At 44.7% G+C, this 144,179-nt stretch overlaps 1 protein-coding gene across 1 annotated transcript; it reads left to right on the top strand.

The window, feature by feature from the left end:
- The first annotated feature begins 28,547 nt into the window (after positions 1-28,547).
- LOC141109007 (histo-blood group ABO system transferase-like) lies at positions 28,548-109,514 on the top strand. The gene is made up of 3 exons (XM_073600964.1): positions 28,548-28,678; positions 102,335-102,469; positions 108,809-109,514. Exons 1-3 carry the CDS (start codon positions 28,548-28,550, stop codon positions 109,512-109,514), a joined length of 972 nt encoding a protein of 323 aa, XP_073457065.1.
- The last annotated feature ends 34,665 nt before the right edge of the window (positions 109,515-144,179 follow it).

Raw genomic sequence — 144,179 nt, 5'->3', positions numbered from 1 at the left:
AAGATTTTACTTCCAAACCAAAACAGTCCATTCTTAGCTTGTAGTTCTGTCCCTATGGCAGGTACCGACCCTACTGAGGCTTGCTTGATCCGTGAGAGCAGGTCTTCTTGTAACAGGAGAAAATTTCCTGGGGAAAGGATAGTATCTGGAGGCGAGTTTGGGGCTTGTGGAACATCCTAGATAGAGCGTCAGGTTTTCTGTTCTTAGCGTCTGGCCGATAGGTTACATGGAAGGAAAACCTGGAAAAGAACAGGGCCCACCTGGCTTGTCGTGGTCTCAACCTCTTTGCGGACTTCAGGTATTCCAGGTTTTTGTGATCTGTGTAGATCAAAATAGGATGAGCAGCTCCCTCCAAGATGTATCGCCATTCTTCAAGAGCGGATTTTATGGCCAGTAGTTCACGATCTCCTACGTCATAATTCCTTTCTGCAGTTGATAACTTGCGAGAAAAGAAGGCTACTGGGTATAACAAAGCTTTGGTCCCTTGTCGCTGGGAAAGAACCGCTCCAACAGCAATCTCGGAAGCGTCCACTTCCAGGACAAATGGTAGGGAGGAATTGGGATGCTTCAGAACAGCAGCGGAAGTAAACAGTCTTTTGAGGGACTCAAAGGCGGATTGAGCTTCTGGCGACCATTGAAAGCGAACTCCTTCTTTGGTAGGGATGAGCCGAACACCCCCCTGTTCGGTTCGCACCAGAACATGCGATCAGGAAAAAAGTTCATTCGAACACGCGAACACCGTTAAAGTCTATGGGACACGAACATGAATAATCAAAAGTGCTAATTTTAAAGGCTAATATGCAAGTTATTGTCATAAAAAGTGTTTGGGGACCTGGGTCCTGCCCCAGGGGACATGGATCAATGCAAAAAAAAGTTTTAAAAACGGCCGTTTTTTCAGGAGCAGTGATTTTAATAATGCTTAAAGTCAAACAATAAAAGTGTAATATCCCTTTAAATTTCGTACCTGGGGGGTGTCTATAGTATGCCTGTAAAGGGGCGCATGTTTCCCGTGTTTAGAACAGTCTGACAGCAAAATGACATTTTGAAGGAAAAAACTCATTTAAAACTACCCGCGGCTATTGCATTGCCGACAATACACATAGAAGTTCATTGATAAAAACAGCATGGGAATTCCCCAAAGGGGAACCCCGAACCAAAATTAAAAAAAAAAAATGACGTGGGAGTCCCCCTAAATTCCATACCAGGCCCTTCAGGTCTGGTATGGATATTAAGGGGAACCCCGGCCAAAATTTAAAAAAAAAAATGACGTGGGGTTCCCCCTAAATTCCATACCAGACCCTTCAGGTCTGGTATGGATTTTAAGGGGAACCCCGCGCCAAAAAAAAAAAAAAAAAACCGCGTGGGGTCCCCCCAAAAATCCATACCAGACCCTTATCCGAGCACGCAACCTGGCAGGCCGCAGGAAAAGAGGGGGGGACGAGAGTGCGGCCCCCCCCCTCCTGAACCGTACCAGGCCACATGCCCTCAACATTGGGAGGGTGCTTTGGGGTAGCCCCCCAAAACACCTTGTCCCCATGTTGATGAGGACAAGGGCCTCATCCCCACAACCCTGGCCGGTGGTTGTGGGGGTCTGCAGGCGGGGGGCTTATCGGAATCTGGAAGCCCCCTTTAACAAGGGGACCCCCAGATCCCGGCCCCCCCCTGTGTGAAATGGTAAGGGGGTACAAAAGTACCCCTACCATTTCACTAAAAAACTGTCAAAAATGTTAAAAATGACAAGAGACAGTTTTTGACAATTCCTTTATTTAAATACTTCTTCTTTCTTCTATCTTCCTTCATCTTCTGGTTCTTCTGGTTCTTCTGGCTCTTCTGGTTCTTCCTCCGGCGTTCTCGTCCGGCATCTCCTCCGCGGCGTCTTCTATCTTCTTCTCCTCGGGCCGCTCCGCACCCATGGCATGGGGGGGAGGCTCCCGCTCTTCTCTTCTTCTTCATCTTCTTCTCTTCTTCTCTTCTTCTCTTCTTCATTTTCTTCTCCGGGCCGCTCCGCATCCATGCTGGCATGAAGGGAGGCTCCCGCTGTGTGACGGCGCTCCTCGTCTGACAGTTCTTAAATAACGGGGGGCGGGGCCACCCGGTGACCCCGCCTCCCTCTGACGCACGGGACATGACGGGACTTCCCTGTGGCATTCCCCGTGACGTCACAGGGAAGTCCCGTCAAGTCACCGTGCGTCAGAGGGGGCGGGGTCACCGGGTGGCCCCGCCCCCCGTTATTTAAGAACTGTCAGACGAGGAGCGCCGTCACACAGCGGGAGCCTCCCTTCATGCCAGCATGGATGCGGAGCGGCCCGGAGAAGAAAATGAAGAAGAGAAGAAGAGAAGAAGAGAAGAAGATGAAGAAGAAGAGAAGAGCGGGAGCCTCCCCCCCATGCCATGGGTGCGGAGCGGCCCGAGGAGAAGAAGATAGACGCCGCGGAGGAGATGCTGGACGAGAACGCCGGAGGAAGAACAAGAAGAGCCAGAAGAACCAGAAGAACCAGAAGATGAAGGAAGATAGAAGAAAGAAGAAGTATTTAAATAAAGGAATTGTCAAAAACTGTCTCTTGTCATTTTTAACATTTTTGACAGTTTTTTAGTGAAATGGTAGGCCCTTACCATTTCACACAGGGGGGGGGGGCCGGGATCTGGGGGTCCCCTTGTTAAAGGGGGCTTCCAGATTCCGATAAGCCCCCCGCCCGCAGACCCCCACAACCACCGGCCAGGGTTGTGGGGATGAGGCCCTTGTCCTCATCAACATGGGGACAAGGTGTTTTGGGGGGCTACCCCAAAGCACCCTCCCAATGTTAAGGGCATGTGGCCTGGTACGGTTCAGGAGGGGGGGGGCGCACTCTCGTCCCCCCCTCTTTTCCTGCGGCCTGCCAGGTTGCGTGCTCGGATAAGGGTCTGGTATGGATTTTTGGGGGGACCCCACGCCGTTTTTTTTTTTTTTTGGCACGGGGTTCCCCTTAAAATCCATACCAGACCTGAAGGGTCTGGTATGGAATTTAGGGGGAACCCCACGTCATTTTTTTTTTTTATTTTGGCCGGGGTTCCCCTTAATATCCATACCAGACCTGAAGGGCCTGGTATGGAATTTAGGGGGACTCCCACGTCATTTTATTTTTTTAATTTTGGTTCGGGGTTTCCCTTTGGGGAATTCCCATGCCGTTTTTATCAATGAACTTCTATGTGTATTGTCGGCAATGCAATAGCCGCGGGTAGTTTTAAATGAGTTTTTTCCTTCAAAATGTCATTTTGCTGTCAGACTGTTCTAAACACAGGAAACATGCGCCCCTTTACAGGCATACTATAGACACCCCCCAGGTACGAAATTTAAAGGGATATTACACTTTTATTGTTTGACTTTAAGCATTATTAAAATCACTGCTCCTGAAAAAACGGCCGTTTTTAAAACTTTTTTTTGCATTGATCCATGTCCCCTGGGGCAGGACCCAGGTCCCCAAACACTTTTTATGACAATAACTTGCATATTAGCCTTTAAAATTAGCACTTTTGATTTCTCCCATAGACTTTTAAAGGGTGTTCCGCGGCATTCGAATTTGCCGCGAACACCCCAAATTGTTCGCTGTTCGGCGAACTTGCGAACAGCCAATGTTCGAGTCGAACATGAGTTCGACTCGAACTCGAAGCTCATCCCTATTCTTTGGTCAACTGAGTGATGGGGCAGATGATGGCTGAAAACCCTTTAATAAAATTTCTATAGAAATTGGCGAAGCCAACGAAATGTTGGACTCCTTTTTTTTCAGTAGGGGCTGGCCAGTCAAGAATTGCAACAATCTTATGGGGATCCATTTTGATCCCTTCCACGGAATCGATTAGTCCCAAAAAGCTCGCACTTTTCATCCTTAGCGTACAAGCCATGTTGCCGGAGCTGGGCTAAGACACATCTGACATGTTTGCGGTGTGAATCCAGAGAGGAAGAGAAGATAAGAATATCATCTTGGCAGACTATGACGAACAGATTCAAGTAGTCCCAGAAGACATCATTTATGAAGTACTGAAAAGTTGCAGGGGCATTGCACAATCCAAAAGGCATTACCATGTACTCAAAGTGCCCAAAGCGTGTGCGAAAAGCTGTCTTCCACTCATCCCCTTTCCTGATACGGACCAGGTTATAAGACCCTCGGAGATCTAATTTGGTAAAAATAGTAGCAGTCCCCAGTCTCTGAAATAACTCTGGTACCAAGGGGAGAGGGTAACGATTCTTAACAGTTATTTTATTGAGTTCCCGGGAGTCTATGCAGGGGCGAAGGGAGTGATCCTTTTTTCCACAAAAAAGATGCCTGCACCTGCTGGGGATGTGGAAGGCCGAATGAAACCTTTTTTTAGGTTTTCATCAATGTACACTTTCAGTGTCCCTTGCTCCAGCTCAGTCAAAGGAAAAATCCTGCCAAAGGGAACTTCGGCTCCATGAAGGAGCTCGATGGGGCAGTCATAGGCCCGATGAGGAGGAAGGGTTTCAGCCCCTTTTTTACTAAATACATCTAAGAAGTCATGATAGGGGACCGACTGGCGTAGCTCAGAATTATGCCCTGTACACACGATAGGATTTTCCGATGGAAAATGTGTGATAGGACCTTGTTGTCGGAAATTCCGACCGTGTGTAGGCTCCATCACACATTTTCCATAGGAATTTCCGACACACAAAGTTTGAGAGCTTGCTATAAAATTTTCCGACAACATAATCCGTTGTCGGAAATTTCGATCGTGTGTACACAAATCCGACACACAAAGTTCCACGCATGCTCAGAATAAATTAAGAGACAAAAGCTATTGGCTACTGCCCCGTTTATAGTCCCGACGTACGTGTTTTACGTCACCGCGTTTAGAAAGATTGGATTTTCCGACAACTTTGTGTGACCGTGTGTATACAAGACAAGTTTGAGCCAACATCCGTCAGAAAAAATCCATGGATTTTGTTGTCGGAATGTCCGATCAATGTCCGACCGTGTGTACAGGGCATTAGTGTTCAGACATAACAGAGCAGGAGATTCACAAGAGTGAACTGTTGGCATTACGGAGAGGGGAACATAACTTCTCCGGTGACCCAGTTTATAGTGGGGTTATGGGCTTGTAGCCACGGCATACCAAGAATAACAGGGAACAATGGTGAAGCAATAATGTCCAAGTGAAGCAGTTCTTGGTGCAAGTTGAAGATGGTGACTGGAAGGGGAGCAGTTTCTTGTATGACTGGCCCAGATTTTATTGCAGACCCGTCGGCCAGTTGAATAGAGAGTCCATAGGCCTTGTATAGCAGAGGTATCTGGTGTTTGGCTGCAAAAGAAGAGTCCAAGAAGCAGCTACAAGCCCCAGAGTAAATGATAGCGGCAACCTGTTAAGTCTTTCCTGGGAGCTGCAATGATATAGAAAGAGTAAGGTGAGAGGAAGTCTTAGACCAAGCAGTCGCACCATCAGTTGAGACAGGCAGGCACTTATGGAGTTTGGTAGGACAGTTCCTGACGTAGTGCCCAGGTTCCCTGCAGTACAGACACAGGTTATTTACACGGTGACGTTGGCGTTCCTCCATCGTGAGAGAAGGGCAAAGGACTCCAAGTTGCATGGGCTCAGAGGTATCAGGTGTAGAGGCTGGACTAGAGGTAGGTGCTGGATGGGTGTAGTTGGGGACTCTAGGCAACATCCAGGGCGAGTGGACCCAGCACCTCTTTCTGCTCTTCGTGCTCTCAACCATCGATCAATTTGTATAGCGAGGTTGACCAAGGCATCCAGAGTCTGAGGAATTCCCACTCGAGCCAGTTCATCTTATAAGGGGTCAGAGAGCCCCATGCAGAACTGGTAGTGGAGGGCAGCATCATTCCAGTCCGTATCTGCACTCCATGGGCGGAATTCCGCAACATAGTCCTCTACTGCCCTACGCCCTTGTTGAAGGGTATGCAGGGCGGCTTCTGCGGTTGCGGAGAGCTGTAGGTCCTCTTAGAGTTGGGCCATAGTATCAAAAAAGGTAGTCAGTTAGTAACTCAGCTTTCTGTTCCAGAAGGCGGTGGGCCCATGTTTGAGGGTCACCCAGAAGTAACAAAATCACAAAGCCCACTTTAGTGGCTTCAAGCGAAAAGGTGCGAGGTTGGAGGGCGAAGTATAGTTCGCATGAATTCCGGAATGCCCTGAATTTACTTTGTTCCCCAGAAAACTTTTCAGGAGTGTGAACAGTTGAAGGCTTTTTAGTTGAAACGCGTAGGGCGTTCAGCTTTCCACATTGCCATCAATTTTTATCTTGTGATCACTTTTAATTTGTAAGGTTTTTTATTCAATAAATCCCTTTATTTTTGACCTGCGCCATGTGGAGTCCCTTTTTCCTTTTTTTTCTCTATGTTTTTATCCTTGATTGGTCCCTTTGAACCTGCCTGGAACCTGAGAGCGTGCGAGGGGACTGTCCACTCCCACCGTTGACTGTCTTGGCTATCGGTGACCGCGACTCTAGTGACACCCTGGCCGATTGGAGATCGTGATCGAAGGGAGAACCCTTGGAGAGAGTGCATGTGAGGTTACCTCCACAAGCTCCGATAGACGTACAGCTATATGGCTGACACGTCCCACTCGCTCTGGTAAGAGTATTTTACTCTAGATGTTTTGTCGTGCTGTCCATGATTGATGTGCTTTCCAGTCTCCAGTCAACATCATGGGTCTAAGCACCCCAGCTGTCTGAGAAGACTCCTTTTATGCACTGACTCCAGCTTTTGACTGCAGTCCGTGGAGCATAACATATTGTTACTGGACATTCTTCATATATTTAACACTTTTTGTTTGGACATTTACATACACTTCACCAGTGTTTATTGTTGAATAGATTAATATCACATTATATTTGGTTTCAGTCACCAATCTTATGTTTGATTCACTCACTTTTCAGCGCTGCACTTATTCTTTTTATAGAATACTGGACATGTTATTGATTTTTTAGATTTACAAAACTCCTTAGCAAAAATACAGCAGTAGCACCTCAATCTGATTCATTGCAACTTGAAATAAAAAATATTCTAGGTAGTTTTGGCTGTGATTTTTTTATTCAGCGGTAAAAGTACAGAACTGAACAGTGGCAGGAGTGGTCACAATAGATCTATTAACTATAGGAACATGTACAGTACTCCTAAAAAATAAAGCTAAAACCCTCAATTTTGTACCCAGTGGCCAATGGCAAAACAGTTTCAGGTATAGTTTGTAAGATTCCTATCCTCAACTATTTCCCAAATGTTTAAAATAAAGACTCCAGTTAAGCTTTTGATAAAAGTTGGTAAGCTTCAGGACAAAATACAAGCATTCAAATAGGCAGCAAACAGAAAAAAGACTAGGAAGGTTTTATCCTACAATAAAAATTAAAGTGTAGTATTTGAGAGACAGTAGTCACACATTTTTATCAGAGTATCAACTATATGTAAGCAGCTTAATTAGAATAAGCATAGGTGGCAGGTAATGGTGGTAGGCCAGCCGAGGTGACAGTAGCTGGTAATGGTGACAATTGCTGTCCAGCCCAGGAGAGGTGGCAGAAACTGGTAATGGTAGAAGTCCAGCATAAAAAAAATACTGGTAGTTGTAGCAGGCCAGCATAGGTACCAGGAGTTGGTAATGGTGGCATTACAGCAATAATGACAGGAGCTGGTAATAGTGGAAGACCAGCAGAAGTGGCAGGAGCTAAAAATAATGACAGGCTAGCAGAGGTGCGGGAGCTGGTAATAGTGGAAAGAACTGGTAATCTTGGTAGGAGCTGGGAATATTGGTAGGTAAGCTGATCGCAGGAGCTGGTAATAGTGGCAGCTGCAGGCCAGGAGAGGTGGCATTAGCTAGTAACTGTGGAAAGCCAGCCTAGATGACAGGAGCTGGTAATGGCGGCAGGCAGTGTTAATTTTAGTCTTAGGACTAAAATGGCATTTTAGTTTTAGTCCCATTTTAGTCTTCTGCAATTGTTTTAGTTTTAGTCAACCAAATCCCCAGTACATTTTAGTCGACTAAAATGTCCTACGTTTTAGTTGACTAAAATCTCCAGTACATTTCAGTAATTGCAGTTTAGTTTTAGTCATAGTCTTTTGACTAAAGTGGCCTTTTAGTTTTAGTCTCATTTTAGTCTTTTGACTAAAATGGCATTTTAGTTTTAGTCTCATTTTAGCCTTTTGACTAAAATGGCTTTTAGTTTTAGTCGTATTTTAGTCATCTCAATTGTTTTAGATTTAGTCAACTAAAATAGTATTCATTTAGTCGACTAAAATGTTTTAGTCATTTTAGTCGACTAAATTAACACTGGCGGCAGGCCATCAGAGGTGACAGGAGACAGGAGCTGGTAATAGTTTTGACCTGATGACAAAGAAAAAAATAGTTGGTGTGGGAGCTGGTAATAGTAGAAAAGAACCAGTAATCTTGGTAGGAGTTGGGAATATTGACAGGTAAGCTGATGGCAGAAGTTGATAATAGTGGCAGCTGCAGGCCAGCAGAGATAGCTAGTAATTGTGGCAAGCCAACAGAGATGACAGGAGCTGGTAATGGTGGCAGTCCAGCAGAGGTGACAGGAGCTGGTAATAGTTTTGACCTGATGACAAAGAAAAAATAGTTTGTAGTGTCATCTGAAGAGGATTTGTAATCATTGCTGAATAATGGCTGGTTCATTTTTTATGAAAGTAAGCAAGTCCACAATGTCAGGGGACAGGCAGATTCATCTCTTTGTAACAAAATTTCCTGCTGCCATTGGCTCAGAATGGACACCCAATAGTCCTCACTTAAGAGATTGTCAACATAAGCACAGGAGCTCTCTTGTGCAGGGGGATCTGAGGATTATGTTGCTAATTTCTGCTCATTGTGGCTAACTGGTTTTAAACATTGATAAGATGTTGCATGCATCCAGAATCAGAAACCACTAACATGGTGAAATGAAACCCAGCTCCCCAGAGCCTATCCTTGCTTTGAGCTAGCACAGATGCTCATTGATGGCCCGCTGCCACTGGTGCAGCTACTGCAGGATGCATAGCTCCTAACTGTCCCTGATTTCGAGGGACTGTTCCTGATTTGGAACAATGTCCCTCTGTCCCTCTTTCCTCCTCATTTGTCCCTCATTTTGGTCTGATCTATATAGTTGTATATAAAATGCACTTTTTATGTTTCAAAAAGGGTTTCCCAGTGCTAAACCTTTTATCAAAGTTCGTAAATTGCTGCATTTGTAAATTTTAAAAGCCAATATAAAGGAATAGTAGAGGTAAAAAAGCACTTGTGGATTTAGTTAACCTTTTTTTTTTTTGGTTATTTCTCCTTTTAAGAGGGTGTGACAGGGGGCGTGTCCTATGTCTACATACGTTTGATAGTAGGTGTCCCTCATTCCCATCTCAGAATGTTTGGAGGTATGCAGGATGGCCAGTGTTAAGTTTCTGCATGTGGGGGTGTTGCATATCAGGCAGCTTGTGTTGCTGCTACATTTCGGCCAGGTGAACATGTGCTGGATATACAGTGGGAACGGAAAGTATTCAGACCCCCTTAAATTTTTCACTCTTTGTTATATTGCAGCCATTTGCTAAAATCATTTAAGTTCATTTTTTTCCTCATTAATGTACACACAGCACCCCATATTGACAGAAAAACACAGAATTGTTGACATTTTTGCAGATTTATTAACCACTTGCTTACTGGGCACTTAAACCCCCCTCCTGCCCAGACCAATTTTCAGCTTTCAGCGCTGACGCACTTTGAATGACAATTGCGCGGTCATATAACACTGTACCCAAATGAAATTTTTATCATTTTTTTCCCACAAATAGACCTTTCTTTTGGTGGTATTTAATCAAAGCTGGGATTTTTATTTTTTGCTAAACAAACAAAAAAAAAATGGAAAATTTAGAAAAAAAAAATCATGTTTCATAGTTTGTTATAAAATTTTGCAAACAGGTCATTTTTCCCCCTTATTGATATCCGCTGATGAGGCGGCACTGGTGGGCACTGATAGGTTGCACTGATGGGCACGGATAGCCACAGTTAAGGCGGCACTGATAGGCACAGTTAAGGCGGCGCTGATAGGCACAGATAAGGCGGCACTGATGGAGACAGAAAGGGCGGCACTGATGGGCACAGATAAGGCGGCACTGATGGCCACTGATGGGTGGCACTGATGGGTGGCACGGATAGTTGGCACTGATGGCCACTGATAGGTACCACTGATAGGTGGCACTGATGGGCAGCACTGATGGGCACTAATGGGCGGCACTAATGGGCACTGATGGGCGGCACTCATGGGCACTGGTAGGTGGCACTGATGTGCAGCACCGTTGTTGAGGCACTGATTGTGGGCACTGATAGGTGGCACTGTGGGTACTGATGGGTGGCACTGTGGGTGGCACTGTGGGCACTGATGGGTGGCGCTGGTGGGCACTGGTAGGCGGCAGTGCTGCCTATTGCTAGGTGGCACTGGCAGAGGGCACTGAGGATCTGGTGACGCTCTCCGTGATCAGGACTGATGTCCCTCTCACAGCCGCCGGTGATCGTCTTCTTTTTTCCTCTTCATGAGGATTACCGGCTCTGTTGATGTCACATGATCAGCTGTCATTGGCTGACAGCTGATCATGTGGTAAGGGGTCAGGATTGACCCCTTACTCCGATCTGTGATCAGGTGAGTCTCATAGACTTGCTGATCACAGAGCGCGCCGCGTGCGCCCTGTAGGGGGTGCGCAGGCCGCTCGTGCACGGGACAACATCAATGGACGTAGTCCCAGCAAAGCAGGTCCGCGCTGTAGCCGTCATTTGGCTATAGCGCGGATTTCTAGTGGTTATAAAAGAAAAACTGAAATATCACATGGTCCTAAGTATTCAGACCCTTTGCTGTGACACGCATATATTTAACTCAGGTGCTGTCCATTTCTTCTGATCATCCTTGAGATGGTTCTACACCTTCATTTGAGTCCAGCTGTGTTTGATTATACTGATTGGACTTGGTTAGGAAAGCCACACACCTGTCTATATAAGACTTTACAGCTCACAGTGCATGTCAGAGCAAATGAGAATCATGAGGACAAAGGAATTGCCTGAAGAGCTCAGAGACAGAATTGCAGCAAGACACAGATCTGGCCAAGGTTACAAAAAAATTTCTGCTACACTTAAGGTTCCTAAGAGCCCAGTGGCCTCCATAATGCTTAAATGGAAAACGTTTCGGACGACCAGGACCCTTCCTAGAGCTGGCCATGTGGCCAAACTGAGCTATCGGGGGAGAAGAGCCTTGGTGAGAGAAGTAAAGAAGAACCCAAAGATCACTGTGGCTGAGCTCCAGAGATGCAGTCGGGAGATGGGAGAAAGTTGTAGAAAGTCAACTATCACTGCAGCCCTCCACCAGTCAGGGCTTTATGGCAGAGTGGCACCACGGAAGCCTCTCCACAGTGCAAGACACATGAAAGCCCGCATGAAGTTTGCTAAAAAACACCTGAAGATGGTGAGAAATAAGATTCTCTGGTCTGATGAGACCAAGATAGAACTTTTTGGCATTAATTCTAAGCAATATGTGTGGAGAAAACCAGGCACTGCTCATCACCTGTCCAATACAGTCCCAACAGTGAAGCATGGTAGTGGCAGCATCATTCTGTAGGGGTGTTTTTCAGCTGCAGGGACAAGACGACTGGTTGCAATCGAGGGAAAGATGAATGCGGCCAAGTACAGGGATATCCAGGACCTCAGACTGGGCCGAAGGTTTACCTTCCAACAAGACAATGACCCTAAGCACACAGCTAAAATAACGAATGAGTGGCTTCACAACAACTCTGTGACTGTTTTTGAATGGCCCAGCCAGAGCCCTGACTTAAACCCAATTGAGCATCTCTGGAGAGACCTAAAAATGGCTGTCCACCAATGTTTACCATCCAACCTGACAGAACTGGAGAGGATCTGCAGGGAGGAATGGCAGAGGATCCCCAAATCCAGGTGTGAAAAACTTGTTGCATCTTTCCCAAAAAGACTCATGGCTGTATTAGATCAAAAGGGTGCTTCTACTAAATACTGAGCAAAGGGTCTAAATACTTAGGACCATGTGATATTTCAGTTTTTCTTTTTTGATAAATCTGCAAAAATGTCAACAATTCTGTATTTTTCTGTCAATATGGGGTGCTGTGTGTACATTAATGGGGAAAAAATGAACTGATTTTATCAAATGGCTGCAATATAGCAAAGAGTGAACAATTTAAGGGGATCTGAATACTTTCCTTCCCCACTGTAAATGTCTAAAGGGGTTGCACACTTTTCTAGCCTGCTTCATGACATCCTGAAAGCAAGAGTACCTAATTGTTGCCCACCAGGTTCAGGGCATGTGCCAGGCAAAGTAAAAGTGTGAGCTTTCACTGACATGGGCATTCAACAGGTTGGTGCCATTATCACACATGAAATTGCCTGGCACAAGATGGTGTGGCTGACCCTGCTCTGTGAAGCTGCCAGAATATCTCTTCCTGTCTCCCAGGTCTTCTCTGTCCTGCAAAACAGCATGCCAGCATTTTGCATGTGCCATTGCATAGTGGCATCTTGGCTACTTGGGAAAGACTGTGTCTCTGAGGAGTCAGAGGAGGAGGTCCTTGAAGAAGAGGGGTAGAGGGGGCTGCCTTCATAACCTACATCAACCACCAGTAAACTTACTCAGTGTGCCATGAAGGAAATGTAATGTCCTTGCCAATGCTCTCTGGGCCATGTATCTGTGGTCATGTGGACCCTGCCGCTGACTAAGTGGTTTAGCAACACAGACACATTAACATTTCACATGCTAGTGGAGTGGTGGGGGGCTCCTTCTATGCAAAATAATGCATGTTGAGTTATATATGTGCAATATACAGTATCTCACAAAAGTGAGTACACCCCTCACATTTTTGTAAATATTTTATTCTATCTTTTCATGTGACAACACTGAAGAAATGACACTTTGCTAAAATGTAAAGTAGTGAGTGTACAGCTTAGTGTAAATTTGAACAAATTTACACTGTTATACAAGCTGTACACTCAGGATTATCAGGTAGGAAGAAGGGCTAGTACAGTTAGAGCAGTGGTTCTCAACCTGGGGGTCAGGACCCCCTCGGGGGTCGAATGATGATTTGCCAGGGGTCACTGAATCCTGGGCTGTTCCTGATGCTCGCACTGCTCTCCCAGCCTTTTTGCGGCCGCCCAGCTGGGCTGTTCCTGGAGCCCGCAGCTGCCCACTCAGCCTCTTCGCAGCCGCCCATTTAGTTCACAGCATGGCTAGGGGGCAGAGACTAGAGGTCAGCTGACTGGTGAGGAATGTGAAGTGGGAGGGGCTGGAGAAGACCCTATCTCCTGATTTCGGCATAGGTGTCACTGCTACGAGACATTACAAAGTCGGAGACACGAAGCTGGAGACACAGTGAGTAACACTATAAATCAGTGAATCCGCGCTTAGGACAGTGAGAGCTGCTGCCTATCTCTAATTAGTACCCCTAGATATATCTCTGGATCTTTGGAGAGTTTAACAGATTAAGGTGGTTCACTGCTGGAGTAGCATGGTCATAGCAGAGCATTTATTTACCCTGGAACAGCCGTAAGGATCGCACAGAGCAGAGGAATGGAAGCATTATTGGAGTGAATACCATCCGCCCTGAGGCACCCACTTTATCGCTCGGTACCCCTGCAGGGGTGATTATATCTGGTGAGTGGGGTAATATCAGGGGGTGAGCACTTCAAGTCACCTTATGAAAAAATCGCACAGAAGTCACTGCGGTGTACCCTCTAGGGTGAAATAAACAGCATCTACAGTTGAACTCTGTTTCCCCCACCTGGTTAACAACGCTTTTTTCTGCATGGATTATATATAAAAACTTTTAGAAATTAACCATATCACGTGTTACAAACAAAAGAAATTGGAATCATTTGTATATTTGTTGCTGCATTTTGTGTACAGGGAGCGCTATTATTGAATTATAATTATAATTTTAGTTGGTCATGTAGAGATACACCTCACGCTACACAAACAACATATTGTCCCAATACTTTTGAACATTGGGGTCAATCACACTTGATTAATCCTTTGTATATATACATATGGAAGGGGCAATACGGACATTACACTGATTATATTATACACATATATTCTTTCAGTATCTCATCATTTTTTCATCTTTCATTTTGGCGCCATCTTGTAACAAAATATTTTTGAACTCTGGGGTCAAGTTTTTAATTTTCTCCTTTTTATCCTTGTGTGCACAGTTCACCACAATATATTTCACTATTTATTCACCATTTTATTATATATTTCAACTTGGATGACATTTTTCCGTTGATGGGACACACTTTATTCAGCAGTCTCTAAAACACTGGTGTTTTTGAATTTTTTGGTTATCTCCATATATATGGCTCTCTCTGGTTTAGACCGTACTATGTTTTGATATTGGTGTATTTTTGACACATTTGGAGTCAGTCTGTATTTTATGACAGTTTTACCCGTTATTTAACATTAACATAGGAGGGCAGCTCCGTTTTCATTCTCAACCTACCCATCTACAGTGAGTAACACTACCTGTGATTATAGTTGCCATTAAAAGTCCCCATTACAGTTCTCAGATCAGCAGATGATCTTGATCAAGAGCTCCTAAGTTGGCTGATCAGAACTCCCCCCAGCATTGCCACTCATCCCAACTCCCCGCCACCAAGGAGTAAGAGAAGGAATAAAAATAGAGAATACATGAAAGGGAGAGGAAAGGAGGGGGAGGAACAAAGAGAAAGCATAAGAGAAAGAACAAGAAAGATGGCTAGAGAGAAGGATGGGGAAAAAAATAAGAAATTAGGATAGCAAGAGATAAAAGGGAAAGAAAGGAGAACAAAGAGAAAGAGTGGTACATCCTAAAATGTACCATAAGGTATTTTAAAACTGTACGAGGAGGAAAGGGACTCAGGGAGCGCTAAATGTCCGTGGGTTAGGGGCGCAAATTACTTGTCTTGCCTTGGGTGCTGACAACCCATGCTACGAAAATAATTTTACTGTTAGGGGTCCCCACAACATGGGAAATTTTTACAAGGGGTCACAGCACTAGTAAGGTTGAGAACCACTGAGTTAGAGGGAGTGGTAAGGGCTCACAGAAAAGGAAGGCCAGCCCTGGGTTTGAGCACCCTAACAGATTTGCCAAGTTGGGTGAAGATGTGGGGGTATCAAGCTCAGAGGTGTCAGCCCTAGATGTCACCACTCCCCCTAACAGCTGGGAGAGCAGCCCATCTAGTAGGGGTGGTGAGGGGAGTGCAGATAGGCCTAGGCAGTTGATGGTAATAGGGGATTCTATTATAAGAAGGACTGATAGAATAATTTGTTGCCAGGATCGCCTCAAACAAATGGTTTGCTGTCTCCCTGGTGCCAGGGTTCAGCATGTGGTGGACCGGGTTGATGAATTACTGGGAGGGACTGGGCATGACCCAGCTGTCTTGGTCTACGTTGGAACGAATGACAGAATATATGGAAGGTGGAGGCTCCTTAAAAACCAATTTAAAGAACTAGGCTGCAAGTTGAAGAGAAGGGCCTCCAAGGTGATAATCTGTGAAATATTACCTGTGGCATGAGCAACACAGGAAAGGCAGGGGGTGAATAGAGAGCTGAATGCATGGCTAAAGACCTGGTGTAAGGAGGAGGGATTTGGGTTTTTAGAGCACTGGGCTGGCTTTACATTGGGGTCCAACCTATATGCTAAAGGTGGTTTGCACCTAAATGGAAGGGGGTCTTCTGTGCTGGGGGAGAGGTTTATGTGAAGGCTGAAGGATTATTTAAACTAGGAGTGTGGGGGGAGGGTGAATTAGATTATAATGGTGTAGACAGGTCAGACAGGGGTCAGCCCCTATTGGTGGTAGACATGTGCACACTGAAATATTTTGTTTCGGAATTTCGTTTTCGTCTGAAAAATAAATTTATTTAGTTACTCCCGAAATTCGTTCTCATTTATTTCATTTTTCGTTAAAAATTGCATTCGTCCGAAAATCCAAATTAAGGTCGAATCTGTCATTGAAGGCTTATGGTGTCTGTCGAATGTTCAAAGAAGATTCGACGGAGCAGCTAAACTGTACGACACCGTATAGTTTACCTGCTCCATCTAATCTTCTTAGAACTTTCAACAGACACCATAAGCCAAAGTACGTGTGTACTTAGTTCTAGCTATTTTACTGCTCCACCTCTTTGGTTACAATCAGCCAATAACATTCATCATCATCATTATTTTTATTTATCTTTTCTCCCCTACGTCGAATCTTTCCTCCCCTACGTCGAATCTTTTCTCTCCTACGTCGAATCTTTTCTCTCTATGTCGAATCTTTTCTCTCTATGTAGAATAATCTTGGACTAATAGAGCTAAGGTTAGGCACATTCGACCACAGGTTTGATGGACACAGATTGTTATTGTCATCATCATGTCGAATCTCCTATCTATATCGAACTGTTGTAGCAACGAAAACGAAAATAAAGCATTTGTTTATGTCGGATCTTTCGTTTTTCGGACTCTGCACTTTCGTTATCGTTTGTTAAAACGATAACGAAAATACCTGAAATTCGGACGAAAATGCATTTGGACGAAAACGAATGCACATGTCTAATTGGTGGGTGGAATGGGGATATATGGGGGGAGGGCTATGGCAGATGATAAGAAGGTTCCTATGTTACAATCAACCATTGGAAATTGTAATATTTGTACTAAAATAAAAAATATGCAGCATACGTTTGCAAAATGTGACAATGAATTAAAGTGTTTGTTCGCCAATGCCAGAAGTCTGCCAAGCTAAATAGGTGCGTTGCAAGCTCTAGTGCAGGAGGAGAACTATGATCTAATTGGTATGGCTAAATCTTGACTTCATTCTTCTCATGACTGGGCTATTAATATTCCTGGCTGTGCTCTCTTTTGGAAACACAGGGTAAAACAGAGGCGTGGTGGTGTCTGTCTCTATGTGAGAAGTGATCTCAAAGCGGGTGTGAAAGAGGACCTAGTTGATGGAGAGTGTGATGAGTCTGAAGCATTATGGGTGGAACTGTACATGAGTGTGTATACTCCATAGGTTGTCATTGGAGTTTGTTGTAGACCTCCCAGTTAGTGAGGGGTAGAAACTCAGCTCCTTATACAGATGGAAAGGGCTGCAAGGGCTGGGACAGTGATAATGGGGGATTTTAACTACCTGGAAATTGACTGGAGTAATGGCACTGATGGGACAGTTAAAGGGCAAAAATGTATAAACCTATTACAAGACAATTTTATGGTCCAGTTTATTGAGGCCCCAACTAGGAATGACGCTCTGCTGGACCTGGTAATCTCAAACCATGCAGAGCTTATTACCAATATTCATATAAAAGAGCATCTGGGTATCAGTGACCATAACATGATTTCATTTAATATTAGCTGTAAGCAACTAACACATACGGTAAGATAAATACACTTAACTTTAAGAGAGCAAATTTTCCAAGGATGAGGGCTGCTCTCCAGGACTTAGACTGGGAGGGAATATTGGCATCAATGGACACAGAACAGATATGGGAATTCTTCAGTGATGTTCTTAAGTGACTGTATGTAAACTCACTGCAAAGTATATTCTTATGGGCAATAAGTTTAAAAGGCTAAAAATAAAACCTATGTGACTCATCAACAAAGTTAAAATGGCTATAAATAATAAAAAAAGAGTTTTTAAAAAATATAAAAATGAAGGAAAGCTATCATTGTTTAAATGTTACAAAGAATATAATAGATTATGTAAAAAGGAAATCAAGGGGGGCGTGGCCTGACACAGCATGGAGTAGGACGTGTGGAGCTCCGTCCATTACTCCTGTTTTACTATTAATCCTGGACTGATTGCACTGGTTCACCGGCTGGATTACCTCCCTGAGACACCTGGGACAGTTGAGCCTGGTTCCTGAAGAAGAAGGACACGCGGCGGCCCGAACGGAGTGGCGATCTCCCGCGCGGCGGCAAAAATTAATCAAGACCGCGACTTCGGCCTACAACCGGAGGCCGCGGCCATCTTGGTCCTCCTCACCTACGGCCCTGCCTGAAATCAGCTACACCATACAGGTGCCCCGCTATTAGATAGCTTCCTGGGAAGGCTGGACTGCACTCATCCCCCTGTTTGCTGGCCTGTTTGCCCATCAGAGACCCAGGGAGACTGACGCTCATAACCGGCCTAGATTGCGGCCTGGGCCTACATGCTTTGACCGGCGGCCATTTTGGCACACCTATCACCTCTGCCTGTGCTGTGAACATGGACTGTGGCTCTGCTATCCCCCTCGAAACAGTATCTACTCGGTCCCCTGTATCTTGCAGGGTATGTTTCCAGATTGCCAGTGCCTCTGAAAAGGGGGGGGGTGGCACCTCACACATTAGCTTTGCAAGATCAGCACCTGTCCCCGGGCACCTGGGTGAATACAAAAAACCAGGACTGCACTCTTTTCTGACTACCAGGCACGCCAGTCTGCTACCTTGAGTTGGGAGCTATTTGAGAGTCTTCCAGTATCTTCACAGTATGTCACCAACTAAAGCACAAAAAGCAGCGGCAGCAAAACTTGATCAATACCGCCGACAAGAAAAGGAGGACATGGAGGAAGATGGAACTACTGAGAAGGCCGGGGAGGGAGAGCGCACTGCGAGTGACACCGACAAACTCCTTGAAGCAATCACCTTTAGTAGAACTTCTCTCACAGCACAGATAGAGAAAGTCAAGATGGATATTTCCCTTATTAGACAGGACTTTTAGAAACTCAGGGAAAGAGTAAAAGAAACCGAGACCAGATTGAGCGAGGTGGAGGATGCTATTCCACCCTTACAAACATCCTCAGACCGTGTGCAAAGACAAATACAACAACTCCTTATAAAGCAAGACGATATGGAGAATAGGTTGCAAAGATGTAATATACACCTTATAGGCTTGCCGGAGGGGTCTGAAGGTAAGAACACTACCACATTTTTGGAACAACTCCTGATTACTACCTATGGGAGAGAAGTCTTCTCCCCTATGTTTGCGGTAGAACGGGCACACCGCATGCCAACAAGACCCCCCCCCCGCAGGGAGCTCCTCCTCGCACGTTCATAGCTAAACTCCTTAACTATAAAGATCGGGACACTGCTTTACAAATGGCGAGGGAGAAAGGCAATATCCCGGTGGGGAACGTGAAAGTGGCCATTTTCCCGGATTTCTACGCAGAGGTGCAACGTCGTCGTCAGAGCTTTACGGAAGCCAAGCGTAAGCTAAGAAATCTGCAATACAAGTATTCAATGCTCTTCCCAGCTCGTCTTAGGGTGGAGCATGACGGTCGTGCGGTCTTCTTTGAGGATCCAGAGGAGGTGATTTCTTGGTTGGAAAGACGAGCTAATCCTCAACAAGCTGATTGATTAAGTCCCACTTTTAATACAGTTGTGACCAGGAACTGTTTCTAGCCGGCGCAAGTTTAAAACATAAATCCTGGATACCCACAGTGCAAGAGTCAAAGTACCTTCCAGGGCTCTGAGGAAGACAAAGTACTACAGTTAACATGCATCGTGCAGCGAGACTTTACCCCACATAGTTCTGGGAAGCAGCACCATGAGCATTGGAACACTCCTCGGAACATAGTTGTTGCAGCCAAACGGAAACAAGAAGATCGAGAAATCATACTACACCTTCTACGAGTGATATGGTTGATATTACTCATGCTATTTTGCTTCCGGAGACTCAACCAATTGTTCTACATTCTATTGATTAATAAGAAGTTAGAATGTTTCCCAGTTCACAACCAGTTAAGGGATTATGCCCACACAAGTTTGGGTCAGTGTAGGGCAGGGAGGGGGGTGGGGGTTCAAAGGTTTATGGTTCGGTTACACTCTGTTATGCATATTTACGATAGAAAACAGGTAACATTACATGTGTCAGATCTATGGAAACGTACTTATGTGGTGTATGTTATACGACTAAGGCAGATATGTTTGAAAATTAGAAACCTATGTGCCTTGTGCATAGAGAGCAAATTGCTTTACATAAATACTTTACTAATGATTAAAAAGTTTTGCCAATGGCATCTTTGAAATTTCTTACATGGAATGTGAGGGGCCTGCATGAGAAATTTAAGCGCGCGGCGGTCTTCACATTCCTAAAGAAGCAACGTGCTGATATAGTGGCACTGGTGGAAACTCATATAGAGGGCAGTGTTCAGATGGCACTCCGTAGGCCATGGGTCGGGTGGGCGTATCATTCTACCCACACGTCCCATTCCAGAGGAGTCTCTGTATTAATAGCCAAATCGGTACATTTTGAACCGTGCGAGTTAACCACTGACCCACAAGGCCGTTATGTCTTTATCCATGCTAAAGTATATGGTGAACCTTTGCTCATAATGGCCTTTTATATACCACCTCCATTTAATGTCTCCACAGTCCAGGAAGGTATATCATTTATGACCCGCCATTCAAATGTAGCAGCGATATGGTTAGGAGACTTTAATGTCACCTTAAATCCGACTTTAGACAAGTTACAACCGGCTTCAACAGTCCATAATGTTCCCACTGAAACCAGATTCTCTAAACTTGTCTCCACCTTCCATTTAATAGATACTTGGCGACACAAGTTCCTCTCATGGGTCCATGTCCTGTATAGATTTTATACTTATCTCATGCAGGTTGGCCCCAAGGCTATCGGAGGTAATGTTTTGCCCTAGAATACTATCGGACCATAGCCCTTATTGGTATTCCAGTAGCAAAGCCACCACGCACTTGGCGTCTAAACCCATTTTGGCTCTCTCTTCTACCAGAAGATAACGAACTTATGGATAAATGGAAAATGTATTTTGTGGAAAATGAGGAGTCAGCATCTCCATCTGCAGTATGGGATTCTTTTAAGTTATTCGCTAGACATACATTGGTAACTGCTATTAATAAAATTAAGATGGACTCTTCCGGTGCCCTCGGTAAGGCGCTGGAGGACTTGTCCTCTGCTGAAAAAATATATGCCAACACCCCGACATCCGTAAATGCAGATCAACTTAAATTACAAACTAGAGTGGTTAACCAGTTACAGTACCAAAAAGCCAGACAAAAAATGTTCTTTTCCAAACAGAAAATGTTTGAGCATGGAAAAAGGCGGGCAAATTGTTGGCATATTTAGTACATAGCGAGGATAGACCCCCCGGTGGTTATCACATTACATGGCCCTGGAGGACGAGAGGTTACAGACCCTTTCACAGTAACATCAATGTTTAGGGATTTCTTTGCTGACTTATACACGACAGCCCCCAATGAGACCCGTTCTATATCTCTCTTTCTTGAAAATGTGATTTTCCCACAGCTAACAAAAGAACAGATAGAATTACTAGAAGCACCACTTACTGTAGACGAAATATCAACTGCTATAGCTAGCTTTGCTAGATCCAAATCTCCCGGCTCGGATGGACTCCCAATTGAGTTCTATTCCCAATTTAGTGAAGTATTAACCCCTAAATTATTAAAACTATATAATCATCTATTTGAAATTGGGACTTTGCCCCCATCTATGACAGAGGCCACCATAGTCCTCATCCCTAAACCTGGAAAAGATTTGGGATTACCAGAATCCTATCGTCCAATATCACTCCTACAAGTCGATATTAAAATACTAGCCAAAGTACTATTGTTGTGGAAAATGTTATATTAATGTGTTGTCATAAATCTCCCAGTGTGTCTGATCAACCACAGCCCGTTCTAAAGAACTGGCTGGGGCAGATCGATGCTGGCTGAGACCTGTTAGGTAATGGAAAACTTCCTGGTGTTTGGAGAGAAGTGTTTGCGGAGAGAGGACATGTCCGCCAGCAAAGGGCCCCTGTGCAATGCACAGAACGATCGTCTGGTGGGGATGCGTTCACTCTGCAAAGACATTATCGGTTTAGAGGTGTTTTGCTCTTGTCACCCCTGGTGTGCCTGATCAACATGTTTGGGGTGCCATGACCTACACCTGCAGATAATCTCCCACCCACGAGGAACTTTAGTCATCGTCATTTAGTATATTGTATCATGTCCTGTAGTCATTGTTCATTGGTTGTTTTGTACTCTGTTGTTAAATCCTTATATGGTCACTTACATCCTGTGAGGTCACACCCTGTGAAGGAAACGATTGGCTGTTGGGGCCAGGGCTTCCTGTTTGTGATTGCTTTTGTGGTCTTTTGAATAAAGGAGGCAGACAGAGCTGTAAAGGGCAGTCTTGCTGAGATGGGAATGTAAGAACCATGTGTTTTGTCTTGTTGGATGGCTGGGGCACACACCAGAGGATGGATACGATCAAAAGGTGAGATGCATTGCATTTATTTCATTAGACGAAATTGCTATTATGTTTAGAAACAGGAGATTTGGCTGTGTGCTCTGCGTACAACCAAATTTCTCTAACAGCATGGCGAGCCAGAACGTAGGAGTGAACAGAACCTCCTTCAGAATCGGATCATTAAGATGTGCTGGGGAGGGTCTGCTTCGCAAAAAGAACAAATTTTTCGTCTTTTGAAATAATGCTGGAAGTTTGATCGTATGTCTGGTGTGTGTGTGTGTCTGTGTCTCTGTGTGTGTGTGTGCCTGCTTGTGTGTCTGTGTCTCTGTGTGTGTGTGTGCCTGCTTGTGTGTGTCTGTGTCTCTGTGTGTGTGTGTGTGTGCCTGCTTGTGTGTGTCTCTGTCTCTGTGTGTGTGTGTGCCTGCTTGTGTGTGTCTGTGTCTCTGTGTGTGTGTGTGCCTGCTTGTGTGTGTCTGTGTCTCTGTGTGTGTGTGTGCCTGCTTGTGTGTGTCTCTGTCTCTGTGTGTGTGTGTGCCTGCTTGTGTGTGTCTCTGTCTCTGTGTGTGTGTGTGCCTGCTTGTGTGTGTCTGTGTCTCTGTGTGTGTGTGTGCCTGCTTGTGTGTGTCTGTGTCTCTGTGTGTGTGTGTGCCTGCTTGTGTGTGTCTGTGTCTCTGTGTGTGTGTGTGCCTGCTTGTGTGTGTCTGTGTCTCTGTGTGTGTGTGTGCCTGCTTGTGTGTGTCTGTGTCTCTGTGTGTGTGTGTGTGCCTGCTTGTGTGTGTCTGTGTCTCTGTGTGTGTGTGTGCCTGCTTGTGTGTGTCTGTGTCTCTGTGTGTGTGTGTGTGTGCCTGCTTGTGTGTGTCTGTGTCTCTGTGTGTGTGTGTGCCTGCTTGTGTGTGTCTGTGTCTCTGTGTGTGTGTGTGTGTGTGCCTGCTTGTGTGTGTCTGTGTCTCTGTGTGTGTGTGTGCCTGCTTGTGTGTGTCTGTGTCTCTGTGTGTGTGTGTGCCTGCTTGTGTGTGTCTGTGTCTCTGTGTGTGTGTGTGTGATTTGTATTTCGAATCTTTGTGTAAGGAGACTGTGCCTGTGTGTGTGTGATGCTGTGTAATAATGCAGATGTTTGAAATAGAAATGTATGAATTGATATTATTTGCAGCCTGCAATGTGTGTGTGGAGTAGTTTTGTAAGTAGCTGAACCTGTTTGTAAGGATGAGTTTAGTGAAGGGGCAGGCATTGTTGTTTTTGTATTGAAAGGGGCTACGCCCTGGGGGAAGGGAACTCTAATGTTCTGAATAGACATTGCAAGCATTCACTGTCTGTATCTTTCAATGTGAAAGCTGATGTGAACTGAGTTTGAGTGTATGTTACAGCCGTGTAATTGTGGGTTATGTGGCTTGGTTGTTTCGTTGGATAGCATGTGTTCCGAAGTTGTGCTTTTTGTAACTTTAACACTTTTAAATGTTTGTCTAAGCGTTCATTTAGTATCTCAAATGTGTACGTTTTTGGGGAGAAATTTTTGGTTTTGGCAGGAAATTGGTTTTTGTCTGCTACTTCCTTTTGTTCTCTTGTTGTTGTTGTCTACCATGTGACTACGGTTGGCCATTTTCTTTTCCTTTGTGTGTGAACTTTAAAATGTTTATCCATCTTGGTCAGTTTTGGCGGGAAAATGCGCCATTTTGTTGTGGCCTGGCCTTTGTTGTGGTCACCATGTGCATCGGTGGCCATTTTGAAGACCTGTGAGCTCCTCCTGGAGCTGCTCCATTGTGTATTCATTTGTGTGTGCAAAGCCATGTGCTTTAAGCTACAATCTGGCTTTTAGGCACCATTTTGTGAATTCTATGTTTGTACTGTTTACATACTTTTCAAGGAAACTATTGCGTTTTCTGTATTGAATATTGGTTTTAAGTTGAAATGCCTGTCGCATATCCAAGTGCCCATGCATTGTTGGGACATCACAATAGGAGCTGTTTACACACTGTGGGGGTCTCAGGTTTCTAGGTAATAACATGGGGGGAGTTCTACCTCTCAGAGTCAAATAGAGTGTAGTGTTTAAGAAATCCTGGTTTGTCTTGTCATTTGTTAATGTCGGCCATTTTTCTGTAGTCCTGGTTTCATTCACCATTTTGCCATGGACCGATTTTCGATTGCTGCAACTGCCTTCTTGTTTCTGCTGATTTTAGTATCGAGCGAAATATCTCTGGTTTTGTACTGAATTCCATTTCCAATAGAATCATTTAGATTTTTATTCCAGTTGTTTTAAAGAAGTTTATGTTTCTAGTGAAGAAATCTCGATTTTGGCGGGATCAACAACTAAATTTCATGTGTTAATGGCACCATTTTGTTTGTGGCTGCCGTGGAAGGAAAAAGAACTCCTTCAGCCATCTTTTTGCAGGAGTTTCAGTTTTTGGCTTTTGTTACACTGTTGTGTGGTATTTCTGTCAAAACTTGTGGTTTTCCTAGGGGATATGTGAGTCAAGGGGGATTCCCTCCCATTTGCAATATGGGGGCTTATTCCAACCACTCCGGGACAAAGAGTTTTTATCTGTTGATGTTAGCCATAGATTTTTCTAATGTTTTGATAGACAAAATATGAAGCTATTTGAGGCTTCCCCTCCCCCTCCCTCTTCCTACTCAGGTATGCAACAGGAAGTTGGTGGGAGGGGCTTGGCATCTTTTGACTTGTGTTTGGAAAGACGAAATCATTTTTATTTTTAAATTAAATTAAGGTTTATACTGTAATACAGTTTTGGGTAGAGAGCAAACAGGAGGCATCCAAGTTATTGTTGTAATATCTGGGTACAGACGGAAGCCATAAGTTTGTTTTTGTTTTGAATAGCGGAGGATTTCATGGTGTTTTTGTAGTTGTCGGACGAACACGTTTAGAGGGCTGTATATCGTGAGACTGGTCGGGCCGTGTATAATAGTCGGAATTCCAGTTCGTGATTGTATTAGCATAAACGTGAGGAGTAGTACGCTAACAGCCCCGCTCAGGCCGTGTAGAATAATCGGAATGCGGGGGTCGATTATGGTGATAAAGGCGCAAACCATAATCGCTCCGAAAATAAAGCGCAGGGTTCTCTGGACGCAGAGTTCGCCAAAAAAAGCGATTTGAATCGTCATGGGCAATAGGTCGTCCATGCACCCCAGTCAGACAGCAACATAATACATGAAATCTGAGTTCTGAGGAAAAGGCCATTAAACCCCAGAAAGATTGACATAGGTGGTCCAAGGATACTATTTTGGGTATCCCTCTGGAGTTGATGTAGCGCGACTGTGGCTTCAGAAATCTGTAATGTTGAGTGAGTTGATGGATGCGTAATATACATTTGTGTGATTAAAAATACACAGGCCTGTTTTTGAACTTTGTGTGGCTGGTCCATGCAAAGATTTTGAAATGCTCTCGTGCCTTTCAAATTGTATTCTTTTTTTATCGCTAAAAGAGCGAAGGCAGCATTCCATCTGGTCATTTTTGTTTTTATTTTTCATTTTCGTTTTCGGGAACTATGAAATATCTCCCCCACATTTGTATCTAAATGTTTTTCTTTGTCTCATTGTTTGTATGTGGTAACAAGATGTTTGAACCTCCCGTGACAGCCCTCTTGCGTGTCGCGGCTGTTGTATTTTAGGAAAAAGAAAAAAAAAAAAAAAAACGTGAAAGTAAGATTTACAGAAGGTTTACTTATTATCGGTTTTGTGGAATGTCAGTGACAATTTACCAATGTACATGAATATTGTATTGTTTACCATTCTTTGAAGGATAGAGTAATAACTTTTGTTTATAAGTATCTTTTCAGGTCCAGTTTCTGGAAGTGTGTGTACAGGTGTATAAGAAGGTAAAAGTATCATAGGCTATTTCACTGTTTTATTCTGCACCATTCTAAACCCTGCATGTCTTCCTCCAGTTTGTAATGAGGAGGGAAGAAAAGGGGGGATGAGAGTGGTGAGAATAACACATTTTCAAACCAATAATACTAACCGCTCTAATTCTAACCAAGTTTGTGCCAAGACTGTCTTTCTTTGATAGAATTTGAATCTGCAAGCAGCAGTCTGGTGAAGTAGGCTCCCATCCCAGATGCTAAGAACCTTTTTGTCACTGGTTCCAGGTATTACACCCCGGATGGTAAGCCACGCACAGGTTATGCAGTGACCACAGTCCCGATGTCTGGGTTATTGTCATATGAGGTTTGTTTGAAGGTCAACCAAAAACAGAATTGTACTTTCCTCATTAGCTGTCACCTACATTCTCAGCTGATGGGGTGGGTGCAATCACTGTAACATGAACTTCAAAAGGTCCACCACAGGGTTCACGAGTCCATCCCGGACCCTGACACAATAACCAGTTTACATTCTTTCCAACCAGGTGACTGGGTCATTATAAAGAAGCTTGAGGGATGAGACCACACCAGCCACTGCAAGAAGCGGATCAACCACAAAGAGTAGAGGAGTATCTTTGTTCATTTATATTTTTTTGTTTAATAAATTTTGGCAAGGGTAACGATGAAAAGCATCCCAACATCTAAGAAAGATAACAGGACACATGGTCGGGTATTAGTGCCCCAGTGATGACGGCGGTACATGCTATATGTGACGTTCATATTAGTGTGAAGAGTTTTGACAGACTAGTAAAATCCAAACAGACACCTGTCAAAAGAACTTAACAGAACATTCATAGAGGGTAAAATTAATTATAATTTTAACAATAGCTCTGGTTCTTGCCAGCTTTGGTATTGGGATAACTAGGTAGCCCACAAGTGTGCTACAACTGAAGTTTGGTATTAATGCGGATCTACAGTTTATAAGGTAATTTCCCGTAAGGCAAGAGGTTCATGTGTGCTGATGAAACTCGTCCCAGCATCTTATGTCGTGGCCGATCGTGAGGATCTGATGGCGCGAGAGAAGGTAAGAATGGCAGGGACAGCTGGAAGGGAATTGCTTATACACGGTGGGGGCTTGAGCTTATGAAACGCTTGAACAATTTCTCATCCATTGAGGATGGGATGTTTCATGTAACGGTTGAAGCTACAAGGAAGTTCCCACATTCCAAGGGTTTCTGGGAATTCATAAGTAAAGATTGTTATATCTGGATCGGGGATAGTAGTGACAAAGTTCAGGCCCATATGGATAAGGTTTAGATCCCTACAAGGCAAAGCCAGAGCTATAGATAGTGAAGGTTGGAATCCTTTTTAAGGGTTTGGGAATTGTTGGAGATTTAATTTTTATCTTGCAGCGGATCATAGTGAAGGAAGTAGGTGTATATATACTTATGTTGTTTTTGTTTCTATTCCTTCTATATGCCATGATGAGGTGCTCCTGTTGCCTGATTGGACGCGTGACCAGAGCCTGAGCAGATGACCACATCTTCCCTGATGAGACGCCCCGAAGCCGGACCCACGTACAAGACAGAGGATCCCAGACCGACCAGAGACTACTACAGCTCATCACGTCATCTCCAACAGAGTCTACATGTCAAGCCGTGTTTTACTTTTTATGGACTATGAAGAAGATCAGGATTCATCGAGGGACACATGGGATCATATGACAAGAGGAGGGACTGTTGTGGAAAATGTTATATTAATGTGTTGTCATAAATCTCCCAGTGTGTCTGATCAACCACAGCCCGTTCTAAAGAACTGGCTGGGGCAGATCGATGCTGGCTGAGACCTGTTAGGTAATGGAAAACTTCCTGGTGTTTGGAGAGAAGTGTTTGCGGAGAGAGGACATGTCCGCCAGCAAAGGGCCCCTGTGCAATGCACAGAACGATCGTCTGGTGGGGATGCGTTCACTCTGCAAAGACATTATCGGTTTAGAGGTGTTTTGCTCTTGTCACCCCTGGTGTGCCTGATCAACATGTTTGGGGTGCCATGACCTACACCTGCAGATAATCTCCCACCCACGAGGAACTTTAGTCATCGTCATTTAGTATATTGTATCATGTCCTGTAGTCATTGTTCATTGGTTGTTTTGTACTCTGTTGTTAAATCCTTATATGGTCACTTACATCCTGTGAGGTCACACCCTGTGAAGGAAACGATTGGCTGTTGGGGCCAGGGCTTCCTGTTTGTGATTGCTTTTGTGGTCTTTTGAATAAAGGAGGCAGACAGAGCTGTAAAGGGCAGTCTTGCTGAGATGGGAATGTAAGAACCATGTGTTTTGTCTTGTTGGATGGCTGGGGCACACACCAGAGGATGGATACGATCAAAAGGTGAGATGCATTGCATTTATTTCATTAGACGAAATTGCTATTATGTTTAGAAACAGGAGATTTGGCTGTGTGCTCTGCGTACAACCAAATTTCTCTAACACTATCTATCAGGCTCAATCAGGTAATATTAACATTGATACACGCAGATCAGGCTGGGTTTATGCCCGGACGTAACACCTCGTTCAACCTACGGAAACTCTACATTAATCTACAGGCTACACATGAGGAAGTTGGTACACGGGTTGTTGTGACCTTGGACACAGCGAAAGCCTTCGACTCGGTGGAATGGAGGTACTTATGGAGATGCTTGGAGGGCTATGGATTTGGCCCCAAATTCATCAAATGGGTCCAATTATTATACCAGGCACCTAGGGCCAAGGTGGTAGCTAATGGATGGGCATCTCAATTATTTGACCTCAGCAGAGGCACAAGACAGGGCTGCCCCCTATCCCCATTGTTATATGCCCTGGCGGCAGAACCCCTGGCAATATCCATTCGAGCAAATCTAGAGATTAGGGGACTTGGAATGGGCACTCTGACTGAAAAAATTAGCATGTATGCAGATGACACATTATTATATCTAGCAGACTCGGGCCCATCACTATGCAATGCACTCCACACGATAGAACAATTTGGAGTATTCTCAGGTCTGAAAATTAATTGGGATAAATCCCAAATCCTACCAATTGACAGCTTCCCACCCCCAGAATTTCAAACCAGGCTCCCGCTGCAGAGAACGGATGTTATTAAATATTTGGGGGTGCACATAACCAGATCCCCTGCAGACTATGTCTCCCTAAATATAGAGCCCCTCATTTCCATAGTTAAAAATAAAACACGGGTCTGGTCCAAATTACCATTAGGAGTCTGGGTCGTATAAATTTAATCAAAATGATCCTACTACCCAAGATACTTTATGTTCTATGGCACACTCCTGTTTACTTACCACTAAAACATTTTAAATCTCTAGAATCCCTCTTAAAGTCATTTGTGTGGGGTAATAATAGGCATAAATTAACATGGCAAGCCCTTAAAAACCCGACCGATCTTGGGGGTACGGCCCTACCCGATTTTAACTTATACTACATCGCAGCACAGTTATCCCAGCTTTTCCATCTAGACAAAACTGACAGTGAGAGATTCCTCAAGCTCCTATGCCCGAAATGGGCGCAACACAGCAAAGACCCGATATATGCAATAGCAGCGGATTTGGGTGGGATGGAACTAGGAGAAAGAAGATACACCATGCTGTACCACTATAGGAAAATATGGAACTTAGCAGCTTCCAGACTTGACATTTCACAGTTTAATGACTACACGCCACTATGGCACAATAAACATCTCCAGGAGCTTAATAAAATAAATTACACTTTCATATGGTCCATACAGGGAATATTTTACCTACACCATATATTGAAAGATGGACAACTTAAAACCTTTGACCTACTTAAAGAAGAATTTACAATTCAGGATCAGATGTTCTTTAGATTCTTACAAATCCGTCATGCGATAAAATCACAGTTCCCTGACTCTTGTCCTGGCCCTGCACCTAATATTCTAATAGCTATAATTAAAAGCACTCCCACAAATTGATCTCAGCTTTTTACAACTTGCTTTTAACCCCTGTAGCTACTAAAATTGCATATGACATTAAACCGAGATGGGAGAGAGAGGTAGGACTGGGGGAGGATGAGGAGTGGGGTGAGGTATTGGAGGCATGCAAAACTGTATCTCCTAAACTTTCAGATCATTTGACACAGCTTTACATTATACACAGGGCATATCTCACACCCCTCAGAGTGGCAAGATACAAGCGCACACAAACCGCCACATGTCAGATGTGTGAGAGAGAGACGGGCACTTTTTTCCATCTACTCTGGGCTTGCCCTAAGATAAAAGGCTTCTGGGAACAAATTGTAGCATTTTTACAGGATACAATGGGCTCCCCTCTGACTCTGGACCCTAAGCAATGCCTCCTGGGCATAGTTCAAGACACAACGGACAAATACACCAAAACCTTTTTATCTGAAACACTCTTTGCAGGAAGAAAGGTTATAGCCAGAAAATGGATGAGGAAGGAGCCTCCCAAGGTAGTGGAATGGAAGGTGGAGATAAATAATACATTACCATACAAGAAATGTATATATATTAATAGGGGTTGCCCAGCTAAGTACAACAAAATCTGGGACAGATGGCTTCAAGAATCCTCTACCTGTGTCTAGCATAATCATATAATCACAGAGTGATTTAATAGATATAAGTATGGGTTAATAATCTATGCAAGTTAACCACTTGCCGACCGCCTAACGTAGATATACGTCGGCAGAATGGCACGGGCAGGCAGAATCACGTACCTGTACGTGATCTGCCTCCCGCGGGCGGGGGGTCCGATCGGACCCCCCCCGGTGCCAGCGGCGGTCGGCATTTGACTGGGAGCGTTGGGAGGCGAGGGGGAGACCATCCGATCGTGGCCCCCCCCTCGCGATCGCTCCCAGCCAATCGGAATCCTCCCCTGCCTGTGTGTAGTTTCACACAGGCAGAGGATGTGATGTCATCTCTCCTCGGCTTGGCAGTTTCCGTTCCAGCGCCGAGGAGAGAAGACATGTAAGTGCACAAAACACTACACACACACAGTAGAACATGCCAAGCACATAAAACACCCCGATCCCCCCCCCCCGATCGCCCCCCGATCCCCCCCCAACCACCCCCCCGTCACAAACTGACATCAAGCAGTATTTTTTTTTTTTTCTGATTACTGATTGGTGTCAGTTTGTGACAGTTACAGTGTTAGGGCAGTGAGTGGTAGCCCCCTTTAGGTCTAGGGTACCCCCCTAACCCCCCCTAATAAAGTTTTAACCCCTTGATCACCCCCTGTCACCAGTGTCGCTAAGCGATAATTTTTCTGATCGCTGTATTAGTGTCGCTGGTGACGCTAGTTAGGGAGGTAAATATTTAGGTTCGCCGTCAGCGTTTTATAGCGTCAGGGACCCCCATATACTATCTAATAAATGTTTTAACCCCTTGATTGCCCCCTAGTTAACCCTTTCACCACTGATCACCGTATAAGTGTTACGGGTGACGCTGGTTAGTTCGTTTATTTTTTATAGTGTCAGGGCACCCGCCGTTTATTACCGAATAAAGGTTTAGCCCCCTGATCGCCCGGCGGTGATATGCGTCGCCCCAGGCAGCGTCAGATTAGCGCCAGTACCGCTAACACCCACGCACGCAGCATACGCCTCCCTTAGTGGTATAGTATCTGTACGGATCAATATCTGATCCGATCAGATCTATACTAGCGTCCCCAGCAGTTTAGGGTTCCCAAAAATGCAGTGTTAGCGGGATCAGCCCAGATACCCGCTAGCACCTGCGTTTTTCCCCTCCGCCCGGCCCAGCCCAGCCCACCCAAGTGCAGTATCGATCGATCACTGTCACTTACAAAACACTAAACAAATAACTACAGCGTTCGCAGAGTCATGGCCTGATCCCTGCGATCGCTAACAGTTTTCTTGGTAGCGTTTTGGTGAACTGGCAAGCACCAGCCCCAGGCAGCGTCAGGTTAGCGCCAGTACCGCTAACACCCAAGCACGCACCGTACACCTCCCTTAGTGGTATAGTATCTGAACGGATCAATATCTGATCCGATCAGATCTATACTAGCGTCCCCAGCAGTTTAGGGTTCCCAAAAACGCAGTGTTAGCGGGATCAGCACAGATACCTGTTAGCACCTGCGTTTTGCCCCTCCGCCCGGCCCAGCCCAGCCCACCCAAGTGCAGTATCGATCGATCACTGTCACTTACAAAACACTAAACGCATAACTGCAGCGTTCGCAGAGTCAGGCCTGATCCCTGCGATCGCTAACAGTTTTTTGGTAGCGTTTTGGTGAACTGGCAAGCACCAGCCCCAGGCAGCGTCAGGTTAGCGCCAGTACAGCTAACACCCATGCACGCACCGTACACCTCCCTTGGTGGTATAGTATCTGATCGGATCAATATCTGATCTGATCTGATCAGATCTATACTAGCGTCCCCAGCAGTTTAGGGTTCCCACAAACGCAGTGTTAGCGGGATCAGCCCAGATACCTGCTAGCACCTGCGTTTTGCCCCTCTGCCCGGACCAGCCCAGCCCACCCAAGTGCAGTATCGATCGATCACTGTCACTTACAAAACACTAAACGCATAACTGCAGCGTTCGCAGAGTCAGGCCTGATCCCTGCGATCGCTAACAGTTTTCTTGGTAGCGTTTTGGTGAACTGGCAAGCACCAGCCCCAGGCAGCGTCAGGTTAGCGCCAGTACCGCTAACACCCACGCACCGTACACCTCCCTTAGTGGTATAGTATCTGAACGGATCAATATCTGATCCGATCAGATCTATACTAGCGTCCCCAGCAGTTTAGGGTTCCCACAAACGCAGTGTTAGCGGGATCAGCCCAGATACCTGCTAGCACCTGCGTTTTGCCCCTCCGCCCGGCCCAGCCCAGCCCACCCAAGTGTAGTATCGATCGATCACTGACACTTACAAAACACTAAATGCATAACTGCAGCGTTCGCAGAGTCAGGCCTGATCCCTGCGATCGCTAACAGTTTTTTTTGTAGCGTTTTGGTGAACTGGCAAGCACCAGCGGCCTAGTACACCCCGGTCGTAGTCAAACCAGCACTGCAGTAACACTTGGTGACGTGGCGAGTCCCATAAGTGCAGTTCAAGCTGGTGAGGTGGCAAGCACAAGTAGTGTCCCGCTGCCACCAAAAAGACAAACACAGGCCCGTCGTGCCCATAATGCCCTTCCTGCTGCATTCGCCAATCCTAATTGGGAACCCACCACTTCTGCAGCGCCCGTACTTCCCCCATTCACATCCCCAACCAAATGCAGTCGGCTGCATGAGAGGCATTTTCTTTATGTCCTCCCGAGTACCCCTACCCAACGAACCCCCCCAAAAAAAGATGTCGTGTCTGCAGCAAGCGCGGATATAGGCGTGACACCCGCTATTATTGTCCCTCCTGTCCTGACAATCCTGGTCTTTGCATTGGTGAATGTTTTGAACGCTACCATTCACTAGTTGAGTATTAGCGTAGGGTACAGCATTGCACAGACTAGGCACACTTTCACAGGGTCTCCCAAGATGCCATCACATTTTGAGAGACCTGAACCTGGAACCGGTTACAGTTATAAAAGTTAGTTACAAAAAAAAGTGTAAAAAAAAAAAAAAAACACAAACAAAAATATAAAATAAAAAATAATAGTTGTCGTTTTATTGTTCTTTCTCTCTCTATTCTCTCTATTGTTCTGCTCTTTTTTACTGTATTCTATTCTGCAATGTTTTATTGTTATTATGTTTTATCATGTTTGCTTTTCAGGTATGCAATTTTTTATACTTTACCGTTTACTGTGCTTTATTGTTAACCATTTTTTTGTCTTCAGGTACGCCATTCACGACTTTGAGTGGTTATACCAGAATGATGCCTGCAGGTTTAGGTATCATCTTGGTATCATTCTTTTCAGCCAGCGGTCGGCTTTCATGTAAAAGCAATCCTAGCAGCTAATTAGCCTCTAGACTGCTTTTACAAGCAGTGGGAGGGAATGCCCCCCCCCCAACGTCTTCCGTGTTTTTCTCTGGCTCTCCTATCTCAACAGGGAACCTGAGAATGCAGCCGGTGATTCAGCCAGCTGACCATAGAGCTGATCAGAGACCAGAGTGGCTCCAATCATCTCTATGGCCTAAGTAATCCGGAAGCTACGAGCATTTTATGACTTTTATGACGGATGTAAACAGCGCCATTGGGAAATTGGGAAAGCATTTTATCACACCGATCTTGGTGTGGTCAGATGCTTTGAGGGCAGAGGAGAAATCTAGGGTCTAATAGACCCCAATTTTTTCAAAAAAGAGTACCTGTCACTACCTATTGCTATGATAGGGGATATTTACATTCCCTGAGATAACAATAAAAATGATTAAAAAAAAAAAAAATGAAAGGAACAGTTTTAAAATAAGATAAAAAAAATAATAATAATAAAGAAAAAAAAAAAAAAAAAAAGCACCCCTGTCCCCCCTGCTCTCGCGCTAAGGCGAACGCAAGCGTCGGTCTGGCAATTGCACCATGCATGAATAAAGTGGTAACCTGTAAAGGCTTTTAAAGGCTTTTAAAAATGTATTTAGTTTGTCGCCACTGCACGTTTGTGCGCAATTTTAAAGCATGTCATGTTTGGTATCCATGTACTCGGCCTAAGATCATCTTTTTTATTTCATCAAACATTTGGGCAATATAGTGTGTTTTAGTGCATTAAAATTTAAAAAGTGTGTTTTTTCCCCAAAAAATGCGTTTGAAAAATCGCTGCGCAAATACTGTGTGAAAAAAAAAATGAAACACCCACCATTTTAATCTGTAGGGCATTTGCTTTAAAAAAATATATAATGTTTGGGGGTTCAAAGTAATTTTCTTGCAAAAAAAAATATTTTTTTATGTAATCAAAAAGTGTCAGAAAGGGCTTTGTCTTCAAGTGGTTAGAAGAGTGGGTGATGTGTGACATAAGCTTCTAAATGTTGTGCATAAAATGCCAGGACAGTTCAAACCCCCCCCAAATGACCCCATTTTGGAAAGTAGACACCCCAAGCTATTTGCTGAGAGGCATGTCGAGTCCATGGAATATTTTATATTGTGACACAAGTTGCGGGAAAGAGACAATTTTTTATTTTTTTTATTTTTTTTTGCGCAAAGTTGTCACTAAATGATATATTGCTCAAACATGCCATGGGAATATGTGAAATTACACCCCAAAATGCATTCTGTTGCTTCTCCTGAGTACAGGGATACCATATGTGTGAGACTTTTTGGGAGCCTAGCCGCGTACGGGACCCCAAAAACCAAGCACCGCCTTCAGGCTTTCTAAGGCTGTAAATTTTTGATTTCACTCTTCACTGCCTATCACAGTTTCGGAGGCCATGGAATGCCCAGGTGGCAAAAAAAAACCCCAAATGACCCCATTTTGGAAAGTAGACACCCCAAGCTATTTGATGAGAGGTATAGTGAGTATTTTGCAGACCTCACTTTTTGTCACAAAGTTTTGAAAATTGAAAAAAGAAAAAAAAAATGTTTTTTCTCGTCTTTCTTTATTTTCAAAAACAAATGAGAGCTGCAAAATACTCACCATGCCTCTCAGCAAATAGCTTGGGGTGTCAACCGAGTCACCAGGCCCCTCTCTAGACCAGCACTCTGCATGATCCTTCCATGATGGGTCCTCCCCTGGGATCTTCTCGGTTGTCCAGCTTCTTCACTCTGGATAGATAGCTCAAGACCATTCCTCGGCTGCTGTGGTAGGCCCCAGACAGGCTTCTGGGCCCACCCACGCACCGCAGCAACGAGGTGGTACTCTAACAAATACCTGTCGGCCAGGAGGGCCAGCAGGTGGCTGAAAACGAACCCCTAAACATGGCGTCTGTCCCATAAATACCCTCTCCCAGAATGCAACTCGGAGGACCACCTCCACCGAGTTGTCTCCGGGACAGAGGAGCACTCATCCGCTTTAACACGTTGCTTTTCCAACACCCGCCAATGGTGACAACGACACCAACCGGCACAATGTGGAACCACACGCAACGTCAGCCAAGCTGGAACAGAGGCAAATCTAACTTCCTATAACGAGCAATTCACTAAATTTACCTATCAGATGGTAGATCATAAATCTACCAGTGCTACATACTCCCCCCACTACAATAGTCGTCCCCAACGTCTGTCCAAAAATAATGATAATAACTCCCAAGCCTGGGAGTAGGTATTTGAGCTTAAAACTTGGATTAGATAAAGAAGAAGGAAAGACAGTGGAAAGACATTATAAGATTAACATCTATAAAACAATATGTTCACGTCCGTAAACAAAACCATCCTATGACTGTACATAACCTCACTGTCTAGCTGAAAATCCTAACAGCTTGATAGAGGATCAATTGTTTCTCGAAAAGGAAAGTATATTAACACACATATATCCTGTACAACTTCAGGAGCAAAGGCTCATTTAAAAATGAGACTCTCTTCCCATAATCTATATCAAAATAATCTTTAGGAGTCCATCCCTGTATAATTTTTTTTCTCCCTTCAAATGAAAGAAATCTGACTAGCAAAAAGAAGTCCTTGGATTTGAAACACTGAGATGAATATCCAGATCTTGACCATGAAGATCTCTTTATACTGACACTAACTAACTAACTAACTAACTAACTAACTCACTCCAAAGTTCTTTTGTCCATAATCACCAATAAAACCAGGGATCTGGCAAGGTCAGTGTCTTTCCCAGTTTATCCACTGTGGTAATGAAATATAGAACGTCCTCTTTTCCGGGCCTGCAGATAACTACTTTGTCAGCATAGATGTGCCGACCGAAGTTCCAGTGCATAAAACATCCACTAAAACGTTCATCCATTTTAACAGAACATCCAGTCTTTCGGAAAGGCTTAGGCACAGACAAATAGTCCCAAACAGCTTCACTGTACCAAAATTCCCAGTTAACTTCAATCACTTGCATTATGTCCTGAGTAGGGATGAGCTTCGAGTTCGAGTCGAACTCATGTTCGACTCGAACATCGGCTGTTCGCAAGTTCGCCGAACAGCGAACAATTTGGGGTGTTCGCAGCAAATTCGAATGCTGCGGAACACCCTTTAAAAGTCTATGGGAGAAATCAAAAGTACTAATTTTAAAGGCTTATATGCATGGTATTGTCATAAAGTGTCATAAAAAGTGTTTGGGGACCTGGGTCCTGCCCCAGGGGACATGTATCAATGCAAAAAAAAGTTTTAAAAACGGACGTTTTTTCAAGGAGCAGTGATTTTAATAATGCTTAAAGTGAAAGAATAAAAGTGAAATATCCCTTTTTAATTTCGTACCTGGGGGGGTGTCTATAGTATGCCTGTAAAGGGGCGCATGTTTCCTGTGTTTAGAACAGTCTGACAGCAAAATGACATTTCAAAGGAAAACATAGACACATAGAAGTTCATTGATAAAAACGGCATGGGAATTCCCCACAGGGGAACCCCGAGCCAAAATTAAAAAAAAAATGATGTGGGGGGTCCCCCTAAATTCCATACCAGGCCCTTCAGGTCTAGTATGGATATTAAGGGGAACCACGGCCAAAATTTTAAAAAATAAATGACGTGGGGGGGTCCCCCTAAATTCCATACCAGGCCCTTCAGGTCTGGTATGGATATTAAGGGGAACCATGCGCCAAAATTTAAAAAAAAAACAGCGTGGGGTCCCCCCAAAAATCCATACCAGACCCTTATCCGAGCACGCAACCTGGCAGGCCGCAGGAAAAGAGGGGGGGACGAGAGAGCGCCCCCCCTCCTGAACCACACCAGGCCACATGCCCTCAACATTGGGAGGGTGCTTTGGGGTAGCCCCCCAAAACACCTTGTCCCCATGTTGATGAGGACAAGGGCCTCATCCCCACAACCCTGGCTGGTGGTTGTGGGGGTCTGCAGGCGGGGGGCTTATCGGAATTTGGAAGCCCCTTTTAACAAGGGGACCCCCAGATCCCGGCCCTCCCCCCTGTGTGAAATGGTAAGGGGGTACTTACCCCTACCATTTCACTAAAAAGCTGTCAAAAATGTTAAGAATGACAAGAGACAGTTTTTGACAATTCCTTTATTTAAATGCTTCTTCTTTTTTCTTTCTTCTATCTTCAATCTTCCTTCGGTTTCTTCCTCCATCTTCTTCTTCTTCTGGTTCTTCTGGCTCTTCTGGTTCTTCCTCCGGTGTTCTCATCCAGCATCTCCTCCGCGGAGTCTTCTTCCCTTCTTCTCGGGCCGCTCCGCATCCATGGCATGGAGGGAGGCTCCCGCTCTTCTCTTCATCTTCTTCATCTTCTTCTCTTCTTCATCTTCATCTTCTTCTCCGGGCCGCTCCGCATCCATGCTGGCATGGAGGGAGGCTCCCGCTGTATGATGCTTCTCCTCTTCTGACGGTTCTTAAATAACGGGGGGGGCGAGGCCACCCGGTGACCCCACCCCCCCTCTGACACACGGGGACATGACGGGACTTCCCTGTGGCATTCCCTGTGATGTCACAGGGAAGTCCCGTCAAGTCACCGTGCGTCAGAGGGGGCCCCCGTTATTTAAGAACCATCAGAAGAGGAGAAGCGTCACACAGCGGGAGCCTCCCTTCATGCCACCATGGATGCGGAGCGGCCCGGAGAAGAAGATGAAGAAGAGAAGAAGATGAAGAAGAGAAGAAGATGAAGAGAAGAGAGGGAGCCTCCCTCCATGCCATGGATGCGGAGCGGCCCGAGGAGAAGAAGGGAAGAAGACGCCGCGGAGGAGATGCTGGACGAGAACACCGGAGGAAGAACCAGAAGAAGAAGAAGATGGAGGAAGAAACCGAAGGAAGATAGAAGAAAGAAGAAAGAAGACAGAAGAAGCATTTAAATAAAGGAATTGTCAAAAACTGTCTCTTGTCATTTTTAACATTTTTGACACTTTTTTAGTGAAATGGTAGGCCCCCTTACCATTTCACACAGGGGGGAGGGCCGGGGACAAGGTGTTTTGGGGGGCTACCCCAAAGCACCCTCCCAATGTTGAGGGCATGTGGCCTGGTACGGTTCAGGAGGGGGGGGGCACTCTCTCATCCCCCCTCTTTTCCTGTGGCCTGCCAGGTTGCGTGCTCGGATAAGGGTCTGGTATGGATTTTTGGGGGGACCCCACACCGTTTTTTTAATTGTGGTGCGGGGTTCCCCTTAAAATCCATACCAGACCTGAAGGGTCTGGTATAGAATTTAGGGGGACCCCCCACGTCATATATTTTTTTTAAATTTTGGCCAGGGTTCCCCTTAATATCCATACCAGACCTGAAGGGCCTGGTATGGAATTTAGGGGGACCCCCCACGTCATTTTTTTTTAAAATTTTGGTTCGGGGTTCCCCTTCTATGTGTATTGACCGGCAATGCATTAATAGCCGCGAGTAGTTTTAAATTACTTTTTTTCCTTTGAAATGTCATTTTGCTGTCAGACTGTTCTAAACACGGGAAACATGCCCCCCTTTACAGGCATACTATAGACACCCCCTAGGTACGAAATTTAAAGGGATATTACACTTTTATTGTTTCACTTGTTGCCCAATCCATTCGATAAGCACGGGGCGACATGGTAGGTTGCTCCACCACAAACAAATACTCTCCACATTGCGGACATCGGCCAAATGGACAGAGATGTACGGCCAGTCCTTCACATCGGTGGCAGATCATGCCCAGTCCCTCAATATCTCCTGAGGTATACAGAACAAACCTCCCCTGCGGCTTCAGACGAACACCAGTATCTGTAAGTGGGGTTCCGGTCAGTACAATACTCAACACGGTGCTTGCAGGGAACATTCTTGGTCCCATAATTGGCTGCATCACTGAAAAAGACATGGCCAGACTCTGATCTTCTCAGCACGATCACGAGGCCTCTCTTCTTCTCTGGCGCCAAACACATACACACGTCCCACGCGGTATCAAGTAGAGTAGGCTCCTCCCACTTGTTCGTCTGATCACGTAGCTCCCGGGCTTTTACTGACGCCCGCCTACGCATTCAGAAATAAAGTCCTGCAACTTTTAACCTCTTCTCTTCCTGAAAAAATTGACAAAGTCCAGCTCTCATCGTAAACTCCCGGTGAAACCCTCTCTGGGTTGCGAGAATTGATGGTCAACAAATCCCAGACGACGCCCCCACATGTAGCAATAACTCTCGGTGGAGCTGCTGGTTTAAACGGGCTGTTACCTTCACTCTCCATACCTCTGTTTCACCGGCACCGGGTCTAGGGTTCCGTTGAGTTTACCTCTGGACGATATAAGCACCAACACTTGAGTACGTTTTCAATGCTTTATTGAACCAAGTAAGGAAGGAAGTAGCAGGAAAGAGGCAGGAGGAAAACTGCAGGGAAGCTCAAAAACCTTTCTTTAGGTTTCTTTAGAACATCCTTTAAAGTTGAATACTGTAATTGAATGCAATCCCCTTTTGTGGGACACGATCTTTGCTCGCCTGGATAGGCCTCTCTCACCTGCCCAGCAGCCAGCACGTAGCACGAACAAAAGTCTCTGCCACAGACCCGCTTGAAATAAACCCGTATAATCCTCTGCCACAGGATGTATTGGTTCGCGATGAATGTCAGACACAGTACTTGGACCTCTAAGCCAACTCCGCAGTACCATGCAATAAGACTACTTCAGGATACTTCCTCCAACCGAGTCACCAGGCCCCTCTCTAGACCAGCACTCTGCATGATCCTTCCATGACGGGTCCTCCCCTGGGATCTTCTCGGTTGTCCAGCTTCTTCACTCTGGATAGACAGCTCAGGACCATTCCTCGGCTGCTGTGGTAGGCCCCAGACAGGCTTCTGGGCCCACCCACGCGCCGCAGCGACGCGGGCCTCCGGAATGGAAGACCACGAGGTGGTACTCTAATACATACCTGTCGGCCGGGAGGGCCAGCAGGTGGCTGAAAATGAACCCCTAAACATGGCGTTTGACCCATAAATACCCTCTCCCAGAATGCAACTCGGAGGACCACCTCCACCGAGTTGTCTCCGGGACAGAGGAGCACTCATCTGCTTTAACACGTTGCTTTTTCCAACACCCGCCGATGGTGACAACAACACCCACCAGCACAATGTGGAACCACACGCAACGTCAGCCAAGCTGGAACAGAGGCAAATCTAACTTCCTATAACGAGCAATTCACTATATTTACCTATCAGATGATAGATTATAAATCTACCAGCGCTACACATGTATTACACATAACAGGTTTATTTTAATACAGCTATTAGTAATGTTGATGCCTTTTGGTCCTTGGTTCAATGGAAGTATAAAGAAGAGTTCCATATTCCGGACTCTAGGAAAGCGGTATCTCCTAGGGGCGTAATTTAGTGTCCCAGGGAGCTCGATACTATTAAGTACATGTTTCACCGTCCTCCAGCCATCTATCCCACACTTTGGAGTATTTGTGTGTGCATCCCCTGTGGCTGTATACCAATTTTTTAAATGGCAGGGTATCATTAATAAGATAACCAAATAATGTTGCGCTACTACAAAAAACGTGTGAATGGAATAGCAGCCAATAAATAAATGCAGCGCTAAACAAAAATTCATAAGAGTTAGCTAGCACAGTGTATACTAGTAACATATATGTGACAATTAATCATTCAACGTGATCAAAGATGACAACCACATTGAAAAAAGTGGGAGGGTAAACCTCAATGGCTGAAAGTAATGTCCATAACAAAATAAAAGTTCATCCACCTAAGCAACACAATACTTCTGGTGCCGAAGAGGAAGAGCGTATGTGATAAGTACACTTAAATCTCATGGGTGGTCTTCATATGCTGAAAATCCACAGGAAAATGGAAGGAGTAAATACGCTTACCGGAAAAGGTGGATACATTCACCTTATGGCTAAGTGTCATTCAGGCTTGTGGATCCACCGATCCAGATGGATGCTTGTGAAGAGACGTTAGTAGTGGATTTCACTGGTTCCTTTTGAGGTGACCGTGGACAGCCGTGGGAAACGGATGATGTTCAGATCCGCAGAGGGTGGATGGATTCACCTTCACAGCAAATGAATGGCTGGAGAGTATAGCTTACACTAAGCCAGTGTAAGGGCATTGAGGAAAGGGAAAAGACTCCACATAGTGCATGGATCAGTAAAATCAGGTTTATTGCAAACCACCAAAAAAATGAACAGGTTCTAATGCAGACAGCGAATGCGATGAATAAAAAAAGTGATCACAGGTGGAATAAAATTGCGTGGTACCTGGGAACAGATGGCTTTCAGCGACCCAACATGTTTCAGACAAAGGGTCCTTCTACTGGGGCATACAGCCTAGTGTCCAGTATCACGCTTACATATATAAACAAAATATTTATTTAAAATAGACATCAGCTGTGAGCACCGCTGTTGAGCGGACTTCACAGCCAATAGAAAACTGATAGTGTGTAGCTATCCCACGTCACTAGGACATGTGATCTGGCCGACCAATCAGGGCCCATAATGCCGAGTCACATGTCGACGTCGTCCGGGATGACGTCATCGTGCACTGACCCGTGTGCTCCAAGCCTCGTTTTCATACCAGGAAGAGGCTGGAGCGATAACATGGTGAGGGACGGGATAACCCCGCCCCAAAACCAAATATCAGCATCATTGCACATTCGGGTTAGGCGCTCCTGTCCCGGCAGCTTCCTGTGTCAACGGAAGTGCCAAAGGAGGACGCGGATGGGCTGGCAGAGCAGAACACAAGACAAATATCCAACTAAAAAGAACTATTCTTAAAAAATCTACATGAACATCTAGCAGGGACTTCTACAATGCTTGCTTACCGGCAGAACATGCAGGCACTGAATAAACAACTAGGAGTACCCCGCAATCATGTCCATAAACTAAAAACACCTAACTGTCATTATGTTACCCAAATGTAGATATATATGTAAAACCTTATGATTAATATCTTTCTTCCATATCTGAATTGTGGGGGCTTTGCCTGCATCCAAAGCCTGGCCACTACTTTACGTGCTAAAAATAAGGTTTCATATATAAATATAGTTTGATTTGTCAACTTCTGCGTCGGGCAATAACCCCAGCAGACATAGCTTAGGACTGAAGACTATGGGGATCCCATAGTATCATGTAGAAAGCGAACAACCTGTATCCAATAAGCACAATCGTAATTTACGACAACGGATTTTGTTTTCGGAAAATTTGAGATCCAGATCTCAATTACAATTACTCAATTATTATTTACAAAATTTACAGACAGAAAAAAAGTAAAAAAACTTTTTTTTTCAAAATTCTATTTGTGTGAAGAAAATGGTAAAAAATGTGTTTGGGTACAGTGTAGCAAGACCGCGCAATTGTCATTCAAAGTGCGACAGTGCTGAAAGCAGAAAAATGGCTTGGGCAGGAAGGGGGTGTAAGTGCCTGGTAGGCAAGTGGTTAAACTTAGCCACAACTCGGGGGGGGGTACTGTGACACTCTTCCCATCTGAATCTGTTAGGGAGACAACTACTGGTGGTCTGTCATTTAAGGGAGCTAGGTATGCTAATAGCTTCCCGGCTCTCTCTCCCTGTTCATAGACCCGCTGCATACAAAAGAATATACGTTGCTTAGCCTTTTCAGTATATAGTTGTGTAACTATGCGGGCTTGGAGTTTACCTTTTTTTGAGGTTTTCAGAAGAGGGGTGTGAGTTTCTAATTCCTATAGTATATCTGAGGAGAATTGTATTATAAGTTTGGATGTCCGTTTAAGCCTGTTTATTCTAGTAGAGAGTATCCAGCGGGCGTGTATCTTAAATTTATCCCATTGTAAGTTAAGGGTGGACGGATCCTGAATCCTCTCAAAGAAGAATTGCATTTCTCTCACTATTGAGTCATGTTCCATAAGAACCGATAGCCAGTAGGGGTTAAGTCTCCATACTTGTGTGGGGAATGGTCTGACAGAGCCCTGGGCACAAATCCAGAGCCTGTGACTTTGGGTAATAGAGTACTGGAGATTAATATGAAGTCTATTCTAGACATTGTATTGTGGCTAGTGGATTGGCATGTATACGCTCTGGTTGTTGGGTTATAATGTCTCAATTCATCAACCAAAGCAAATTCGGTTAACGTATGACACAACCTGGTCTGCAGTGGCTCTCCAGTTCGGGTCTCTATCTGTATCGGGCGATCTAGTGATGGAATCATTGTCTTGTTAAAGTCCCCCATCCATACCACTGGCACCATACGCTAGGCCCTCCGTAACCACACCTGATCTGTATGGGGGAGGGATATAGCTGGCTAAAAGTAGCAAGGGGGATCCCCATATTATCGCATGTACAAACAGGTATCTGCCCTACTGGTCTGATATCAATGATACTAGCTCAAAGGGGGTAGATTTTGCAATCAGTATAGTAACTCCCCTGGATAGGTTTGTATAGGTGCTATGATAGGCCCAGCCTATGCAAGGGCATTTCAAAGCAGCCTGCAAGTGCCCTGTAACATGAGTTTCCACCAAAACTATGACATCTGCTTTCTGCAGTTTTAAGAATACTAAAACTGCAGTGTGTTTAATACAATCCCGCATTCCCCGTACGTTCCATGTTAAAAACTTAATTGTAGTCATGAGGCTTGTGGGTAAATGGTGTACGTATAGATCAGCAGAGCATCATCAATACAGCATACAGAGTTTAGTTCTAACACATATACAATCAGATAGTACATATAATACCCATATGCTTTCAAGCATATATTCCAAGTTAACATGGAATTAACATGTGCACAATGGTGCAATTCAGCCCAATGCTCCAATCCGAAGATCGAGCATTTTCCATCCTTCCCAGCTTCTCACCTACCCAACTTGGTGGAAGCATACGGTGCCCTTTAACCAAGGTTTGAACAGTCATCCAGCCAATTGAACTGACTGGAGGTACATCTCTTGAAGCAGTTTTTCCAATAAGAACTGCGTAAAAAAACAGTATTAGTAGTGAAGGGGGCGATTTTTCACTGTATAGCGCATGATAAGGCTGCAAACGGAGTCTATGTGAGTCTCTTGCTGACAAGAGAATGGGTGGATATCATGTGTAGTCGATATGGGTAGTCAGCTCCACGGTATCCAGAAAGGGTGTTGGATGTTCTGCGTGGGGAAAAGAATGCGATTGTGCCAATAATATGGTCCCAGATCAGAGGTATAAGGCTCGGGTACAATATGACAGGGTCTCATCCCTCCACGTTTAGTGCATAGTTTATGTCCCTGTTCCCTGACATAGCACGGGGCATTGAGAAGTCAAAGTGCATAGTAAATAGAGGGGGGAGAGGAAGATGGGTAAAGCCTCATAGTAGGAGTTCAAGGTTTTGTACTCACCGGGATTTCTTAGCAGTCATGTTAAACAGCCGGGCATCCTCGTCAGTCAAGCCATGTCACAGCTGCAGCCGGGACTTCAAAATACTGCACTCAGCCATCTTCTTCCACTCTAATGCCACGTACACACGTTAGGATTTCCCGACAACAAAATCCATGTTTTTTTTCCGAAGGATGTTGGCTCAAACTTGTCTTGCATACACACGGTCACACAAATCTTGTCGGAAATTCTGAACGTCAAGAATGCGGTGACGTACAACACGTACGACGAACTAAGAAAAATGAAGTTCAATTGCCAGTGCGGCTCTTCTACTTGAGTCCAAACATGCGTGGAACTTTGTGCGTCGGAATTGTGTACCCACGATTGGAACTTACGACAATGGATTTTGTTGCCAGAAAATTTTAGATCCAGATCTCAAATTTTGTGTGTCGGAAATTGCGATGGAAAATGTCCAATGGAGCCTACACACGGTCGGAATTTCTGACAACAAGCTCCCATCGAACATTTTCCGTCGGAAAATCCTATCATGTGTACGGGCATTAGTCTGGCAGGAAACAACATAGCATATTTGAGGTATAGTACACGCAGCAGCCGTTTAACATCCTGGAACTGGGATCTTTTCTGTTGCACTTCATTAGAAAAGTCGGGGAACACTGCCACGTGTCCATTGCTCAGTTGAATATTTCCTTGCTCCCTGGTTAGTCTCAGGATTTTATCTCTATCCTTAAAGTTAAGGAACTTGGCAATAAAAGTTTGGGGGGGAGCTCCCGTTGGTGGAGGTTTTGCCGGTATGCAGTGAGCTCTCTCCACCGCAAACATAACAGAGAAAGCCTCCCTGCCAAAGGATTGGATCAGGAGGGTCTCCAAGTATTCAGCTGAGTTGTTGCCTTCTATTTTCTCCGAGAGCCCAATGAACTGGCGACTACATTGCCTCAGCCGATTCTCCATACCGTCCTGATGTGTATGTAGTTGGTGTATTTGTCTCTGTATATCCTCTGTGGTATGGCGCAGAGGGTGCAGGATGTCTTCCGCCACGCCAATACGGGTCTCTGCCTCTGTGACCTTGTCCTTAACTTTAGATAGATCTTGGCGTAGAAGAGATATATCTATTTTCACCTTGTCTATTTTTCGCGGTGAGTGTCCCCTGAAGAGTTGTTATGGCGTCTAATACCTTAGTGGTGTCAGCGTGTTGTTGCTCCACGGCCGTGCACATGTCGGCGCCATCTTTAGCCTGCTGGTCTTTCTCTTGATGGCAAAATTTCGCTAGCTTATCTGTTGCATCAGTAGTTCTTTTAGGTGGAGACATGCTCCCGACTTGTTCCAAGGTTCTATACAAGTCATACCAGTAAGTATTCAGGCTGGCTTGCATACAGGATAGTGGTTAGGATGGACGGCAAGAGGAGCTCACTCTATTTACTTCCTACTCCATCGCTCTCCAGGCCACGCCCCCCCCGTACATATCATTAGTAAGACCTCATCTGGAATATGCAGTTCAGTTTTGGGCACCAGTTCTCAAAAAGGATATCGGGAAACTGGAGAAAGTGCAGAGAAGGGCAACCAAACTGATAAGAGGAATGGAGGAGCTTAGCTATGAGGAAAGATTAGAGGAACTGAATCTATTCCCTCTTGAGAAGAGGAGATTAAGGGGGGATATGATCAACATGTACAAATACATAAGTGGTCCATATCGTGAACTAGGTGTTGAGTTATTCACTTTAAGGTCATCACAGAGGACTAGGGGGCACTCTTTACATCTAGAGGAAAAAAGATTTCATCTCCAAATATGGAAAGGTTTCTTCACAGTAAGAGCTGTGAAAATGTGGAATAGACTCCCTCCAGAGGTGGTTCTGGCAAGCTCAGTTGATTGCTTTAACCACTTGCCGCCCATCCACCATCAAATGATGACGGGGCATTGCGGCTCTCGTTTTGGGTGGACGTCATATGACGGCGCCCAGAACGGCGCTGTGATTGTGGCCGGGCCGTGTTGCTAGGACACGGCGTGATCCCGATCTCTGTAAAGTGTCCAATCACAGCTGGTCACATGTAAACACAGAGATGCCAGTAATCGGCTCTCCTCGCTAAACACTGACAGAGAGTGAGGAGAGCCAATCAGTGGTATCTCCTCACAGAGGACATCTAGGCATGTAATCAGGGCACTGATAGTCAGTGCCCTAATTACAAAAAAGCGCCCACAGTGCCAGAAGTGAGTGCCCACCAGTGCCAGCAGTGTGCCCACCAGTGCCAGCAGTGAGTGCCCACCAGTGCCAGCAAACAGTGCCCACAAGTATCAACAATCTGTACCCATTAGTGATGCCAGTCAGTGCTGGCTATCACTGCTGCCCATCAATACCTATCACTGCTGCCCATCAATGCCACCCATCAATGCCCATAAGTGCCCATCAGTGCTGCCTATCCGTGTTGCCTTTGCCCACCAGTGCTGCCTATCTGTGCCCATCAGTACCACCCACCAGTGCCACCCATCAATGCTCACCGGTGCTGCCTATCAGTGCTCATCAGTGCCACATATCAGTGCCACCCATCAGTGCCCATAAGTGTGGTTTATTCATGCCTCATCATCAGTGCCACCTAATCAGTACCCATAAGTGCTGCCTCATCAGTGCCCATAAATGCCACCTCATCAGTGCCCATCAGTGCAGCCTATCAGTGCCCATCAGTGCCGCGTCATCAGTGCCCATCAGTGAAGGAGAAAAATTACTTCTTTACAAAATTTACTGACAGAAACTAAGGAAAACTTTTTTTTTTCAAAATTTTCAGTCTTTTTTTTTTAGGAAAAAATAAAAAACCCAGAAGTGATTAAATACCACCAAAAGAAAGCTCTATTTGTCTGAAGAAAATGATAAATATTTCACATGGCTACAGTGTAGCATGAGCACGCAATTGTCATTCAAAGTGTGACAGCACTGAAAGCTGAAAAATGGCTTGGGCAGGAAGGGGGTGTAAGTGCCTGGGATTGAAGTAGTTAAAAAAGGCCTGGATTCTTTTCTAAATGTACACAATATCACTGGGTACTAACATATATAGGCAAAGTTGATCCAGGGTAAATCTGATTGCCTCTCGGGGGATCAGGAAGAAATTTTTCCCCTGCTGTAGCAAATTGGAGCATGCTTTGCTGGGGTTTTTTGCCTTTTTCTGGATCAACTGTGGGTGTAGGTTTGTATATATTGGATTGTATTTTTATAGGGGGAAGGGGATTTGTGGTAGGAGGAGGAAGTTGGGGGGATTGTGCTAGAAGAGATCATATGGTGGGGAGGGGGGATTTGTGCTAGCAGGGATGATTGGGGGGTATTTGTGCTAGGAGGGGAAAATGAGAGGGGGTTGTGCTAGGAGGGAGGATTGGGGGGAATTTGTGCTGGGAGGTAACCTTTGGAGTTGGGGGAGAATTTCTGCTCAGAGGGGAAATTTGAAATTATAGTGAGGAAGCTGACACATAGCAAAGACCAATTACTGAGCAATTCAAACCACCTGACCTAAGTTTAACCACTTCAGCCCCGGAACAAAATTGACATTCTTTTTTTCCCACAAAGAGATTTCTTTTGGTGCTATTTGATCATATCTGCGGTTTTTATTTTTTTGAGCTAAACAAAAAAAGAGTGACAATTTTGAAAAAAACACTATATTTTGTACTTTTTGCTGTAATAAATAGGCCCAATTTTTTTTTGTTTACATATTTTTGGTAATAAAAGTCGTAAAAAGCGTATATTGATAGATTTATGGCATTTTTATTATTATTTTTTTTTTTTTTACTAGCAATGGCGGCGATCTGCGATTTTTATCGGGGCTGCAACATTATGGCAGACATATGGGACACTTTTAACACATTTTTGGGACCATTGGCATTTATACAGCGATCAGTGCTATAAAAATGCACTGATTACTGTGTAAATGTCACTGGCAGGAAGGGGTTAACACTAGGGGGCTATCAAGGGGTTAACTGTGTTCCCTATGTGTGTGTTCTAACTGTGGCGGATGGGAGTGACTATAGGAGCTGAGAGATTGTGGTGCCCAGCTCGTAGGAACTCACGATCTGTCTCTCCTCACAGGACTGGGACATGCGTGTTTACACACATGTCCCTGTTCTGCCTCTCGTGCCTGCGATCGGTCGTGGCTGGCAGTAATCGCAACCGCCGGTCACGAGCATTGGCCCACCCGCTGTGCAATGGGCGCACGCGCCTGCTATCCCGTTTAAAGGGACCGGTGTATAGCTACGACGGTTCACGGGATTGTGCCGACCTGCCACAGTAAAATGATGGCAGCTGGTTGGCAAGTGGTTAAAGTCTAAGGTTGTGTTCACATCTAAGCCGCATGCAGCTCACGGCAGGGGTCTGGTGCATCCCTGTTCTCCATTTCAGGGACAAATCAGGGACAAATTTTTGGCTGAATTCGGCCCGGAAAGGGATCCAATGACGCACAGCACACCTTTGCAAGCCGCTCCGTAGCCGCCCAGGAGATATGCGAACCGGCTCCATAGAGAGCCGGTCACAATCTCCTGTCATGCGAATTGGATGCAGAGAAATCTGCATCCAATTTGCATTAGTGTGACCCCAGCCTAAGAAGTGCATCATTGGTAGCTGGTGGAGAATGACCACATTAATTCTCATTTTGTTGGTTGGGTTTGCAGCAAATCCATACTCAACTAGAAGCCACAGCTCACCCATAGTTTTCTGTTGATGTTCCATTGATTGTGCCTCAATCTTAGTATATAAATCATTTATCCAGCAACAAGCATTGTTGACCTGTTTTGATATTTATATCTGGAATGTGCACTATGTTATCTATGAGAGAACTATATCCAATGAAATTATTAACTGTAAAAAATAACACGTTTTTTTCTGCCTTCAGAATGTTGTACGAGGCACCAGAAGTTACTAAACCCAAGTAAGTTTTTTTTTCTCCCTTATTACACAGTTTTACCCAGATTTTCTCAATTTATAGAGCTAAAAGGAAAAGCTCCAACAGAAGGGTAACATCTTCTTAAACTCAGTAGTAAACATAGCCTGCAAGGGGGTTAGAATAGACATTAGGGCTATCCTGTAACAGCAATTTTTGATTTGCATTTTGACAAGGGTGCTGCCTGTCATGGTCCTAATCCTCAGCAAATTGTCCAGGATGCTCTTTCATATCTGAAAGTTATATGTATAGGTATATATGTATATCATACACTAATCCAATCATGGTCTCAAGCATTGTTGGTTATACCTTCATCACATCCTATGAAAGTATCAGTGCACTAGTGAGTACAGTCTATGCCAGAAATTCTGTCTTAGGACTTGCAGGCCCACTTTTTGCAGGCCCACTTTTATTTAAGCGGAAAGAAAAGTCCAACAAAACAGTTGCCCATGCAGGGGTTTCCACCTTAAACATGAAATGAAATGCTATTCCCTTCTGGCTCTCTAGCAGCAACACTGATCAGACCTTGTGCCTTAGTTCTCCAGACCGACAAACACGACACCCTGTGTTCATGTATAAACTTTGTACCTCTGACTCTTGCACTCTCAGCTGTCTCACCATTTTCTCACTTTTACAGCTCCCTACTGCTCTGACTCTCAAACTTAGTACATCTGTTCCATTACAGACTGCACCTGCTCCAGCAAGACCTGGACTCAGGATTGGAGGTTTCTTTCCTCCAAGCTCCAAACCCTAATCTGGGACTTAAAAAACCCAGAGAAAACCAAAAGATTTGTTTTCTGAACTTTGTTCAGGAATATTCCTTTATCCCATTGTTTTGCAACTATATGTACATTACAAACTGTATGATTGCATTGGTTCTGATATCGCTTTTACTAACTTGACATCTTATTATTATAAATAGGAAACATTCATTTTTTTGCAAATATTAAAGATTCTAACTACCAGCAAGAATAAGTCCTTACATTTAAAGAGCACCTGTCATTTCAGATCCAGCTTGGCAGCGCCTGTTAGCGGGCATCCACTCACCTGCTATGGCTACCTCCCTCACCTTGTTGTGTCACTACCGCATCACCAGCCATCCCATTAACGTGAATGGGACCGTCGGTGAGACAACAGCGGGTCAGAGGAGGAGCCATTGCGGGACAGAGATGACAGTTGCTCTTTAAAGATTATGATTTAAATCGAGTTCATTTAAATCAAGCCTTTTACTAGTGATTTAAATCAGGATTTAAATCAACTTGATTTAAATCAAATCCACCCTGTTTGGCCAACACCATCCTTACAGTGAAGCATGGTGGTGGCAGCATCATGCTGTGGGGATGTTTTTCAGCAGCAGGAACTGGGAGACTAGTCAGGATTGAGGGAAAGATGAATGCAGCAATGTACAGAGACATCCTTGATGAAAACCTGCTTCAGACTTAAACCTTAGACTGGGGCGAAAGTTCATCTTCCAACAGGACAATGACCTCAAGCACACCAAGATAGCCAAGATAGTAAAGGAGTGGCTACAGGACAACTCTGTGAATGTCCTTGAGTGGCCCAGCCAGAGCCCAGACTTGAACCCGATTGAACATCTCTGGAGAGATCTGAAAATGAATGTGCACTAACACTCCCCATCCAACCTGATGGAGCTTGAGAGGTGCAAAGAAGAATGGGAGAAACTGCTCAAAAATAGGTGTGCCAAGCCTGTAGCATAATATTCAAATTGTTTTTTTTAAGCACATGATTAGACCCTGAGGCTTTAATTGGCTTCAAAAAAGGCTGGGCTCAGGGCACAGAGCACTGCGCTCTGAGCCCACCCAGTTGTGTGACAATATTGAATTAATATTCGCTATTGTCTTTGTGATTCCTGGTTGGTTTGTTGCTCATGTTGCTCAAAAATATTGAGTACCAGCCGTCACTGTAGTGGTTACTATTTTTTTACTACGTTAAATAAAAACAAGATTATTTTATGTAGCAGATTTTATGTGTCCGTTTCCCACGGACAGAAGCAAAGTAGGTTTTTATGCCCCAGTAGAAGACCTATGGGTCGAAACGCGTCGGACTTCCTTACCTTCTCTCATGTTGCCCTTGACTTTTATAGTGATCACTTTATTTTAATGTATCTGTTTTTTTAATAAAAGATACTTTTTTTATCTGCACCATGGGGAAGCTTTACTTTTCTTTTCACATAACACCGGGAAAGAAGTGAATGCCCCACCTCCGCCACATGCAGTATATCCCAGCCGTCAGAATTCCGTCTGCATCCATCGAGAAGATTCATCTGATGATCCTGTGAGTACTTGGGAAATTGGCACCTGCGAGCCCTGACGGTCTGGATATCGGTCTATATGCCCTGAGTGGCACAATGTCTTTATGACTCCATGTCATAGACAGGGGAGTCCACTGGATCCGGTAAGAGTTCATGCCTACCATTCTCTGATTTGATGCCGTTGTTGGTTGAAGTGGTTCCTATGTACCGACTAACCTAGTCCCTTGTCCACATTTGGAACATTCCTATTGCCAGTGACTTTTTTTCATGTGCATATTCACTTGGAGATTTTCACTTTTTTCACTCTTCCTTATGATATATGGACTTTCTAATATTTTTTGTGGTATTCACTACACCCAATCAATAGATTTGGGGCGTTTGTGACTACATTGTATCATCATTTTTTGTTTCTTCATGCGCTACATTTTTTATAGAGTTAACAGAGTACGAGAACTGTTGCCGATTACGCCATTGAATTCCATACTCTGGCAGCAGAGGTTGCGTGGAACAATGAGGCCCTCGTGGCTGCTTTTTCCCATGGTCTCTCGGATATCATTAAGGATGAGATAGCAGCCTGAGATATACCCACTGAGCTGGAGAAGTTGATCACGTTTGCCATCCTCATTGACTCCAGTCCCACCCGTGCCTCCCTCACCTCCCATGCCTCCTGGTACCAAGTCGGTCAGTGAAGGTGAACCTTTGCCCTTGGGTTTCACGTATCTCTCTGCGGATGAGAAAGCCTTTAGGAGGAGGGAGAGATTGTGCCTTTATTGTGGCCAGGCAGGTCACTTTTTGAAGTCTTGTCCTACCCAGGGAGCGCCTGAACCTTGAGGTCCTGAGATCCTGTCATGGACAGACCTTAGGTGGCGTTGTTTCATTACCAGTTATCCAGAAGGAAAAGCCCCTGGTTTCGGTCACCCTTTATTGGGCTGAGTCGTCCATCAAGATATAGCAACATATAAGTGTGGTTGAACCATCAATCAATATACGTGAACAGTCAGATAGACTCAAAGGTGGAGCTCACCTCTCACCACATCCCAAACACAATCAACGAAAAAATATACATGGAACCCAAAAGAGTGGCGACCCCAGGGATTTTGTGGGTGGGAGGGAGACGAAAAGTAGAAAAGAGTATGAAGGTGAAGGATAACAGAATATATAAAAATTGTAATACTTTATTCAAAATTACACATAAATGTAGAGAATTAAAAACAGTCAGATATACAGAAACTGCAAATGATCCTAAACATACAGGTTCTACTGGTGAAGAACTCATACGTGAATGATACATATGGAAATATCCAACATGTTTCGGAATATTTGAAATGTGAATTCCTTCTTCAGGGGATTTCCTGTGCAGTTATATAATGTAATCTGCAAGTGTATAAGAATGAAAACATACTCAGAAACAAAGTACAAAAATACTGGGCATCTGTAATTTAGTGGGTATACAAGAGTTGGTTGGGGAGCTTGGAAATAAATATAGCTAGTAATAGTGACACACCAACAAAAAGAAAAGAAAAACTTACTGGTTACACCGTTTACAGTTGTTTATAAGGATCAAGGAGGATTCAATTTTTAGAGTGTAATGCTTGCAGTCTTGATCTCCCAGATTTGTGAGGTAGTGGAGAAGGAAAGGTTGGAGTAAACTGAAATCTCAAAACATCATTTGGTAATGTTGTCCCATGTCAATTTCATGGGTAGCAGCATTTGAGACAGGCAAAGTCATAGAAAGTGAGACCCGTAGGAGAGAATAGACGGAGGGGATGCATGACTATGGGAGGAACAGGGGTCAGGGAACGGTCAGTCAGGTCAGTGGTGGGGGCATAGGTTTAGCTCTTACCTGATTGGAGGTAGAAGTCAGAGGGGGCAGGGTCCAGATGTTGGGACCCGGTGTAGGGGGTGGATTCTGCATAATTCGGAGAAGTTTGGAGAGGAGACATCTTCCCACCCTCCCACCCTGGTGTTAGGAGTCAGAATGCTGGATAGGTATGGGATGTATTGGTATTTTCTGAATGCGGGTGAATGTGTTTTTGTCGTTCAATTTTATTTAACAAAAAAACAAAAAAAAAACAAAAAGAATAATTAAAAAAAAAAAAAAACAAAACCCAATAATAATTAAAAAAAAAAAACTCACGTTGTCTACGGTATAAAGTTAATGTTGTGGTGTATTTTCCAAGCTTGTCACAGCAGTCGGCGGTTCAAGGGGTCTTTGGGGGTCAGTGAGAAATTCACATGGTCACAGGATTAGTGGGACCCATTTAAGGATGGCGCTTACATTTGGTTAGCGGTGGTTCTCCCAGGAGATAAATCCCCTGGGGGAGGGGAATATGGAAGTAGGTGTGATGTCCGAGTGTCCTCGAGCCTGTTGGGGTACAGCTGAGGATATAGACCATTACAGTTATAAAGTGTGCCTTTTTAAGACACCCAAAGACCTCTTGCTGTTGGACATTATTTTGTTCTTACGGGTATGTGTTACATGTTTTTCATGTTATGTTATTTATTATTTGGTTAATAAATTGGCTGCTGTGGCCATATAAAACCCATGTCACGCAGTCTGTGTCTTTAATTTAATGGTAAGGACCCAAGGTTGACGAATCCTTTAGTCATGCATCCGGTCTATGCGGTCCACAAGGAACGGCTAAATGGATACATATGCCAAGTCCTATGGTGTAAAGATAATGTATAGTCAGATATACTATACTAATATAAACTCTGACACGTTGATCTCTATATAAAGAGAACATGACCTATATAGAAATTATGGGAGCTGGATGGACTCATGGGAGGGACCTGTGGAATTACTGTGTACTTTACTAGATGTCTTGAACAATAACGCATTTAACTTGAAATTTACGATGGTCTATGACCATAATTCCCTAACATTTTTGGATATTGAGATATTCAGGGATCCTAATAATTATTTAGCCTGTAAACTTCATCGGAAACCTACATAGGAAGCCGGGTCCCTCAGGAGTCGTTTACTAGATAGAGGATATAGCCACAAGTGCTTGAAAAAAGCTTTTAATAAAGCTAAAGCCCGGGACAGACAAGACCTGTTACAAATGTCTGATAGATCCACCTCCGCCTCTAATCCTTACACTAGGATTATTACAACTTTTTCCAACGAACACATGGAACTGAGACAGATTCTATTCAAATATTGGCACCTCCTTATCAATGACCCGGTTGTGGGCCCTTATGTGTCACCTAACCCTCTGCTCACCTTCCGACGAACTACGTCGGTGGGGGACCGACTGCCTGGTTAGAAGCAAATTCAGGGGCCTTACTCGAGGAGACCCCTGTAACACCTTAGGCACTTTCCCATGTGGCTCCTGTGGATATTGCCGCTATATGAACACCAATAAGTATCCATACCTTCCTAATGGCTGGTTATTCTCTGCAAAACATTATGCCAACTGTCAAACCACATTCGTTGTATATCTTATACAGTGCGAATGTGGCTGCTATTATGTGGGCAAAACCATTCAAAAATTATGCAAACGCCTCTATCGCCACATATTGGCAATGAAAACCAAAAATCCAGATTTCCCCTGGGGACGACACGTGGCTACAGTCCATAGTGAAGCCTTTCCGAAAATATCAGTATTAGTCTTGGATCGACTACACCATAATCCTCGAGGAGGGGATTTGAATAAACTACTCCTTCAACGTGAGATGAGGTGGATTTCTATTTTAAACGCCACCTCACCTCCAGGATTAAACGAAATTCTGAGTTTCAAACCCTTCCTCCAAGGATTTACATCAGGGGGTTATGAAGGTGATATGTAGGGGTCCCCACATTCTCACTTAGATTATATTTTTGATTTTTTGATTTTTATTTTATTTCTCTTTTACCTGTTTTCATTTCCCCCTTTTTTTCATCCTGTATAATAATATGTATATTGTGTAGCATATATTGCATTATATGGTTTGTTTGCTGGTATATCTATTGTGGCTATGGGGGTCCAAGACATTTTGCTAATAGTCTTGTCGATTCTTATTAGAGTATCAAAGGATACAAATGTATTCAATGCTCTTTGATTGTACAAATGCACTTAATATTCTCTAACTGTGTACATGGTATGCAAATCGGGAAAATGCAATGTAATATTACAATATCTTTTGACATTGCCTTTTGCATTATTACAACTATCTGTTTTGATCTCCCATATTTAATATTCTAATGTATTATCAATTACTCTTGTTCTCCATTCAAACCAGCATTATTCAGGCACTGTTGGTTTATTCCTCGGCCTTTGCGTCGTCCCCCGGCATGGGTAGGCTCCATGCATCCATGCGTGGAGCCATACTTTGGATGCCTGAGGATCTGCAGCATCCCACCGTCCGCGCATGCGCTGTGCGGCGGACCTTCGGATTCGCCACACTGGCGTCCCTTCCTCCGTGTCGGTGGTGCTTGGACGCCTAACGTCATTGCGCCAGCTGTCGTGGTGACGTCATGCGCCGCTGCGCCGGGGGAACGAGCTCTAGGTGATAGTATCACCTCCTTTGCTGACACTTGTCAGCTGTGGGAGGTGTATCACCTAGCTGATACAGCCCTCCTCTCTGCCCTTACGTTTTGTCCTATAAAACACCTACAGCTGCGAGATTCTCCGCCCTTTGTGGGCAGACTGATCTCGCAATCAGCTGGCTTATAATCCGGCAATATACCTGTCTCCTCTTATACACCATACATGTGTCTTGTGGAGCAGGTGTATGCGGACTCTCAACTACAAAGTAAACACTGGCTATTATGCTCTTTTTAGCTATTTACTTATAATTTTACTTCTTGTATGTTTTAGCAATTTACATATACTTTAATTATTACTAGATAATGTGTAACCAACTAGATTAATAGGTAAATTACTTCCTCATCCATAACTCATAGGCAATTGTTTACCTATGTAGCCCCTAAAAACAATGTATTTTCATATATTATACATGGGCCTTAGAGCCCTTCCTTGCCATATTGAGTGAACAATGCCTGTTGGCTCTACACCTATGGACACAACAGAGCATAGTTCCATATCTATAGACTTATGTCTTTACTTTACAAAATCCTTTCCCCTTTTTTCTTAAAGTAGTATGCTTTTTTGAGTCCATCCAGCTCCCATAATTTCTTTATAGGTCATGTTCTCTTTATATATAGATCAACGTGTCAGAGTTTATATTAGTGTAGTATATCTGATTATACATTATCTTTTTTTTTTTTTCCATCAAAAGGTTTATTAAAGTTTTAAATGTGTTCACAATCAAAGCCATATTTCAGAAACATTGTGTTACAGAAGCACAAGTTGTCATACACAACAGTAAAGCTAAGTTTTTGCTACATTTATCAATAACCTATAACTTGCATAGAACAGTGATATTCCTCATTGGCGTAATTTTAACAATATACTGGGTCCTGATGAGGGTCTATCTTTCACTCGCCAGCTGGTTATCTGAGTTGATTTAGTTTACATAACAACAAGTACACCTGATCTCTCAACCTTGACTGTAAAGATTTAGAGTAATAGAGTAGAAGAGATGAACTGGAAAACAGAAGAAGGGGGTAGGACAAGTTACCAGGAGTCGACAAAGACTCTCTCTCCCTGGTCGTCATGCGTTGTCAGTGTGGGCTTAGGCAAACTTCTAAAAGGTCTCAGCCGTTCCTCAGGCGGTCATAATCTGTTGAAACCTTGAAGTGTATCCACGGGGACCATGTGGTGTTGTATCTATCAATGTTGTCTGAGGCTTGTGCCACAGCATCTTCCATCTGGCAGATCTCAGAAACTTTCTGAAGCCAGTCTCGTATTGAGGGAGCTTGCGTGCTTTTCCAGTGCAGCGGTATTAAGGCTTTGGCAGTGTTTAGTAAGTGCTTTGTTAGAGAATTTTTAGATCTTTTATATGGAAAATTAGAAATGTGGAGTAAGAAGCAAGCCGCATCTAGCTTAATTCTCGTCTCCGTGATCTGCCGTATGGTTTCTCTCACTGTGTTCCAGAAAGTGTCTAGTGCCCTGCATTGTCACCAAATGTGGATGAGCGTGCCAGTCTCCTCTCTGCATCTCCAACATTTTTCTGACACCTCTGGGAACCATGTATTAAGTTTGTGTGGAGTAGCGTACCAATGTGTCAAGAGTTTATAAGCTGTCTCTTGAGTTTTCGTGCTGATAGAGCATTTATGGGAGAGGATACAAGCTGTGGACCATTGGTTGTCTGTAATGTCTCTTTGTAGTGCCCTGGACCAGTCTTTCCTAAACTTATTGTCTGAGGACGTTTTAGAATACTGTAGCTAGTTGTATGTGGTTGAAGTTGCCATACTAACAATGTCCCCTTTGTGACATATTGATTCTAGGTCTGTCATTGGTCTTTGAAAAAGGGGCCTGTTAGTTTTGCTTGTGACATAGCTACGGATCTGAAAGTAGGCCCATACAGGAAGTAGTGGCAGATTACTATCTTCTTTCAGCTCAGTGTAGCTTTTAATTCTGTTGTTACTGAAGCAATCCCCCCCAGTGATCTGTTTCTTTATGTCAGTGGGTCGCATAGCCCCACCGTCCAATCCCGGAGCAAAACCCGGGTTGTTGAGCAGTGGGGTCAATGGACTTAGAGGTGATGTCAGATCAGTCTTAATTGTCACAGTCTGGAATACGCTCAACGTGGTGCCTGTTAATGGGTGATTTTTTGTTGCTGGAGGTTGGCACTTCCAGGCTATCCATGGAGCGTATTGTAAGGACTTATGGTTCAATGACTCTTCCAGGGCGACCCAATCTTTGGATGCACCGAGGCAGTGCAAGTCAATTACTCTCATGAGATGGGCTGCCCTGTAGTAATTCTGAAAATGTGGGAGTCCTATTCCACCCAAGTCCTTGGGCCTAGTTAAGTAAGCAAACTTAATTCTGGGCCTTTTGTGGTTCCAAAGGAATCGTAACAGGAGGGATTGAAAGTTCCGCGGGATTCTGATAGGGAGCGCTCTTAACAAATACAGTAGTCGTGGCAGGATCGTCATTTTAAGTATGGCAGCCCTACCAAGCCATGAAAAATACCTGGAGTTCCATTTCTGTAGGTCAGTCGTGATCTTTTGTAGCATTTGGGGGAAATTTTGGTCATAAGTAGCTTTCAGGTGTGGTGTTAATTTAACCCCTAAATATTTGAGGGCTGAAGTAACCCAGCGGAATAGACAGTTTTCTTTTGTTTTATTGAGGGTGTCCTCCGTCAGTGTAATGTTAATAGCTTCGGACTTGCTGTAGTTAATTTTAAGGTTAGACATGTAACCAAAAAGTGTGAATTCTTTAATAAGATTTGGGATTGTTGTATGAGGTTTAGTTAGGAAAAACAGTAGATCATCCGCGTACGTGGCCGTCTTCTAGGTTCTATCGGTCACCTCAAAGCCAGTTATCGACTTGTTTTTATTAACCCGTCTAATGAATGGTTCTAGGGATAAAATAAATAATAATGGTGACAGGGGGCACCCCTGTCTGGTCCCGTTTGAGATCTGCACTCTATCTGATAGTGTGCCATTAATTTTTATCCTAGCTGAGGGGTTCTGATAGAGTGCCGCAATCCACGTCATCATATGTGGTCCCAGGCCCACGTGTCGGCAGGTATCTAACATGTAGTCCCAGGAGACCCTGTCGAAGGCCTGCTCCGCGTCTGTGGACAGGAGAAGGCCCTCAACACCCCGGGTATGTGCGTGTGTCAGAAGTAAAGCTTTAATGATATTATCTCTTGCCTCTCTGGCTGGCATAAACCCAACCTGTTCCGGACCCACCAAGGTGGGAAGAAGGGGCTGCAGTCTGTTTGATATGATTTTGGCTAGAAGCTTGAGGTCTAGAATTAGTAAGGAGATGGGTCTATAATTTGAACAGTCAGAAGTATCTTTGTCCGCTTTAGGTATTAGTGTTATATGCGCTGACAGAAACTCAAGCGGCACCTTTCTGGGCAAAGAGAGAGAATTTAGCGCCTTCATTAGTGGTTGAAAGGATGTCACTAAATGTTTTATAGTAGGCGGACGTGTAACCATCCGGTCCTGGGCTTTTCCCCGGCTTCAAGCCCTTGATAGCCGCCTGAATCTCCGTCAGGGATATCTGGTCCTCCAAAAGGGACACCTGTGATTCCGCCAACTGGGGGAGTCCACTGTCAGTTAAATAGTCCTGTATCGCCTGTCTTCTCTCATTTGAGATCGTGGGGGGTTTGTGTTGGGATGGCAGATTATAGAGTTTCGAGTAGTACTGATGAAACTGCGTAGCTATGGCCTCCGAGGTGACTGCCATTTTGCCGTCTTGTGTTCTGACACCTGTAATGTTGTTAGCGGCATGAGCATCCTTTAGAGCCCTGGCCAGCAGTCTACCTGTCTTGTCGCCTGATTCATAGTAAACTAAAATAATGATCTCTTAGTTTGGGTCTCAAAAATTTGTTGAAGGGCCTTACGAGTGTCTAAACATTCCTGGGCTGACCGTATAGCTAAGAAGTGTTTATGGGTGGCTTCTAACTGGCGTATTTTTTTGTTAACCTGTTTATTTCCTGGTCTCTGGTCTTTTTACGTTGGGCGCCTAAGTTAATCAATTCCCCCCTTACCGTGCATTTGTGTGCTTCCCAAATCATCATAGGGTCCATGCCCGGGGGAATTGTGTTATTTAGAAAGTAGTCCGATATCGCTGCTCGAATATGAGGCAGCAATTCCGGGTCAGTTAACAGCGAGGTGTTCAATCTCCATGTGTTGGGTTTTACCTTTGGTGTGTTTAGGGTCAACTTTCAAAGATGTGGGGGCATGGTCTGAGAGTGATTGTATGCCGATGTGGGCCCCTGTCACTATCTGCAAGTCCCTTTGAGATATATAGATGTGGTCAATGCGTGAGTGTCGGTCATGAGGGATCGAATGGAAAGTGAAATCTCTTGTCTCTGGGTGTAGGAATCTCCAGGTATCCACTAATTGCAGAGTGTTTAGAAGTTGTTTCATTTATTTTTAAGTGCTCTATAGGTTATGCAGGATTTCCCCGTGGAGGAATCAACTGTAGGGTCTAGTGGGATATTGAAGTCCCTCCTAGGATTAGAAGTCCCGTTGAGAAACCCTTGAGTTCGTGTATGACCTTCTGGCAAAAGGTTATCTGGGCTGAATTGGGAAAATAAACATTTGCCAGCGTTAGTGTCCTGTCTCTGTAAGTTCCTTTAAGGAAGATAAACCGTCCCTCCGGGTCCACTAATCGGTCTATAAGTGTGAAGGGAGCCTCTTTGCTGATTAGAATAGACACTCCCTTAGTCTTTGCTACATTGTTGGTTGCATGATGGGCCGCTGTGAAAAACGAGTTTGTGAGTCTTGGGATTTGGTTTGTCCTGAAGTGCGTTTCTTGCAGGAAAACAAACTGTGGCTTACCTTTCTTTAGCTCCTGGAGTAGTGACACACGCTTCTCCGGTATGTTCAGACCCCTGATGTTGTGAGAGATCACCAAAGGCGACACCCCAAGTGACGAATAAGCCATCTCTAGGATGTGGAGTTTAAATGCTAAGCTCAGACACTGCAAAATAAATCGAAATTATCTGGTGTGTATATCACTCCGCAACAGACCAGGGAGAGGTAACTTAGAGGGATATAGATGTAGAGAGAGTAAAAGATGTAAGGTTAAGTCAAGCAAGAAAAGATCTAAAGATAGAAAGAAGCTCCTTGATATCTGGAGCAGCAGAGAGAAACATAAACAATCAACTTTAGAAAACGTATCTCAGTCTCCAAAGTAGGATGAAGAAGGTAGTGCGCCTGGGTCAAAAGTTTTGGCCCAAGTGTATTTCGTGGGTGCGCGGGAGGTCGCAACCAGGGTGGTATTTCTATAACCGTCTCCGCCTCAGCGACTATACATTATCTTTACACCATAGGACTTGGCATATGTATCCATTTAGCCGTTCCTTGTGGACCGCATAGACCGGATGCATTCTATGACTCTGCCTGTCTCAAATGCTGCTACCCATGAAATTGACATGGGACAACATTACTAAATGATGTTTTGAGATTTCAATCTACTCCAACCTTTTCTTCTCCACTACCTCACAAATCTGGGAGATCAAGACTGCAAGCATTACATTCTAACCATTGCATCTTCCTTATAAACAACTGTAAACGGTGTAACCAGTAAATTTTTCTTTTCTTTTTGTTGGTGTGTCACTATTACTAGCTATATTTACTTCCAAGCTCCCCAACCAACTCTTGTATGCCCACTAAATTACAGATGCCCAGTATTTTTGTACTTTGTTTCTGAGTATGTTTTCATTCTTATACACTTGCAGATTACAATATATAACTGCACAGGAAATCCCCTGAAGAAGGAATTCACATTTCAAATATTCCGAAACATGTTAGATTTTTCTATATGTATCATTCATGTATGAGTTCTTCACCAGTAGAACCTGTATGTTTAGGATCATTTGTAGTTTCTGTATATCTGACTGTTTTTAATTCTCTACATTTATGTGTAATTTTGAATAAAGTATTACAATTTTTATATATTCTGTTATCCTTCACCTTCATACTCTTTTCTACTTTTCGTCTCCCTCCCACCCACAAAATCCATGGGGTCGCCACCCTTTTGGGTTCCATGTATATTTTTCCGTCAAAATATAGGATCTTATCGACTCTGGGGCTGCAGGCCTGTTCATTGATGCTGCCTTTGTATCAAAGCACTCGATTCCGCTGCAGCTGCGTGACACTCCACTTGCCATTGAGGCTCTTGACGGGAGACGTCTACAGCCTGCCCATGTGACTCATGAGATGGTTCGATTGTCCATGGCCGTAGGGGCTCTTCACCATGAGATAATCCAATTTGAAGTTATTTCCTCACCTAAGTTTCAGCTGGTTATTGGTTATTCTTGGTTACAGAGGCACGACCCCTCTTTTGATTGGCGCCATGCTGAGGTTCTCTCCTGGTCACCACAATGCAGTGAGACATGCTTCCAGAAGGTAGCCAAGGTCATGTCTGTGAGGGTAGGGGTCAACTGGTCAACTGGTCAACTGGTCAAGTGCGCCCCCAAACCTTTTCCTTGAGCTCGAGCTGAACTTAGACACCAAGAAGGCCTCTTCAATCGATTGGAAAAATGAGTGATATGAACGACACCACACAATTAAGTTGGATATCGAAAATATAAGCCTTTTTTTTTTTTCACATGGTATATATGATAACAATTCAATATACATCATAAGGGGCAAACCAAGGGGCGGTCCCTTAGCTTATCCAATCACAAGAGTACAAGTATCACAAGTTACATGGTATATGGCATATAGAAAAAGACAATGACATTTCTGCTAAATGACGTGCTTAAAAAGTACCTAACAAAAAAATACCCCAAATTTCCTTATGAAATATATTTATCTTAGCGTAATTCCGAGAAAAGGGTGTTAATATAGAAATAACCTTTTAAGATACTCTCAATAAGGTACCGTTTGGCATTAGGCCCAGACTTGCGGTGGGATGTTCTAACTTGTTCCTGTACATATTCACAAGATTTGTCACCGCAAACCTTCTGCAAACCTTCTGTTTTTGCAGACAGCTCGCTCAATAAAATTTCCACTTAAACATTGTCAAAGCCTTGCATAAAAAGCGTTTCACCTATCTTGTATAACAAAAAAGAGTTCAGGCTTATTATCAAAAATATATATAGTGAACCAAGTGAACCAAAGTGCAGCCATTTTCCTTACAATGTGCACCTCTTCACTCTCCTCCCTGCCGGAGGAGTATCGCGATTTTAGCCTTAGTTTGCCTCCACACCGGCCGTATGATTGCGCAATTGACCTTCAACCTGGTGCCATACCCCCTCGTGGACGGGTTTACCATTTGTCGGTCTTGGAGGAAAAGGCCATGGAGGAGTGTGTTGCAGATGCACTTTCTTGAGGTTTCATCCGCAAATCCTTGTCTCCTGCTGGTGCTGGTTTCTTCTTTGTGGTGAACTGAGACCTTGTATTGATTATAGGGGTTTCAATCGTTTCACGATTAAGAATGCCGATCTGATTCCGTTAATTACGGATTTATTTGACCGCCTCAAGGGAGAGGCATACAATCTTGTGAGGATTAAGGAGGGCGACGAGTGGAAAACTGCGTTTAATACCAGAACAGGCCATTATGAGTACCTCGTAATGCCTTTTGGCCTTTGTAACTGTTAGAATATTATTCCAAATTCATAATTCGGCACTTATAGGTGTTATATTATATTCATGGCAAGCTTGCAAAACATTTGTTTTTATGATTAGTCATAATAAATATAGTATGTGTGAATGACCTTGATCAATTGATTTGACATGATTCTTCATCTAAAGCTGAGTATTTCTGGTGTATGAGAATGACATGTAAGGTATCTTGGTATAGAATGTCATGAGAAGACAAAAATAGATGCATATCTACGTAGCTAGAGAAATAATACATATTTGTTTATATCCTGTTAAGTTAGTTTAGTGTAGTTTCAGTCATATTAATAAGTATTAGTATGTAGTTAAAGTTGGTAATATATGTTCCTATTAGTAGATGTTTGGTTATATGATATTACATGATCAGCACATTACTTCAAGTATAGAGCATTACATGTGGGCTTGTCAATCAAACTCCATATGACTCTCTGAGTTAGTATCTCCTTTTGTATAGCATATTGCTGAAGTTAGCAGAAATGAATGTGTGCCATACAAGGTTCTAAGTTTTTGTGAGGTTATGATGTTCACATGTAACATATAAGGATGTAACATATGAGGATGTGGTAATACATGTGGATCTTTCATTCCCCTGCGAGGGACTCCTGCCTTACAGTTGTAGAGGAAGAGAGTTTGCGGTTCCGTGAGTTCCGGTTGGATCGGGCCTGCTGCCAGGGCTGGGGTGCTGGTATCATTTGAATATCTATGGAAATCTCCAGTCAGGGAAATCAACTGGTTCCAGGCTCAGTTGCGACTGGAAACATTGGAGGTCGTCTTTAGTACGCAGGGTGGCAGATTTTCCATCTCTTCCCACGTGGAGGCTGAAAGGGAACCCCCACCTATAGGTGATGCCTGCTGTGCGTAGCGATTCCAGGAGGGGTTGTAATGCTCTGCGCTGCATCAGAGTGCGTCGGGACAAGTCCTGGTAAAAGAACAGGCGGGCTCCATCAAAGTCAAAGTAGGGGCGTTTGCGCATAAGTTGCATGATTTGATTCTTTACTGTGTATTTGTGCAGTTTGCAAATTATATCACGTGGGTTGTCTACGTCTTGTGAGGGGGGTCGGAGGGCCCTGTGTGCCCTATCAATGTCAACTGCTTTGTTGGTGGGGAGGCCTAGGAGTGCCTTGCAGTGTTGGGACAATGTCCTTAGCTCCTGTTGCCTCTGGTAATCCCCTTATGCGTATATTGGATCTGCAACTGCGATTCTCATAGTCATCTAGCTGTGAGATTAGAGTCTCTATTTGGTGGTCTTGGGCTGCGCACTTGTCCCTGAGCTGGGTGATGCCAGGCAATGCTTCCTCCACTGTCTGTTCCAGTGTCTCCAGCCTGTTGCTTAGCTGAGTGGTGTCTGCTTTCAGTTGTTCTATGTCCTGTTTTTAAAAGCCTTTTCAACCCTGGTGGCAAAACGATCCAGGTCCTCTCTAGTGGGAAGAGACCATATATGCTGATTTAAGTCCCTGTCCCCCACCAGCTCTGAGACGTCTGATCCCTGATTTAGTGAGACCGAGGAGCCAGGGGATTCAGGGGGGGGCAATGTCTCTTACCATTTGAGGAGTCTGGATGGGGGACATAGCAGGTTGTGGCTGTGCTAGGGTCCCCGCTGCAGCGTCTGTCCCATGGCCCTTCCAGGCTGCCATTTTAGGTGTCCTGCAACGTGGCTGCCCTCCGTTGCCAAAATATGCTCCTATGGAGCCGGTGCCGTGCTGTGAGGGGCCCTTGTTCCTTGAGGAGGCTCTCTGGTGCTGGGACATACCTGTGGGGTCTGTGTGGGTACAAAATACCTGCCGGATCAGGCTGTTCCAGCTGCTGGGTGTGAGGAGCTCTGGAGATCTGCTTCCTCACTGGGCCATGTCCCATTTTAAGGAGTATTTAAAGACAAAAATATAAGGTCCACTTATCAGATTCTCACCCCCTCTGATGGCCCATTGTAAAAAATTTAGTGGGGGGATGTTTTGGACAGGTAACCCTTTCCACTTCATTGAGAGCTGAATGCCTAAATAATGTGTATTAATTTGACCAGCCCCTCTTTACTTACACTATTGGCAGACCACTGGACAGGTAAGAAGTGTCATAATAAAATAAAAATAATACACACTGTACAAATTGAAGCACTTTTTTATATTCTGCATTTACCTATCAAGATAATAGGGGAACAAAACTTTAAACAGTACCATTTGAAAGTATTCAGGCAGGCCCTTTCATTACATGCTTTGGTGAATTCATCCATAAATATGAACACAAAAGAGGTTGGTATAGTGTGTATGGGTTTGGCAAAGTCAGCAGATAGAGGATTGGTATCGGTTGACTAAGCGGTTGGGGGGGGGGGGAGGATTCCAACTGATTTTGGGACCCCCAAAAAAAGCCTCTGGTGCTCTGCATGAATTTAAGCACATAAATAAATAACATTTAAACACATTTTAGGTGGTGTTTAGGGTAAAGCACTACAATGGAGCTGACAAAATACATTGTTAAGTGACTAGGCTAGGTGTGTATGGGCCCAGGATAGCATGCAGGGGAGGTTAGTGAAGGCAAATATGCATGAAGGACAAAAAAGTTTAAAAACTACCAGCATGCATGTAGGGGACATTCACAGCATATTACAATCATGGTAATTAGGGAATGATGAAATAAATACAATACATTAGCAAACATTAAATACATAGAATGTGATCTTAAAGGAGAAATCTTACCTTAATATAGTCCTTCTGCAGGACCTGAATGATGGCAGAACAGGTCTCTGGAATAATGATCCCCGGAGCCTGGGGGAAGATGCCTGTCAAGAACTTGATGTCCTGCAGACTTCTTTCCATCGCCAAGTACCGCAACGTGGCGACAAGCCTCTGATCGGGAGTGATGGCTTACCGCATGTAAGTGTCCTGCTTCATAATATAAGGGGACAGCAAACTCAACAGATGGTAAAAAACAGGGTCCGTCATCCGGAGATAATCCCTGAAATCATCAGGATTATTCTCCTGAATCTCCCGCAACAAAGGCATGTGCGAGAATTGGTCACACTGGAGTAACCAATTCTTGGTCCATGAACTCCTCCCCGCCCTGTTCATGGACTGGGCTTGGGTCAAAGTAATAAGAACCCCAACACCAAGCCCCTGCATAGCACGAACTCTACAAGGAGTACGTAACCGCAAAATGGCTTCAAAACGGTCGACTGATCAGAACGAACTAACAGAACGCACTGAAAAACAGAAAGGCCTGAGAAGAGCGAGCTGAAAATCAGAAACGAGCGGACAAGAACGCACTGCAAAATCAAATACATACTATAAAATATGCACTGAAAAACAAATGTGAACTGATTACATGCACTGAAAACCAGTTACGAACCAACAAGCACAAACTGAAGAGCAGTAACAATCTGAAAAGCACGAGGTTGAAAAGCGCAAATCGTCTCTCACAAACTTCTACTAACACGAGATTAGCAGAAGGAGCCCAAAGGGTGGCGCACTTGATATTGAACTTCCCTTTTATAGTGCCATCGTACGTGTTGTACGTCAAATCATTCTCGACGTTCGTAATTTCCGACAAGATTTGTGTGACCGTGTGTATGCAAGACAAGTTTGAGCCAACATCTGTCCGAAAAAATACATGGATTTTGTTGTCGGAATGTCTGACTGTGTGTACGGGGCATAAGAAAAAGGCTACTTATTTCAGTATCTGTATTTGTGGTAACAAATACCCCACCTGTGTTAAAAGACCTAGTGGTCCTATATTCAAAAACATCCATTTGTTAATGGAGTGTATGGTAGCTGCAGTAAACAATGTGTCAGAAATAAATGTGAAAGAGTTTGGGAAATTACTGCGCTTAACCAATCTTATACAAAGCTGCTAACACACATTAAAACAAACAAAGTCTAAGAAATATGTGAAAATGCAGTGTAGCGCTAAAAGGCCATCAGGAAGACAGCATGTTACAGTGCATTGAAAATGTAAAAACAAGAAATAATATGTGAAAAAGCATATTGCCCCGCTTCTTAACAACCAGCTATTCTCCAAACTAAATGGGACTAAATTAAACTAAACAAAACAAATACCGAAATGAACCAATGAAACAAAATTAGCAACATAACGAATATATCCAAAACAAAATAAATTTTCCCTTTCTGCACATGTCTACCATCTCCAATTCCCTATCTGGGGGTACTCAGGACTGGTCACTGTCCTTCAGGCAGCCTTAGGCCTGGCATAGGCACCCTTGTTCATTTGGGTAGTACAGCTCTGAGGGTTTAGACATGTCCAAATGTTTGCTGCTCATGTGGCGGTGATGGCAGCGGTTGGTAGGGATGCACCGGGTACCAGCACTTTCTGTTTTTAGGAACCATAGACAGCGGGAACCTTATATATATATATATATATATATATATATATATATATATATATATATACTTAATGAGTGTTGCCCTGAAATACAATTCAGTATCAATCTTGGTGGGAAGTCGGTTCCCTTTTTGGGTACGAGAATTTATATAGATCGGAATCAGTTAAAATCTGATCTATATACCAAACCAACAGATAGAAACCAATTTTTTTTATTTGATAGTTTCCACCCACCACATGTATTCAGATCGATTGTGAGGAGTGAATTGCTTAGGGTCAAACGTATGGTCAATGATGAGGCTTTAAGAAAGATAAGACTAGAGGAGATGTGCCATAAATTTGGAGAATGGGGACACCCTGAGAGCATTATTAAACAGGAATGTAGGAAATTACAACAGGAGGAGATTAAGGCTCCTGTAGGGAAACAAAAACAGGAGATAAAAAGATTGCCCTTCTCTATGCAATTTCACAGCTATAGTGAGGATATATTTAGAATTATTAAAAAGCACTGGTCACTACTCAAACAAGCTTACCCACAGATAAAAGATTTCCAACAGGTACCTATGAAAGCATATAGGAGAAATAAGACACTGAGAGATTCACTAGTCCGGTCAGAATATAAACCAAGGGAGCAGGAAGCCAAAATGTCATTTCTGGCAGAAAAACAAAGGGCTGCTTTCCGTGTCTTAATTGTATCCAGTGTAGTTTAATTATGAAAGGTAACCATTATGTACACCCTGATAATGATGAGAAGATTATGGTGAAGGGTTATCATACATGTCAGTCCTCTTATGTAGTCTACATGCTATTATGACCTTGCAATTTAATATACGTTGGGGAGACCACACATAAGATTAAGGACAGGATAACTCAGCATTAGGGATGAGCCGAACAACCCCCGGTTCGGTTTGAAGAACCTGCGAACGGACCAAAACTTTGCACGAACGTTAGAACCCCATTGAAGTCTATGCGACTCGAACGTTCAAAATCAAAAGGCTAATTTGCATGGTATTGTCCTAAAAGGGGTTTGGGGACCCGGGTCCTGCCCCAGGGGACATGTATCAATGCAAAAAAAAGTTTTAAAAACGTGTGTTTTTTCGGGAGCAGTGATTTTAATGATGCTTAAAGTGAAAAAAAAAAGTGAAATATTCCTTTAAATATCGTACCTGGGGGGTGTTTATAGTATGCCTGTAAAGTGGCGTGTGTTTCCAGTGCTTAGAACAGTCCCTGCACAAAATGACATTTTTAAAGTAATAAAAAGTAATTTAAAGCGGGGGTCCACCCACACCGCCAAAAAAAAAAAAATATTAATAGCCAGCAGCTACAAATACTGCAGCTGCTGACTTTTAATACATGGCCACTTACCTGTCCCAGGGTCCAGCGATGTCGGCAGGCGACGCCGAGAACCTGCTCGGTTCTCGGCAGCTGCCGCCGCCATCCCAGGTGAGGGAATCAGGAAGTGAAGCGTTGCGGCTTCACTTCCCGGTTCCCTACTGCGCATGCGCGAGTCGTGCTGCGCGTCCCAAGTGGTCCCCGCTCAATCCTGGGAGCTGTGTGTTTCCCAGGAGACAGCGCGGTGGGGACGGGAAGAGGCGTAGACTCCCATGGGAGTCTATGCCGGAAGTGGGTGCAAATACCTGTCTTAGACAGGTATCTGCACCCCCCTCCCCCCTGAAAGGTGCCAAATGCGACACCGGAGGGGGGGAGGGTTCCGAAAAGCGGAAGTTCCATTTTTGTGTGGAACTCCGCTTTAAAACTGCTTACGGCTTTAATGTAATGTCCAGTCCCGGTAATATGGATGAAAATCAGTGAGACAAATGGCATGGGTACCCCCCCCAGTCCATTACCAGGCTCTTTGGGTCTTGTTAGGGGAACCCCGCACCCAAATTAAAAAAAGGAAAGGCGTGGGGCCCCAGGCCCTCTGAACAGCAGTATACAGTCAGTGCAAACAAGACAGGGACTGTAGGTTTGTTGTTAAGTAGAATCTGTTTGTCATTTTGAACTGGTACATTTTTAAAGTGTTTAGCTCCAGCCAAAAAATCTATTTTAAGCTTTTTGGAGAACATAGGGAAAGGTTATCACCCCTGTGGCACTTGTTTTGCTGTCTGTGCTCCTCTTCAGAAGATTTCACCTCACTTTCTGTCCCAATGACAAATGTTTTTTGAAAATTTGGGGTTTTTAGTGAAACAAGCATTGGTGATAAAGCATCAGTGGAAAGGAGAAACATTTTTCCCATATTAACTCTTACAGGAGAGAATTTCCCTTCCTAGGGTTAGATTTCATCTCACTTCCTGTTGTCTCCTCCCGTTTGCAAGTAGGAGTCGTTTGAAAGTTGGATGTTTGAAAGTAGGGACCTGCCCTATATACTCTGCAGAAATTGGGGCCTTAGGTGTTGGTGTTGCCACAACACTGTAAGCCCTCACAGGGCCCTGCTGTGAATATTAGATCAAGAATTGTAATTACATGCCCCTGTTGAACAGGGTCAGAAAAATTGGGCCTTTGGAGATGGTGATGGTGGTGCTGGTTCCAGAACACTGTAAGTCCTCACAGTAATGCACCGTACACACGGTCGGATTTTCCGATGGAAAATGTCCAATCGGAGCGTGTTGTCGGACATTCCGACCGTGTGTGGGCTCCGGACATTTTCCTTCGGATTTTCTGACACACAAAGTTTGAGAGCAGGCTATAAAATTTTCCGACAACAAAATCCGATCACGTCAATTCTGACCGTGTGTGGCCAGTTCCGACGCACAAAGTGCCACGCATGCTCAGAAGAAATTCAGAGACGGAACAGCTCGGGTTGGTAAAATTAGCGTTCGCAATGGATACAGCACTTTTGTCACGGTGCAATGTAAAAAATGGTTTAATACAGCGCACTCTCTTCTTCTTTATAATGTGAGAAGAATGAAGTAGTTTTGCTGCTGATATTCACACAGACTTCTCACAAACTTCTTTCTTTATTATTTATTGTGATTCCCTCAATATATTTTGATTTGTCACATCTGGCCAATTTTTTTTTTGGTTTGTTTTTAATTGTAAACATTTTTTTTTCAAGGCTGTTTTTTTGTAAAAACTTTGTTTGCTTTTTTATAAAGAATTTTTTTGGGTGTGTTTTGTGTGTCAAGTTACCACAACACCATTGATATCTTATATTATTTAATCTCCAGGAGATTGCTTGGTGTTGGTGTCCCTTGGTAATTTCACATTGTATTTTGAAATGTACCTGCCTCCTCACCAACAAACTGTTTTTTTTTAAGGAAAACACACATAGGAGAGTATAATTGAAACAAAAATGCCTTTATTAAGGGCTCACAACCAAACAAAGAGGGAAGCAACGCTGGAGAAACAGCAGAAATAAGCGAAGCCTTAGACCCCCAGGGCACACATCAATTATTTTACTGCAAAATTGGTGGCCTGAGGAGTCCATATATAAGGGAGTGCAGTCTGGTCCAGAAGTCCCAGAGATCCTGAAAGCAGCAGATGACATGTATGTCCCCAGGCTGTGGTCATACAAGAGCCTGCATCTTTTGCCAGACCAGACTGAACCCAGGGTCATCACTCTCTGGTCTTCCTTCCACGCTTCCTTCCACGCTGTGGCTCTGGTGGTGGAGTTGTGACAGGAGGAGGAGGAGGATGGTCCAACTCAATCAAGTCGGTCTTGGGTGTAATTTCGCCACTCACCCCCTTAGTTAGGACTTTATAAATCAGTTTCTCACACATGAGGCGTTGACCCTCCTGCATGCACTTCAGTTTGGTGGCAGCCATGCAGGCAAAGGCTTCTTCAGGAGTGGGTATAGCTCTGAGGGACGCAGTAGCCTCCTGAATGAGCCTGAGCGCTGAATCCTGCATGTGAGTCGCCTTCCTCGCTCTTTTGTATGGAAGGCGGAGGGGAGGAACCTGCGATTTGGTCAGGCTGCGACTGGTCCCAGGCTTCTCCTGGCTGCAACTTAGCCCCGCCTCCTCCTGGCTGCAACTTAGCCCCGCCTCCTTCTGGCTGCCACATTCCACAGCCTCCTCCTGGCTGAGGTCTTCCTGTGTATGAAAAAGGAACATAATTTTAGTTTTTTATTCATCAATCACACACAATTTTCACCTCATGACTGTTGCAAATTGAATGTTAACAAATATAACTGATGATCATTCCGAGCCCAGCATTTTTCATTCTTGTCCCAATTATTTTTGCCCACTATTGTCTATTGATATGTAAAAATCTTTATTAAATCAGCAATTAGTGATCAATAATGAGATCTAGTAAAGATCATTTATTTATTGACCAGAAATCTGTACAATGCTATACCTGACTCCATCTGGGCTCCTCCACTTCTTCCTGGCTGCAAGTCCCAGGTTGGACATCGGAAGCCTCAGCTGGGGTGGAAGATAGGGTGGAAGGAAGAGTGGAGAGGGATTCCCTGATTTCAGTCTGGTCTGACAGAAATCACAGTCTCTCATAGTACCAAAGCCTGGGGACATAAACGTCATCTGCTGCAGCACCGGATCTCTGGGAATCCGTGACCTTCTTGCGCTCCCTAAGATAAGTGCTCCTCAGGCCACCAATTTTGGTTTTTAAATAGGGGATGGTTGCCGTGGAGACCACCGGCTTCACCAACTCCAGCAGTTTCTCCAGCGCTGCCTGCCTCTTTTGTTTATGATTATAATGTGGATGTTTCACCTGCCACAGACAGGGCAGCTCCCTGTACTTGTCTATGAACAGGGGGAGGACGTTGTGGTCATTGAAGCCATCCATTTTATCTGCAAGACACAACACAAGATAAACCCTAATGTCAGGCAAAACTCTCCTAATCTTGTTACAATATAGGCCTCAATCTAGAAGCAGTATAGGCCCAAGTTTAGATCTTACCTTCGTTATCACGATCGGCGCCTCCTATACTCCTTCCTCCGCTCACAGATCGTACGTACTACGCACGCGTGTTACGCTTTATACACACTGCACATGCATGTAACTCCGCCCGCCCCTTACATTCTTTCTAGTCTATTCCCTGCCCCTTTTAATTCGGCGCAGTGGGGGAAGAGCACATGGTGGAGACACAGCAGGTGCGTGCTAATTATAGCAACGAGGAGGAGGGGGAGGAAAGCCCAGAGCCGGAAACGTCTGGATCCAGAAGTAGACGATTGAAGGCATCAAATATGTCCTTTGTGGAGATGTTGGAGATGGTCCACATCCTGAAGAGGGCCGACTGTGATGGAAAGTATGGACCTTACCCCAACCCCAATGTCCGAAAGGCCAAGATCATGGTGAAAGTGGTCAAGAGTCTGCACCGGAATTTTGGGGTACGTCGATCGAAAGATCAGCTGAGGAAGCGATGGTCGGACCTGAAATTAAGAGAGCACGAGCAGTACAGAAAGATCCGTAGAGTGCTGCAAAAAAGTAAGTAGTTGTGCTGTGTTCCTATTCTTTTTGTGTTTATTACGTTCGTGCTGCTCCATGTGCTTTTCTTAACTGTTGTACAGTTTAAAATGGCAACTTTCATGTTCATTGGCACATTATTCGTTCGTATCAAACATTTTTCTTTCGGCCTATAAAGCACCATTGTTTTGGCCATATGCATTTGCCCACATTTTTTAGGGCCTACTTGTCTGAAACTAATTTGGTTGTGTAGATGGGTTTGTTACTAGAATTAAATGCAAACTCGATTCTGTGTAAGGAGAGGACACTCAGCAGCTGTTTACACATCTGGACGCTGGAGCACTAGTGTGGGACACAAGAACACCCTTTTTATTAGGGGGCCCACACAGGTGCTCCAGTGTATACTATAGGGGTGTCTCCATCTGTGAAGCTTGTACAAGACAGGTAAAGTATTGAAGCTTGACAAAGGACACTGAAAATTCTACATCTTGGAACTCTACCAAAATAGATAATTGTACCCCACTTCCAAGCAATGTTTCATATTTATAGTTATGCCATCAAATATCTGTGTTCTAAGTATACCATTTTTTTTTACATAGGGGAGAAAAGACTCGGAGGACACCCCTCATCCGAGGAGACCAGAGACCCCCCACCTCTGGAAGAAGGGGAAATACCCCAAAGACAAGAAGAGCAGGATGAGGAAGACATGGTGGAAATAGTCACCACAACAGGTGAGTGTCTGCGACCACAGGCTCAGGTAAGAGATGGATGCCGGTATATTTATAATACATGTTTTTTTTGGTTTCTATCTTTTTAGGTGATCGTGATGTTGTGGATCCAGGGCATTTCACCTCGGAAAGTGCACAGATCCTGATTGGGGAGATCATGGGGTGTAATGTTGCATTGGAAAAAATCAAGAAAAATATCAGTGATGTTATTCAAAAAAATAAGAACATCAATGATGTTTTGGGGAGAGTTTAAAACCCCTCCAAAGCCCTTTCTTTTATGGTGTGCTACAATTTTAAATTTTTTTGTCGAATTGTAGAAAAGCCAAATTTTGAAGATTCAAACAGTGTGTCAACATGTACTATCTGCCATCACGGGAGATCAATGGACGCATTTTGGGGGTGCAACCCCTTCCTCAATAATAAAGTAGCTGAGAGGAAGAGGTCCCCAAAACACGTCCCTTGATCCCCCGTGATGGCAGCTAGCACATGTTGACATTTGTAAATTGGTGTGCATCTTCAAAATTTGGCTTTTCCTGGGGTGACTGCACCCCATCTGAACGCAATATCAAACACAGTTCCTAAATACTCATGTCTGATATTGCCTTCAAGTTCTACCTAATGTGAACTTTGTAAGTTCAAGATTTGTGTCTTTCTTGTTGGTTTGAAACATGCCTGTTTTATCTTAAATGGACATTTCTACTTTTTCTAATGCCACCCCAAAAATTGTTATACAACAAACATGTTGGTTTGTTTTAAAAATCTTGTCTAAATGCACATGTGATTGTGCAGGTATTAAAAAGATTGTTAATCAAGAATGTGTGGATAATTGTCTCAACGCTCCAACACTTTTGTGGTGCTCTAATTGGTGTTTTCTGTGACAATGGGTGTTATTTCATAAGGGCAAATCCACTTTGCACTACAAGTGCAGTTTCGAGTGCACTTGTAGTGCAAAGTGTCTTTGCCTTTAGTAAATAACACCCAACAGTGCTTTGTATAAGGTTACACAATCACGTCATTTTCAGGACTCACCACATTTCTGTCAGGGTCGGCTAAAACAAACACAAGCAGTAAATGTCACCAAAGATTTGCTTATTTTTTTTTATTTGATAACGGTTTCACACATTGTCTGGCATATTGATAGCCCCCCTACCCGCAAAGAATTCAAGGTATCTTAGCCGGACATCACGGGCACTCAGGGAGGGCAAGCCAGGATGGCCACTTTCAAGCACCGTCAGGGTTGGTTCATTTTGAATTTCAGCTTCAGGCCCAACTGAGCCAGCATAGTTGGCAGAATGTTGCCATAAAAAGTTATGTAGAACACAGCACACCAGGATAATGTGATTCAGTTTGTACTCCGCCATATGTATGGGTGTAAGAAATAGGCGGAACCGGCGGAACCTGGCCAGCCGGTAATTAAAAACCCTCTGGTCTGGGGTGAGGGTCCTCATCGGGAATGACCGCATAAGATGGTCCCCCAGCGCAAAAGCTTCATCCGCAATGAAGACGAATGGGAGTCCTTCCACATTGTCTTCTGGAGGTGGCAAGTCCAAGCTGCCATTCTGGAGACGCCTGTAGAACTCCGTCTGGGCGAAGACTCCACCATCGGACATCCAGCCATTCTTCCCCACGTCCACATACAGGAACTCATAATTAGCTGACACCACTGCCAACATCACAATACTATTGAACCCCTTATAATTATAATAGTAAGACCCCGAGTTGGGTGGTGGGATGATGTGGACGTGTTTCCCATCAATTGCCCCTCCGCAGTTAGGAAAGTCCCACCGCTGGGCAAAGTGAGAGGCCACAGTCTGCCATTCCTGTGGCGTGGAAGGAAACTGTTGAGGAAAACAATTTTTTTTTTTTTTTTTTTAATTAGTCTTTTTGCACATTAAAACATGGAAAACAGATTAGACACAAACATTCTTGGCCAACATCAAGATAACATTTATTAATGGGAATTTTTAAAGACCAAAGTATAAGGTACACCTATCATATCCCTCCCCCCTCTCCTGGGCCATTTCTAACATTATAGGGGGGGAGCTCTTGGACAGGTAACCCTCTCCACTTCATTGAGAGATGAATGCCTAAATAATGTGAATTACTTGGAACAGCCCCTCCTTAGTTACACTATTGGCAGCCCACTGGACAGGTAAGAAGTGTCATAATACAAAGATATAAATACACACTGTACACATTTGAGCACAATTGGACATTCTGCTATTACCTATCAAGATAATAATAGGATACAAAAACTTGAAACAGTACCATTTGAAAGTATACAGCCAGGCCCCTGCACTACATGCTTTGGGGAATTCATCCATACATCTGAGCACAGAAGATATGGGTATAGTGTGTATGGGTTTGGCAAAGTCAACAGATATATGATTGAGCATAGATAGAGAATTGGCATCAGCTGACTTAGCAGTTGGGGGGAGGGAGGGTTCCAAATGATTTGGGGACCCCCAAAAAAAGCCTCTGGCACTCTGCCTGAATTTAAACTACAAATAACATTTAAAAACATTTTAGGGGTGTTTGGGGTAAAGCACTACTATGGAGCTGATAAAATACATTGTTAAGTGACTACATGAGGTGAATATAGGGCCAGGAGAGACCATGCTGGTGAGGTAAGTGAAGGCAAATATGTATGAAGGACAGCAAAAATAATTACAAAAATATCAAGCATGCATGAGGACAAAGGGGACATTCACAGCATATTCCAATCATGGTAATTAGGGAATGAGGAAAGAAATACAATATATTATCAAACATTAAATACAATAAAATGTGATATAAAAGGATTAAAATCTTACCTTAATATACTCCTTCTGCAGGACCTGTATGATGGCAGAACAGGTCTCTGGGATAATGATCCCCAGAGCCTGGGGGGGAGATGCCTGTTGAGAACTTCAAGTCCTGCAGGCTTCTCCCCGTCGCCAAGTACCGCAGGGTGGCGACGAGCCTCTACTCCGGAGTGATGGCTTGCCTCATGTAGGTATCCTGCCTGCTGATATAGAGGGTCAGCAAAGCCAACAAACGGTGAAAAACGGGGTCCGTCATCCTGAGAAAGTTCCTGTAATCATCAGGATTATTCTCACGGATCTCACGGAGCAAAGGCATATGACAGAACGGGTCACGCTGAAGCAACCAATTCTTGGTCCATGAACTCCTCCCCACCCTGTTCATGGGCTGGACTTGTGTCAAGGTCAGGACCCAAACACCAAGCCCCCGCACAGCACGAACTCTACGAGGAGTACGTATACGCAACATGGCTAGAAAACAGTCGGCTGCTCAGAACGAAGTAACAGAACGCACTGAAGAACAGCAAGGCCTGTGAAGAGCGACCTGAAAAACAGTAACAAACGAACAAGAACACAATGACTCAAATAAGTCACGCGGAGCTTGCTTGCACTCACTGAAGAGCAGATACAAACCCACAAGCACAAACTGAACAGCAGAAAACGATCTGAAAGCCACGAGTCTGAAAAAGCGCAAATCGTCTCTCACCAAACTTTTACTAACAGGAGATTAGCAAAAGGAGCCCAAAGGGTGCCGCGCTTGGCTCTGAACTGGCCTTTTCTAGTCTCGTCATACGTGGTTTACGTCACCGCGTTCTTGGCGATCAGAAATTCCGACAACTTTGTGCGATCGTGTGTACACAAAACAAGTTTGAGCCAACATCCGTCAGCAAAAATCCTAGGATTTTGTTGTCGGAATGTCCGATCAATGTCCGACCGTGTGTACGGGGCATAACTCTTGGTGAGCGCTGGAACGAGCCCTGCTGTGAAATATTAGATCAAGAATTGTAATTACATGCACCTGTTGAACAGGGGCAGAAAAATTGGGCCTTTGGTGGTGGTGGTGCTGGTGCCACAACAATGTAAGTCCTCACAGTTACTCTTGGTAGGCGCAGAAACGGGCCCTACTGTGAAATATTAGATCAAGAATTTTAATTACATGTCCCTGTTGAACAGGGGCAGAAAAATTGAGCCTTAGGTACTGGTGCCACAACACTGCAACCCCTCACAAATACTCTAGTTGGAGCGCAGGAACGAGCCCTGCTGCAAAGTATTGCATCAGAAATTGTAATTACATGCCCCTGTTAAACAGGGGCTGAAAAATTAGGCCTTAGGTACTGGTGCTGGTGCCACAACACTGCAACCCCTCCAGATACTCTAGGTGGAGCGCAGGAACGAGCCCTGCTGCAAAGTAATGCATCAGAAATTGTAATTACATGCCCCTGTTAAACAGGGGCAGAAAAATTGGGCCTTAGCCACTGGTAGCGGCGCCCAGAACCAAAAATATTCTTACAAGCTATCAACATGATCATTGAGGAAGAAGAGGATAGTCACTCAGCATAACAGAATAGTCACTCATCATCAGCATAGGGAGTCTTGAAGGAATCTGACATTTCAAAAAAAATTATTCAGTTACATCAGTATCAGGTGCTTGGTATCTGGTGGTGATCAAAGACTGATTCATTTTTATGAAGGTCAGTCGATCAACCGAGTCAGTGGACAGGAGCACCCTATGATCGGTTACAAAGCCTCCAGCAGCAATGAATGTGCGTTCCGAAAGAACGCTGGATGCAGGACAGGCCAGTAGCTCAATTGCATACTATGCAAGCTCTGACCAGTGATCCATCCTCAAGACCCAGTAACCCAGAGGATTTTCGGTGGGAAAGGTGTCCAAGTCAGATCTTGTCCCTAGGTATTCCTGCACCATGTAAAACAGACGCTGGAGATGGTTCCTGGAACCGATCATACCTTGGAGCTACGGACTAAAAAATTGTCTAAACGCATCCGTCAGACGGCCACCTTCTCCACCGCTCTTTCTTTGACTGACCGAAGCCTCAGCAACACGTTGTCCAGGAACAGGAGTTTGTAACCTCCCAGTCTCTGGGAACACGTTGCACAGACCTTTCTGCAACGTTTCATCCTCTGCTCCCTCTGCGACAGCAAGATAAGGTCCGCAACCTTACCCTTGTTACCCTTGATACCACAAATATGAGGATCCTTCCGCAGGCTTTGCAGGATCAGGGAGGCCATGCAGCGTAGGTTTGCTTAGGCATTCAGTCCGGAGTCCTCTGGTTCACTAAGGACGACATGATCCGCAGCCACCTCCTCCCAGCCACGTACAAGTCCATGGGTTTCTTGGGACTGTAAATGATCCCTTAAAGTGGGGTTCCACCCAAAAAACAAAAATACCTATAAAAATTCTAAAAAAAAAAAACAAAAAAACATTTGGATATTTTTTTTTTTTTCACTTACCTCTAAATGCCTGTTGCTAGGTGGTCCCTCGTAGTCTGCCTGTTCCTTTGCCTGGGCTGGTGACATCACTTCCCCCAGGCACAGGAAGGGCTCCGCTCTGCTCCCTCCCTCCTGTCAATCATCTGGGACCCAATACAGGTCCCAGGTGATTGAGCGGCCAATCACGGCGCGCGGCGCCGCTCGCGCATGCGCAGTGGGTGCCAGGCTGTGAAGCCACAGCCCGGCGCCCACAGTTGAAATGCCGGCGCCGACGAGCGGAGGGGGGGACGAGCGGGGCTTCGATCCCCCGCATCGCTGGACCCAGGGACAGGTAAGTGTCCAATTAAAAGTCAGCAGCTGCAGTATTTGTAGCTGCTGACTTTTAATTTTTTTTTTTTGATGGCCCCCTGGGTGGAACTCCTCTTTAAAGACTGCTGCTGATGCTGAGTGCCAGGCTCCACCTCCATACTGACACAATCCTCCTCCTCCTCATCCTCTTCCTGTGTGATCGGCGGGCACGCAGGAACACTGTCTGGATAAAGGGGGCCTTGAGAGCTAAGGAAGTCCTCCTCTTCCTGCCTCTGTTCTGCCTCAAGTGCCCTGTCCATTATTCCACGCAGCGTGTGCTCCAACAGGTGGACAAGGGGGACAGTGTCACTGATGCATGCACTGTCACTGCTCACCATCCTTGTGGCCTCCTTAAATGGTGACAGGACAGTGCATGCATCCCTGATCATGTCCCACTGGCGTGGGGAAAAAAAACAAGCTCTCCTGACCCTGTCCTGGTGCCATAGTCGCACAGGTACTCATTGATGGCCCTTTGCTGCACGTGCAGCCACTGCAGCATGGCCAACGTTGAGTTTCACCTGGTGGGCATGTCACAGATTAGGCGGTTCTTGGGCAGGTTAAATTCCTTTTAGAGGTCAGCCAGCCGAGCACTGGCATTATATGACCTGCGGAAATTCACACAGACTTTCCTGGCCTTCCTTAGGACATCCTGTAAGCCCGGGTACCTGCCCAAGAATCGCTGCACCACCAAGTTAAGGACATGAGCCAAACAGGGCACATGGGTCAGTTGTCCCTGTCGGAGGGTGGAGAGGAGGTTGGTGCCATTGTCGCAAACCACCATACCTGCCTTAAGCTGGCATGGCATCAACCACCTCTGAACCTGCCCCTGCAGAGCTGACAGAATCTCTGCCCCAGTGTGGCTCCTGTCCCCCAAGCACACCAGCTCAAGCACCGCATGGTATCTTTTGGCCTGCATACTTGAGTAGCCCCTTGAACGCCCATGGAGCACCACTGGTTCCAAGGACAAAGCACAGGAAGAGGCCATAGAGGAAGAAGAAGAGGAGGGGGTGGAGGAGAGAGGTGTGGCAGAATCACCACTAGTAGTATTTTGGAGACATGGTGGCAGAACAACCTCCAACACCACTGCACCCTGTCCTGCATCCTTCCCAGCTGCCAGAAGAGTCACCCAGTGCACGGTGAAAGATAGGTAACGTCCCTGTCCATGCCTGCTGGACCATGAGTCAGTGGTAATATGCACCTTACCACTGGCCTCCCTGTCCAGCGAGGCCCAGACATTGCCTTCCACATGCTGGTAGAGAGCCGGAATCGCCTGAGAAAAAGTGGCATTTGGGAACCTGCCACTGAGGAACTGCACATACCACAAACTCACGGAAGGGGGCAGAGTCTACCAACTGAAAAGGCAGCAGTTGAAGTGCTAGCAATTTAGCCAAGCTAGCATTCAACCGCTGGGCATGTGGATGGCTGGGTGCAGCAGCTGGGGAAGGAAAATTTGCCTTGTACAATCAGACGTCGGTGTACCGATAGCAGATTGCCCCCAAGTACTTGGTTGTGACACACCTAATTCTACACCTTCATTCCTCTCAGTGCAGGTCTCAGAGAGGACTGAAGGTATAGTGGGGTTGGAGATCCCAGCTGATGAGGAGAAAGGAGAGGTCCTCTTTGTTCTTTGGTGTGGGTCTTTTAGGTACGCTTGCTAACGAACTGCATGGCAGGTCAATATATGTCTGGTCAAGCATGTGGTGCCCAAGTGAGAGATGTTTTGGCCATGAGAGATACGCTTGAAACATATGTTGCAAATAGCAACGGTGGGATCTGATGCACTCGTCTCAAAAAAGACCAACACCAAAGAACTTTTGGAATAACGCGCAGAGGCAGCAGCGCCCTGCACATGCGGAGCTCTTTGGTGTGATGCAGTCGGTGTGCTGCCCTTAAGCTGGCCCCTGGAGGGCATACTGCCTCGTTGGTGATGTGCCTCCTCCTCCTCCTCCCTCCTATCAAGCACCCACGTGGAGTCAGTGACCTCATCATCCCCTCCCTCCTCATCACTGGAGCAAAGCTGGCAGTATGCTGCTGCTGGGGGAACATGACTGCCAGATTGCTTTCTTGGGCACCCCCTCTCTCTGGGCTCACGTTACTGCCTTCCTCTAGCTGGGTACCATCACCAGAGCCTTCAAAACGCTGGGCATCCTCCTGGAGCATGTACCCAACACTGTGTTCAAACAGTTCGGGGGACTCCTCAGGAGGACATGGTGGGGCTAGGGAAGGAGTGACTGCTGCCATTGAGCCGAGGGAAGAGGCCGCATTGGCAGCTGCTTTGCCAGACAAAGTACCCTGAGCCTGGGTGAGAGAGGATGAGGAGGATAAGGACGGCTTGGTCATCCACTCTACCAAGTCTTCCGCATGTTGCGGCTCAACACGGCCAGCTGCCGAAAAAAGGACAAGCGTATCCCACGGCCACATGCTGATGAGCATGCACCGTCTCCACGACCAGCACTGTTGCCTCTAGACATAGAGCCTGCTTGCCCTCTTTTATTGGCTTGTGACTGTCTGCCTCTCCTTGTTGGCATTCCAGACATACTAATGGCCTGCAGTGAGATGTAGCTGCACAAAGCTGGGATGTATATATATATATATTGATACTGCAGCTAGCAGAATCAACTGCCTGCCTGTAGTATTATTAGTATGAGAACACCAGCAATTGTCTTCAGGTAGCTTTAGGTGCACACTGTGCAGAGGACACAGTACACTAACTGTAAATACTGTAGCTGCCTGCTTTAGGTGCACACTGTACAGAGGACACAGTGCACTAACTATAAATACTGTAGCTGCTTGCCTGTGGTATTAATAGGAGCAGAACAACAGCAATTGTCTCCAGGTAGCTTTAGGTGCACACTGTGCAGAGGACGCACTACACTAATTGTCAATACTGTAGCTGCCTGCCTGTGGTATTAATAGGATCAGAAGAACACCACTAATTTTCTTCAGGTAGCTTTAGGTGCACACTGTGCAGAGGACACAGTGCACTAACTGTAAATACTGCAGCTGCCTGCCTGTGGTATTAATAGGAGCAGAACAACAGCAATTGTCTCCAGGTAGCTTTAGGTGCACACTGTGCAGAGGATGCACTACACTAACTGCTGTAGCTGCCTGCCTGTGGTATTAATAGGATCAGAAGAACACCACTAATTTTCTTCAGGAAGCTTTAGGTGCACACTGTGCAGAGGACACAGTACACTAACTGTAAATATTGTAGCTGCCTGCCTGTGGTATTAATAGGAGCAGAACAACAGCAATTGTCTCCAGGTAGCTTAAGGTGCACACTGTGCAGAAGATGCACTACACTAACTGTAAATACTATAGCTGCCTGCCTGTGGTATTAATAGGATCAGAAGAACACCACTAATTTTCTTCAGGTAGCTTTAGGTGCACACTGTGCAGAGGACGCACTACACTAACTTGTAAATACTGCAGCTGCCTGCAGTACTGTACTAATAGGATTGGAAGAACACCACTAATTTTATTCAGGTAGCTTTAGGTGCACACTGTGCAGAGGACACAGTACACTAACTGTAAATACTGTAGCTGCCTGCCTGTGGTATTAATAGGATCAGAAGAACACCACTAATTTTCTTCAGGTAGCTTTAGGTGCACACTGTGCAGAGGACACAGTACACTAACTGTAAATACTGTAGCTGCCTGCCTGTGGTATTAATAGGAGCAGAACAACAGCAATTGTCTCCAGGTAGCTTTAGGTGCACACTGTGCAGAGGACGCACTACACTAATTGTAAATACTGTAGCTGCCTGCCTGTGGTATTAATAGGATCAGAAGAACACCACTAATTTTCTTCAGGTAGCTTTAGGTGCTCACTGTGCAGAGGACACAGTGCACTAACTGTAAATACTGTAGCTGCCTGCCTGTAGTATCAATAGGAGCAGAACAACAGCAATTGTCTCCAGGTAGTTTTAGGTGCACACTGTGCAGAGGACGCACTACACTAATTGTAAATACTGTAGCTGCCTGCCTGTGGTATTAATAGGATCAGAAGAACACCACTAATTTTCTTCAGGTAGCTTTAGGTGCACACTGTGCAGGGGACGCACTACACTAACTTGTAAATACTTTAGCTGCCTGTGGTACTGTACTAATAGGATCAGAAGAACACCACTAATTTTCTTCAGGTAGCTTTAGGTGCACACTGTGCAGAGGACACACTACACTAACTTGTAAATACTGCAGCTGCCTGCGGTACTGTACTAATAGGATCGGAAGAACACCACTAATTTTATTCAGGTAGCTTTAGGTGCACACTGTGCAGAGGACACAGTACACTAACTGTAAATACTGTAACTGCCTGCCTGTGGTATTAATAGGATCAGAAGAACACTACTAATTTTCTTTAGGTAGCTTTAGGTGCTCACTGTGCAGAGGACACAGTGCACTAACTGTAAATACTGTAGCTGCCTGCCTGTGGTATTAATAGGAGCAGAACAACAGCAATTGTCTCCAGGTAGCTTTAGGTGCACACTGTGTAGAGGACACAGTGCACTAACTGTAAATACTGTAGCTGACTGCCTGTGGTATTAATAGGAGCAGAACAACAGCAATTGTCTCCAGGTAGCTTTAGGTGCACACTGTGTAGAGGACACAGTGCACTAACTGTAAATACTGTAGCTGCCTGCCTGTGGTATTAATAGGAGCAGAACAACAGCAATTGTCTCCAGGTAGCTTTAAATGCACACTGTGCAGAGGACGCACTACACTAACTGTAAATGCTGTAGCTGCCTGCCTGTGGTATTAATAGGATCAGAAGAACACCACTAATTATCTTCAGGTAGCTTTAGTTGCACACTGTGCAGAGGACATAGTACACTAACTGTAAATACTGTAGCTGCCTGCCTGTGGTATTAATAGGAGCAGAACAACAGCAATTGTCTCCAGGTAGCTTTAGGTGCACACTGTGCAGAAGACGCGCTACACTAACTGTAAATACTGTAGCTGCCTGCCTGTGGTATTAATAGGAGCAGAACAACAGCAATTGTCTCCAGGTAGCTTTAGGTGCACACTGTGCAGAGAACGCACTACACTAACTGTAAATGCTGTAGCTGCCTGCCTGTGGTATTAATAGGATTAGAAGAACACCACTAATTTACTTCACTTAGCTTTAGGTGCACACTGTGCAGAGGACACAGTGCACTAACTGTAAATACTGTAGCTGCCTGCCTGTGGTATTAATAGGAGCAGAACAACAGCAATTGTCTCCAGGTAGCTTTAGGTGCACACTGTGCAGATGATGCACTACACTAACTGTAAATGCTGTAGCTGCCTGCCTGTGGTATTAATAGGATCAGAAGAACACCACTAATTTTCTTCAGGTAGCTTTAGGTGCACACTGTGCAGAGGACACAGTACACTAACTGTAAATACTGTAGCTGCCTGCCTGTGGTATTAATAGGAGCAGAACAACAGCAATTGTCTCCAGGTAGCTTAAGGTGCACACTGTGCAGAAGACGCACTACACTAACTGTAAATACTGTAGCTGCCTGCCTGTGGTATTAATAGGATCAGAAGAACACCACTAATTTTCTTCAGGTAGCTTTAGGTGCACACTGTGCAGGGGACGTACTACACTAACTTGTAAATACTACAGCTGCCTGTGGTACTGTACTAATAGGATCAGAAGAACACCACTAATTTTCTTCAGGTAGCTTTATGTGCACACTGTGCAGAGGACGCACTATACTAACTTGTAAATACTGCAGCTGCCTGCGGTACTGTACTAAAAGGATCAGAAGAACACCACTAATTTTGTTTAAGTAGCTTTAGGTGCACACTGTGCAGAGGACACAGTACACTAACTGTAAATACTGTAGCTGCCTGCCTGTGGTATTAATAGGATCAGAAGAACACCACCAATTTTATTCAGGTAGCTTTAGGTGCACACTGTGCAGAGGACACAGTACACTAACTGTAAATACTGTAGCTGCCTGCCTGTGGTATTAATAAGATCAGAAGAACACCACTAATTTTCTTCAGGTAGCTTTAGGTGCTCACTGTGCAGGGGACACAGTGCACTAACTGTAAATACTGTAGCTGCCTGCCTGTGGTATTAATAGGAGCAGAACAACAGCAATTGTCTCCAGGTAGCTTTAGGTGCACACTGTGTAGAGGACGCACTACACTAACTGTAAATACTGTAGCTGCCTGCCTGTGGTATTAATAAGATCAGAAGAACACCACTCATTTTCTTCAGGTAGCTTTAGGTGCACACTGTGCAGAGGACACAATGCACTAACTGTAAGTACTGTAGCTGCCTGCCTGTGGTATTAATAGGAGCAGAACAACAGCAATTGTCTCCAGGTAGCTTTAGGTGCTGTTTTGCTTGCATCTATCTAGCAAGGTTACTCTGTGGTGTAAGCAAGGAAGCTGAGATTTCTGCAGTGTGTAAATGTGCTTTACTATACAAAGATGCTTTACATACAAAACTATTACAACATTAGGAATACAATACAGGACTGACAGATATCTATAACAAGCAAAATGCCTAGCAAACCGAACAGCCTATGGTCTATAATAGTACAAATACACTTAAAGGTTACTTATCTTCTGTTACTGTATGTTCGTGATCTCCATTGGCAATGATTCTCCTGAAGCATCAGGCAAGTTTCTTCTATCATGAGTGGCATCAGATGTTACAGCATGATGGTGTGTGTGTGTCTCCCTACTCACCCCTTTTATGTGTCAGGCTGTTTACCATAGTTACCAAACAACAGAAAACATACCTGTTTACTGTAGCTGTAGAAACAATGGACTGTTGAAAACTGTCAATTCAAAACAAAAATGGTATCTACGTACCATTGTCTACTCAAACCAAGACAGTAATTTAACAGTCATTCTTTCAGTTTGAAAGCTGAAAGAATATCAAACAAGTAATGTCTTACTTGTTTACTGTAGCTAAAAAGACAATAGCCTGTTAATTGAACTGTCAATTGAATACAACAATGATCTCTACCCCCATTGTATAAACAGCATTTGTTTGAGAAATCTACTCAAGATAAAAAACTGACAGTAATCTGACCAACTCACTATTGTAATATTGTCCCATTATCTTATGTCTGATTAATATAAAAAAATCATATTTTAAAAAAACGCAACACATTCTGCCCTAGATTTTTTTTTCTTTCAGACTCCATATGGAAAATGACTTCATTACTATGAAAACTCATTTTAAACATTAATTTTCCTTGAATACAACACCTCCCATATTTCTGTCATTGAGAAAGTGTTTCAGTCTTTAAAAGTTCATTAGAAAGTCCATTCTAAAGTTCTTTAGAAACAAGTCCAGGCTTGTAATACATCAAAGGCCTTGCTCTCCACAGCTCTTGTGATCTTCCATCATTCTTTCCATCATGTAACCACTTTTCTCTGGTCTTCCTATGGACCAAATCGGAGACGGCCTGTGGAGTGGAAAACAAAGCGGATTATCTGTTCCCTCTAATAATACATAAACAGTAGATCCAGGCCCTTCAGCTAAAATCTCTCCTCTAAGTGGCTTCTTGCCTGGGTATCTGACTAACACTTTGCCCCCTGCCTATACCCACTTCTGACCCTCCCAAAGAACGTCAATAGGGAGGAGAGGAAATATATTGATATTTCCCAGAAGATCACTGCTGTTTATTTTGGAAGGTTTGCTGTTATGTAGCCTCCCTTTCCACTCTTGCTGAGAAGTATCCACTAACCAGTCAGAGTCCCAGCCACTGTCTTGAAGCTCATCTGTCAATGCAAATGTAACTTCAAACCTTCCTGCCAGATTCCCTCTCATTCCTAGATAGGCTTCAGCTTCAGGTACGTCACTCTTGGTTTCTATGTCATGGGAAGCAGTAACATGGTATCTGTTAAGCCCTGTTCTTTCAGGAACCTTACATAAATACTGAACTCTGCACTCCAGCTGTGGAATCTGTGCCCCAGCCCCTACCATCCTTTCATATTGTGTGCTTTTGGCTATTGGCCTAGAATTTAACAAAATGACTGCCTGTGTGAGGACCCGATCCCACCCCCTTAGTGTATGTGTGGTTGTAAGTTTGCGTATCTGGTCCTTCAATAGCCCGTTGTATCTTTCAATTAAACCAGCTGCCTGTGGATGGTATGGGATGTGGCACAACCAGTACACTCCAGAATCTTTGGCCCACTGCTGTACTGTTGATCCAGTGAAGTGTGAGCCATTATCACTTTGGACTTGTTTGGGACAACCACAAGCAACGACAAGTTTCTGGAGCAGTTGAAGCGTTGATCTGCACGTTTGCAGGGATGAACAAGCATAAGTCCTGAATAGGTGTCCACTGCCAACTGTTTTGAAATGTCTCTAACATCCCCAGCTGCAATACCCCCTCTTTCTTGAAGGTACCACTTCCAATTCATCAGTGTCTGGTTCTGGGCTACATCTGCCCTAGTGGTCAGTCCATTATCTCTCACCCATCCTGCTATTGGCAATGCAGTATGGATGGTGACTGTGTCCTTTCCTGTAATGGTCTCTACATGTTGAAGTGCTGTGTAGGCCTCAAACAGGTACTTCTCTAGGGGCGTGTATCTCTTCTGTGCCCCTATCAGTTGTTTGGACCAAAATCCAATGGGTATTGCTCTCAGTCCTTTCTTTTCATTTGGCTGCCATAGACTCCAAGATATGGTACCATTCTGCTCCACTACATCTAGCTGAAATGGTACTCCTTGTCTCACAGGTCCTAATCCCTGATGCTGCAAAATAGCTTCTTTAGCAGCCAGGAATGCAGTCCGCTGCTCTGAACCCCATGAGAACTCAGTCTTTTTTCTGGTGACATTCTTTATAGGCCTCAGAATCAGTCCAAGATGTGGGATGAATGATCTCCAGAACCCCACAACTCCAATTAACTTCTGTGCCTCCTCTTTGGTAGTAAGGGGCGACAGAGCCTGGATAGTTTGCACAACTGTCTCTGGAATTTTCCTCTGTGGCCCAGTCCACATCATTCCTAGGAATTTCACTTCTGTGGCAGGTCCTTGGACTTTGTCTTTGTCGATAGCCCACCCTCTGTTCTCTATGTGATGTATCAGCAGGTGCAGTGCTTCAGTTACATCTTCTTTTGTTCCAGAGATCATGATGTCATCAATGTAGTGGAACACAGCGACTTTCAAACTCAGGGTACTTAAATCTCAGGCAATCAGTCCATGACAAATCATTGGAGAATGAACATAGTCTTCAGGAAGCACGGTGAAAGCGTACTGGCGGCCATCCCACACTATAGCAAACTGGTCTTGACACTCTGGGTCTATCAAAATCGAAAAGAAAGCATTAGCCAGGTCTATCACAGCATGATATTCTCCTGCATCTGTAGCAATTTTCTCAACAATTGACATCATATCTGGTACAGCTGACTTCAATGGAGGTGCCACTTTGTTTAGACCTCTGTAATCCACAGTCATTTCTATATGTCCCATCAGGTTTTTTTACTGGGAACACCGGAGACGAGAAAGGACTTACAGCAGGTCTAAGGATCCCTACTCTCAACAGTTCTTGAATAGTTTCCCCAATTTCTTTGTGGCCTCTAGGAAGTCTGTACAGACTGGCTTCTCTGGTGGAGGAATGTAGACAGGGGTCCATTTCGCATAACCTCTGACCACAGCCTTCACCGCCCTTACCAGATACGCTTTATCAGGTTACCCGAATGTAAATGTACTTCTTTCAGTCTGAATTGACTGACCTTGAAGTACATCCATCCCAAGAATATTTTCGGGTAACTCTGATACCAAAACATTTGTAATAAATCCTGATCCCTTGCCAATAGTCAATTTCACCCGCATCCTAACTGCTGGTGTAGTTTACCCTCCCAAACCTTCTACATAAATCAATTCTCCTTTGTTATGGGAAGGATTTCCTTGTAAAAGTGTAACTTCGGCTCTGCTATCAACTAAAGCCATTACATGTGTAGGAAAAGATGACTTCCCCCACCATACAGTGACAGGTGCATATGGGCGTCGGTCTCCTGCTGTCACTGCCCTCACGGCTATTACAGGAGACTCACCTTCCCTTCATAAAGGATAAGGAACCTCCCAATCCCCTTTTCTAATGCTCTCTAATTCCTCCCCAGGATAAAGGGATTTGGGTTTGGGTTTATGTTCAGTTTTGGGAATTGGTTTGGGGCTAACAGGAGGGGTCTGTTCTGTTTTCTCTAAGTCCAGGCTGATGTTATCTTCACTAGGAGTAGTGTTTCTAACCCTGACAGTTTTCCCTACTAAATGTTTCCACCTCTTCAACATTTCTGCAGTAGAAATGCCATCTATCTCATCTTTAAGGACTCCTGCCTTTAATAGGTCCACCTACATTTGTTTCCTAGAAATAACTAGCCTGGTTTTCTCTTCACCTCCTGTCTTCTCTACCCCATTCCCTTTCTTCTCTGTTATTTTCTGCTTGTATTCTTCCTGTCTGGCCTTGACCTTATCTACTGCCCTGACAGGTTTTATTTTAGTCTCCTCTAGCTCCCCCAACTGGCTTAAAAGGGTAGTGGCTTCATGAATCTTGCTGTTTAATCCTAGGCCTCCCAACAAGGACAATAATGGAGCCATGAGATTAAATGGTGCAGACTTCATCAGCTTAGAGCGCAGAGCAGACGTAAAGGGTTCCATATCTGGACCCATCCATTCTGGAAAAGTATTTAATCCGGTTATACAACCCATCTCACGTGACCTGGAAATACCCTCTCCTATTGCTCTCCATGATTAGGTATTTTTCAGGTCCATAGGACTAGCATATACTCGGACTATTCCATCTCTCATGAGGTCTAACAGTGAAAAATTCACGTTAAACTCTCTGGCTTTTCGCATTGCCTGACGCAATTGTGGATCATGGGTTAACACTCCCATAGTCACTGCTTCCTTACCTGACAAAACAACACTGTCCGCTCCTTCATCCCATAAGCGTAGGAGCCAACTCACTAGGGGTTCCCCAGACCTTTGTTTGTATTGTTTTGCCAGCTCATGGAGTTCAGTTTGTGTAAACTCCCGTACTTCTTCAAATTCAACATCTCTGGGGTTGCGATAATGCACCTCCCCATCTGCCATATCCTCTCTATCATGTTGCCATTTCCTATGCTTAGTAATGAGAGGTCTGACATACTTTTTCTTTTGCACTAGCAGATCATCATGCGAAACATCAAACTATCTCCTCTGCCTCACTATCATTTGAGGAGAGCACATCCTCACAATCTCAATTTTGGGATGTGACAATGGCACATACCCTGGCTTTACTAACAGGTTTACGGCCCTTCCTTTTCCTTAAGGCATTAATTGATTTTGTCATGAGGGCTGCACACCGCTCTTGCAAATCATCAGCCCGACTAGCAGTTGAATGCACACACTCTGAAGCAACTGCTAGCTGGTCTTTTAATACCTTAACTTCTGCCTCTGCCTTCTCCCTTCTCTGTGATTCAGTGTAAATAGCATTAAGGAAATACCAGCCCACTGTGGACACTGTCCTCTGCTCTTTTTTACTTAAATCCAACCCCTTAAGGCTAAAATCTACAAAATGATCTGAGATTTTATCACCCCAAGTCGAGAAGCATACTTCACAAAGTCTTTAGCAAGATGCTCCCACTCATTGTCTCTGGCCCAGATAGGTAAGCTGCACACTTCCTTCTGGCCACCAGAACCCTCTGCAGCCTTGCTTTTCCTAAACAGCTTGCGCAGCATTTTACCTAGCACAAGCTACACAACACACTACAGAAAAAACAGGTCTGCTTCAGTTGAATTATAGCACAGATCGTGACACGAGCCCCCAAATGTTTTGCTTGTGTCTATCTAGCAAGGTTACTCTGTGGTATAAGCAAGGAAGCTGAGATTTCTGCAGTGTGTAAATTGTACTTTTACTATACTAAGATGCTGTACATACAAAACTATTACAATATTAGGAGTACAATACAAGACTGACAGATATCTATAACAAGCAAAATGCCTAGCAAACTGAACAGCCTATGGTCTATAATAGTACAAATACACTTAAAGGTTACTTATCTTCTGTTACTGTATGTTCGTGATTTCCATTGGCAACGATTCTCCTGGAGCATCAGGCAAGTTTCTTCTATCATGAGTGGCGTCAGATGTTACAGCATGATGGTGTGTGTGTGTGTCCCTACTCACCCTTTTTATGTGTCAGGCTGTTTGCCATAGTTACCAAACAACAGAAATCATGCCTGTTTACTGTAGCTGGACTGTTGAAAACTGTATCTGCGTACCCATTGTCTAATCAAGCCAACACCTGAAAGTAATCTAACAGTCATTCTTTCAGTTTGAGAGCTGAAAAGGACCTCAAACAACTAAATCTCTTTCTTGTGTACTGTACCAATAGAGACAATAGCCTGTTGAAAACTGTAACAATACAACAATGATATTTACCCTCATTGTATAAAACAGCATTTGTTTGAGAAATCTACTCAAGCCAAAAATTGACAATATCTCTATGACCAACCACTATTGTGTAATGTTATGTCCCATGTATCGTAGGTCTGATTAATAAAAAAAAATCATATTGTAACAAACGCAACACAGGTGCACACTGTGCAAAGGATGCACTACACTAACTGGAAATGCTGTAGCTGCCTGCCTGTGGTATTAATAGGATCGGAAGAACACCACTAATTTTCTTCAGGTAGCTTTAGGCGCACACTGTGCAGAGGACACAGTACACTAACTGTAAATACTGTAGCTGCCTGCCTGTAGTATTAATAGGAGCAGAACAACAACAATTGTCTCCAGGTAGCTTTAGGTGCACACTGTGCAGAGGACACACTACACTAACTGTAAATACTGTAGCTGCCTGTGGTATTAATAGGATCAGAAGAACACCACTAATTTTCTTCAGGTAGCTTTAGGTGCACACTGTGCAGGGGACGCACTACACTAAATTGTAAATACCGCAGCTGCCTGCGGTACTGTACTATTAGGATCAGAAGAACACCACTAATTTTCTTCAGGTAGCTTTAGGTGCACACTGTGCAGAGGAGGCACTACACTAACTTGTAAATACTGCAACTGCCTGCGGTACTGTACTAATAGGATCGGAAGAACACTACTAATTTTCTTCAGGTAGCTTTAGGTGCACACTGTGCAGAGGACGCACTACACTAACTTGTAAATACTATAGCTGCCTGTGGTACTGTACTAATAGGATCAGAAGAACACCACTAATTTTCTTCAGGTAGCTTTAGGTGCACACTGTGCAGAGGACACAGTACACTAACTAAATACTGTAGCTGCCTGCCTGTGGTATTAATAGGAGCAGAACAACAGCAATTGTCTCCAGGTAGCTTTAGGTGCACACTGTGCAGAGGACGCACTACACTAACTGTAACTGCCTGTGGTATTATTAGGATCAGAAGAACACCACTCATTTTCTTCAGGTAGCTTTAGGTGCACACTGTGCAGGGGACGCACTACACTAAATTGTAAATACTGCAGCTGCCTGTGGTACTGTGCTAATAGGATGAGAAGTACACCACTAATTTTCTTCAGGTAGCTTTAGGTGCACACTGTGCAGAGGACGCACTACACTAACTTGTAAATACTGCAGCTGCCTGCGGTACTGTATTAATAGGATCAGAAGAACACTCATTTTCTTCAGGTAGCTTTAGGTGCACACTGTGCAGAGGATGCACTACACTAACTGTAAATACTGTAGCTAATAGGACTAATAGGATCAGAAGAACACCAGCAATTTTCTTCAGGTAGCTGTAAATACTGTAAAAACACCTGCCTGCCTGTCAGTAGTAGGAAGAGAATAACAGGAACTGATCTAGCTAAACTGGCTTTGGCCAATTACGGCTCTATGTACACACGGCACTGTGATTGGCCAAGCATGCGGGTCATAGTGTATGCTTGGCCAATCATCAGCCAGCAATGCACTGCGATGCCGCAGTGAATTATGGGCCGTGACGCACCACTTGAATTCGGAGCAAATGGCCCATAACATTCGTAATTCGGCGAATGGCCGAACACACGATGTTCGAATCGAACATGCGCTCCACTCGAACACGAAGCTCATCCCTACTTAGCATCGTAGTACCATCAGACATAAGCAACCAGGTCTGCCAGTTTCCAGATATTTTCTTGAACAGGGACATAAAGACTCAGATCTTAGATTTATGATCTTAGAGGAAGTACTGAGGGATCGAAGAAGGGATGATAGGATCTTAAAATTAAACAAAGAGAGGTTTGGTGGATAAATGAAATTACAGTCCCTGCACCCTAAGGGAATGAACAGGGATTATGATTTATACTTATTTCTTTGAAGTTCATGTAAAATACCGTATTTATCGGCATATAACACGCACTTTTTTCCCCTGAAAATCAGGGGAAAATCGTGGGTGCGTGTTATAGGCCGATCCCCCCCAATTGTGTGTGATCGGAGTGATCGTGGCGATTGCCGCGATCGCCGCTGACATACACAGCCGTATGTAAATTTAAATATGGCGCTGAGACTGCAGGGACTCGTCGGAGCCGAGATACACATACCCGAGAGTCCTCGGCTTTTCTCTGCGCCGCTTACAGTCCCGCCCATAGGGCGGGACTGGGCGGGACTGTAAGCGGCGCCGAGAAAAGCCGAGGACTATCGGGTATGTGTATCTCGGCTCCACCAAGTCCCTGCAGTCTCGGCGCCATATTTAAATTTACACACGGCTGTGAATGTCGGCAGGGATCGTGGCGAGCACTGGGGCAAGGCTGCACTAGGGCAAGGCTGCACTGGGGCACGGCTGCACTGGGGCAAAGCTGTACTGGGGCAAAGCTGCACTGGCAAGGCTGCACTGACATGGCTGCACTGGGGCAAAGCTGTACTGACAAGGCTGCAATGGACACTGGGGCAAGGCTGCACTGACAATTCTGCACTGGGGCAAAGCTGCACTGACAAGGCTGCACTGACAATTCTGCACTGGGGCAAAGCTGCACTGACAAGGCTGCAATAGACACTGGAGCAAGGCTGCACTGACACTGAAAAGGCTGCAGATGGACACCGATAACGCTGCATTGATGGGCATTTTAATGTAAGTTTTTCTTCCTTAAATTTTACTCCTAAAAGTTTTTTTCCTTAAAATTCCCTCCTAAACTTGGGGTGCGTGTTATACGCCGGCGCGTGTTATACGCCGATAAATACGGTATACTTTATGGTCTTTTTTGCAGGTTGAACGGAATCATACAATATAGGAACTATGGAATAAATTTGGAGATGGATCTTGTAATATAGACAGTTCAAAGAGAAACAGACAATTGATCTTTTTGTTAATCTTTTTTTTGTGTTTGTTCTGTTCAGTTTGCTTTTTTTGTTTTTCAAATGATGATTGACTAAATCTTTAGTGTAAATATATATAGGATTTTTTCTTCCACATGTATCAGAAGAGGAAGTATTAGATAGTAATGGGAATAGTGCTGATTGCATTACCACTTGCCGACCAGCCGCCGCAGTTGTACTGCGGCAGAATGGCACGGCTGGGCGAAACAACGTTATGTAACATCGCTTCACCCTGTGGCCACTAGGGGGTGTGCGAGAGCCCCCCGCTCGGCCCCCGAGCCGATGCGATTGCCCGGCGGTCATGATCACCGCTGAGGTCCCGCGATCGTCACTGACACGCGGAGAACCGTGATCACACAGTTTCCAGTTCTCTGAGGGGAGAACAGACAAATCGTCTGTTCATACAGAGTATGAACAGCGATCTGTCATCTCCCCTGCACAGTCCCCTCCCCCTTCAGTTAGAACACACACTAGGGAACACATTAACTCCTTGATCGCCCCCTAGTGTTAACCCCTTCACTGCCAGTGACATTTTTACAGTAATCAATGCATTTTTATAGCATTGATCGCTGTATTAATGCCAATGGTCCCAAAAATGTGTCAAAATTGTCCGATGTGTCTGCCATAATGTCGCAGTCCTGATAAAAATCGCAGATCGCCGCCATTACTAGTAAAAAAAAAAATAATAATAAAAATGCCATAAAACTATCCCCTATTTTGTAGACACTATAACTTTCGTGCAAACCAATCAATATACGCTTATTGCAAATTTTTTTTACCAAAAATATGTAGAGGAATACATATCGGTCTAAACTGAGGGAAAAAACATTTTTTTATATATATTTTTTGGGGGATATTTATTATAGCAAAAAGAAAAAAATAATGTGTTTTTTCAAAATTTCGCTCTTTTTTTGTTTATAGCGCAAAAAATAAAAAACGCAGAGGTGATCAAATACCACCAAAAGAAAGCTCTATTTGTGGGAAAAAAAGGACATCAATTTTGTTTGGGTGCAACGTCGCACGACCGCGCAATTGTCAGTTAACCACTTCCCGACCGCCGCACGACTATGTACGTCCTAAGTTTGAACGGGGATATCGTTGTTATGGCAGCAGCTAGCTGCCATAACCCCGGTATCCCCGTTTTCGTGCGGCGGCCGGCTTTCAGATAAAAGTGGTCCCTGTGGCGGATTCGCCGCGAGATCACTTTTATCGGTGGCGGGAGAGGGGCCCCCCCTCCCGCCGCGATCCGGTGCCCTCTGCCGCTTACCGGAGCCGTCGGTAGCGGCGGAGGCGATCGCGTCCTGTGCCGTGGTGTGTCTGGAGATGAGTGAGGCCAAGATGGCGCTCACTCGTCTCCATGACACTGCTGGCGGAAGCGATGTCAAAACGTCACTTCCGTCCACGCCTCTTAAAGGCATATTTTTTCAAATGTAATTTTTCTGAATGACTTTTTTTTTTTTTTTTTTTTTTTTAATTGTATTTTAGTGTAAATATGAGATCTGAGGTCTTTTTGACCCCAGATCTCATATTTAAGAGGTCCTGCCATGCTTTTTTCTATTACAAGGGATGTTTACATTCCTTGTAATAGGAAAAAAAGTGACACAATTTTTTTTTTAAACAGTGTAAAAATAAATAAAATATTGTAAAATAAATAATAAAAATTAAAAAAAATTTTTTTAAAACTCCCCTGTCCCGACGAGCTCACGCGCAGAAGCGAACGCATACGCGAGTAGCGCCCGCATATGAAAACGGTGGTCAAACCACACATGTGAGGTATCGCCGCGACCGGTAGAGCGAGAGCAATAATTCTAGCCCTAGACCTCCTCTGTAGCGCAAAATATGCAACCTGTAGAATTTTTTAAACGTCGCCTATGGAGATTTTTGAGGGTAAAAGTTTGACGCCATTCCTCGAGCGGGCGCAATTTTCAAGCATGACATGTTGGGTATCAATTTACTTGGTGTAACATTATATTTCACAATATAAAAAAAAATTGGGATAACTTTACTGTTGTTTTATTTTTTTATTCAAAAAAGTGAATTTTTTCCAAAAAAAGTGCGCTTATAAGACCGCTGCGCAAATATGGTGCAAAAAAAAAGTATTGCAATGACCGCCATTGTATTCTCTAGGGTGTTAGAAGAAAAACCATATATAATGTTTGGGGGTTCTAAGTAATTTTCTAGCAGAAAAACCTGTTTTAAACATGTAAACACCTAAAATCCAAAACGAGGCTGGTCCTTAAGTGGTTAAAGCGACGCAGTGCCGAATCACAAAAAGTGCTCTGGTCAGGAAGGGGGTAAAATCTTCTGGCAACCAGTTACGCGTATAGGGATAAATGTGGGAAAATATTAGCTAAGTTAACTAAGGAACAAAGACTCCAATCATACATACCACATATCATGTCCTCAAAAGACCAGAAAATAGCTTTGCCAATGGAGATTTCAAAGGGTTTTCGAGACTTTTACGCATCTCTTTATAAAATACCATCTGCTACAAACCCCCAAACATTGATAGATGAATATGTGCAATCAGCTCAGATACCCACTATTACCCCTGAAATTAAAACGGAACTAGACAAACCAATAAGTTTAGAGGAACTGACATCAGCAGTAAACTCTGCAAAACCAGGAAAGGCCCCCGGTCCGGACGGTCTTACCCTGCAATACTACAGAACCCTGCTTCCTATATTAGGACCCTTTATGGTAGATCTGTTTAATGGCTTGGGCAATGACGAGACTCTCCCTAGAGATATGTCAAAAGCATATATATCCGTTATTCCGAAGGAAGGCAAGGACCCGACCCTATGTGGCAGTTATAGGCCAATCTCCCTTCTAAACGCGGATATTAAATTGTTTACTAAAATCCTGGCGACTCGTTTAGCAATTCATTTACCAGATTTGGTGCATTTAGATCAAGTAGGCTTTGTTCCTACTAGAGAAGCAAGGGACAATACGACTAAAGTCTTAAATTTGCTACATGTGGCTAAAACCTCCCACACACCATGCGTATTCCTCAGCACAGACGCGGAAAAAGCGTTCGATCGGGTGAATTGGCAATATATGTTTACGGTTCTTCGACATCTGGGCCTAGGAGATACTATTATTCAATGGATTACTACAATTTACTCACAACCTACGGCTCAGGTTAAGGTAAATGGGGTCCTTTCGGATCCCTTTCCTATATTAAACGGCACCAGACAGGGATGTCCGCTTTCCCCTGTGCTATTTGTTCTGTGCTTAGAACCATTTCTAAATAGAATTCGTCGGAACCCGGACATCCAGGGCATAAGTGTCGGAGGTAATCAGTACAAGATTTCGGCCTATGCAGATGATATGCTCTTTTCATTGACAAATCCTGCTATCTCCCTCCCTAATCTACTACGTGAGTTTGAGACTTATGGACGTCTATCTAATTTGGAAATTAATTTCCATAAATCAGAAGCTATGGGGATAGGGATATCCCTTTCTATGCTGTCTACATTTAAGTCCAGTTTTAAATTCAAATGGACAGTGACAGCTTTGCAATACCTAGGCACTTATATCCCGACGGAGATGTCTCGCATATTTGAACTGAACTTCCCATCACTTTTGTCAAAAACCCGTATGCTTTTAGAGACTTGGAACAGGGGCCTACATTCGTGGTTTGGCAGAATAAGCCTATTAAAAATGAGTATTCTACCGAAATTTTTGTATCTGCTCCAAGCCCTACCAATTAGAATCCCCATATCCTATCTTAAACAAGTTAACGCACTTTTTATCAAGCTTGTGTGGGCGTATAAGAAGCCACGATTTTCCTTTCATTTAATGACCCTACCTAAACAACATGGGGGGCTAGCTTTCCCAGATATCCGAGCATACTATCAGGCAATCCACATAGGTAGAATTGTAGATTGGTGCCGTCATAGTCGATCTAAACTATGGGCTTTGATAGAACAGGCCCAAACATGTATCTCACTCTCAAAGGCCCTGTGGTGCTATAACCATCTCCAACCACCATTGAAAAGTCACCCACTAATAGGGACGACGCTTCGTATAGGATCGGTAGCTAGTAAACAATACTCTCTTTCTTCTTCTGACTCTCCGTTATTTCCTATTTTAGGGAACCCACAATTCTCTCCTGGCCTCTGCTTTCACACGTTCGGCAAATTACGCCGGACCGGCATAACTCAAGCATCCCACTTTTTAGTGAATGGCAGATGGCCTTCCATCAAGGAACTAATGACGGAAGAGGGTCCCTTCAAATTGACCCTCTGGTCAGCACTTCAGCTACGACACTTTCTGGATACAATACCTAATCCACGTAATTTCGCCCGCCCCCTGACGAGGTTTGAAGAATATTGCTCTGATGAAGGCAATATAACGCGGGTCCTATCTAAAATATACACAATGCTGAATTATCCGACAACTCTATCACATCCGTCATTCTTAGAAAAATGGGAACAGGACCTACAACGGAAATTCACAACGGCACAAACCCAGAATATATTTAGATTAGCTTGGAAGACATCAATCTGTACAAAAACACAAGAATCTAACTACAAATTACTGACGAGATGGTATTATACCCCTTATCTTTTGCACCAATACTACCCTGATACCACTGATCTCTGTTGGAGATGCTTGGGAGACAGAGGTACACTACTCCACATATTCTGGTCATGCCCCAAATTGACTAACTTCTGGACGACAGTCCGGGAAGTGTCTCAAAAGTTCACGGAATATAAGATACCTGGTGATCCGGCATTTTTCTTATTTCATGTCTCTAATATTCCTGCCAAATGCTATCAAGAATCAATTCTGGGGCATCTTCTCAATGCTGCAAAGTCCTGCATTCCACCTCACTGGAAAAAACAATCATCACCAACGGCGGCCGACTGGCTACGTAAAGTGATAGACATCAGTAGAATGGAGGACTTGTTGGCGGCTGAGCGAAACCAACAAGACAAGTACTCCATGACTTGGAGAGTTTGGAAACAGTTCATCAATTCTACGGAGGGAATAGCCCTCCGTAGACAGGAGACCCATGTATGAATGCTATTCTTTACACACCTTGGCCATCCCTCTCGGCTTGAATTTTTTTTTTTTTTTTTTTTTTGTTCGGTCTTGTTTTTGTTTGTTTGTTTGTTTGGTCTTGTTTTCTTTGTTAATCGATTAGAAATAGGAAAAAAGAAACGAGCGTAGTTGGGTTTTTTTTTTTTTTACCTGAATCCCTTCTATATATGTCTCCCAGTAGACAACAAAGGGCGGTGCCGGTTGGGGACTGGCCCTAAAACAACTATACTGAACTGTATTGTAGACATAAACAGACGGGGTTATATTGCAGTTGTAATCCATATGTTATATTGTTTACTTTTTCTGTTGTTTTGACCTGACTTTGCCCGTTATGGGTGTTAATAAAAGTTATATTTGAAAAAAAAAAAATCTTCTGGCACTGAAGCGGTTAACTGCACCATTAAGGGTTTGGATTTAAATCATTTGCATACTATTTTTATAGAGAATATACTAGATTTAGTCTGTTATGGGTTAATTGGAATTTCAGTGGTAAAGGGATAATGGGAGACACCTGTGAAGCAACACCCTGTGATGTTAGAATTAGAGCCCATTCACACAGGGGCAACTTTGGATCCGACTTCAAGTCGCCCCAAGTCACCCCTAGTCGCCTCAAGTCGCGCTACAAGAAAAAATCAATGTAAGTGAATGGATCTGTCTTAATGCACACTACTGCAGTCGCTCCGACTTCAGAAAAGGTTCCTGTACTACTTTAATCCGACTTGAAGGCAACTTGTACCCATTGATTTCAATGGAGGTTGCCTCCAAGTCTGATCACTGTTCATACTGAGGCAACTTTACAGGAAGCAGAAAGGAAACAGAAAGTAATTTACTCCACTAAACATCCAGCCCCCTCCTTCTCACACACAGCTGATAAGCTCTGATTGGGCACTTGTAAAGTTCCCTGTCCTGGAGGCGACTTCAAGTTGTGTTGTAAGTTGCCCCAAGTCGTGCTGTGATTCATACTCAAGTCGTGTCCAAGTTGCCTCCCAAAGTCGTGCTGGAAGTCGTGTTGCCCCTGTGTGAATGGGCTCTAAGTATTTGAAGTTTTGTATGGATTGTTGCACTTAGCCTGATGAAGAACATGGTATGCTCATAACTGTACAGTTAGCAGTTCGCGCTTTATTGTCTTGATGTGAAGAATACTCAAAGGTAAAAGAAACCTTTTTCATTGGAGAACGTGTCCCATCGTTTTTCTATTGAATATTGGTGGAAGATTGGGAGTCCACCCTGACACTATACTCCAGACAGAAATAGAAACGCAAAGAAAAGGAAGTAACCCACCCTATTTTTACAGATATTTTTTTATATAGATTTTAAAGATCCTTTACTGCTTTTTAACAATATGTAATTATTTTAATGCTAATAGTGTGGGCATAGGTGTATTTTAAATACCTGTTTTATCCTATGTTACACAAACAATTTTGATATAAATATACCTTTTTCTAATCTACAGGAAAACAGATGTGTTGATGGTGACACCTTGGCTTGCTCCAATTGTATGGGAAGGTACCTTTAATATAGATATAATCAATGCTCAGCACCACAAAGCAGGCACTCGCATTGGTCTCACAGTATTTGCTATAAGAAAGTAAGTTAAAAACTACAATACATAACATTATAGCTACTGCACATGTTGTTCAGATATAACTTTGGTTGGGTCACTATGCAGCACATTTGACCTCTATAAGTTGTGGTCTTTCCATCTGTCTGGAGCCATAACAAACCTAAATTGCCACTGGAGATATTTTGACTGTATCACAGCAAAATGCAATAGATCTCTGGTTTTGAGATCTCGCCATCTGGTAAGAAGTGTGTGATCACTGGTGTCATTCACTTGGAGAGCACTTATCATTTGGATTAATGCACAGTTCGTTATTGTCAACTTTGAGACTTTCTGTACTCTATTTCACATATATAGACTTTTTATTGATCTTTGATTGTTTTTATTTTTAATTATCTTCATATTTTTGCACTAATTATATTATAATTAAATTGTTGTTGTATCTACAGTCATATGAATAGCACCTTAAAGTGGCAGTGCACCTATTTAGTTTTGATACGTAGTATTCAGATATTTCAGTGTTGCTGTTCTCACATATCTTTACATTGTACAAGTGCAGGGAATCTTTTTGTTTTGTATATCAGATATACCTTTGTCATGTTAAGGAAAGTTCAAATTCTGTATAAAATTGTATTCTATTTTGTATGGTTTTCCTATGTATTGCACACGGCACTCAATGTGCACACGGCACTATTAATGTTTTCAGTAAACATTTGCATTTTTTCGAGTCCTGATTAAAATTAGCCTGCCTATGTTACGCCCTTTTTTACCATACAAGTACGATTTTAATATTAATGTGATACCTACGTAATCATGTGTATAAAAACCTTCAATTGCACCAAATAAAACAGAACAGTTATTTAGGAAAGATGCTGAGTGTATCTTTTGTGTCTGTTCCCTACTGCAGTAGTTATTATTAATTTGGAACCACTAATCAATATTAGGATAAGAGTTGCCTATCTATAACATTTCCAGAACAGTTGGTGAGCTTTGCCTAAGAGGGAATTTACAGGTGACCCTCAGAATCCGAAACGAGGAGCTCGAGACGATCCGGGAATCTCTGATAATTAGTCGGCTGAGGTAAGCCCTTTGCTTACATTTGAGTAATCAGACTTCCTTGATCGTTAAGGCATTTTCGGGACAAAGGGTACCTATTTTATTCCCTTTAAATCGAAATGTATTGATTGGTGGTTATTGGTAGATTCAGGGGCGTAGCTATAGAGGGTGCAAGAGATGCGATCGCGACTCGGCCCCAGGCTGCGGGGGGGCCCGTGTGGCTCCCCTGTCAGTTTTGTCTACACTTGTGTGAGCCAGAGCCGGAGTCGGGGGGTGGAGCTGGCGGTCCTAGGTACGGAAGACTGCTTGCCTCTTGACTTTACACTCTGGATGCAGCTAGCACCAGGCTGGATAGGAGGTGTCGGCGGGGCGGCATATAGGAGAACCGATCTCCTCTGTTCTTCTCCTGTCTCCTGCAGGTCTTTCATTGGCTGCAAGAGCAGGATCGGTTCTCCTATTTGCTGTCCCGCCCGCCCTCCTATCCAGCCAAGAGGCAAGCAGTCATCCGTACCAACGCCAGCTCCGCCTCCCAACTCCGCCCCCCTGACCTTGGCTCCCGTTTCCTGCCTCAAGGCTGTTCCTGCCGCCGAATGGTAGGAGAAAAGCTCCCTGCCCGAGGCCGCTCCTGGTAAGCCACAAACTCTCTGTCACAGCAGAGTAAAATAATACACTGCCCAGCGAATATAGTGTTCCAGGTGTGCTGCTGACTATCACTCTGCTCCCTCCCATACTACCCCCCTCCCATCATGCCGTCCCCCCACACTGCCCTCCACTGCCTCCCTCCCATCAAAAACTGTAAAAAAAGAAAAACTATAAAAAATAAAATTATAAAATAAAATGGTAAAAAATAAAACAATTTAAAAAAAACTACTGACCCCATTCTCTGCCCTACTGACCCCGTCCACCGCCCTACTGACCCCGTCCACCAACCTACTGACCCCGTCCACCGCCCTACTGACCATGTCCACTTCCCTACTGACCACATCTACTTCCCTACTGACCATGTCCACTGCCCTACCATATCCACTGCCCTACTGACCCTGTCCACTGCCCTACTGACCATGTATCATCTCATCATCTGAAGGGGGACACACTTCAGTGAAGCCAGGACATACAGCTCCAGCATAGCTAGACAACATTTTGGGGAAGAAAAACTCCACCCATTAATCGGCAGCCATCTTTGGGTCTGGTCATCAGCCATCTTAAAGCCTTCCTGGTAACATTGGAGGGTAACTATAATATCCCCTTACCGCCGAGCGTACGCGGATATGCGGCCTCGGCTTTCGGGGTTATACCTAGATGATGCCCGCAGCTGCAGGCATCATCCCAGTACCGTTTTTTAGAGCAGGGCGATCGGGTTTCCGGGGATAACAACCGATGTGGCTAAAAGCCACTCAATTGTTATTCCGGAGAAGCAGGAGGGGACGTCCCCCCCCTCTCGCCACCTCCCGCTGCTCTCACCGAGCCTCCCGTCCCATCGGGAGACTCGATCCGCGATCTGCCACTTCCAGCGGCTAGAGACAGACTGGCACGAAGCCGGAAATGACTTTGTTCCAGTCTCCTGAATGTAAACACGGAAGCGACTTCACAGCGTCACTTCCTGTTTACTCGGCTGCCAATGGTACGGGATTTTAAAAAATATACAGTATTCACATATGTCGTTTTCGTGATCTGAATACTTTGATGTGCAAAGGAGGGATTGGAGGTCTTTTAGACCCCTGATCCCTCCATATAGGATACCTGTCACCACCTATTACTGTCACAAGGGATGTTTACATTCTTTGTGACAGCAATAAAAGTGATCAATTTAAAAAAAAAAAAAAAAACACAATTTAATCATTTAAAAATAAATAAGAAAAATAGTTTTTTTTTAAAGTGCCCCCATCACCACGAGCTCGCGCAGCAAAGAAAACGCATACAGAAGTCGCGCCCGCATATGTAAAAGGTGTTCAAATCACACATGTGTGGTATCGCCGTGATCATCAGAGCGAGAGCAATAATTCTAGCATTAGCATCCTCTGTAACTCTAACCTGGTAACTGTAAAAAAAATTTAAAGCGTCACCTATGGAGATTTTTAGGTACCAAAGTTTGTCGCCATTCCACGAGTGAGTGCAATTATAAAGCATGACATGTTTGGTATCTATTTACTCGGCGTAACATCATCTTTCATATTATACAAAAAAATGGGATAACTATACTGTTTTGTTTTTTTAAAATTCATGAAAGTGTCCCTTTTCCCAAAAAGTTGCATTTAAAACACCGCTGCACAAATACCGTGTGACATAAAATATTGCAACAATCGCCATTTTATTCTCTAGATTTTCTGCTAAAAAATGTATATATAATGTTTGGGGGTTCTAAGTAATTTTCTAGCAAAAAATAGGGATTTTAACTTGTAAACACCAAATGTCAGAAATAGGCTTAGTCATGAAAGGGATATATTATTTTCTTGGTGATTTTTGTTTGGGACTGTAGGCCACACCCGCCCCCACCTATTCCCCAGATTCAACCACACACATCAAACCCCCAAAACAATTTATTTGGCAGAAATGGCTGCGGCACTTTTGGATTGGTTATTGGTATTACTTATTGGTTCAACAACATATTTACATAACCCTATATAACTGAAAAACTTTAATACTAATACCATAAATCACATAATCTCTGCCCAGTTTTTGGAACTCGGGCAGCTTCACTGTATCAACACCGATTATACACCGAATATATCCCCCCGGATTCCAGGGTGACCCTACCACATAAGATGCCGCGACGGGAAGAGAGGGAGCTCTTCTTCCTTCTTCCTGGACCGCTGCAGAGGACGCCCTAGACCCTCTGCAGCCTTTAAATAGCCTTCCCTGGGGAACCAGAACCTTCCCTGGATACCCATTGGATATCCCTCACCTGTACCTGAGCTAATTAAATGGACAGAACCGCCTACCCTTACCCATACCTCCTTAACCCCTTACTACTTAAAAGAGGGGCAAGGTGGCCCCAGTCCCAAGAAAGCGGGCCCCAATACTTTTGTACGCTTTTAACATTCTTAAATCAATAGGGCAATAGGCCTTTTCTTTGGCCGTATTGGCACACAGTTTTACATATTCCGGCAGAAGAATAACAGTTGGATTCCGCAAAATGCAGATTATTGTCTGCTAGGTACTGTAGTTATCAATGGTTAAGCTGTCTACGAGGGGAAATAAATTAATTGAATTTATCCAATATATATTCTGCTATCACAGATAGTTTTAGAACTTCATTGCAAAATATCTTAGTGTCTATGCATGTCCCAATCTGACTATTATTTATGGTATTTGTAAAGTGACTTCTGTCAAATATTTTATTTTTATAGTGTTTTTCAAGACTTTCTGCATGGCAAAATAATAATAAAGAAAGTCAGCTTAATTCATTTCTATAAATTATTTTTGTATTGGAAGCACTGTGGTTATTAAATTGATTAAACTATCGATATAGCTGATTAATTGTTTAGACATTCCTCGACATGCCTTATATAAGTGTAGCACCTTACTATTTAGGCTGCTAGATGAATTTAGTTTTGGCTTCTGCTGTAATCACAGGAACAGTAAGTGCTTAGTTTGGTCTGTTCAGAGCTCCACAGGCTGAGAGCTTGATTGCTTCTTCCTGTCTCTAGGAGAAGCTCCTAGAATTTAGGGTGGGAGAAATTAAGATTCCAGCCTGAATATTTAGCAGGACCTAACCAATGCCTAGGGAGGTTGCCCAGATGGTGGTTGGGTTTCTGCTAAATAGACTGGAACACTGAATAGACTGTCCTTTGTGAGGTTTGATCTTCATGCTGAAGTGAAGAGGGATTACTTATCCTTAGATTCCCCTCTCTTTCTTGGACTAGACACTGAATTACTTTACTGGAGGCTATATCTCTGAACTGATTTTTGCCAGGATCTGTGAGTAGGACCAAATCCTCCGTGCTGTAGTATCTTGTGGTTCGCAGCTGCAAGAACCTAGACTACTCCAGCCCATTCTACTACAGTAAATGTGCTTACCAATTCTCCATGACTGCCAGTCTGCCATGACTGTATTGCTGTTATTCAAAGATAGGAAAGAGTCCTCTGCAATATTGTGCTCAAGCATTTTGGAGTATCCCATACCCCATTGTCCTCCCCACTTACAAGTTACTTACTGTAGCAATAAACTTCAAAATGATACCCCTAGGCTGTTTATTGAGCCAGAGTGGATGAACTGCAACTGTGTGCCTGGCTGCCCTGAACTGATAACTTGAAGAAACTGTGGCTCCTTTGGGGGCAGCATTACACTATAGATGTTAATGAAGCATATGGAAATTCATTGAATACCGCTGTCACACAAAGGGGGAAACATTAATTTTTAAATTTTTTTAGGAAATATGCTTCAGCCCCCGTTCACACCTATGTAAATTAGATGCGGCTTACACCGCATCCAATTCGCAGGACATTTTAAAATACATTCATTTGAATGCATGTGGTTCACATATGTGCGTTGCATTCGCACTGCCCTTTGCACAAAAAAGTGTGCGTTTTCTGGGCATTGCGGTGTGAATTACAAGCCTATTATCTTCTATGGGAACGCATCTGATTTGCAGATGCATTCCGTTCTGAACACATATTCTCTCCTTCTCCTCATTACACCTCCCCCCTCTCCCCCCTCTCCCTGCTCACTGATCCGCAGCTAAAATGCAGAGGAACATCTGAACAACTGATTTTTATCTTTGCAGTGAAACCGGAGCTTCAATTTGCAATGCACATGTGTGAACCCGGGCTTAGACTTGGTTCTAGTAGTTAAGTGGTTTGGTTAATTTCTTTTACACAATTTTTCTTTTTTTCTGGCTACCTATCCCTTTTCTTTTTAAGTTTTTTTTAGTTCCAACTGATCTTTTTATTGGATCTTGTGGCACAAGACATTTTTTCTGCGTGCTTCAGGTTACAAAAATGTGTAATTGTTGATTTCTAACAGGGCAGCAACCTGTAATGTAGTGCCATATAATGTGTCTCTGACTGTTTCTAGAAGAATGACTACAGCCTCCAACCACTCCTATAGTTTGTTTGTAGTCTATGACAATTTCATAATGAATGTCCACATTTTTTAACCATATACTGTAGCTTCCTATAGCTTGTCTGCTTGTCTCTGATAGCTTTCTGTCGTATTATATTTATTTAATATTTTCTGTAGCCCTTTGGTGATGTCAGTGTCTACTCTTTGACCACCAAAGCTATACATAGATTATTGACTGTTTTATTGCATAATAAGCATTTCAATTAACCAAACTAAATCAAAAACTTTTTAATGTCCTTATTTTCCAGATATGTTCAGTTTATCAAGACTTTTCTGGAAACAGCTGAAGAGTTCTTCATGGTGGGATATCAGGTCAATTACTACATCTTCACTGATCAGCCCAATAACATCCCTAACATAACCCTTGGTCAGAATAGACAGTTAATTGTCATAGAAGCCCCCTCCTACAAAAGATGGCAGGACATCACCATGAGACGGATGCAGATTATTCGAGATTTTGCACTTGTACGATTCACCTCTGAAGTGGATTATTTAGTCTGCCTTGATGTTGACATGAAATTTACTTACCACATTGGAGCTGAGATACTGAGTGATGTAATTGGTGTTATTCACCCAGGTTTCTTTGCAGTACCACGAACAAAATTTACCAATGAACGCAGACCACAGTCTGCAGGATATATTCCAGCAGACGAGGGGGATTTTTACTACACTGGCAGCTTTTTTGGGGGCAAAATAGAGGAGGTCTACAAACTGACCAACCACTGCCACCATGCCATGCTTGCAGATAAGGCAAAGAACATAGAGGCTCTTTGGCATGATGAAAGCTATTTAAACAGATATTTCCTGTATTACAAACCTACAAAGGTCCTCTCGCCAGAGTATTCATGGAACCAATATTATGGTGACTCAAAATTTGTACGGATAAAGAGATTTATGAATATTCAAAAAAATTATGCCGAAGTCCGAAACAGACGGGCACTTTCTCTAGAATGAAAACAAGATTTTTTGTTTTTTTATTTACACTCAGGAAGTGTATCAATTAAGGGTAGGATATAACTGTAACCCTGAAAAACATATAATGTGGCTGTAACCCTCATTAAAGTTATGTGTCTAATTCTTAAAGTTGAATTCCAGGAATTCAGCTCTTTTGCAAAAATTTAGTTAAGTCCAGTGAGGTGCATGACAACTCCTGGGCTTAGCTCTATTATTTATATCTGACAACTTTATAGTACTCCTGGAAGATAGCTATCACTGTAGTTCTAGGAGCCCAATGCTGATCCTTCTAAGCTCTGCATCAAGAAAATGAGAGTCACTGCAGATGCTATGCCTGCCCCTCCCCTCCTCCTGCCCAATCACAGAAGCCTTGGTTTTATGTGAACATAGTCACAAAATACCAAGGCTTCTATGAATGGGCAGCAGAGGGGAGGGGTAGCCATAGCAGCTCTGTGTGAATCTCTCCTTTCAGATCCTGGAGTATCCTGCAGAAGCAATACACCTGTCAGATATAAATTCTAGAGATAAGACCAGGAGATGTAATGCAGCTTCTTAGACTAAACTCATAGTGTGCCTTCACTTTACAAAAAAAACTAAATTCCTGGAATTCACTTTAAAATTGCCCTTAATCAGTGCTTGATTTAATGTTGACCTACAGTCGTGGCCAAAAATATTGGCACCCCTGCATTTCTGTCAGATAATGCACCACTACGCCCAGAAAATTGTTGCAATTACAAATGTTTAGGCATTCTCATGTTTATTTCTTTTTTTTTGTATTGGTATGACACAAAAAAAGTGGAGAAACAAAAAGCCAAATCCGACAAAACTCCAAAAATGGACTGGACAAAATTATTGGCACCTTCTCAAAATTGTAAAAAATAATTGCAATCCAAATTTGTGATGCTCTTGTAATTTGTAATTAAACTCACCTGTATCAATTAACAGGTGCTGACAATATAGAAATCACACTGGTAAGCAGTTCAAATGGTGAAAAATATACTCAACCTTTCCATTGTGTGTCTGTGTGTGCCACACAGAGCATGGAGATGAGAAAGAGCAGCAAAGAATTGTAAAAAAGCAAAAAAAGAATAGTCTGAGGATTTGAGAACAAAAACTGTGGAAAACCACAAACAATCTCAAGGTTATAAGTCCATCTCCAGAAAAATAAATGAGGCCTTTAAAGAATAGAATACAGTCCCTACAATCAAACATGGTGGAGGTTCACTGATGTTTTGGGGTTACTTTGCTGCTTCAGGTACTGGATGTCTTGACCGTGTGCATGGCATTATGAGATCTGAAGACTACCAAAGAATTCTGGGGTTCAATGTAGGGCCCAGTGTCAGAAAGTTGGGTCTCCGTCAGAGGTCATGGGTCTTACAGAAGGACAATGTCCCAAAGTGCATGTCAAAAAGCACCCAGAAATGGTTTAAGACAAAGCACTGGAGAGAACAAGATAGTTACAGGAAGTGATTGATTTCAGTTATTTTTTCCAAGGGGTGTGCTACCAATAATAATTTTGTCCAGTCCTTTTTTTGGTGTTTTACGTGGGAAGCGTCAGATTTGGCTTTTTGTTTCTCCACTTTTTTGGGTCAAACCAATATAAACAAAAGAAATAAACAAGAGAATGCCTAAACATTTGTAATTTTCTGGGCGAAGTGGTGCATTATTGGACAGAAATGCGGGGGTGCCAATATTTTTGACCATGCCCACACATACTTATTTAAAGAACTTTATTCACCATACAAAGGAATTAAAACTCATCCTAGATAAATCATTTAAAGCGGGGGTTCACCCACACTGGCAAAAAAAAAAAAAATATCAAAAGCCAGCAGCTACAAATACTGCAGCTGCTGACTTTTAATACATGGCCACTTAGCTGTCCCAGGGTCCAGCGATGTTGGCAGGCGACGCCAAGAACCCGCTCGGTTCTCGGCAGCTGCCGCCGCCATCCTAGGTGAGGGAATCAGGAAGTGAAGCATTGCGGCTTCACTTCCCGGTTCCCTACTGCGCATGCGCGAGTCGCGCTGCGCGTCCCAAGTGGTCCCCGCTCTCTCCTGGGAGCTGTGTGTTCCCAGGAGACAGCGCGGTGGGGACGGGAAGAGGCGTAGACTCCCATGGGAGTCTATGCCGGAAGTGGGTGCAAATACCTGTCTTAGACAGGTATCTGCACCCCCCTCCCCCCTGAAAGGTGCCAAATGTGACACCGGAGGGGGGGTGGGTTCCAAAAAGCGGAAGTTCCATTTTTGTGTGGAACTCCACTTTAATAGCAAACAAATTTTAAAATACATTCATATCCGCAATAAATGTGGCAGTGTCAGTGGCACTCAGTCCCCCCCTGCACAGAAACTTTCCAGTTCCTTTAACGACTTCAGCCACGGAAGGTTTTACCCCCTTCATGACCAGGCAATTTTTTTAATACGACACTGCATTACTTTAACTGACAATTGCGCGGTCGTGCGCTGTTTTAGCCAAATAAATTTGATGTCCCTTTTCTCCCACAAATAGAGCTTTCTTTTGGTGGTATTTGATCACCTCTGCGGTTTTTAGTTTTTGCGCTATAAACAAAAGAAGAGCGACTAAAAAAAAACTATATTTTTAACTTTCTGATATAATACATATCCAATAAAAAAAAATCTCTTCACCAATTTAGGTCAATATGTATTCTGGTACACATACATAGAATCCCAATAAGTGTATATTGATGGTTTGCGCAAAAGTTATAGCATCTACAAATGATGGGATATTTTTATGGATTTTTTTTTTACTAGTAATGGCGATGATCAGCGATTTTTAGCGGGACTGCGACATTGCGGCCGACAAATCAGACACCTAACTGACACTTTTGACACTTTTTTGGGGACCAGTGACACTAATACAGTGATCAGTGCTAAAAATATGCACTGTTAATGTACTAATGACATAGGCAGGAAAGGGGTTAACACCAGGGGCGATCAAAGGGTTAAGTGTGTCCCTAGGGGGTGCTTACTAACTGTGTGGGGATTGCTCTTACTGGGAGAACACAGAGATCCATGTTCCTGCTTAGCAGGAACACAAGATCTCTATGTTCTTCCCTGTCAGAATGGGGATCTGACTTGTTTACATCGCCGTTCTGCCTCTCTGGGTGAACGATTGCGGGTGGCTGGCAGACATCGTGTCCGCTGGACCCAGTAATTGGCTCCCCCTCTCTCCAATCTGCCCCCAGAGGCTACAGTATGAAGCAACGTACAGGTACATTGTTTTGCACAGCCAGGCCACCCTGCCACAGTAAATGTGGCAGGGCGACTAGTTAAGACAATATAAATGCCAGCAGACTGAGAGTGATTTTCACAGTGGTCGATTAGCTCAGCACTTAACCCTCTACATCCAAAAAAATGGCTACCACAAAATGCTTTAAAGGAAACACACTTTGCTCTATTTGATCTAACCTTTCTGACCTTTAGGAAATGCCTATATCATGACTATGTTAAGACAGATGCAAACTGTTAGAGAAATTATACTTTAAATGTCAGTTATGAAAAACGCCATTTTGTTTATCATGGCCTAGAAATAAGCTATGAATCTATGATTAGGCTAAAGACTAGTAATAAAATGGAGTCAGCACTATTTTAGTGATAAGAAGCTTAGATATGCAGTTTTTTGAATATATCCTGTATTTTTGTGTTGGCTTGGGGAGTTTTCAACTCAGTATCCTGTAACCATTGTTAGATGAAGATAAAGTCTGTAACAGACACTTCCACCTTTCCTGTTGTGTCCAGAATAAAGTTGAAAATACATGAGACTGGGCATGTTTTAAGACAGGACAGGGGGGTGTCCAGGGCTTATAAAAAAGACATGTACCACAGTATTCTCTTCAGAAATGACGATGACAGCATGAACATGTAATGCAATTCATTTCTCTTGCATATGCAATAACTATTACCTTGATGCCCGAGGACGGTCTGAGACGGTGATTTCTGTAACACAAACTGACCACTACCCCTACTCCTACCATACTTGTTGTACCCCATATTAAATAACCAGACAACACCCTTTTTTTGGAGTAAATTTGGCCATACCGGCCATTTATTAACAAATAACCATAAACATTTTATTTACAAAGCAATCTCACAGGTAAATATTAAACCAGGTTGCTGATCTTTGAAGGCACTGAAAAGACCCCAAATTGATTTTAGTATTACACAAAGTCCCCAGTCGCAACACACCGGCTCGAGGACGATACCAACTCTCCACCTTCCAACGCTGATACCCACCTGCCAAATGCCCAGTTAAACCTTGGTTAGCTGGCATCTTACTGAGGACCCCATACTATAGATGGTTCCCCACTTTGTCATATCAGTATTAATTTTGATGGCCTCCAAAGATCCCAACCGCCACACCACTACCACAATCACTGCTGGACGTCCATTCCACAAGAAAGGGGCGGGAGGGTGGGAAGCTGCTTCTTCGTCTGATGACCTCCGAATGACCACCGGACACTTGGCACCTCCCTTCCTAGTCCTTCAAACTACTCCTGCCCAACACCACCCAACTGAATGTATCCAAAACACCGTGTTAAAACCTTGTGTCATTATGCCCTGCTACCCTGTCATGTCAGCCCTGCGCTTATTTTTTCTGCCTTTTGCTACGGGCAGAGAGGAAGGTAACAGTTTAGAATATGGTAGCAACAAGGATTATTTTCTCTTTGGTTTGAGCATTTAGAGTATTATCCTAATGATTTTTAAATATGGTTTTAATAAACTAAATGGAAAAATGGCGATGGAAAAATATACAGAAAAATTTAATACAAAATTGACAAAAAGTAACTGCAAAGTAAATGGGATTACATATAAAAAAAGTACTTAACTGCTTGCCGATCAGCGCATGACGAGGTACGTCAGCACAATGGCATGGCTGGGCAAATGGGGGTACCTGTACGTCCCCTATAAGACACAGCTGTGAGATGTTGCACCCCAACGTCTCACAGCTGCGTCTTATAGGGGACGTACATTCAATTTAATGCAAGCCCTGCCCACTTTGCCCCCCATGTTGCTGAATTTTAAAAACAAACGCTCCATTCGTTTGTGCCACGTTTGTGCTGCAAAAACAAATGTTTGTGCTGCTTTGGTTTTGGAGATATTGTGCGTTATATTTGCTGAAACCCCGCCCACTTTGCACCCCATGTTGCTGAATTTTAAAAATAAATGCGCCATTCGCTTGTGCCGCGTTTGTGCTGTAAAAATAAATGTTTACGCCGCTTTGGTTTCGGAGATATTGTGCGTTATATTTGTTGAAACCCCGCTCACTTTGCACCCCATGTTGCTGAATTTTAAAAACAAACGCACTATTCGTTTGTTCCACGTTTGTGCTGCAAAAATAAACATTTGTGCCGCTTTGGTTGCGAAGATATTGTGCGTTATAGTTGCTGAAACCCCTCCCACTTTGCACCCCATGTTGCTGAATTTTAAAAACGAACACGCCATTTGTTTGTTCCGCGCTTGTGCTGGTTTGTACCGCAAAAATAAATGTTTGTGCCACTTTGGTTTCAGAGATATTGAGTGGTATATGTTGTGAAACCACACTGACTTTACACTTCGTTAATAAATCTTACATACAACTAGATTTACTTGTTCGTGGTTTGTGCAGATTTGGTGGCTATTGTACATGATGTTTTCCTTCACATGCGTAGTAATCCCCCCCTTCCGATTCTCCTTCTGACTGGAAGAACAGATGGAGGAGGATATCTGGGGAGGGGGCGGGCACAGCTGGCTCTAGTGAGGCAAAGCGAGCTGTCAATCAGGCGGCAAGGTGGAACAGTATTGTCGGGATCTGTCCCGGCTGCAGCACGGCTCTGCGCTGTCAGGATATAGTAGGCAATAGCCCACCACATGCACATGAGTTTTTTGTCACAGGAGTACATACTATATGTCATCTTGTGAACAAAAAGAGAACTAAGGCCAAAAAAGGTTGAGCCATAGCTCACTTAACAAAAGTTTAAACCAGGTGTTAACCAAGCAAAACAGCACTCCAGCAAATTCTCTTATATAAGTCACTTCTTTTTTTAATTGCTTTTTTTGAAAAACATCTGTCAGTAAGCATTCTTTTCCTGATAGACTCCATGGCAGACTATGTGTGGGTTAACCCCGCCTCCTCTCCAATGCTATAGGACCCCACTCCCATAAATTTGAGCTCACCACTAGAGAGTGTTCCGTAATTAGCCAACTCATGACCAAAGGGTGGGAACTCCGTCTGCCATGGAGTCCATCAGGAAAGGAAAATTACGATAAGTATTTGATAATAAATTTTCCATTTTCCTGACAGACTTCATGGCAGACTACGTGTAGGAAATAACTAGCCAAACCACATGGGTGGGTATTCTGATAAAAAGAAGTTTAATTCTCCCCGTCAACCAACTGGATTCTTAAACCAAAGATCGAAGAGGAAGCCGCCTCGAAGCCGCCATACGCCATACCCCTGGTAGAGTGTGCTGTCACTGCCTTTGGGGGAGCCAGGCCCTTAGCCCTATAAGCTTGCTAGATAGACTGGACGATCCAAGTCACAATCGTTCTGGACGAAGCCCGTTTCCCCTTATTGTTGCCGGAGTGTAGAGCAAAGAGGAGCGCCTAAAGGAGGACGTAACTCGTAGGTATTCCTTCAGCATTTCGCCTACATCCAGAGGAACCTGGGGTTCTGAATGTAGATAGGACAATTTCTTGGTCCTCATGGAACACTGATGGGACTTCAGATTTGAGCAGAGCAAAGGAATGAGGACCACCCGGTCCGGTAAGAAAGTCAGGAATGGTTCTTCATGACCCAAGGACCCTATCTCAGAAACCCTTTTAGCCGATATGATGGCTACTAGAAAGGCGACTCTTACAGAAAAGTCCTTAATAGAAAGCGGGGCAGATCCCGCAGTGCTTAGTCCAGACAGTGGGTCGAGGTTCAGGGGAAGATCCCATCTGTGGAATCTTGGTCTTCTTTGAGGCCTGAGTCTTGTTGCCCCACAAAAAAACTGCACAGTTAGAGGGTGAACAGCCCACGATGTACCCAGAGAAGGCCGACAAGGCAGAGACTTGGACCCTGAGAGAGCTGATGGACAGAGACAGATCTAGACCAGATTGAGGAAAGCTGAGAATATCCTGGGATTCCTGGATCCCTGAATGATCTGCCCGTAGAGGGTTAGAATTTGACAAACTTGGCCCAAATTCTCTCATAGACTTTATTCGTGCGTGCCCTTCTCGAGCCCATGAGGGTGGAAATTACTCCTGAAGCACACCCGAGAGACTCCAGCCTTTCCGTCTCCCCAGAGACCACTTGGCCACGGGGGTCGTAGAGACCATTGTGCCGATAATCTTTAAGCATTGCGAGGCTTTTAGGTGTGAAGAGCTCGGAGCTCGTGAGATTCTTCCTTGAATGACTGGAATCTTTTCCACAGGGAAAGAGATGGAACTTTCTACCGTGTGGAACTAAGTACAGTATATCAGGCGCTGGACTGGTTCCAGATAGCTTTTTCCCAGACGTGCTGGAAGAGAAGCAGATGCGCCCCCACCTAACCCGCGCCCCCACCTAACCCGCCTGGGCAGGCCCAAACTCAAAATGGCTTAGCTGGCTTTTGTTCACTGGACGCCTGGCTCTTAGCGGGCTTCTGGAAAGATGCCTGTCTTCTGCTCCAATTCCTTCCAGGCCTGTAAGAGTGTGCTTCCCTTGAACGCTCAGTACTATGTCTTCTGTGCTGAGGCCTTTTCTGATTGAACAGATGCCTAACCTGAGGCCCGACCTCCCACCTGTGGCCTGGGCCATGGCGCTATCCAGCTTGTCACCAAACAGCGAGGACCCTTCAAGGGGATCCTACACCAGGCCTGCTTGGATGCTGGGTCAGCGAGCCAGGGGCGCAACCACAAGGCCCGCTTGGCCGTGACTGAGGACAGCATATTCCAGGCCGACAGGCAGATAAGGTCGATTGAAGCCTCCCCCAGGAAGGCCACCGCCAGCTTCAGCTCCTGGATTACGGAGCCCCTGGCCAGTTCTTCTGAGACTCCTCTGATCATGGAGTCTACATTCTCCATCCAGACCTCCATGGCCTTGGACATAGCCACAAGGGCCAAGGCGGGTTTGCAAGCCATCCCGGCTGACCCGTACTTGATCAATTCTTCTCTCAAGCCCATCTTTGAAGGATACCGCATCTTCCAGAGGAAGAGTGACGTGTTTAGTTGAGTCGCATCAGAGCTGCATCTTCCAGAAATTTCAATTCCTCAGCCTTGAAGGGGTATAACCTGGAGGTTCAACTTGACATAGAGGACTTCTTATCTACCTTGCTCCATTCCTCATCAATAATATCCTTTAATTCAGAAAGGAGTGTAAAATTGGAATGTTCTTTCTCCAGAATCTTAAAGTATTTCTTCTGTTTAGCTGGGGGAGTAGAAGAGTCTTCCCACTTAAGGGCCTCTTTGACCGCTTTAATTAGTGGAGAAACCAGGGTGAATTTGAAGCCTCTGACAAACTCATCTCCCTCTATCTCGCAGTGCGAGGAATCATAAGGCTGGAATGGGCCCGGATCCTCGTGGGCCTTGTCAGGCAGGAAGCCAGATAATGTGGTCGACTGACTCCACGTGTAAGATGTACCCCACTCTTTGGGGGATTGTTGCACCACCCGTTTGACCAGCATCTCCATTTGCTGGCTTTCAGCATCTTTTTCCCAACCGCCTTAGCATAACAAGGGTCACATAAGGACTTGACTTCTGGGACCCGGGTCCCACAACCCCAGCAGGATCTGTGATCAAAACGGCTGTCGTGGCGGTGGGTGTGGTGTTTGGAGGAGGAATGGTAACATCTCCTCTGGGAGGAGGAAGGGAAAAACTCCTCTGATGTTGGGTCCTAGACAGAGACTCACGTCTGGACCTTGATAAAGAAGGTAGGCGTTGCGACCTGGCAAGGTTCCTGTCATCTTGGACAGTAAGCTGATGCTCTGTGTCAAGTTCTTACGTACCTGACTGATAAGCCCGATAGTGCAGAGGAAGGCCTCCCTTACGTATCTGACTCGCGGCCCCTGGTAGAGCAGACAGGTGGCACGGGAGTGCAGAATGGTATGAGTGCCTGGCAGGATCAACAGTAGATGGGTCAGATGGCCAGCACAGCAGACAGGACCAGCAGGCTGGATGGATCAGCAGACAGGCGAGCAGACTGAATAAATCAGCAGACAGGTGAGCAGACTGGATGGATCAGCAGACAGGTGAGCAGACTGGATGGATCAGCAGACAGGTGAGCAGACTAGATGGATCAGCAGACAGGTGAGCAGACTGGATGGGCGATCAGACAGGTAAGCAGACTGGATGGATCAGCAGACAGGTGAGCAGACTGAAAGGATCAGCAGACAGGTAGGCAAACTTGAAGTACATCTTCGCCAGCACACCATGGATCAGCAAACAAGATTTGTCCAAAAAAGGTTTTTAATCGAAAACGGTCACATCACAAGGGAGGTGCAATGTTTCGGGGCCACGCAGGACCCCTTCGTCAGGCAAGTGGGACTGAAGCTGGATGGCTGCAGTAGGTAAGTATAGCAGACTGGAGGATAGTCTTGGAACGTCAGGCGGGCCGGGTCCACAATCAGGCTAGCAACAAAGGTACAAGAGGAGCAGGCAGAAGGAATCGTCAAACAAGCCAAGGATCAGATGCAGGCGGATAACAGGAACAGTCTCAAAACAAGCTGAGTCAAACAGGAGCAGATATCAGATCTTCAGGAAACACATACACAGAGCTGCAGATCAGACAGCAAGGACACAGTGCTGCTGAAGTGTTTAAATAAGGCAGCCTGTTGCCAATCACTGAAATCAGCCTGGACTAAGTTAACCCTTAGGTGGCAGATCCATGACATTGCCCCCTCCTAAAGGGCAGCCTCCGGATGCCCAATTGGGCCAACTTCACATCATGGGATCTCTTAAAGGATTGCATTAGTTCTTTAGAATGAATATTGCTTTCAGCCTCCCAAGAGTTATTTTCTGGTCCATACCCCTTCCATTTAATTAGATACTGAACCTGGTTGTACCTCCTTCTACAATCCAAGAATGCCTCCACCTCAAATTCCTCCTCTCCATTGACTATTACAGGCTCCAGTGGACCAGTACTTCATTCAGGGAAGGGATTCGGAACAGCAGGTTTCAAAAGAGTCACATGAAAGACAGGGTGAACTTTAAGTGAATCGGGTAATTCCAGCTCATAAGCTACATCATTGATCTTTCTCTTTACATGGAAGAGGCCCACAAACTTAGGGCCCAATTTTCTTGAGGGGCAAGCCATTTTCAAGTTCACTGTAGACAACCATACCTGGTTGCCGGGTTCCAGAATTAGTTCTCCTCGTTTTTTCCTGTCAAAGATCTTTTTATTGTACTCTTGTGTTTTGGTCATGGTCTCTTGTAATAGTTTGTTGTTTTTAGAGAAGAAATCTATCGTTTCAGAGACTGCAGGGATTGAGCATTATGGTACTAGGCAGGAAGGACGGGTGATAGCTGTAATTAGCAAAAAATGGAGTTTGTTTGATGGCAGAATGGGAAGAGTTATTATAAGCGAACTCAGCAATGGGGAGTAAAGCGACCCAGTCATCTTGTGAGAACGAAGAAAAGCAACGGAGGTACTGCTCCAGGGTCTGATTGGTTCTTTCCATTTGCCCATTCATCTGAGGGTGGTATGCGGAGGAGAAGGCCAATTCAATCTCAAGGGACCCACACAGAGCTTTGCAGAACTTGGAGGTGAACTGGACACCCCGGTCAGACACAATGTTGGCTGGGACTCCATGGAGCCTTACAATTTCTTTGATGAATATTTTTGCAGTTTCCACAGCCGAGGGTGTTTCTTTCATGGGCAAAAAATTGGCCATTTTGGACAGCCTGTCCACCACCATGAAGATGGTAGAAAAACCCTCTGCCGGAGGGAGTTCCACAATGAAGTCCATTGAGATAATTTTCCAGGGTCTCTCTGGAACAGGCCATGGCTTCAGTAAACCCCAGGCTTTTACCTTGCTGTTCTTGCTTCTGGAGCAAGTAGTACAAGACTCCACATAACTCTTACAGTCATCTACCACCTGAGGCCACCAGAATGTGCGTTGTACCAGTTCGGCCGTCTTCAGGGCACCGAAGTGCCCAGCCAGCTTGTGGTCATGACAGAGCTCCAATACTGCCACTCTTAAGTCCTTAGGTACAACAATTTTACCTTCATGCCACAGTAGGCCATCCTGTGCCTGTAAGCTGGTTTCAGAAGACAAAGCAACCTCAGCAGAAGCCTGTTTGATTCGGGATAGCAGATTCTCCTGTAGTATGAGAAAGTTTCCTGAGGGAAGGATAGTGTCTGGAAGTGTGGACCTCTCAGAGTCGTTGAACATACGTGAGAGTGCATCTGGTTTTGTATTCTTCGACCCTGGCCTGTACGTTATATGGAATGAGAATCTAGAGAAAAAAAGTGCCCACCTTGCCTGCCGTGGTTTTAATCTCTTTGCTGTTCTCAGATATTCTAATTTCTTGTGGTCCGTATAGACCAGAATGGGATGTGCTGCACCTTCAAGTAAGTAACGCCAATCTTCTAATTTTGCCTTGATGGCCAAAAGCTCACGGTCTCCCACATCATAATTTCTTTCCGCTGTAGATAATTTGCGGGAAAAGAAAGCAACTGGGTAAAGTAGGGCTTTAGCTCCTTTAGCTCTCAACCTGCCGTCGAGACAGCACAGCCCCTACTGCAACTTCCAAGGCGTCAACTTCAAGAACAAACGGTAAGGCAGGGTCAGGGTGCTTCAAGATGGAGGCTGAAGTGAACAGTTTTTTTAGGGCTTCAAATGCCGTTTGCACTTTGGGAGACCAGAGGAATCGGGTTCCTTGTTTAGTTAGTTTGGTAATGGGGGCAATAATAGCAGAGAACCCCCTAATAAACTTCCGGTAGAAGTTGGCAAACCCAATGAAGCGCAGAACCCCCTTCTTGTCCACAGGAGCTGGCCAATCTAAGATGGCGGTGACTTTCTGGGGGTCCATCTTGATGCCTTCAACAGAGATTATCAGACCTAAGAACTGGATACACTGAAGTTCAAATTCACACTTCTCCGGTTTGGCATAGAGGCCATGCTGCCGGAGTCGGGTTAGCACATTTCAGACATGCCTACGGTGGTCTTCTACTGTGGAGGAGAAAATCAGGATGTCATCCAGGTACACAATGACGTACAAGTCCAGATAGTCACGAAAAAATGTAATTGACAAAGTGCTGAAAGGTGGCTGGCACGTTACATAACCCAAAAGGCATGACTAGGTATTCGAAGTGCCCGATTCGGGTACGAAAAGCCGTCTCCCACTCATCTCCTTCTCGAATACTGATTAGGTTGTATGCTCCCCGGAGATCCAGTTTAGTGAAGATGACTGCGGTTCCCAGTCTTTGAAACAGTTTGGGCACAAGAGGCAGTGGGTAACGGTTTTTGACAGTAATCTTGTTCAATTCTCGATAGTCTATGCAGGGGCGTAGTGACTGGTCCTTCTTTTCAACAAAGAAGATGCCTGCGCCAGTTGGAGAAGTAGATGGGCGAATAAATCCTTTTTTAAGGTTGTCATCAATATAGTCCTTCAGCGTGCCCAACTCAAGCTCGGTTAAAGGGAAAATCCTTCCGAAGGGGACCTCAGCCCCTGGTAACAGTTCAATAGGGCAGTCGTAGGATCTATGGGGAGGAAGGGTCTCTGCACCCTTCTTACTGAACACGTCCAGAAAATCGTGGTATGCCACTGGGATTGATTGACGTAATTCAGGATCTGTGTCAAGGCAGAGTAAGGGTGAAGGGTTGACTGAGGCCTCTTGCAGGCAATGTTGCTGGCAATAACCTGAAGGAAATTCAATTTCTCCAGTCGCCCAGTTGATGTGGGGATTATGGGCCTGCAGCCAGGGCATACCTAAGATGATGGGAACAGAGGTGATGAAATGGCATCCAGGCGTAAAAACTCTTGGTGATGGGAAGCAATGATAGCCAGCAAAGGGACAGTCTCCTGTGTGACCGGACCAGATTTAATGACAGAGCCATCAGCAAGATGTACGGCTAGTCCCTGGGTCTTTGGTTGAAGTGGAATGAGGTGTTTGGCTACAAACGTCAAGTCTATGAAACAGCTGCAGGCTCCGGAATCAATTATGATGGATACCTGGATACTCTTTCCTGGGAGCTGTAACATGATGGGGAGAGCAAAGTGGGAGGCTTGGTTAGGTAATACAGGAACATGCATTAACGAGATTGAAAGGCATTTACGCATCTTTGCAGGACAAGACCTCACATAATGCCCGGGTCCCCACAGTACATACAGAGGTTATTGATTCGCCTGCGCCGTCGTTCCTCCATGGTGAGAGAGGGACGAAGCAAACCCAACTGCATGGGCTCGGAGGAATCTGGAGCCGGAGCAACTGGAGTGGAAGGAGATTGGCTGGAGAAATTGGGAACTTTATGGAGCATCCAAAGTTGGCCGATATTGACCTATGGATTTTTCGGAGCGACGTTCCCTTATGCCGCGTACACACGACCGGACTTTCTGTAACACTAGGTCCGACGTTCTTCCCGCCGGACTTTCTGGCGGACTACCGCTGGACTTTCTGAACGGACGGACTTGCCTACACACGACCGAACTTTCCGGCAGGCTAAGTCCGCCCGTCTTCCCGATGGACTTTTGCCGGAGTTACGGCGGACTTTCCGAATGAACGGACTTGCCCACACACGGACAAGTCCGTTCATTTTAAACGTGACTCGGGTACGACGGGACTAGAAAAGGAAGTCAATCTCACCGCTTTTATCGGCGAGATTGACACCTTGCGAGCCCTGTCACGGGGCATACCAGGCCCTTAGGTCTGGTATGGATTTTAATTAGAACCTCCTATGCCGAAAAAATGGCGTGGGGTCCCCCCCAAAGTCCATACCAGACCCCGATCCAAGCATGCAGCCCGGCCGGTCAGGAAAGGGGGTGGGGACGAGCGAGCGCCCCCCCTCCTGAACCGTACCAGGCCGCATGCCCTCAACATGGGGGGTGCTTTGGGGGAGGGGGCGCCCTGCGGGGCCCCCCACCACAAAGCACCTTGTCCCCATGTTGATGAGGACAAGGGCCTCTTCCCGACAACCCTGGCCGTTGGTTGTCGGGGTCTGCGGGCGGGGGGGCTTATCGGAATCCGAGAGCCCCCTATAATAAGAGGGCCCCCAGATCCCAGCCCCCCACCCTATGTGAATGAGTATGGGATACATGGTACCCCTACCCATTTACCTAGGGAAAAAGTTTCAATAAAAAAGAAACTACACAAGTTTTTAAAGTAATTTATTAGACAGCTCCAGAAGGGTCTTCTTCCGGCTTCGGGGGTCTTCTTCCAACTTCGGGGATCCCTCCGGTTCCTCTTCTCTCGGCATCCGGTTGGTTCTTCTCCACTCTCTCTGGCCTTTTCTCCTGGTGTTCGACCTCTGCTCTCGGTGTTCCAGTTCTTCTGCCGGCTCCTCCGCTATCTTCATGCCGCTCTTTTGCTAGCAGGGGCCCGGGCTTCTGGCTTCTGGCTTCTTGGCTTCTTCCCTCTTCTCTTCTTCCGATGTTGACATGATGGTCTCTCCGGCTGGAATGCTCTCTAAGCGCTCCGATGTGACTTATATAGGCGGAGAACCCACCCCCTTATGCCGTCACAGTCCCTGGGCATGTTGGGACTGTGACGTTTTAGGGGGCGTGGTCACCGGGTGATGTTGACCACGCCCCCCTAAAACGTCACAGTCCTAGCATGCCCAGGGACTGTGACGGCATAAGGGAGTAGGGTCACCGGCTATATAAGTCACATCGGAGCGCTCAGAGCATTCCAGCCGAAGAGGCCGTCATGTCAACATCGGAAGAAGAGAAGAAGAGAAGACAGCAGAAGTCCGGGCCCCTGCTAGCAAAAGAGCGTCAAAAGAGCAGAAGATAGCAGAGGAGCCCGGCAGAAGACCCAGAGAGCGCGGAGAAGAACCGGAGAGACCCCCGAAGCCGAAAGAAGACCCCCGGAGCTGTCTAATAAATTACTTTAAAAACCTGTGTAGTGTGTTTTTTATTGACACTTTTTCCCTAGGTAAATGGGTAGGGGTACCATGTACCCCATACTCATTCACATAGGGTGGGGGGCCTGGATCTGGGGGCCCTCTTATTATAGGGGGCTCCTGGATTCCGATAAGCCCCTCGCTCGCAGACCCCAACAACCAATGGCCAGGGTTGTCGGGAAGAGGCCCTTGTCCCCATCAACATGGGGACAAGGTGCTTTGTGGTGGGGGGGCCCGCAGGGCTCCCCCTCCCCCAAAGCACCCCCCATGTTGAGGGCATGCGGCCTGGTACGGTTCAGGGGGGGGCGCTCGCTCGTCCCCACCCCCTTTCCTGACCGGCCGGGCTGCGTGCTCGGATCGGGGTCTGGTATGGACTTTGGGGGGGGAGCCCACGCCGTTTTTTCCCACGCGTAGGGGGTTCCCCTTAAAATCCATGAAAATTTGTTTTTCCTATTGCAGCGAGTGCGAGATGCAATACCCTGCCCTTGCTTCGCATCTGGTCCGTCGGACCAGCATACAGACAAACGGGCTTTCCGTCAGGAACTGAGTCCGGCGGACTTCCGATGGAAAGATTTGAAACATGCTTCATTTCTAGGTCCGGCGGACTTTTGGGAAAAAAAAGTCCGTGGGAGCCTACACACGATTGGATTGTGCGGCGGACTCTGGTATCAGAACTCCAACGCCTGAACTCGGCCACGTAGTCCTCTGCTGCTCTGCAGCCTTGCTGAAGTGCATGTAATGCGGCCTCAGCAGTGGCAGTCTGCTGGGGTCCTCATAAAGTTGTGACATAGCGACAAAGAATGTAGTGAGGTTGTTTAATGATTCGGCCTTTTGTTCCAGAAGGCGATGTGCCCAGACTTGGGGTTCACCGGTCAACAGGGAGATAACGAAGCCCACTTTATTTGCTTCCAGAGAAAAGGTGCGGGGTTGTGGGGCAAAATAGAGTTCACAAGCATTACGAAAGGCTCTGTATTTGCTACGTTCACCCGCAAATCTTTCAGGCGTGGGTACACATGGTTCTGGTGGTAACATCACTACTGAAGGTGCGGATGAGATACCAGCTGAGGTAGCGCTTTGAGGGTTGGCGGGAGATGACAGAATTTGAACTCGTTCTTCCAGCCGAGTATATCCCTCTTGTAGATCTTTAACAGCTTGTGTCAAACCTGCCAGGTGTCGGCAAAGTTCTTCCATGGGGGAGGTTCCTCGCTCAGGCTCAGACATGGCTGTCTGATACTGTCAAGTTCTCACGTACCTGACCGAAGGCCTCCCTTACGTATCTGACTCGCGGCCCCTGGTAGAGCAGACAGGTGGCACGGGAGTGCAGAATGGTATGAGTGCCTGGCAGGATCAACAGCAGATGGGTCAGATGGCTGGCACAGCAGACAGGACCAGCAGGCTGGATGGATCAGCAGACAGGCGAGCAGACTGAATGGATCAGCAGACAGGTGAGCAGACTGGATGGATCAGCAGACAGGTGAGCAGACTGGATGGATCAGCAGACAGGTGAGCAAACTGGATGGATCAGCAGACAGGTGAGCAAACTGGATGGATCAGAAGACAGGTGAGTAGACTGGATGGATCAGCAGACAGGTGAGTAGACTGGATGGGTCATCAGACAGGTAAGCAGACTGGATGGATCAGCAGACAGGTGAGCAGACTGGATGGATCAGCAGACAGGTAAGCAAACTGGGACTGAAGCTGGATGGCTGAGGTAGGTAAGGCGGGCCGGGTCAATAATCAGGCTGGCAATAAAGGTACAAGAGGAGCAGGCAGAAGGAATCGTCAAACAAGCCAAGGGTCAGATGCAGGCGGATAACAGGAACAGTCTCAAAACAAGCCGCGTCAAACAGGAGCAGATATCAGATCTTCAGGAAACACATACACAGAGCTGCAGATCAGACAGCAAGGACACACTGCTGCTGAGGTGTTTAAATAAGGCAGCCTGTTGCCAATCACTGAAATCAGCCTGTACTAAGTTAACCCTTAGGTGGCAGCTCCATGACAGTCTGACCTGGAAGGGCTAAAAAAAGGGAGAAGGGAGAACATGAGGTTTAGGGAATTGGTCCATCTACACGTGGACCTGGCCCTCCCCTTCTCATGCCCCACATATATAGAGCGTGAGGGCTGGCCGCACGGAGGCGGTGATCTGTCCATGGCACCCTGGCGGATGAATAGGAGGTGATCCTGCAGCTTTGTAGGAACACTCACACGTCCTGGAACAAAGGAGTAGAAATAGCAGTGCAGCTTCGCCTTTAAGAGGCATCTTAGCCCCCTTCCCTCTTTTACCATAGCTCCAGGCTGAAGCTAACCATGATCTGGGAACCTGGGGCCTGAGGAGCTGATGCAAGCTGCCTGTAGTAATCCCTAGAATGACAGGGCTCTCAGCGATTCAAACATCCCCACCAGAATGATGTCACCACCTGCGCAGTGGCGACCTGCCGTAGAGCGCCTGCATGGCCACCGGGTCCCCTGCCGCACCACGCATGCGCGAACCAAGCCTCAGCTTCATCCGAGGATCGCACATGCGCAGTAGCGAGCTAGAGCCGCAACCCGGAAGAGGGAGCCGAACCCTGGAATGCACTTGCGTTCCAGGCGCCATAGAAGCAAAAAGAAAAAGAAGACAGCAAGATACCCAAGGGAAAAACAAACCGGGAGCTTTTACATACAAAAACTGCTGCCATGGAGAATCTTCAGACCTGCCAGCCGCTCCACCGAGCCTGGGCATATGAAGGCCGTCCCCACCACAGGACACAGGGGCCTGGAGCCACACACCCGCCCATGGCTGGGCCCTGGGCTATCTTGAAACTGCCCGGCATCAACTTCCACAATCAATTTTGGACATCCGTAAACGTAAGTGCATTGACTTGTAGGTTCAATGAGGAGGACAAAAAAGGAACGCAGTCTCTAGTGGCGAGCTCAAATTTATGGGAGTGGGGTCCTATAGCATTGGAGAGGAGGCGGGGTTAACCCACACGTAGTCTGCCATGGAGTCTGTCAGGAAAAGAATGTTTACTGACATAGATGTTTTTCAAAAAAAGCAATTAAAAAAAAAGTGACTTATATAAGAGAATTTGCTGAAGTGCTGTTTTGCTTGGTTAACACCTGGTTTAAACTTTTGTTAAAAGAGAACTATGGCTCAACCTTTTTTGGCCTTAGTTCTCTTTTTGTTCACAAGGTGACATCTAGTATGTTCTCTTGTGACAAAAAACTCATGTGCACGTGGCGGGCTCTTGCCCACTATACCCTGACATCGCAGAGCCGTGCTGCAGCCGGAACAGATCCCAACAATACGGTCGAGATCCACCCTGCCGCCTGATTGACAGCTGGCTCTGGCTCACTAGAGCCAGAGCCAGCTGTGCCCTCCCCAGATTTCCTCCTCCGTCTGTTCTTCCAGTCAGCGCTAGAGAATCGGAAGTGTGGGGATCCCTGTGGGGGTGGCAAAACTATGCATGTGAAGTAAAACATCATGTACAATAATCCACCAAATCTGCACAAACCACACAACAAATCAATCTAGTTGTATGTAAGATTTAATAACGAGGTGGTTTGACAACATATACCACTCAATATCTCCGAAACCAAAGCGGCACAAACGTTTATTTTTTTGGCACAAACCGAATGGTGCATTTGTTTTTAAAATTCAGCAACATGGGGTGCAAAGTGGGCGGGGTTGCAGCAACTATAATACGCAATATCTCCGCAACCAAAGCGGCACAAACGTTTATTTTTGCGGCACAAAGCAGCACAAACGCGGCACCAACGAATGGCGCGTTTTGTTTTTAAAATTCAGCAACATGCAGTGCAAAGTGGGCAGGGGTTTCAGCAATTTTAACGCACAATATCTCCGCAACCAAAGTGGTACAGACATTTATTTTTGCGGCACAAACGAATGGCACATTTGTTTTTAAAATTCAGCAACATTTGGTGCAAAGTGGGCGGGGTTTTAGCAAATATAACGCACAATAGCTCCGAAACCAAAGTGGCACAAATGTTTATTTTTGCAGCACAAATCAGCACAAACGTGGCACAAACGAATGGTACGTTTGTTTTTAAAATTCATCAAAATGGGGTGCAAAGTGGGCGGGGCTTGCATTGAATTGAATGTTTAATATCACAGAAACTGAACCTCCACAAAGGCTCATTTTTGCGGCACAAATCAGCACAAATGTGGCACAAACGAATGGTATATTTTTATTCAGGTTTTACAAACATGGGGTGCCAACTTCACACAGCTATAATATGCGGCTTAGTGGGCGTGCGCCCGTCGCGTACTCCGTGAGTGTGTCCGCGGAATTGATGTCCGACCGGGGCCCCGCGATTGTGACACGGAGCGGCAGAACGGGAAGATGTAAACAAGGCATTTCCCTGTTCTGCCTAGCAACATGACAGGGATCTACTGCTCTTGTCATCGGGAGCAGTGATCTCTGTCACATTGTAGTGAGCCCATCCCCCCACAGTTAGAATCACTCCCTAGGACACACTTAACCCCTTCATCACCCCCTAGTGTTTAACCCCTTCCCTGCCAATGACATTTATACAGTAATCAGTGCATTTTTATAGCACTGATCGCTGTATAAATGTCACTGGTCCCAAAATAGCGTCAAAAGTGTCCGATGTGTCTGCTGTAATGTCGCAGTCACGATAAGAATCGCAGATCACCGCCATTACTAAAAAAAAAATTTATAATAAAAATGCCATAAATCTATACCCTATTTTGTAGACGCTATAACTTTTGCGCAAACCAATCAATATACGCTTCTTGTGATTTTTTTTTTTTTAACCAAAAATATGTAGAAGAATACATATCGGCCTAAACTGAGAAAGAAATATGTTTTTTATATATTTTTTGTGGATATTTATTATAGCAAAAATTGTCACTCTATTTTTGTATATAGCGCAAAAAATAAAAACCGCAGAGGTGTTCAAATACCACCAAAAGAAAGCTCTATTTGTGGGAGAAAAAAAAGGACGTCAATTTTGTTTGGGTGCAACGTCGCACGACCATGCAATTGTCAGTTAATGCGATGCAGTGCTGTATCGCAAAAATTGCTCTGGTTAGGAAGGGAGTAAATTCTTCCAGGGCTGAAGTGGTTAAAGAAGAAAAATGTTATGTATTTCAGCTTACGTTTCCTTAAATGTCGTGGCTAAATTATTTATTTTTTTTCCCACAATTTTTTCTACTTTATTTTTACCTTGTGAACCTGCCAGGAGCACACTTTGGGGGTGATTTACTAAAGACCTGCGCCTGTGGTTCAGTGGAGAAAGTGGAGCAATTGCACAAAAAATGGGACTCAAGACATTTATCAAAAATTATGGTGCACTCACACACCAAACCATATTTACAAAGAAAGCACTATTGCGCACTTGCACAAACTTTCGCACCTGCCATTATTAGCAAGTGCAGCCAATGTAATTTTCTACATTTTTATCTGAATAGTATGGATAACTTTACTACAGTTTACCATCTTCTATTACCAGGCTAAAATGTATGTATATAATCTTGTTTAAATGCACAATTTCTGTCCAGAACATGTAGATCTGTCTTACAACTAATCAAGCCTTTTTACACCTTCTTTCAGCTTACTCAACTGCACATGCGCATTGACAGACCACACCATTTCATCCTCGTCTGACAGGGCGCACACGCTTTAGCTTGTTAAATATGTGTGTTGCGCACGAGCGCATTTGCGTTCTCCGGCGTGCATAACTGCTTCTACGTTTTACATAACTATATTTATACACACATACACTCAAAACTCTACTATTTTCAACTACTTCTACACAGTACCAGAAGTGTAGCCATATCACTCCCCCGTATACGATACAGTCTGATTGGTCAAATTTGCATCCACTTATCTGTCTGAGCATTTCATTTCCCCATACACTGTGCAATATGATTGGATAACATCTGAATCCACTCTTCTGTCTGAGCAATTCTTTTCCCCATAAGAAAAGTTAGGTAAACGAAGTGAAGAATTTTTCATTGCGCATGCGCAAATGAACAGGCAGCACGTGAGAATTGCCATTGTGCTTGCGCACATGTTCGCTCAAAACAGCATTTCCTATGTTATATAAGGGAGGAATGTGGTTTGTGTACATTTGCTTAAAGTTAGGCCACCTTGCTGTGTGTATACTTTGTTATGCAGGCATCGATTTTATTATTGCTTAGAATTTCGATTGTTTTAGTAACTACTCAAAATATATGGGAATCATGGTTACTTCACTAATAAGAATTGTTTACTAAAAAATTGTCAGCTGTTACCTATTTTGATCTTTCATTTCTTATAAGACCCCATTCACACAGGGGCAACACGACTTGCAGGTCGCCTCAGCGAGGCCACCTGCAAACGAATGCCCGGGCGACTTGCAAAACGACTTCTGCATGGAAGTCTATGCAAATCGCCCCAAGTCGCCCCCGAAGTCGTACAGGAACCTTTTTCTAAGTCGGAGCGACTTGCGTCGCTCCCCTTAGAACGGCTCCATAGTACAGAACGGGAGGCGACTTGTCAGGCGACTAGGTCGCCTGACAAGTCATCCCTGTGTGAATGGGGTCTAAAGTGTAGCATGATACACACAAGACAAGGAGGTCTATGTATGTAGTTGGAGGGATGTGTGTTTAGACTAATGACTTGCCTTTTTCTTTGATATACTTAGCTCTTTGAAAGTAAATGCATTTGTCTTGATTTTATTAGCTATGTCCTAAAGACTTGTCTGTTTGTCTTAAGTGTTATCTCTTTTGTATATGGTATGTTTTGTTTGTTTTTCTGTGCATAGGCAACCTTCACATGGTTTTTCTTACTGTTTAGTAGTTACACTTTCATAGTGCTGTTTATTTGCCTTTATTTTATCTACCCTTTTTTTTTTTATTGTGCGAACTTTTACTGTGCTTCTCTAATAAAGTTGTAAAGTGCTTTTTCTGTGTGATGGGGTCTTTTTTCATGATAAATGTGAACTCTGATATCAATCCCCATAGCATGTGTTAATTTATTTGCAAACAGATCATATATTCCTTTTTAAGTTAGAAACACAAAGACTTTCCCTATTTTTTGTTATCTTGGGTTTACTTTGAGGGGGAGTTTACATGCCACAGATTGTAAATGAAATGTTTGTATTGGTTGCAGTCTCCAATGGTTTGAGTCTGCCTCGTACACGCGGTACGATTGTTGGCAGGGGATTGTCTGTTGACAGACTGTTGTCCTAAAATCTTACGTTAGTACGCTCTATTTGACAATTGTTGTCCAACTTTCGGCCAACAAATGTTGGATGACAGGCTAATAAATTTTTGGTTTGACGTCAGATTTTCGCATGGTCAGTACACAAATCCGTCACACAAAAGTTGAAAGTACAAACACGCATGCTCGGAATCAATGACATTAGCAGAAGGGGTCCAAAGGGTGGCGCTGAAGAGCTGAAATTCCTCATAGTACGTCACTGCGTTCGTGTTTGTGGCACAACAATTGTGTAATGTTAGTACGCAAGACAAGATCCTGGAGTACTCCCTTTTGCCAAAAATCAAATGCTCAGTTGGCAAACAATCATACCATGTATGCGAGGTTTTAGACCTCACACATACTATTCGATTTTCTGCAGATTTTTGTCTCCAAAACCATATAATATGAGGTCAAGCCTTTAAGCCCTGTACACATGATCGGATTTTCCGACGGGAAATGTTGGATGTCAGGCTGTTGACGGAAAATCCGACCGTGTGTATGCTCCATCGGACAATTGTTGTCAGACTTTCCACCAACAAATGTTGGCTAGCATGTCTTCAAATTTTCCGCTGACAAATGTGTGTTGTCAGATTTTCCAATCGTGTGTACACAAGTCCGTCAGACAAAAGTCCAAAGTACAAACACGCATTCTCGGAAGCAAGGACAAGCCAGAAGCGGTCGGTCTTGTATACTAGCATTCGTAAAGGAGAATTACATTTGTGACGTGGCACATTATGAAATCTCGAAATGCAGCGCACAATTCTTTTCTTTAATGGGATAATAATGAAGCTGGTGATACTGATAGAGTTATTGCAAACACATTTTCAAAGGCTTTTTTTTCTAGTGATATTAACAATAATATGCTTTTTTTTTTTTTTTTTTCTTATTTGGGCAAGTTACCACAACACCATTATCCCGTAGTTTTTAAGAACTAAGATACAACTATGTTGGTGTCCCTCATCAATTTTACATTGTATTTTTTTAAATGTAACTGCCTACTCCCAAACTGTCATTTGAAGTAAAACACATAGCCAAGTATTATTATACACAATTTTTTTTACTGTGCATTCAAAAAAGAAAAACATATAAAAAGAGACATGCTATCTGCCAATAGAACTTAACCAAAAAGTACATTCTATGCATCCAAAAATATAGAAAATATACCAAATCAAATCATTATTCAACCAAAAAAATAATGTCAAAGCAATAACTCCAAGGCCAATAATAAATAACACATTATCGATTCCGCAACATGTCTGGTTGACGAACAGCCGTTCAGAAATGAACTGAAAAGCGCGAAATGAAAAGTACGAAATGAAAAGCGTGAATCAACACTCACCAAACTTCTACTAAGAAGAAATTAGCAGAAGGAGCCCAAAAGGTGGCGCTAAAGAGCTGAAAAAACACGCAGTGCGTCACTACGTTCATAAATGTTGGCCAACAATTGTGTGGCCATGTGTATGCAAGACACATTTGGGCCAACACCCTTTGGACTAAATTCCACGGTTTTGTTGGCCAACAATCCGATCGTGTGTATGAGGCTTACGAGTTACAATTTGTATGCAATCAGGCAGGCCTCTTGCACTACATGGTTTTAGGAAATCTGACAACAAAAGTTGTATAGTGTGTATGGGTTCTTAAGCCTTGTACACACGGTACGATTGTTGGGCCAACTGAGTTCTGATTTTTCTCAAAAGGGCGTGTGCTAGGTTCTTATCTTGTCGTGCCACAAACAGGAACATAGTTGTCAGCACACAATTCCCCACCGAAAATCGGATTGTGTGTACGAGGCTTTAGGCTTTCTTCCAATCAGCTTTTTCCAGGAAGTTTATTGATACTGCTGCCAGCTTGCCTCTCCAAACCTTCTCTGAGGAGGCGCTCTTTGTTATTTGCAGTGTGATTGTGACATGCATCCACCAGGGGGGTGATTTGACTATGTTTAAAATGCATCCACATTTTTGTTGCATGTGTGGGTGCACTATATATATATATATATATATATATATATATATATATATATATATAAATAAAGTTCCAAAGGTTTCTGCACTTAAAAATTTGTTGCTTTATTCCATCAAATCTTTAGAAAAAAATTAGAAAGCAAGTAGAGTCAAAATCGTTATACGTTTCGTGCTGATTTGTTCGTGCCCTTCCTTAGATCAGTCAGAACACATCTGAAGGTTTTCACCACAATCATCTACTTTATATGTGTTTCACAAGTAGGGATGAGCCGAACACCCCCCGGTTCGGTTCGCACCAGAACCTGCGAACGGACCGAAAATTCGCACGAACGTTAGAACCCCATTGACGTCTATGGGACTCGAACGTTCGAAATCAAAAGTGCTCATTTTAAAGGCTAATTTGCATGGTATTATCCTAAAAAGGGTTTGGGGACCCGGGTCCTACCCCAGGGGACTTGTATCGATGCAAAAAAAACTTTTAAAAACGGACGTTTTTTCGGGAGCAGTGATTTTAATGATGCTTAAAGTAAAAAAAAAAAAAAGTGAAATATTCCTTTAAATATCGTACTTGGGGTGTGTCTATAGTATGCCTGTAAAATGGCGCGTGTTTCCCGTGTTTAGAACAGTCCCTGCACAAAATGTCATTTTTAAAGGAAAAAATCTCATTTAAAACTGCTTGCGGGTTTAATGTAATGTCGGGTCCTGGCAATATGGATGAAAATCAGTGAGACAAATGGCATGGGTACCCCCCAGACCATTACCAGGCCCTTTGGGTCTTGTATGGATATTAAGGGGAACCCCGCACCCAAATTAAAATAAGGAAAGGTGTGGGGCCACTAGGCCCTATATACTCTGAACAGCAGTATACAGGCGGTGCAAACAAGACAGGGACTGTAGGTTTGTTGTTAAGTAGAATCTGTTTGTAATTTTTAAGGGGTACATTTTTAACGTGTTTAGCTCCAGCCAAAAAATCTTTTTTAAGCTTTTTGGAAAACATAGGGAAGGGTTATCACCCCTGTGACATTTGTTTTGCTGTCTTTCCTCCTCTTCAGAAGATTTCACCTCACTTTTTGTCCCAATGACAAATATTTTTTGAAAATTTGGGTTTTTTTGTGGAACAAGGATTGGAAAGCATCAGTGGAAAGGAGAAATGTTTTTCCCATATTAACTCTTACAGGAGAGAATTTCCCTTCCTAGGGGTAGATTTCATCTCACTTCCTGTTGTCTCCTTCCGTTTGCAAGTAGGAGTCGTTTGTAAGTTAGATGTTTGAAGGTAGGGGCCTGCCCTATATACTCAGCAGAAATTTGGACCTTAGGTGTTGTTGTGGCCACAACAATGTAAGCCCTCAAAGGGCCCTGCTGTGAAATATTAGATCAAGAATTGTAATTACATGTCCCTGTTGAACAAGGGCAGAAAAATTGGGCCTTTGGTGGTGGTGGTGGTGGTGCTGGTGCCACAACACTGTAAGTCCTCACTCGCTCTTGGTGGGTGCAGAAATGGGCCCTGCTGTGAAATATTAGATCAAGAATTGTAATTACATGCCCCTGTTGAACAAGGGCAGAAAAATTGGGCCTTTGGTGGTGGTGGTGCCACAACACTGTAAGTCCTCACTCGCTCTTGGTGGGTGCAGAAATGGGCCCTGCTGTGAAATATTAGATCAAGAATTGTAATTACATGCCCCTGTTGAACAGGGGCTGAAAAATTAGGCCTTAGGCACTGGTGCTGGTGCCACAACACTGCAACCCCTCACAGATACTCTAGTTGGAACGCAGAAATGAGCCCTGCTACAAAGTATTGCATCAAAAATTGTAATAACACGCCCCTGTTAAACAGGGGCTAAAAAATTGGGCCTTAGGCACTGGTGCTGGTGCCACAACACTGCAACCCCTCACAGATACTCTAGTTGGAACGCAGAAATGAGCCCTGCTGCAAAGTATTGCATCAAAAATTGTAATTACAGGCCCCTGTTAAACAGGGGCTGAAAAATTGGGCCTTAGGCACTGGTGCTGGTGCCACAACACTGCAACCTCTCACAGATATTCTAGTTGGAACGCAGAAATGAGCCCTGCTGCAAAGTATTGCATCAAAAATTGTAATTACAGGCCCCTGTTAAACAGGGGCTGAAAAATTGGGCCTTAGGCACTGGTGCTGGTGCCACAACACTGCAACCTCTCACAGATACTCTAGTTGGAACGCAGAAATGAGCCCTGCTGCAAAGTATTGCATCAAAAATTGTAATTACATGCCCCTATTAAACAGGGGCTGAAAAATTGGGCCTTAGGCACTGGTGCTGGTGCCACAACACTGCAACCCCTCACAGATACCCTAGTTGTAATGCAGAAACGAGCCCTGCTGCAAAGTATTGCATCAAAAATTGTAATTACACGCCCCTGTTAAACAGGGGCTGAAAAATTGGGCCTTAGGCACTGGTGGTGGCGCCCAGAACCAAAAATGTTCTTACAAGCTATCAGCATGATGATTGAGGAGGAAGAGGATAATTACTCAGGGATAGTCACTCAGTATCAGCATAGGCAGTCTTTGAAGGGATCTGAGATTTCAAAAAAAATTATTCGGTTACATCAGCATCAGGTACTTGGTAGCTGGTGGTGATCCAAGACTGATTCATTTTTATGAAGGTCAGTCGATCGACCGTGTCGGTGGACAGACGCACCCTGTGATCGGTTACAAAGCCTCCAGCAGCACTGAATGTGCATTCCAAAAGAATGCTGGATGCAGGACAGGCCAGTAGCTCAACTGCATACTGTGCAAGCTTTGGCCAGTGATCCATCCTCAAGACCCAGTAACCCAGAGGATTTTCGGTGGGAAAGGTGTCCAAGTCAGATCTTGCCCCTAGGTATTCCTGCACCATGTAAAACAGACGCTGGCGTTGGTTGCTGGAACCGATCATACCTTAGGGCTGCGGACCAAAAAATTGTCTGAACGCATCGGTCAGACGGCCACCTTCTCCACCGCTCCTTCTTTGACTGACCGAAGCCTCAGCAACACGTTGTCCAGAAACAGGAGTTTGTAACCTCCCAGTCTCTGGGAACGCGTTGCACAGACCTTTCTGCAAGGCCTCCCGAAGATGTTTCATCCTCTGCTCCCTCTGCGATGGCAAGATAAGGTCCGCAACCTTACCCTTGTAACATGGATCAAGGAGGGTTGCCAGCCAGTATTGGTCCTTCTCCTTGATACCACGAATACGAGGATCCTTACGCAGGCTTTGCAGGATCAGGGAGGCCATGCAGCATAGGTTTGCTGAGGCATTCGGTCCGGAGTCCTCTGGGTCACTAAGGACGGCATGGTCCGCAGCCACCTCCTCCCAGCCACGTACAAGTCCATGTGTTTCTTGGGACTGATCCCTTAAAGACTGATGCTGAGTGCCAGGCTCCACCTCCATACTGACACAATCTTCCTCCTCCTCCTCCTCCTCCTCTTCCTGTGTGATCGGCGGGCACTCAGGAACACTGTTTGGATAAAGGGGGCCTTGAGAGCTAAGGAAGTCCTCCTCTTCCTGCCTCTGTTCTGCCTCAAGTGCCCTGTCCATTATTCCACGCAGCGTGTGCTCCAACAGGTGGACAAGGGGGACAGTGTCACTGATGCATGCACTGTCACTGCTCACCATCCTCGTGGCCTCCTCAAATGGTGACAGGACAGTGCATGCATCCCTGATCATGGCCCACTGGCGTGGGGAAAAAAAACCAAGCTCCCCTGACCCTGTCCTGGTGCTATAGTCGCACAGATACTCATTGATGGCCCTCTGCTGCGTGTGCAGCCGCTGCAGCATGGCCAACGTTGAGTTCCACCTGGTGGGCATGTCACAGATTAGGCGGTTCTTGGGCAGGTTAAACTCCTTTTGGAGGTCCGTCAGCCGAGCACTGGCATTATATGACTGGCAGAAATGCACACAGACTTTCCTGGCCTGCCTCAGGGCATCCTGTAAGCCGGGTACCTGCCCAAGAACCGCTGCACCACCAAGTTAAGGACGTGAGCCAAACAGGTCATTTGTCCCTGTCGGAGGGCAGAGAGGAGGTTGGTGCCATTGTCACAAACCACCATTCCTGCCTTAAGTTGGCGTGGCGCCAACCACCTCTGAACCTGCCCCTGCAGAGCTGACAGAACCTCTGCCCCAGTGTGGCTCCTGTCCCCCAAGCACACCAGCTCAAGCACCGCATGGCATCTTTTGGCCTGCATACTTGCGTAGCCCCTTGAACGGCTACGGAGCACCGCTGGTTCCGAGGACAAAGCACAAGAAGACGCCATGGAGGAAGAAGAAGAGGAGGGGGTGGAGGAGAGAGGTGTGTCACAGTCATTAGCATTTTGGAGGCATGGTGGCAGAACAACCTCCAACACTACTGCACCTTGTCCTGCATCCTTCCCAGCTGCCAGCAGAGTCACCCAATGCGCCGTGAAACTTAGGTAACGTCCCTGTCCATGCCTGCTGGACCATGAGTCAGCGGTAATATGCACCTTACCGCTGACCGCCCTGTCCAGTGAGGCATGGACATTGCCTTCCACATGCCAGTAGAGAGCCGGAATCGCCTTCTGTGAGAAAAAGTGGCGTTTGGGTACCTGCCACTGAGGAACTGCACATTCCACAAACTCACGGAAGGGGGCAGAGTCTACCAACTGAAAAGGCAGCAGTTGAAGTGCTAGCAATTTTGCCAAGCTAGCATTCAACCGCTGGGCATGTGGATGGCTGGGAACAAACTTCTTTCGGCGGTGCAGCGGCTGGGGCAGGGAAATTTGCCTGGTACAATCTGACGTCGGGGTACCAAAAGCAGATTGCCCACAAGTACTTGGCTGTGACACACCTAATTCTACACCTTCATTCCTCTCAGTGCAGGTCTCAGAGAGGACTGAAGGTATAGTGGGGTTGGAGATCTCAGCTGATGAGGAGCAAGGAGAGGTCCTCTTTGTTCTTTGGTGTGGGTCTTTTAGATACGCTTGCCAATGAACTGCATGGCAGGTCAACATATGTCTGGTCAAGCATGTGGTACCCAAGCGGGAGATGTTTTGGCCAGGCGAGATACGCTTGAGACATATGTTGCAAATAGCAGCAGTGCGATCTGATGCACTCGTCTCAAAAAAGGCCCACACCAAAGAACTTTTTGAATAACGCGCAGAGACTGCAGCGCCCTGCACATGTGGAGCTTTGGGGTGTAGGGATGAGCCGAACACCCCCCTGTTCGGTTCGCACCAGAACATGCGAACAGGAAAAAAGTTCGTTCGAACATGCGAACACCGTTAAAGTCTATGGGACACGAACATGAATAATCAAAAGTGCTAATTTTAAAGGCTTATATGAAAGTTATTGTCATAAAAAGTGTTTGGGGACCTGGGTCCTGCCCCAGGGGACATGGATCAATGCAAAAAAAAGTTTTAAAAACGGCCGTTTTTTCAGGAGCAGTGATTTTAATAATGCTTAAAGTCAAACAATAAAAGTGTAATATCCCTTTAAATTTCGTACCTGGGGGGTGTCTATAGTATGCCTGTAAAGGGGCGCATGTTTCCTGTGTTTAGAACAGTCTGACAGCAAAATGACATTTTGAAGGAAAAAACTCATTTAAAACTACCCGCGGCTATTGCATTGCCGACAATACACATAGAAGTTCATTGATAAAAAGGGCCTCATCCCCACAACCCTGGCCGGTGGTTGTGGGGGTCTGCGGGCGGGGGGCTTATCGGAATCTGGAAGCCCCCTTTAACAAGGTGACCCCCAGATCCCGGCCCCCCCCCTGTGTGAAATGGTAAGGGGTACCTACCATTTCACGAAGAAAGTGTCAAAAATGTTAAAAATAACAAGAGACAGTTTTTGACAATTCCTTTATTTAAATGCTTCTTCTTTCTTCTATCTTCCTTCATCTTCTGGTTCTTCTGGTTCTTCTGGCTCTTCTGGTTCTTCCTCCGGCGTTCTCGTCCAGCATCTCCTCCGCGGCGTCTTCTGTCTTCTTCTCCTCGGGCCGCTCCGCACCCATGGCATGGGGGGGAGGCTCCCGCTCTTCTCTTCTTCTTTTCTTCTCTTCTTCATTTTCTTCTCCGGGCCGCTCCGCAATCCATGCTGGCATGGAGGGAGGCTCCCGCTGTGTGACGGCGCTCCTCGTCTGACAGTTCTTAAATAACGGGGGGGGCGGGGCCACCCGGTGACCCCGCCCCCCTCTGACGCACGGTGACTTGACGGGACTTCCCTGTGGCATTCCCCGTGACGTCCCTCCATGCCAGCATGGATTGCGGAGCGGCCCGGAGAAGAAAAGAAGAAGAGAAGAAGAGAAGAAAAGAAGAAGAGAAGAGCGGGAGCCTCCCCCCCATGCCATGGGTGCGGAGCGGCCCGAGGAGAAGAAGATAGAAGACGCCGCGGAGGAGATGCTGGACGAGAACGCCGGAGGAAGAACCAGAAGAGCCAGAAGAACCAGAAGAACCAGAAGATGAAGGAAGATAGAAGAAAGAAGAAGCATTTAAATAAAGGAATTGTCAAAAACTGTCTCTTGTCATTTTTAACATTTTTGACACTTTTTTTGTGAAATGGTAGGGGTACTTATGTACCCCCTTACCATTTCACACAGGGGGGGGCCGGGATCTGGGGGTCACCTTGTTAAAGGGGGCTTCCAGATTCCGATAAGCCCCCCGCCCGCAGACCCCCACAACCACCGGCCAGGGTTGTGGGGATGAGGCCCTTGTCCTCATCAACATGGGGACAAGGTGTTTTGGGGGGCTACCCCAAAGCACCCTCCCAATGTTGAGGGCATGTGGCCTGGTACGGTTCAGGAGGGAGGGGGGGCCACACTCTCGTCCCCCCCTCTTTTCCTGCGGCCTGCCAGGTTGCGTGCTCGGATAAGGGTCTGGTATGGATTTTTGGGGGGACCCCACGCCGTTTTTTTTTTTTTTTTTGGCGCGGGGTTCCCCTTAAAATCCATACCAGACCTGAAGGGTCTGGTATGGAATTTAGGGGGAACTCCACGTCATTTTTTTTTTTTAATTTTGGCCGGGGTTCCCCTTAATATCCATACCAGACCTGAAGGGCCTGGTATGGAATTTAGGGGGAACCCCACGTCATTTTTTTTTTTAATTTTGGTTCGGGGTTCCCCTTTGGGGAATTCCCATGCCGTTTTTATCAATGAACTTCTATGTGTATTGTCGGCAATGCAATAGCCGCGGGTAGTTTTAAATGAGTTTTTTCCTTCAAAATGTCATTTTGCTGTCAGACTTTTCTAAACACAGGAAACATGCGCCCCTTTACAGGCACACTATAGACACCCCCCAGGTACAAAATTTAAAGGAATATTACACTTTTATTGATTGACTTTAAGCATTATTAAAATCACTGCTCCTGAAAAAACGGCCGTTTTTAAAACTTTTTTTTGCATTGATTCATGTCCCCTGGGGCAGGACCCAGGTCCCCAAACACTTTTTATGACAATAACTTGCATATTAGCCTTTAAAATTAGCACTTTTGATTTCTCCCATAGACTTTTAAAGGGTGTTCCGCGGCATTCGAATTTGCCGCGAACACCCCAAATTGTTCGCTGTTCGGTGAACTTGCGAACAGCCAATGTTCGAGTCGAACATGAGTTCGACTCGAACTCGAAGCTCATCCCTATTGGGGTGTGATGCAGTCAAGGTGCTGGACTTAGGCTGGCCCCTGGAGGGCATCCTGCCTCGTTGGTGATGTGCTGCAGCAGGGGGAGCATGACTGCCAGATTGCTGTCCTTCTTGGGCACCCCCTCTGACTGAGCTCAGTATCATCATCAGAGCCTTCCAAACGCTGGGCATCCTCCTGGAGCATGTACCCAGCACTGTGGTCAAACAGTTCGAGGGACTCCTCAGGAGGACATGGTGGGGCTAGGGAAGGAGTCACTGATGACATTGAGCCAAGGGAAGAGGCCGCTGCTTTGCCAGACAAAGTACCCTGGGCATGGGTGAGAGAGGATGAGGAGGATGAGGATGGCTTGGTCATCCACTCGACCAAGTCTTCCGTATGTTGCGGCTCAACACAGCCAGCTGCCGAAAAAAAGGCCAAGCATGTCCCACGGCCACGTGCTGATGAGGATGCACCGTCTCCACGACCAGCACTAGACACAGAGCCTGCTTGCCCTCTCTTATTGGCTTGTGACTGTCTGCCTCTCCTTCTTGGCCTTCCAGACATACTAATGGCCTGTAGCTGCACTAAGCTGGGATATATATATATATACATATATATATATATATATGTACTGATACTGCAGCTAGCAAAATCAACTGCCTGCCTGTAGTATGAGAACACCACCAACCTTCTACAGGTAGCTTTAGCTGAACACTGTGCAGAGCTCGCAAAAAAATAACTTGTAGCTTTTTTAGCTGCCTGCGGTAGTGATAGGATCAGGAAAACACCACCAACCTTTTACAGGTAGCTTTAGCTGAACACTGTGCAGAGCTCGCAAAAAAATACGCACCACACTAACTTGTAGTTTTAGCTGAACACTGTGAGCAGGATGCACAGCACTAACTTGTAGTTTTAGCTGTACACTGTGAGCAGGACGCACCGCACTAACTTGTAGGTTTAGCTGAACACTGTGAGGTGGACGCACCCCACTAACTTGTAGGTTTAGCTGAACACTGTGAGCAGGATGCACTGCACTAACTGTAAATAGTCTAGCTGCCTGACTGTGGTACTAATAGGATCAAAAGAACACCAACAATTTTCTTCAGGTAGCTGTAAATACTGTAACAAGACAAGCCTGCCTGTCAGTAAGAAGATAACAGGAATGGATCTAGCTAAACTGAATACAGTGTATATATATATATATATATATATATATATATATATATATATGCAACACCTGGGATGCATATATACACACAATACACTGTAAGTGCAGCTAACTGACTGACTGTTCTGCCTAATCTATCTAACTCAAATCAAATGACACTGTCTGTCTCTCGCTCTGTTTATCTATGAACGCCGGGACACACACTACACAGGGCTGCCGTGCAGGCGGCCTTATATAGTGTGGGGTGTGTGCTAAATCCCCTGAGCCATAATTGGCCAAAGCCTCCTTGGTTTTGGCCAATTACGGCTCTCTGTTCAGACGGCGCTGTGATTGGCCAAGCATGCGGGTCATAGTGCATGCTTGGCCAATCATCAGCCACCAATGCACTGCGATGCCGCAGTGAATTATGGGCCGTGACGCGCCACACGAATTTGGCGCGAACGGCCCATATCGTTCGCAATTCGGCGAACGGGCGAACAGACAATGTTCGAGTCGAACATAGGTTCGACTCGAACACAAAGCTCATCCCTATTCACAAGCATCATCTCACATGGAATCAATATGGTTAATCATTCTCAATTTCTATCCAATCAATGTTACTGAATACTAATCTTATACCATAGACCAGGGGTCTTCAAACTATGGCCCTCCAGTTGTTCAGTCTGTGAATGTCAGTTTTACAATGCCTCATGGGATGTGTAGTTCCACAACAGCTGGAGGGCCGTAGTTTGAGGATCGCTGCCATAGACACAGTAAGTAGCTAATCGCACGGCCAATAATCTCAATATCTCATTGTCGTTCTGCGATTCATCCTATTTTCAGATCTGAAAGATATATATATGCATAAAAAGATATATATCTTCAATAAATAGATGTAAAAATCTGTTCAGTCATAACACAGAACCAATGACTTATTAAATAAACAAATAAAGATCATTCTAGATCCACCTTTAAACCGTGTGGGGAAATTGTATTCAAAAAATTGATCCAGTGTACCTCTCTTTTTCTGAGGGTTAATTCATGATCCCCCCTCTTCTGTTTCTTTCAATCCCCTCCAGGACCATATATTTCAATTGTGACACACTGGGGTTGATTTACTAAAGGCAAATAGGCTGTGCACTTTGCAAAGTGCAGTTGCCCTCTGCGAGTGCAGTTGCTCCAAAGCATAGTAAATGAGGTAAGGCTTCACTTTTGAAAGAGTACCCAATCATGACCAAGGAAAATAAAAAAAATGCATTAATGCTTGCACATGATTGGATGATGGCAGTCAGCAGAGTTTCTGCTCATTTACTAAGCTCTGGAGCAACTCCACTTGCAGAGGGCAATTGCATTTTGCAAAGTGCACAGTCTTTTTCCCTTTAGTAAATCAACCCCACTATGTCCAAATTCAACAAAATGTCTAGCAAGTGGTAGCTGTGTTAATTTATCCCTAATGGAATATTTGTGTCTTGCGTTCCTATCCTTCACTTTCTGTGTAGTTTCACCAATGTAGACTAATCCACATGGACATTTCATGGCATATACTACAAATGATGACTGACATGCATAGTGTCCCCTAATAGGAATATTGAAACCTTTATGGGGGTGTGTGAAAAATTTACCCTTGATCATGGAGTTGCATTGAATGCATGATAAACAGGGATATGAACCTAGATTTTTTGGTCCCAAAAACGTTGTTCTTGGTGTTATGGATGAAAATTGATCAGATCAAATTAATCGATCGCATATT

The sequence above is a fragment of the Aquarana catesbeiana genome, linkage group LG09 (genome assembly GCF_042186555.1).
Source record: "Aquarana catesbeiana isolate 2022-GZ linkage group LG09, ASM4218655v1, whole genome shotgun sequence".
In the NCBI taxonomy this organism is placed as follows: Eukaryota; Metazoa; Chordata; class Amphibia; order Anura; family Ranidae; genus Aquarana; species Aquarana catesbeiana.
The sequence above is the reverse complement of the archived record's forward strand: the minus strand, read 5'-3'. Positions and strand labels throughout refer to the sequence as shown.

Excerpts from the sequence above, each read along its gene's own strand:
- LOC141109007 (XM_073600964.1), top strand. The coding sequence starts at position 28,548 with ATGCCCGGACGTAACACCTCGTTCAACCTACGGAAACTCTACATTAAT. Across the intron at positions 28,679-102,334 it reads TTCGACTCGGTGGAATGGAG|GAAAACAGATGTGTTGATGG; the intron begins GTACTTATGGAG and ends TCTAATCTACAG. Across the intron at positions 102,470-108,808 it reads ACAGTATTTGCTATAAGAAA|ATATGTTCAGTTTATCAAGA; the intron begins GTAAGTTAAAAA and ends CTTATTTTCCAG.